Genomic DNA, 108745 nt, shown 5'->3' with positions numbered 1-108745 from the left:
GCCTGCAAGCCCTACCTGCTGGCTGTACTATGCCTCTAGCCCTGGTGCTGGGCTGGCTCTCTGCATGGCATCGTGGCCATGCATGAGAAACATGGCTGTGTGGGCACCAAGGGCCGATCCTTGGGGTCGGCAGACCCTGAGCTGCAGCTTGGGTGCGTGGACAATGCCCTTCTGTGTGTGCCACAGAGCTGTCCACTCTTGTTCAGGCTGTGCAGCCCCATCACTTGGACAGTGTGCACAACTGAGCATGACGTCAGAGATGGGGGGGAGCCCGAGGCAGCACCCTGTCCTGTCCTGTCCTAGCATTTCCCTGTGTGCATCCCAGTTGCCAAGACCCATCCCAAAGGGTTCAGTGTCTTAGTGTACATGCATGAGCCGGTGTCTGCAGCATGCATGCTGCAGACACCGGCTCATGCATGCAGACATGGGCACATGTGCCTAGCATGTTTGTAAACGGTGTGTGTGGCATGTGCTTGCAGCGTGCATCGTAGATGTGGCTATGTGTGCCTGCAGTGTGTGTGTACGTTGGTGTGTCTGCATCTGTGATGTGTTATATGTTGGTGCACATATGTACGTGGGTGTATATGTTTGTGTGTAGCATGTATGTACAGGCTGCAGGTGTGTGTATGTGAACATACATGTACCTGTGCCAGCATATGCGTATGTGCGGGCAGGCGTGTTTTAGTGTGCATGTACTGTTAGGTGGTTGTGTGTGCCTATAATACGGATATGTGGGAATACGTGAGTGTGCCTGCAGCATGTATGTATGTGTGGGCAGATGTTTGTGGATATATACGTGCCTGTGGCACACATGGGAAGAGGCATGTCTGCAGTGTGCATGTGGTGCCTCTTCTTGTGTGCAGTTGCCTCCTTATGGGTGAGTCTGCCTTACTGTGGGCGTGTCTCACCCCTACCCCCACCCTGCCCTGGGCCTGCCTGCAGATGACTGCACATAAGCCGCTTACCCGCTTGGGATAAATTTCAGATGCCCCAGGGAGAACCACGCTGGTGCCCAGTGATACCCGCCCCGCCCAGGTGAGCTGGTAAGTGTCCACCACATGACTGCTGGCCCAAGGTGGGGGGCCCTGCCCATGGGCCGGCATCTTGGCACCCCAAAACCTATCTGGGGAGTTCCTGCCTCTCTGGCCCAGTGGTGACCAAGTGGACCATGTGGTGTTGGGCCCCTTGGGGTGGGGGTGAGGGTATTAGGGAGGGGCAGAGCCACACCACCAGGCCTGCTGCCCGATAGAGACCCAGAGGACAGTGTCCCCCACAGGTCAGTCCTGTCCCTGCTGTGTGGGCAGTACTGTCCCCGAGAGGCTGCGGGCATGTATGGGGCATGCAGGGTGGGGCTCGGGGGCTGCGCAGCCAAGCAGCCCGGGGATTAGTCTCCCCTGGGGCCCTGGGGTTTAGGATTGCTGCCTCGGCCAAGGTCACGGCTGCAGAGGCTGAGGGGGCCTCTCCTGAGCTGGGGGTTCCGCTGCTGTGGGGGGGGGGGGTGAACTGACAGCTGGGGAAGTATGGGTTAACGGCCCTGCCTGGTGCTGCAGCCCCCAGCACCGTGGTGAACATGGAGCCAGCCAAGGCTGAGATCCGGTCGGCCACCCGGGTGGTTGGGGGGCCCGTCACCCCCAGGAAAGGACCTCCCAAGTTCAAGCAGCGGCAGACCAGGCAGTTCAAGAGCAAGCCTCCCAAGAAAGGAGTCCAGGGGTGAGCACAGCTGGAGGAAGGGCTGAAGGGGGAGAACGTGGGCGGAGGGCAAGGGGGCTAACGGGGGGCACGCCCCAGCAGCACGGGACAATGGGGCGCCCCACCTCCCTCTCCTGTTGTTTCATGGGTCTGGGACGTACCTGAAGCCCCACACAAGGGCACACTCATACACACACACACACATACACACACACACGGACACGGACACACTGGGTCCTGCGCACCAGCACTCTGTCTGCTTGCAGGTTTGGGGACGACATCCCTGGAATGGAAGGCCTGGGGACAGGTATGGCTGCTGGGGTCCCTCGCGCTCCCTGTGCAGGGGTCTGGCTCTATCTGCCCTCGGGGACCTGGGCATATTGGGGCTTGCCCTTCTGGGTTCCTCGTCTAGCCCAGAATGGACTCCTGTGAGGTGGGGGGCGTCAGGGGCCTGGCTGCTCCTCCCCGGGGTCTGCGGCACCCTCCGTCTTCCTGAGCTGCGGCCTCTTCTCCAGACATCACGGTCATCTGCCCCTGGGAGGCCTTCAACCACCTGGAGCTGCACGAGCTGGCACAGTATGGGATCATCTAGACGCTCCCCCCCACGTCCACCAGACCCCCGCTCGGTGGTGACAGGAACCCAGGACCAGCCCCTTCCAAAACCACACTTGCTGTCTCCTTGAAAATAAATTGCTAATGGGGCCAGAGCAATAGCACAGCGGGTAGGGTGTTTGCCTTGCACACGGCTGACCTGGGTTCGATCCCCGGCATCCCATATGGTCCCCCAGCACCACCAGGAGTAATTCCTGAGTGCAGAGCTAGGAGTAACCCCTGAGCATCGCTGGGTGTGACCCCCAAAAAATAATAAATTGCTGGTGGGGCTGGAGTGATAGCACAGCAGGGAGGGTGTTTGCCTTGCACTCAGCTTACCTGGGTTCAATCCACAGCATCCCATAGGGTCCTCAACCTCCACCAGGAGTAATTTTTGAGTGCATGAGCTAGGAGTAACCCCTGGAGGCTCTGTCCAGCCTGGGGCCGGCAGCCATGCAGGAGACCCGTGGTGGGGACGGCAGCACCTGGGCCGCTCACCCTGCTGCTATCTGGAGGGGTGGGCTGGCTGCCCCCCACCTCGCCCTGAGAAGCAGGGCAGCCAGCAAGCCCCCACCACCACCACCCAACCACCAGGCATTGCCGTCCAGAACCACACAGACTCATCGACAGAGGTTGCCCTATCCTGGGGGTTGGGGCTGTGGGGGGGGGGGCGGGGGGAGGGCAGGTCACCAGCCTGCGACGAGGGCTACAGGAGTTCCTGCAAGGCGCAGAGTCAGCTTGGAGCGGTTCCATGGGTCACACTCCCAGCCACCCTCGCGCACACACACTCAAATAGGAATGTGCACATGAGCGCCATCCCGTGGGTGCTGTCCCGTGGGTGCTGCTCGTGGGTGCCTTCCCTGGTGCCATGCTGCCCAGTGGTGCTGTGTGCCTGCGTGGTGGCCGGTGGCCATGTGTTGCCCTGGCCCTCGGCCTGCCCCCAGGGTGAGGACTCAGACTTGCCGCCAGTGTGACAGGAGGGGCAGCCCCAGAGAGGCTGGTGGATGAGGAAGTGCAGATCAGGGTCATTCTGGGAGGGGGCGGTGCCCAGAGCCAGACATGCTCCAGGCTGGCCCATGGGGGCTCCCCCAAGGGCAGCAGGCAGCTGCTTTCACGCAGAACTCTCAGGCCACCTAGCAGGACGCCCCACACCTGCCCCTCAGGGAGCTGGGCAGCCAGAATCAGCAAGTCCAGCAGAGACGTTGAGGAAGGTGGACAGTGCCTCCACACGCCTCCTGGAGGCCACTGCACTCCACTGGCCTGGGGTGCTCAGGCACACTGTGAGTGCCCAGGGGGCCCTGGTGTCCTGCAGAAGGGATGAGGGGTGGACACAGAGGCCAGTGCGGGAGGGAAGTCTTCGCTCCTGCATATAGGGGCTGAGGATGCCTGCAGGCTGGGGGGGACTGGGTGGGCACCAAAGCCCCATAGCGGAACCTGCACCCCCCCATTTCATGCTGTTCATCTCTCTGGGCTGCCCACAACAAAGAGCAGCACCTGGAGAGGGTCTGCAGTCCTCAAGCAGGACCCTTGGGCAAGCCCTGGGCTGACACCCCTCCCTTTGTTGCTTGTTGGTCTGGGGGCACCCAGAGGTGGTGCTCGGGGTCACTCCTGCGGGACTCAGTGGAACCTGTGGGGTCTTGAGCCTGGTTGGCCATGTGAAGGTAGGCACCCTGTCACCTACAGCCCCATGCACACACACCCTCATAGCCACACACACCCACACCCCCAATGCACACACAGTGCCGCATACACCCACATACCGCACACACCCTTGCACACACCCCAACGCACACAGAACCACATAGTCCCACCCCCACATACCCACACCCCATACCCGCACACTCCCATGTACACACCTCCAACTCCCACACCTCCACACCCACACACACCCACACACCTCCACACCTACTCCCCCATACCCTTACACCCACACACCGACATACACAGAAACCCAAACCCCACACACACCTCCACACCCGCACATTACCACACCCACACACATACCCACATACCTCCACAACCCACACCCACACAAACCCACACACACCTCCACACCCACACTCACCCACATCCCCCACACCCACACAAACCCATACCCCACACACTCACACACCTCCACCCCCACCCCTACACATACATCCCCACACACACCCATACACCTCCACAGACACCTGCACACCTATACCCCACACCTGCACACCCCACATATCTGTACAGTCACACCCAGAGACGTACCCTACACTGCCCATAGCTTCCTGCCCCCATTCCCATGGTGGCCCAGCCTAGCCCCCGTGTCATTGCAGAGACCCCTTGTGGGTTGGGCCGGAATTCTCAGCTCCCCGCACAGGGGCCTCACACCATCCCCAGCCACGGGGTGGGAAGCTCTGTGCCTGGAGCCTCTGCGCAGGCCTGCAGTGTGGCCTCATGTGTGCCTGGGAGCCTGCCCACACCCAGCCTGGGCATGTGGGGGGCTTCACTTCAGCAGTCAGCACGCTGCCCATGCCCCTACTGCCCACTGGGACCAGGTGGCCGCCCCTGTGGCAGTCAGCAGTATCAGGGGAGTCCAGGGAGTAGGGGGGACTTGGCACACACTTCCAGGCTTCTCTTGTCAGTGGGGAGCCTCAGTATTTTTAAATCAGTCTCCTAGGCCACCAGGATGATAGTACCGAGGCCAAGGCATTTACCTGGCACAAGACCAAGTGGGCTCACTCCCTAGCTCCCCACACGGATCTCAAACCTGCCAAGAGGGACCCTTGGGGGCCACAGCCATAGCATGGTGGGGAGGGCGCTTGCCCTGCACATGGCTGACCCAGGTTTGATCCCTGGAATTCCATAAAGCCCCCAGTCAGCCAGATGGGATCCCTGGGTCCTGAGCCTAGAGCAAGCCCTGAGCACCACCGGGTGTGGCCCCCCCAGACCAAAAATAAAAATCAATAAAATTAAACAATAAAATCCAGTGGCCATCCTCTCTTCCTTCCACACTCATTCACACTCTGTCTGCCTTGGGATTGACTTGCCTGCAGGGGTGAGGAGGTGGGGGTGCTTGCTGGTGCTCCCCTTCTTCGGTTTGGCTCTGGCCACACCCAGCTTTGCTCCCAATCAAATTTACAGAGTCCAGCGGTGCTGGGGGCAGGACCTGGGCATCCTACATGCAAAACCTGTGGCCCAGCCTCTGACCCTCTCCCAGGCCCAAGACTCACCTTTGCATGTTTATCTCAGGCCAGTCTGGGCTCTATGCTGGTAGGGACAGGTCACCTCTGGAGGGATTGGCTCCCCATGCTAAGCCTGCCTTTCACCCACTGAGCTTATTTCCACCCCCCCCCCCCCCCAGTAGCATCAGACAAGGACAGCTGTCCTGGCCCAGATGCCTCCAATCGGGCAGGACGGTCCCTTGCCTGTCCTTGTGTAGCTCTGCAGATAACTGAGTCAGTCCCAGAGCCAGCCCCACGGTGCGGTGCTCTGGGGCTGTCCCTGGTTTTGTTCAGGAGTGGCCTCTGGTGCCCCGGGAGACCCTATGTGGTGCAGGGGTACAACTAGGGTTGGCTTTGGGCAAGGCAAGTGACCTCAGTCCTCGTCTGCAGCCCCAAGGCGGGGATCTGCCCTGGCCCCAGCAGCCCGCTCTTTCCGCCGGGCTCTGTGCTCCGACAGGGGCCGGCCACCGGCTTGCGTGTCCACCCGGCGCTTTCCCGGCGTTTTCCCGGTCTCCTTGGGCCTCTGCGGGCGGGGGAGACAAATCCTGTCCTGGAGTTCTGGAGCTGCACGGCCAGGGTCGTCCCGGGAGCACAGGGGCCGAGTGTGGCAGGGGTGCTCAGCCCTTGCCATCCCTCCCGGAGGGCTGGCCGGAGAGTTCAGTGGGGAGTGCTGCCCGGCCGGGGGCAGTGCCAGGGTCCGCCGCGCTGGCACAGGAGGCGTCGTCGTCCACCTCGGAAGCTTAAGCCTGCAACCAGGCCCAGCTCGGAGCTTTGAGGGGGCGCAGGGGCCGATACGGCACGTAGGCGCGGGGGCGCGCACGCACACCCAGGCCCCCCGCGCGCCGGTCGAGAACGCGCACGTCGGTCCGGGCGGGGGCGGAGGGAGGTGCCGGCGGGACGCGCATGCGCGGGGCGCCGGGCCGGAACCCCGCGTCGGGGGCTGCGCGACCCGGGGAACGCGTTCCGCGACGCACCGGACGTGGCGGCGGGGCCGGCGGCGAAGCTGGAGCGGCGTTGGCGGCGGCGGGAGGCCGAGGCCGGGGCTGAGGCCGGGGCCGGGGCTGCGAGGCCGGCGGGGCGGCAGGCGGCGGCGCGGGGCCCGAGCCCGGACGCGGGAGCGGCCGCCATGGCCGAGAGTATGGTGAGCGGCGGCGGCATGAGGCAGCACATCCGGGCGCGGCGCGAGCCGGGAGCCCTCGGCGCCCTCAGAGCTCCCAGAGCCCGGGGAGCCCCCAGAACCCTCGGAGCCCGGGGAGCCCTTGGCGCCCTCGGAGCCTGACCCCGCGCAGACCCCAAAGAGCCCACAGGGCCCGACCCCGCGCAGACCCCCACAGACCCAGACCCCGTACAGACCCGGACCGGGACCCCGTGCCCTGCACAGCCCCCCCAGAGCTGGTTCCCCACAGGGGCACACGCCGGCCGGGCGGGTACAGCCACCTGTGGGGACCGGAGAGTGCGGCCTGCGGGGACCCTCCTGTCCTCGGAGGTGGGACCCGGCTCGCTCTGTGGCCCCAGAGGAACGGCAGGAGGTCAGCCGCGAGGAGGATTTGGGGGAGACGTGCAGCGAACCGGGTGGGGGTGGGGGGCGCACCCTACCCTGACCCCAGAGCCAGATGCTCCTCTTGGCTCCCACACCCAGGAAGGGGCTCCTAAAATTTAGGCTCTGGCCGGCCCACTGGTTCTTGACTCTCCCCCTGAGGAGACCTGGGTGTGGTTGGCAGCTGTGTCCACCTGGCCCTGTGTGTGTGACGGGTGACTCCTGCAGGTGACCCGGGACTTGACAAGCTGACAGGCGCTGGCCTTGACTCGTGGACCGCCCTCCTGCCGAGATCATCCGGTTGGGCCCAGGCAGAAACTGTGTCATTTTAAGAGTCCAGGGTGAACTCAAGAGTCAAAGCAGCAAGAATGAAGTTGCATTTCTCACAGATGGGAGGGGCCATGCTGTGGGAAAGCCATTTATTTGCCTTGCACACAGCCCGCCTGGGTTCCGTCCCAGCACTGCAGAGGTCCCCCAAACTGCAGACTGGGTGTGGGCCCCAAACAGCACACACCAAAAAAAAAGATGAGAGAATACATTATCTCCTGCTTTTAGAATTTTGGAACGCATCAGGTTTATTTGAGAGTCTTGGAGCTTGAGAATAGTGTGGGCGGAGGAGGCCGGCTGTCTTAGGAAACCTAATTTTATTAGTTCAAAGTGGTCAGTGAAGGGGCTGGAGCCATTGTTCAGTGGGTTTGGCACTGCCCGGCGTGCCATCCCTGCCTTGGTGTTTGGAGATCCTGCCAGCCCCCTGACCACCCGAGAGCCTGCTCTCCCAGCGCCTCCTGGCTGTCACTGCCTGGGGCTTCCCTGCAGCCCCCTTAGGTTCTGCTCGACTGTCGCTGGGTTTGTTAAAAAGCAAGTAACTGGGAGTTCCAGCATCCAGTATCTGTTGGTGGTGGAACAAAGCAAGGTCTTTTGGGGGGAACACACCTGGTCAGTCCTCAGGGGCCAGAGAGAAAGCACAGCAGGTTAGCACTTGCCCTGCATGTGCCTGGCCTGTGTTTGATCCTTGGCACCACCAGCCGTGATCCCTAAGCACAGTCTTGGGCTGCTCCCTAGGGACCAGGGGCCACATGCCAGGGCAAGCCTTTGCAGCTGCCTCACACCCAGCTTGTGCTCCAGGTCACAGTGAGGCTCGTACGGGACTAGAAGGGAAGTTCCGTCTGGGTCCAGGGGGAGCTGTGGACAGTTCCTGCTCATCTGAGATGACCTTGCTCCTGGGCCGTGTGGGAGGGTCGGTGACTGGCTGCCGCGCCTGGACCATAACCGTCACATTTCACTCACAACAGATAATCCGCGTCCAGTCTCCTGACGGGGTGAAGCGGATCACCGCGACCAAGAGAGAGACAGCCGCGACCTTTTTGAAGAAGGTACCTATGGCCTGGTAGGCCTGCTGCTGGCTCACACTGCCGGGGATGGTGGGGCAGATGTGACCTCCTGGACAGCCCTGAGAGGTGTGGTCTAGGGCAGGCAGGGGAAGGTGTGAGGCTCGGCTTGAGTTTGACTCCTGGGCGGTGTGGCCCCTTCGGTGTCACCCAAGTGGCTCCTGGGGTGCTTGAGCTCCAGCTTCTTGTTGACTGGTTTTGGGTGCTTGAGGATCACTCCCTGCCATTCTAGGGAGGGGTGGGGTGTGTGCTGCTGGGCCTCAACCTGGGTGACCCCCAGCCCTGATCCATCCTCATGGCTTTACAGTGTCCCTAGATGCTGCCTCGCTGGTGTTTCTTTTTTTTCTCTCTCTCTGGGTCATACCTGGCGATGCTCAGGGGTTACTCCTGGCTCTGCACTCAGGAATTACTCCTGGGGGTGCTTGGGGGACCGTATGGGATACAGGGAATTGACCCGGGTCAGCTGCATACAAGGCAGACACCCTCCCTGCTGTACTATCACTTCGGTCCCATTGCCAGTGTTTCTGAGCTGTCCTGTCTGGACGTGTCCAGTCCTCCGTGCCCTGTCAGCAGCTGGTACCTTCGTGATGTCCGGAAGCACCTGTCCATTTACGCTCTCTTGGTGTTTTGCAGTGCTGGGGTGGAGCCCAGGCCCTCACAGGCACCACTGCTCACTGCGAGCCCTCCTAGCCTCCCTTTCTTGTGCTTTGGTGGTGCAAGTGTGACCCTGTCTGGCTTTCCCCAGAGGGACATAGGCCACAGAGGCCATGGCACTGACCCGAAAAATCTGGGCTAGAGGAGACTTGCCAAAGTAAACAGGTTCAGTGTCAGACAGCCGAGGAGAGACGACCAGCCCTCCCGGCTGCCCCGTCTGCTCTAGTCTGATGGTGGACCAGGAGTCAGAGCTGGAGCTCAGGAGACAGGCAGGCGGGGTGGGGCGGGGCGGAGCTCTGGCTGCTGAAATAGGGAGTTGGTCTACACACTGACTGGCAGGCTCTGAGCCAGACAGGTTTGTATCTGTAAATCTTCAAGAAACGGGGTTTTGCTCTGTGTTTTTTGTTTTGGTTTTGTCGCACCTGGCAGTGTTCTGCACTTAGCGGTCATTCCTGGTGGTGCTCAGGAGACCCTGCAATGGTGTTGAGGATCGAACCTGGGTCACTCTGTGCCAGGCAAGCTCCTTACCTCTTCAGCCCGTGCTTTTGTTTTTAACTCAGGCTTTTGCATGTGAAACCAATGTGGCGCTGCCAAGTTCGATTCAGGGGATTCAGAGAAACCTAAAAATAGAATGTTGAGGTTCTCTCATTCTGGGGCTTTTGGGCCACACCTGGTGTTCTCAGGGCTTATTCCTGGCTCTGTACTCAGGGATCCTTTCCAGTGAGTTTGGGGACCATGTGGGTGCCGAGGATGGAACCTCGGTCGACTGCATGCAAGGCTGACGTCTGGTGTGCTTTCCTATTCCTTTGGCCCCAGTGTTGTGGTTATTAGTTTCCAAAACATTCTTGAAATCATGGCATTTCCCTCCAGCTGTGCTTGGGTGGAGACGGTGAAAGTGGATGGCAGAGGGGAAGCTGGCGCTGCGCCAACTGTGGTTCTGGAGCGTTTTCACTATTGGGGTTGTTTTCTCGGGGATACTTGGAGCATATGTTTATTACTCTTCGAAGTTTCCCCTCAAAAATCATTTCCCCCGATTATAAACATAATACAGGAGAGACAGCTTAGTTGGGCACATAATCCACATGCCCCAACGTGGCTCTGGGCACCATCGTAGAACCCCAAAGTCAAAACAAGAACCTCAGACAGACAGAAACAATGTGACCAAGCAGAAAGGAGGGATGGTAGGCACCTGTGTCCGCCAGCCCTGGCCCTGGCTTTGAGGCCAACATCACCTGGTGCTCGGGTGCAATCCTGGAGGCCCCTGTGCTCTGCTGGTTAGCATCAACACCACCCCCTCAGCCCTTGCAGTGCACTGCCCTGTCTGGTTGGCTGAGGGTCACCGGGAGTGGCCTTGGACCTGTGAGGCACTTGGAGGCCCTGAGACACATAGGAGCTTCCTGGTGACACCTGGCGGGCCCAGCAGGGATGGTGTTGGCCTTGCATGCTGCTGACCCGCGTCCCACCCCATATGGTCCCCTGAGCTCAGCCCGGAGTCAGCCCTGAGCATCGTAGCCCAAAAACAAGTAAGTTATTTGCTCATTGGTGAGGAGAAGGCGGTCTGGTCTGGCCTCAGACCTGCGGGCGGGCGGGGAGTCTTGGGGCTGAGCACTCAGCCCCGCGCCCTTCAGCACAGCTGGCCCTGGCAGGCGTTGACTTCAGATGTTGCTGGATCTCACTTGTTCTGAGCCACACTTGGTGGGACCCAGGCCATTCCTGCCTGTGCTTGGGAGTTGCTCCTCGCGGTGCTCCCTGCCAGGTGTCATATCCTGCCCCCTTAGGCTGGTGGTACACTTGGTGCCTCTCTGGGCTCACAGGACAGAGTTGGACTTTGCTTTGCATGTGTTCAACCAGGTTCACTCATGAGCACTGAACCAAGAGTATTTCCTGAGCACCATTGGATCACATCTGCCATTTCACATTCAGGGTCCAGCCTCCAGCCTTTATGCCCTTTGACATTGTGTTGGGCTCACGGCTCTGTCCAGGAAGGGTAGTGCTGGCATATCCAGGAGGGGCCAGAGTGTCCAGGAGAGCCTGTGCCCAGGCGAGGGCTAGTGTAGTGTCCCAGGGACAGGAGTGTGGCTGCCCACCTACTATCACCAGCCCTGCCTGTGTGCTCCGGGCTCTGGTACAGCAGGAGTCTGGTTTGTCTTTGGTGGTCGTTGGTCACGTATTTGATAGAGACATTGAAGGGGACAGTTGTCCAGCCGTGCCCTGGGTGAGTGTCCGTCAGCACTGTCAGTTCTCACATGCCTGCAGGTGATGGCCTATGACTTGTTAGCTGAATTTTGTTTTCTTGTTTTTTTGGTTTTTTTTGTCTGTGTGTGTGTTTTGGTCCACACCTGGAGATGCTCAGGGCATACTCCTGGTGATACTCAGGGAATCATATGGGACACCAGGAATCGAACCCTGGTTGGCTGCGTGTAAGGCAAACGCCTTATGTAGTGTACTCTCTCTCTGGCCCCGGGAACCAGGTTTCTATTTTGGAGGCTTTTTGTTGTTTGTTGTTTGTGTTTTGGGGCCTCACCTGGTAATGCTCAGGGGTCACTCCTGACTGCTCAGGGAACCATAGGGGATGCTCGGGATTGGACTCGGATTGAGTGCATGGGAGGCAAATGCCCTCCCCGCTGTCCTATAGCTCCAGCCTCGAGATGGGCTTTTTGACAATTTGGGACATGCCGTGGCAAAGTTGAGTGTGGATCTGCCCCATCACTGTCCCATAGACTGCGTCCTTCAGAGGCTCAGGGATGGGGGGCAAGGCCACACCCCGAGAGGACAGGTGTCCGTGTCTCACTGTCCTCCGCAGAGTACATGATGGCGTCTCACTCTGGCCCTGCTCTCTTGCCTTTCTAGGTCGCCAAGGAATTTGGTTTCCCGAATAATGGCTTCTCGGTCTACATCAATAGGAACAGGACCGGGGAGATCCCCGCCTCCTCCAGCAAGTCCCTCAACTTGCTGAAGATCAAGTGAGTGCAGTGGGGGTGGGGGTGGCTCTGCTCTGGGGGCTGCTTGCCATCCTGCCTTGTGTTGGGGATCCCCTGCACTGGTGTACTTGTCAGAATGGTCCATGCATCCTGGCAGTTTGTGTGTCACTTGGTTCACAAATGAGCATCCACAGGAAGTAAGGGGGGTCTGCCAGAGGAAGGGAGGTGGGTCTGCAGGGAGGAAGGGGGAAGCATGTCTATAGGGAGGAAGCGGGAGGCGAGTCTGCAGGGAGGAAGAGAGGCAGGTTCATAGGGGAAAGGAGGTGGATCTGCAGGGGGAAAGGGAGGTGGGCCTGCAGGAGGGAAGGGAGGCAAGTTTGCAGGGGAGGAAGGGAGGAGGAGACCCGCAGGGGGTGAGGGGGAGGTTGGGAAGGAGGAAGTGTGTCTGCTGGAATAAGGGAAGAAGGGGGGAGGGTCTGGCCTGTTTTACTGGTTTTCAAGAGCCAAGGGTGGCCCTGCTGTTGTCTCTTTACGTTGTTTTCATGTTTTCGTTTTTTCATTGGTTTTAGGGGCCACGCCCGGCAGTGCTCAAGGGGCACTCCTGGCTGTGCTCAGGGGACCATATGAGGTGCTGTGGAGTGAACAGGGTTGGCCTTGTGCAATCCACGTGTGCTCCCTGCCGTCCTGTCTCTTGTGCTCGTGGGCTGCGTCAGGACTGTGCCTGAGAGCCTCCTTGTGCCCACCTGGCTGAGTGCTGGGTCCTCACCCGGAGCCCAGGAGTCAGGAGTCGGGTTATCACCATCTGTGAGGGCTGGGCTGGAGTGATAGCACAGCGGTAGGGCATTTATTTGCCTTGCGCGCAGCCAGCCCAGGCAAGCCGGGTTCGATTCCTCCGCCCTTATTGGAGAGCCTGGCAAGCTACCGAGATTATTCAATATGTCAAACACAGTAACAAGAAGTCTCACAATGGAGACGTTACTGGGCCCGCTCGAGCAAAATCGATGAACAACAGGAGGACAGTGTTTGAGGGCTGGACGTGGGCAGTACAGTCGTCGTTTGTCTCCGGGGGTCGCTGTTGTGTGCCCTCATGCTGGGTGTGTTCTGGGCTAGGCGTGGACAAGGCTCTCCTGGGCCACCCCCGCTGTACTGGGCCATGCTGCCTTCTGGCGTGGCTGCTCCATGGACCCTTTGGCTTTAGGGCCACCCTGGCGCTGCCCAGGACCCGTCTGAAGCTGAAGCTCCTGTGTGCCCGCTGCAGTGCCCCTTCTACCATGTGGCCTGGTGGCTTCTCCACAGCGAGCTTACACTGGCTGCCACAGGCACAAGGGGGCGCTGCGGCCCTGCTTTTCTTAGAGCTGCTGTCCTGGGCTTGGGGGCTGCCCAGCTGCCTTGGTCACAGCTCCCCACAGTAGATCTCCAGGTGGTGCAGAGCCCCAGATGCTAGCTCCCAGGGTCAGCCTTGGGGCATCCTGGTGGCCCCTCGGGCATCCCTGCCTCAGAGCGTCGGGGCCTGCATCCTTGCCCACAGTCCCAGGGCCAGGAGCGGGTGGGGGTCTGTATGGGAGGAATGGCTGCAGAAGGGTTGTCACCAGCTGATGGTGCGGCGTTGGTGTCCGGGACGGGGAGGCGGTGGGAGGTAGAACCCAGGGTCGCAGGCGCCTGTGTTTTGCAGTGTGAGCTCTCCTGGCTCTACTTGGTTGACCCGAGGTGATGCTGGGGATCAACTTGGCTCAGTTGCGCCTTCACTGTCTCTCAGGCCTGGTTTGTTGTTTCATAGGGCCCACCTGACTGTGCTCAGGGTGTGCAGAGCCTGCTGGGCTGGGAAACCCAGACGCGCCTCTCTGCCACCTTCCCCGCCCGAGTACTGAGAAAGGGCCTTCTGCCCACAGGCACGGGGACCTGCTCTTCCTCTTCCCTGAGACCCTGGCCGGCCCCTCATCCGAGATGGAGACATCAGCTCCCCTGGGGCTGAAGCCAGCGGGAGCGCCGAGCGTGGTGGAGGACGAGATTGACCAGTACCTCAGCCGGCAGGATGGCAAGATCTACCGTAGCCGCGACCCCCAGCTGTGAGTGGGCGTGCTATGCCCCCGTGCCTGGGCCTGCGCCACCGACTGGGCATCAGAGTTCAGGGGTACTGAGGGACATGGAGCCGCCTTTGTCCCCTGCAGACCTGGGGTCAGTGACAGCAAGTGAGGTGTGGGACTGGGGTCAGGTATTCGCCCCGCAGGTCTCCCAGGGCTGCCTCTCCTCTTGTTTCCCAGGAGTTCAGGTGGGGCTGGCCTGTGAGGCCGTGGGCTCTCAGGAAGGGCCACAGGTGATGATGGTTCTGTAGGTGATGTCCTGGGCCTCCACTGGTGCAGCCTAGTTTCAGCCAGCACTATGCATGCACATACACCCCACGCACATACAGATGGACACGTGGACACACACACATCCCTACAGGTGGCCCGGATCTCACTCAGGCCTGCATTGCTCTTGGGGGGCGTTGTGGAGCCCACAACCAGCTCCTTTAGGGGTTGGTTTCTGGGCATTGGGGAAAGCAGGTGTTTGAGGAACTTGTAAATGCACAGGGACCACTCCCAGCTCTGCTTGAGGCTTGCTCCCACCCGTGCTTGGAACCTGGGGCAGTTAGGAGCCTGCGGCCTCTGCTCAGAGCCCTCCCCTGTCCTGGGAGCTCCCCCCAGCCCCCGGAGGTCCCACCAACCTTGGAAGTTCCCTCTCTTCCTTTTTTCTGGACACCCGCTGGTGATGCTGGCACCCGGGGCTAACTCCTGGCTCTGCACTCAGGGATCACTCCTGATGGGGCTCTAGGGTGCTGGGGATTAAACCCAGGGCGGCCACATGCAAGGCAGATGCCCTTCCCACTGTCCTATCGCTCTGGCTCCAGGTCCTCTCCTTTCGCTCGATTCTGTCCGAGACCTCACAGGTGGGCAGTGCTGGCTGCTTCTTCCCAACAGGCATTCAGAAAGGCAGCTGGACTCAGTGGCCGTCCAGTGCTCCTATCTGAGTGCACTGCACAGGGTGGGGGGCAGCCACTAACGCTGGGTCTTCTACCTTCCCTCAGGTGCCGGCACGGTCCTCTGGGGAAGTGTGTGCACTGTGTCCCCCTCGAGGTGAGTGTCAGGCCAGCATGGGCTGCCCTGCCTCTGTGTCCCCCTGCTCCTGGGAGCAACCCCCAGCTGGGCGATGAGTATGGGAGTGAGGCCTGCCGTGGGGCCCTGACCCCAGCCTCCAGGCCTGCCAGGGACTTCGTAAGGTTCTTTTGTGGCGTTTTGTCTTGCCGAGTATCCTCAGGGTTGCTGACTGGGCACATTTTGTGTTTGCTGAGGTGTCCCTGTCATGGTGAGAGGTGATGGTGGCTGAGGCTGGCCAGCACCACCCCCTCTCAGCCCTCTGGCCCGTGGGGGCTTCTATCTTGCAGCCCTTCGATGAGGATTACCTGAATCACCTGGAGCCGCCCGTGAAGCACATGTCTTTCCACGCCTACATCCGAAAGCTGACAGGGGGTGCTGACAAGTATGGGCTGGGGGGGCAGGGCTCGGGCTTGCTGGCTTTCCTGGGATGGGGTTGCTCTCTGGAGCTGGCCTGGTGGCCCCGGAGGGAGGACCACGGACGAGGCGATGCTCCCATACGTGTGGGCCTTGGTTGCAGCCAGCCCTCGGGGGAGGTGTTGGTGGTACGCGGTCAGCTCATGAGGATGAGGGAACCGAGGCCCCTTGTCCCTGGGGCAGCTGTGCTGAGTCTGGATACCCCAGAGCTGAGGGGTAGCGTTCTTGACGCATGCCCTGGACGGTGTTTGTGGAGTAAGGTCATGGGGCCAGGGTCCGCTAGTGCGGGGAGAACATGCCCCTGGTGTAAGATCCTCTTCCCATCTCGGTCATGTTGGCCTGACTCATGGACATTGCCCATGTTCCTCAGGGGAAAGTTCGTGGCCCTGGAGAACATCAGCTGCAAGATCAAGTCAGGGTGTGAGGGACACTTGCCGTGGCCCAACGGCATCTGTACCAAGTGCCAGCCCAGCGCCATCACCCTCAACAGACAGGTGGGTATGGCAGGTGAGGGGTGTGGGCAGAGGGAGACCCCGAGGCAGGCTGGGGGCTCTGCTTTTGCTGTGGAAACCCCCAGGCCCTGTCTGGTGACAGAAGCACCCAGCACTCAGCAGTGTTTTTTCAGATGGTGACTTGCTTTTGTTGGTTTTTGGGTGATGTCAGGCACTGCTAGGGGCTAACTCCTGGCTCTGTGCTCATGGTCACTCCTAGCGGTGTTCTGGGACCAGGCATGGGCTGGTGGTCAAATCATGTGTTGACCACACAGAAGGCCAGCACCCGACCCCCTGTGCTACCTTCTCAGCCTCCTGTCCCCTGCCACATGTGGTCCAGCTCACAGCCTTGCCCAGGCCCCTGCAGCCATTGACCTGTTCCAAGCCCTGGTCGAAGGCAGTGAGCCTCCCTCCCACGCGGGGCTCAGCTTGGTGCTCGGTCCTGCTGTGCTCCCTGGGGGCAGTGCCCGCCTTGGTCTCGTGTCCTGCAGGCCCTTGGAGGTTGTGGGACTTACACGTGGCTGATGTGGGCGTCCCAGAGGGTTCGCTGAGCCCAGCAGGAGGGATCCCTGAATGTAAAGCCAGGGCCTTCCTGAGGATAGGTGCTCATGTGCCTGGGGGGGCGGGGTGCAGAAGTACAGACACGTGGACAACATCATGTTCGAGAACCACACCGTGGCCGACCGCTTCCTTGACTTCTGGCGCAAGACGGGCAGCCAGCACTTCGGGTTCCTATACGGGCGCTACACAGAGCACAAGGACATTCCGCTTGGCATCCGGGCGGAGGTGGCCGCCATCTATGAGCCCCCGCAGGTACGGGGTGCCCGTGTGACCGTCTGGTCTCATCTGCCTCACTCCCGACAACCTCAGGGCTGCCTGGTGGCAGAGCCCCAACACCGCCCCTCACTGGGAGACCTGCAACCCTCTGGGTGCTCACACTCCCGGGGATTTGTCTGTAGCATTGTCCTCTGCGGTAGCTCCTGTCTCTGTGCTCGGCATCACCCACAAACTGCGTTCTGGTGGGCACGGACTCCCTGGGGTACTGACCGGGTCCTGCCCCAGCCGAGTGCCTGCGGGTGCATGGGGCGTGTTGAGGCATCTCTGCACAGCACAACCTGTGGGCACTGCCCCTTTGACCACACCTTCCCTCCTGTGGCCTGGCAGATCGGGACTCAGAACAGCCTGGAACTGCTGGAGGACCCCAAAGCCGAGGTGGTGGATGAGGTTGCTGCCCAGCTTGGCCTGAGGAAGGTACTGAGACCTCGTGGGCCAGTTAGGGACAATAGGTTCCCAGGCTCGGGCGGGCTTCAGCTACCCTCATTCTCTCTGCTGTCTTGGACACCAGCATGGCTATTCCCATGACTCAAGCGGCAAGAACATGGCATGCACAAGGACTGCCATCACGGTGCCCTTGGCTGTTCTCATTCCCTTTCCTTGTGGGGAATGTTTCCTGTTCCCAGCACACAGACCGCAAGGGCACCTGCTGGCCTCAAGCCTCACTGCCCCGCTGCTCCCGCAGGTCGGCTGGATCTTCACGGATCTTGTGTCAGAAGACACCCGGAAGGGCACAGTTCGCTACAGCCGGAACAAGGTAAGGGCCCTGTGACTGCGGCCGGACCCAGGGTGGGTCCCGTGGCCTCGGGCTGCAGGGCCCTGGCAGCTGGGCCCAAAGGGGCTCTTGTCCTGATTATGCTAAAGAAGAAAAGAACTTTTCTGTCCCCAGTTTTGGGACTACACCCAGCGGTGCCCCGTGGACTGTGTGGTGCTGGGCAAGGACCTGGGGACAGCTGTGTGAGCCTTATTGTCCCCCCCCCCTTTTGTAGGACACCTATTTCCTGAGCTCAGAGGAGTGCATCACTGCAGGGCACTTCCAGAACAAGCATCCCAACATCTGCCGTCTGTCCCCAGATGGACACTTCGGCTCCAAGTTTGTCACTGCGGTGGCCACAGGCACGTAGCCCATTAGCCTTCGGTGGTCAGCCTCATCCCCTGACACTGCTCTGTCCTCTTTCTACGTTCTTCTCCCTACTTGCTTACTGACGCTTCCCTGGGTCTCTCTCTGTTGGTCCTTGTCAGCACCCCAGGAAACAGCCACTCGTGACTTGGCTGGCTGTGTCAGTGGGTGCTGTCCACTGGCTCTACAGAGGGAGTGCTGTGGCATCACCAAGAAACAGATGCAGGGAGCTTCAGGAGCACCAGCTAGCCTGAGCCCCAAGTTAGGAGCTGCCAGTCATAGCATTGGCTGTGGACAAGCTGCTGGCTCTGCTTGCGTCCTCGACTCTGGGGCTGGGCTGGGGCTCAGTCTGCATGTGGCAGGCATGTTCCAGCCTCTGGGTGGGATTCTAGTAGTGATTCAGGGCTCTTAGGGCACCCGAAGTGACAGCAGAAGCAGGATGTGTCGGAGCAGTCACCTGTGTGGGGCCTCAGCGGGAGGCTCTCTGAAGACGGTCCATCTCTACGCAGGTGGCCCCGACAACCAGGTGCACTTCGAGGGCTACCAGGTGTCCAATCAGTGCATGGCACTGGTTCGGGACGGCTGCCTGCTGCCCTGCAAGGACGCGCCTGAGCTGGGCTATGCCAAGGAGTCAAGCAGCGAGCAGTATGCTCCCGACGTCTTCTACAAGGTGGGGCCTGCTGTGGGCAGGTACTGCCTGGGAGCCGGCGGGCCCTGCACACCCCTGCCCTGTGCTCCGCCCCGGGTGCCACTTCCTCCCTGCAGGCTTTGGCCAGCAGCTGCTTGGGGACCCATGTCTTTAGTTCCTGTAGTCACGATTAATCCTGGGGACCAGAGAGACGGCACAGAGGGTCAGGGTGGGTCCAAGGGGGTCCGCCAGTGCTGCAGAGTCCAGCACTGGCCCCAGGCCACAGTAGACCCACTGGTTTCCCCCAGAGCAGTGGAAGGGGAGCAGCCATCATGCCCGACCTCTCTGAACAGTGGCAACCCTGCACTGGAGGTGCTGTTCTGACCACAGCAAGCAGATCCCCCTACGGAGGGGCCATTGTGCCCTGGGCCTGTGTCCATGTGTCCACCCAAACATGCGCTTCCATTTTGAGAAGACCAATGAGAGGGTCAGGTCCCACTGCTATAACTCAGTCTGTGGTTAAGTGATGACTCAGGCAGCACAGCCCTGGTGCAGATTGTGTGCGTACATGCAGCAGCTGCAATGTTGGCCCCTAACGTGCCAGCCCGAGGCCTGAAGTACACAGTATGTCGACCACCTCATCTCCGCTCACCTTTGTTTCCTGTGTCAGGACATCGACAAGTTTGGCAACGAGATCACCCAGCTGGCCCGGCCACTGCCCGTGGAGTACCTCATCATTGACGTGAGTACCCGCATGGCACTCAGCACAGGGCCAGAGACCCTCATCCTGGCCCCTCTCTGGAGAGTGGACGGTGGACAGAGGGCTACATGTGCTGCAGAGTGAGCCCCCATAGCCCAGGCTCAGCAGCCTGTACTGCCCAGACCCTCAGGTGGCCACTGACATCTGTCTGGACTTCCAGGGCAGGCGGGTACAGATTTGGGTGGGAGCACTCTTGGGGGGGGGCGGTGTGGAGAGCAGCTTTCTCAGGCCCTGGTGCAGAGTTGGCATCACTCCAGGACACACGGACGAGCTGGGCCCTGGCTGAAGGGTGGCCATGGTACCCGTGCAGAACCCAACTGCCTCGGTGTGGGGAACTGCACAGGGGCTCAGCCCCCACTGAGCCGGGAGGGACGGAGCAGCTTGGACATAGCCACGGCCTTCATTCCCCGGGACAGGGGAAGCCCACCCCTGGGAGGCACAGACACCCCTTCCTCTGCCGGGTGGGCACCCAGGGCTGCCGCTGGCCCATGGCAGCTGTGGGAGATGTGGCAGGGTGGGTGCTCGGGGCCAGCACCTGCCACCCCTGGGGAGCTGCGTCTGTCTGGGGCACCGGGGCCGGTGCCGGGGGCAAGTGTTCCAGCTGTGCACGCTCTGCCCTTCCTCTCAGATCACGACGACTTTCCCCAAGGAGCCTGTGTTCACCTTTTCCATCTCTCAAAGCCCATTTCCCATTGAGAATCGGGATGTGCTAGGGGAGACACAGGTAAGCAACTCCGAACCCTCTTGGGCCGTGGGCCTTGCCATCGTTTGGCGTAGTCCAGCTGAAGTGGCACATGTCCATGGGCACCTTGGTGCCATCCTGAGGCATGCTTGAACCTGGTTCAGACCTGACCACTCAGGCCTGTTGAACTGGCCATGGGGGTGGGGGGCTCACCATGGCCTTGGAGCTGATATGTGAGTCAGCGCTGCATGCAGTGTTGTTTAACACGGGCCATGTGGCGTGCACGCATGTGTGCGCACACACACAACATATACACTGGCTCCTCCTACTCCCAGTCTTTGTGCACATGTTCCCCGGCCGCTCGTTTGCAGAGTTCTTGCCAACCTACTACAGCAGCCCAGGCTCAGCTGTGGGGAGCGCCTGGGCTGACAAGCACCTTTCCCACAGGACTTCCATAGCCTGGCCACCTACTTGTCCCACAACGCCTCGTCTGGCTTCTTGGACGCCGTCTCGGACTTCCACCTTCTGCTCTTCCTGGTCACCAACGAGGTCATGCCTCTGCAGGTAGGTCCTGGCCTCTGCCTGGGCCGGGGGCGAGGGGCGGCTCACAGCAGAACCCGTAGACAGGCCTTGGTGAAGGGACTCAGCTGGTGGGGGCTGGGGACACGGTGGGACAGGGTCCCTGGCTGCGTCCTCCAGACTGAAACGTCAGCCTCTCAGTCTCCAACAGACTGCCGTGCGGCTCGTGAGCACCGTTTGTGCTGGATGTGGGGGGTCCCTTGGCCCTCCTTCCAAGGCTCTTCCTTGAAAGGGCTCACAGGGACTGCCATGAACAGGCCACCTCTGTGCAGGGTCCAGGGCAGGGCCTGAAGTGCAGTGTGGGGCGAGGCTGAGGGTGGGGGCTGAGTACAGCACCTGCCCCGCAGGACAGCATCAGCTTGCTGCTGGAGGCCGTGCGCACGCGCAACGAGGAGCTGGCACAGACCTGGCGGCGGTCGGAGCAGTGGGCCACCGTGGAGCAGCTCTGCAGTGAGTGGGGCACTGCTGGGAGGGCTAGATACAGGGGGTACTGGACAGCAGCACCTCGGGAGAGGTCAGACGCACAGGCCCGCCTTGTCCACGTCGCACGTGCTGGAGCAGAGTTGTGCCCAGCTAGGAAGGAGCGGCTGGAAGGGGGAGGGTGGATGTGCCCTGGCAGCGGGGTGCGCAGGTCCATCCGCTTAGGCCTCTCCGGGCCCCTCTTCCCACAGGCACTGTGGGGGTGCAGCTGCCGGGCCTGCAGGAGTACGGTGCGGCCGGGGGCCCTGCGCACGATGCTGCAGCCGCCATGTGGGCCTGTCAGCACTGCACCTTCATGAACCAGCCAGGCACCGGCCACTGCGAGATGTGCAGCCTCCCCAGGACCTAGGCCTCACCGCAGACCGCCTGCTCCCCTCCGGCGACGCTCCTGGCTGGCAGGACCCTGGGCAGGCTGCCCTGCGTGTGGTCTCGCTCCCCGGGGCTCAGGCCATTGCCTTCAGCTTCCTCTGCAGGGTCCTGGCTGGCCCCCATCCCTGGCTCTGGGGGGGGTGGCTGACGGTCTGCATTGGTTGTAATAACACTTTATCCATGATTCCTGCCCAGAGGACGCTATTTATTTTTTTAAGATAAAAATTGCATAAAGAGGGAGTGAGGCTATTTCCACTTCCTTCCCCCTTTAGTGAGTCCCTGCCAGTATTTGGGGTGGGGGTGGGGTTCCAGTCCTTGGAAGTGACCTCAGTGCCTGAGTGCTCCCCAGGCAGTGCCCGCCTGCTGCCCGGGGGTCTGGGAACCAGGTTCCTGTATCCCCTTCCTTGCCATCCCCCTCGGGCTCAGCAGTGATGTTGGGGCAGGCCAGGGTGGGGGGCACCATGAAGCGGAGTTGAGACTGGCCAGAACTCAGTCACATGCTCTGGGTCCCCCACCCCTTCCCGAGGCAAGGGGACCCCCATAAGCCTCTTTGCCTTAAGGAGAGCTCTTTGCTGCAGACTCCTGCCCGCCCCACAGACACAGGGGGCTTCATGCTTGCCCCAGGGGCAGCCAGCGACTGAGGGAGTCTTCTCTGCCGGAACCAGACGCGGACAGACTGGACACATGCGTGCCACACTACGCGTGTAACATGCATCCACATGCGTATACCACACACACCAGACACTTACACACATGGTCTCCTGGTCCCTGTGCCAGACAGTCCTCTCTACCTGCCCACCGCTGCGTGCCTGCTGCCTTCTGCACCAGAAGCTGGCCCTACGTATCTGTCCACTTGCTCTTGTCTTTTAGCTCAAGAAAGTTGCTGTTTCTTGCTCCTGGTTTTGCGTCGCTCTTCATTGAGTAGCGTACTTTGTTTATTGTCCCAAGAGCAGTTGGAGCTCAGTGGAGGGTGCCCCGCCCCGTGTGCCCCAGTGTGCATGGCTGAGCTCAGGCCAGTCCACCTGCTGGTGCTGCACAGGTGCAGCTTCCTGGTTCTGCTAGCAGCAGCACTAGTGCTGCTCAACATCCTGGTCTCACTTCCTCTTGTACAATCTGCACACTCAGCTTGGCCCAGAGGTGGCTTTCACGTGTCCCTCTGTGACCAGCGGAGGGCAGGGACCCTTCCTGTGGGAGGTGGGCCTGGAGCAAGACCCAGGCTTCCAGCCTGGCAATCCATGTACATGCACGCAACGCCCTTGGTTGCTGTGACTTTAGGGAGCTTTCTGCCTCTGGTCTCAGGCTGCCCGGAGTTCAAGACTGCACCCGCCCTGCTGTGCCCTGCCCATTCCCTATGCACGTCCCGGGTGCACAGATGCCAGGCTTGGAGCTGGAGTGTTCCAGTCACCAGCACAGCTGTGTGCTGCCTTGCCCTCACCACTGCCCCCAGGGCTGCCATGACCTCTGGGGCATACATCAGCTCCACTTCCAACCCTGGATAGGAGAGAGTGGCCACTGGCTCTATTGACACACACCCTGGTATGCAGTAGCTGGACACTCAGTGTTTGAAATCATGGGAGCCAAGCCTGGGGACCTGCCCCCTTCCTCCACCCCAGTGGTTGGGTTGGGTTTGGGGGCCATGCCCTGTAATTCTCAGCAGCTACTCCTGGCTCTGCACTCAGCAGTCACCCCTGGCGGAGCTGGGGAACTGTGGTGCCGGGGATCAAATCTGGGTGGACAGCGTACAAGGCAAATGACCTCTCCGAGGGGCTGCCCCTTTGTTGGTGGGGAGCTCCACTTTGCTTTCCAGCTCCCTGACGGCTGACCCCTCACTGGTCGCCCCTCTCGAGATGCTGGAGAAAACGGGAGAGGCAGCCTCTTGGAGGGGTCCTGGTTTCACGGGTCCAGGGCTATGAGCTCGCACTGACCCCAACAGTTAAGTCTGGCCAGCTTGTGCCCGCTGGCAATGGGTGGCCAGGCCGCCGGAGGTCCGAGTGGGTGGGGAGTGGAGGAGCGGCTTCTGGGGCTGTTAGCCACACGGGGGCGGATGGGGAGTAGGTGCTGACCCAAGGGAAGCAAAGGAACCACAGCCCGCCTGGTCAAGACCCGGCCTCGAACCCAGATTCTGTCCACAGCCCCTCAGGAGCCGTTCTGCCGCTAGGCTCCGACCCCGCCAAGCCCCGCCCCGTTGCTGTGGCCCCGCCCCACTCGCCCCGTCGCTTGGCTCCGCCCAGCCAAGGCTCCGGTCGCCGTGGCCTCGCCCCCGCCAGGCTCCGCCCTACGGCGCCGGCGCGGCCGCTTCCCGGCCCGGCGCGCTGCCCTGCTGCCCGCGCACCATGCCGGGCCCGGCAGCCAGCAGTCCCGGAGCGGCCCCTCGGGTCCGCCACCTGGTCGACGTGGGCTGCCCTGTCGGGGGCCTGGCGCCGGGCAGGGCCCGCGTGCTGAGCGCCGGGGCGCGGGTCCTGCTGTCCGGTGGGGGCCAATTTGTGCACGTGTGCGAGCCCGAGGGCCGGCGGCTGAGCGTGAGGCCCGGGGAGTCCGGGGGGCCGGGCCGGGGGGTCGGGGGGCCCCGGGCGCGCCCAGGACACCCGCGTTCGCCCGCCAGGCCGTGCTCGAGTTTCCCGCGCCAGTCTGGCACCTGGAGCCGCTGGCCGGCCCCGCGCTGCTGGCCCTGTGCACCGGCCGCGGCCTCTACCGCGTGTCCCTGGACCCAGACAGCAGGTGCGGACGCCGCGGGGGCATCCCGGGGGCTCTACGGCGCAGGGCCCTGCCCGGCCTTTCCCCCACCCTCTAACCTCGGCTTCTGGAAACTCCTGCCAGTCTGTGGACCCCAGCAGAGGGCCCGGTGGCGGGAGGCCGGCCAGCACCGCGTGATGTCGGAATGGGCCCCTGACCTCACCAAGTCCTGTACCTGCCAACAGGGACTCCGTGGACAGCACAGCCGGCAGGGACAGTGGGCAGTGTGTGGACAGCACTGATGGTGGAGACAGCGAGCATGAAGTGGACAGTGAGCCCCCGCTGCTCAGGACCACAGTGGGGCCAGCGGCCTGTATCCTCCCCAGCCCCACACTTGTTGCTTTTGTGGTGTGGGGGGACATGCTGGTCACTTTGGCACAGGGTCCTGCCCGCTGGAAGGTGCAGCTGACACCATGTACTACACCGGGACAGAACCTCATGCCGCCAAACTCAGTGGGAGAAGTGGACTTGCCGGCGGACGGGACTCCAGCCGCAAGCCCAGGGCAGCCCCAGGCCCCTCTTGACCTGCCAGTGCTGTGCATTGTGGCGCCCCCTGGCCCCCGGGGCCTGGACGCTGCCCTGTTTGGGCTGCTCTTCGGGGCCGACGCCTGTCTGCTGCATTCCCCTGTGCTCCTCTGCGGCCTCCCTGGTGGTCAGCTCTGTGCAGTTCTTCTGCAGGCGCTGGTCACCTCCAGTGGGGCCCCTGGTGACCCACAGGCCCTCGTCAGGACCATCCACCACCTGGAGGAGCCAGTGGTATGGGTAGGGGTCCTGAGGACAGAGCCACCGGCCGAGGGCCTGGGGGATGCACCCTCCGACTGCCTGGTGGCCCTGGGTCGCGGTGGCCGGCTGTTGGCCATCAAGGCCTGTCAGGATGAGGCCGGGAGTCCGGTACTGGAGCTGCGGGAGTACCGCATCCCGGGCCCCGTGCTCTGTGCAGCCGGTGATGGAGGCAGCTGCCTGCTGCTCAGCACCCCCTCAGGCCTCCAAGTGGTGGACCTGGCCCTGGGAAGTGACCCCCGGGACCCCAGGGGCCTGCCCCCTGACCTCTGTCCTGCCAGCACCAGCATCTGCAGCCTGGCCGCCCTCACTGTGACCCCCAGGGCTCCAGGAGGTACTACAGCTGCCCCTCTCCGCCCCCATCAACCCCTCCCCTCCTGGGGGTGTGGCCTGTGGCTGGTTGTGGGTGGGGGGGGGTGTGAGGTGGGGAGTCTGTCATGTGGGTGCTCTGTTTCTGCTCTGCTCTCTGTCCAGCACCCCCCTCTCCCTGTGGTCTGTCCTCAGGCACCACCGAGCTCCTGGCTCTGTCAGTGCGGGGCCGCCTCCTGGCCTGCAACCTGACCCTGGCCAGGGCCGGCACGGCAGGGAGTGCCCAGCACATCGGAGCCCTGCTGTCCAGGATCACGGCCACATCTGAGAGGTGCGTGCCACATGGGGGCCAGTCTGGTGGGAGGCATGAGCAAGGCTGAGTCTGGGGGAGTGGCTGACCCTGCCCTTCCCCCAGAGCCCTGCAGGCAGCAGGGGCCAGGTCACGCCTCACATGCCTGCAGCCACGGGCTCTGGGGACCAGGTTGTGTGTCCCCATGGTGCTCATGGTCCTCTGCAGGGTCATGTCCCTGAACGCCACGACGGAGCAGCAGAACCGGGCGCTGCAGAGCCTGAACGCAGCCGTGGGCGCGGCCTGTGCTCTCCTGCGCAGCCAGGGGGGCCCTGGGCCCATGTCCTGCCGCGTCCAGGCCTCCTGGACCCGCCTGCCGTCGGGGGACATGCTGCTGGCCCACTGCGTGCTGGAGACCAGCCCTGACTTCAGCCTGGGCGAGGGCTGGGCCCTGTGTGTGGGCCTGCAGCCGGGCTCCAAGGGCCTGGACGCCGCAGCCAGCTGCATGGTGCCACTGGGTGCCCTGGGCCCTGGTGCCCAGCGAAGCCTCACAGTGCCGCTGGGCTCCGGCGAGGACGGTGCCCCAGAGCTGCCCGTGACGGTGTCCTGCCAGCTCCTCTTTAGCCTCCGGGATAGCGTGGGGGCAGCGCTGGGTCTCGGGGCCCTGCCCAGACACGAGGCTGTGGGCCTGCCCCTGAGCCGCCACGTGCTGGACATACTCCATGCCCTGCGCTTCCCTGACCTGCCAGCATCAGCCGCTGCCCCGGGCAAGCCCCCCCTGTGCCCCCTGGATGCTTTCCTGCAGGCTTTGTGCGAGCTGGGCCCCAAGCCGGGGACCCAGTACCTGCCCCCCACAGGGGCCGCTCTCAGGGTATCGGCGCAGCTGCTCCAGACGACCCTGACTGACCGCGGCACAGGTGTGTGAACAACCTGGGAGGGTGGACAGGGCCCGCCTGACCTGACCCCACTCAGGTCAGTGTCCCCACAGACATGCCACTGCTGCCCGCAACTCTGCGGTGGCTCCTGTCCGGGAATGATGATGTCGCTCGGGCCCCAACCGCATCCTGCCTCCGAGGAGTGGCCCCAGATGGGACTGACGTTCTTCTCCGCGTGCGGGAGGCAAGTGTGGATGGTGCCTGGCTTGCAGACTGTGCCTTTGCTCTCTTATTGCGGGAGTTTTTGGCCTCCCTCGAGGTGTCCGGATCCTCCGGTGACCCATTACCAGGATGGGCGGATCAGTGGTGGGTCAGGTGGGCCCGGGCTGCTGCTGTCACCCTGACCATGTGCTCCCACTGGTCTGGTCTTTGGGGCCATGGGTTTCTGGACCCCCCAACCCCTTGCTGTGCTCCATCCTGCAGCCTTCAGGTCTGGTCCTTCTGTGGGTCACAGACGGATGGCTGGGCAGTTCTGAGACTAGCCCCCGCCACAGGTGTGTGTTCCTGATGTGAGCCCGGCAGGGCCCCTGCAGGCCGTGGAGATCCGGGTGGAGAGCCCCTCGCTGGCCGTGCTGTGTGCCGTCCACAGTGCCGTCACCAGGCGTGTGCAGGTGAGGTAGACGGCAGGGCCGGCCCGGGGCTGGGCGACACTGGGCTGCGTCTGCTGCCCTAGACCCCAGCACACCCCGGGCACTGTGCCCGCTCAGCTCCAGCTCGGGGAGTAGCAGATCTCTGCGTCCTTCCCACAGAAGGCCCAGCTCTGCACCTACTGCCACAAGGCGCTGGGTGGGCACTCCTGGCCTGGCAGGACCCCTTAGGGTGGTGCTTCTCGGGAAGCCGGGACAGGGGTGTCAGTTCTGGAATACCAGCACCAAGTGGACAAAGTTCCGACAGCAGGAGGCCAGTGCGACAGGCTCAGTGCGGCTAGCAGCCCGCTGGCCACTGCCCTGCGCTCCAGCTCCCGTGTGGCCCTTCGAGCCTGCTGATGTGTGGTGTGGCACTGCTGGGGCCCAAGGCCGCCCCGAGTCTCTGTGGACAGTGCTCATGGATAGGGTGGGCCCCCCAGTGCTTGATGCTCAAGCCAGTGGGCATCGGCAGGGGTGGGTAGCGGGGGAGCATCCTCTCCGGCCACGTGGGGCCCCGCAGCCTGCAGCAGCCTCCTGTACCCCAGGCCCTCATCATGGAACAGGCTTCGCATGGCCCCAGCCCCCCTGAGCTCTGCGTGCAGCACCTCCGCCGCGTCCAGGCCAGCCATGAGGTGAGGCCCCTGGGTCCTGGCTGTCAGCTGGGGCTCCTCATGTGCAGGGTTGGGGTGGGGGTACCGGGGTTGGGGCATAACACCTCCTCCCCTCCCCGCAGATGCTGCTGCGGGAGATCCGGACCCTGCAGGAGCAGCTAAGGCTCGGGGAGCCTGCAACCCCCCGCGCCACGGCCCAGCGCCTCCTGCGGGCCTTCCAGCAGCTGCGCAGCCCCGGGCCCCTGCTGCTGTGACCCAGCCTGAGCCCAGAGGGCACCGTGGAGAGAGCAGTTTTTGGGACAGGGACCAGGGGCTTAGCTGTCCCCAGCTCAGGGGCCCATCCAGTGCCTTTGGCTTGGTCCCTGGGGTCAGCTTGAGTCCAGCAACCGTGGCCCCTGTGAGGCAGAGTTGGGGGTCCTGTGTCTGCTGCTGGCCCGGAAGGTTCCAACGCACACCCCGACAGCCCTCAGCAGGGGCCTGGGAAAACTTCCGGATCAGTGTAGTGGGTTTGGGGGATGCCACAGGGGACGATGGGGGTGTGGGACAGGACTGAGGCCCGGGGTCTCAAGGGGATGACAGACAGTGGACAGGCCTGACGGGCTTCTCCCTACACGCACCCTGCCCCAAGGGTCCTCAGCCTTGTACCTCATAGGAACGCACATGAGGGAGGTGCCCACCCCACCGTGGCTTGCTAGCCCCCGGGACAGGTGGGAGGTGGGAGTCCCACTGCTGGGGGTCCCACTAGTCGGGGGCAGCCCCTTTCTACCCCAAGTGCTGGGAGCCTGGGAGGCCCCGGGGGTGTCTCCTGGAGGGCTGCAGTGTGTCTTGGGTCTCACCCATCAGCCTGGTGGGGGCCATCCCTCCCGCTAGGGCCCTGCTGCTGAGGGGCCTTGTGAGTGGGAGCAGATGATTGGGGTGAGGGCCCAGAGCCCCCGTTCCAGACTTCGTTTATTGGGGTGTGGCTCAGAATTCCCAGAGTGCAAAGCCCGAGGGCGTGTCGGCGTCAGCTCGCAGCAGCCCTGAGGCGCCTCCCCGCAGGTACTGGCCACTGGGGGCGCGGATGGCCAGACGTCCACAGGCCCGGAACTCCAGCACAAAGTCCTCAGCACAGTCCCCGTCGCTGCGCACACGGCCGTGACTGCCTGTGTGCCAGAAACCGCCGCCGCGGCCTGGGCCCAGGGCAGGGTCAGTTGGCTGCAACTGACCACTCCCCAGGGCCCCTGCTCCCCCCGGGTGTGACCCAGCCCACCTCGGATGTGGTAGGCACCATCGCTGAAGCTGAGCTGAAAGACATCATAAGCGGAGCAATTGGTGTCCAGCTGGGCCGAGCCTCGCCGCTGGCGGATGAAGCCATGAGGGCCACGCAGCACCAGAAGGGGCCGGTTGATGAGCTTCAGGGTGAAGAGCTCATCGTGGCCTGCAGACGGAGACCTCCGTAAGACCAGCCCAAGACCCCAGCCGCTGGGATAGCCCCAGTGGGACTCTGGCTCACCCACGAAGTCGCTGATGGCTGCCAGCTGCCCATTCTTCTTCATGCTCACGTAGCGCCCGTTGCTGGCCTTCAGGGCCACCCGGCGGCCACGCCACTCCACCTCGAACATGGTACTGGCCGAGCTGTGGGGCGGGCAGGCCCTCAGGCTCCCACGCCTGCCTCAGGCCCCACCACCCCAGGGGTCCGGGTGGACGGGGGAGGGGGTGCATAAACTCACACTTGGGCCGCTGTGGCCTGGATGCCCCCGTGGGTGACCAAAGCCCAGTAGCCGCCCGTGCTGGCATAGAAGGTGCATTTGTGCGTCTCCCGGTCAATCTGCATCAGGAAAGTCTCGTGGTCCAGCCCCTCATCTTGGTTGGCGGAAACATTGATCCCTGGAGGAGCACAGGGAGCCACGCTCCAGGCCCTTAGATTAGGGACACTTGGGACAGGACAACCCAGCTGCATGCCCTGCGGGGACCCTCACCACTGTGAGACTGGCAGTAAGGGAGGAGAAGTCCTGGCCGCAGCACCCAAAGGTGGGGGCAGATCTGCACATGGGGACCAGGCTAGGACCTTGAGCTGCCAGAGTCCCTCTGAGTAAATTGGGGCCAAGGCCCATATGGGACAATGTTTTGGGTTTTGTTTAGGGTCACACCCAGCAGTGCTCAGGGCTGAGTCCTGGCGTGCTCAGGGATGGGGTACCAGGGATCAAGCCTCGGTGGCAACCCTGCTCTTGCCCCGGACCCCCATATGAGAAATTTTAGAATGTGTTTGCAATTAATTACTGGTGTTGAATTTGATTTGTATATCTATTCTATGCACCTGCATATCTAAAATTTTTCTAGCAAAAGGTTTGCGAGTGAGAGTTTAAGTGCCAGCACCAGGGACGGTACAGTGCTGAGGGCTGGTCCTGTACCCAAGCACCATGTGGGCCCCCCGAGCAGCTGTCAGGAGTGACTCCTGAGCACAGAGCCAGGAGTAAGCTTGGAGCACCTTCCGAGGTGGCTCCAACACCCACCAAGGGGCTGAAGCAATAGCACAGCGGGTAGGGCGTTTGCCTTGCACGCAGCAGACCTGGGTTCGATTCCCAGCATCCCATACGGTCCCCCGAGCACCGCCAGGAGTAATTCCTGAGTACATAAACCAGGAGTAACTCCTGTGCATCGCCGGGTGTGACTCAAAAAGCAAAAAAATAAATAAAAATAAAAGAACACCTACCAAAAGAAGCCATGGGCTAGACAGGCCGAAGGACGGTGCGTGGGGGGTGGCTGGGCTCAGTCCCACCCAGCATAACCCCCTGCGCCCCACTGGATGTACCTCAAAAATAGTCGGAGGCTGGGAAATAGCACAGGGGATTTTGCTCAGAGGCCAGACACCATTGCACCCTCAACCCCACAGAGGGGCCCCTGAGCACTGCTAGCTGTGGCCAGAAGCATGGGACGGACCCTTCCCCCGGCACCTCCCCCCTCCTCTCTTCCATTTGCGTCACATCATCACCCTGACTTGCAGCTCTCACCCCCCTCACCCCTCCTCTCCATCACCACCTCCACCCCGACTGCCCATAGCCCGCCTCCCAGCGGGGCCACCCACGCCAGCCTGGCACCCACCTTGGCGCACAGACACGTAGCGGTGGTTGGCAGCCAGCAGCACCACCTGCGGGTGACTCTCCTCCAGGTCGAAGAGCTCGTCCTTGCCAGGGCGGGTGTTGCGGCCCGCTCGGAGCGTGCCTGCAGGCCCCACAGGGGCCAGGTAGTGGCCATCGCAGGCCTTGAAGGCCAGCTTGCCGGCCTTGAACTCGAGCGTGTAGCGGGCCTGCGCCTCGGGTTCCCACACCAGGCGCCCGTCGCAGCGCAGGTAGCGGCTGTCACAGGAGCGAAGGCAGTACCGGCGGTCCTGGAAGGTGAGGGTGATGAGCGCATCCACGCCCCAGGGCATGTCGCTGTCCACGGCCATCTCGTCCTCCTCCCGGCACAGGTGTGCGTAGCGCCGCCGGCCAATGCTGTGCAGGTGTGCCTGCGGGTGCATGGCCAGGTGCACGGTCCACAGCTCGGCTGGGGACACAGCAGTGGCGAAGCAGGACAGCTGGTCCTCGGAGCCGCCCAGGAAGCGGCCGTGCGGCTCCGAGCGCAGCGCCCAGCGCCCATCGGGCTGTGGCAGCACCAGGAAGCAGCAGTCAGGGCCGGGCTCGGCCTCGCAGCCCACGCGCCCATCCTGCGCGGCCGACAGGAAGCGACCCAGGTGCCTGCTGCGCAGCAGCACGGCGGGACCCTGCCCAGGGCCGGGTTCCAGCACCCACGTCTGCTTCCTCCGGAGGCTGGGCGCTGCCGCGTTCACCTTGAAGCCAAAGCTCTCGGCCGTCAGGTAGTGGTCCGCGTCGTTCAGGAGCCCAAACTGCAGCCGGAGCACCTGGCGTGGCCCCCCACCGGGCATCTCGGCGTCACGGCCCACCTCCCCCTGGGCCGGCCAGCGTCATGGGCCGGGTCCCTTCCCCTTCTCACGGCCTGCGCCTCCGACGTGCTGCGGGCAGCAGAGGGCGTGGGGTCAGCACGGCTGGGGGCCGGATCTGACCCGGCCAGCTTGGGTTTCAGCCTCCCCCTCCCCCCGTGTGGCTGGAGCCTCTGCAGGCTGACCTCCGCGTCCCCTGTGTCCCCCGGGTCCCTCTCGTGCCCCTGGTCCCTTGGCCTCTCTGCCTAGCTGGCCGCCCCGCGCCCACTAGCCGGCCCCACCTGGCACTTCCCTGGCATGGCAGAGGTGCCCGTGGAAAACTCGCTGGCGGCCGCTATCCGATGGCCGCCCCCCCACCACCACCACCCCCCCCGCAGGCCTCTCCGGTTTCTGCCTCTGATTCCTGCTGCCAGGAGCCTGCGGGGTGGGTGCCGGGCCCGGCTTCCCTGGGGGCATCTGCACACTGGGAAGGGGTGTCCCAAGGGGCCAGGGCATAGTGCGTTTGTGTCCCTGCAGTGGCAGCTAAGTGCCAGGTCCAGCAGCCCCTGCCTGCCCTGGGGAGTGGACATGAGCGGGTGCCACAGTCACCTGGTCCCCAGGAAAGGGCAGGGCTGGACCTACGTTCCTGAACTCCTACACTCAGCCGATCCTGCAGGTACACTTGAGGACGCCAGCTGGGCATTGGACAGGGGCAACGGGTGGTCAGGCTCCTGGCCCTGGGTCTACGGGCGATGTCCCTCACTGCACCTGCCTCAGGGGCCTGGAGCCAAGCCTGTAACCCGAGCCGCACGCGCTGGGCCCCCAGCCAGCCTGGTGTCCGCTTCCTCTTCATAGCATGACCCTCGGCTTCCCTGGGGACTGGCCCAGCATGGGCAGCCTGGGCCTCCCATCGCTGTTCATGGGTCCTGGCAGACTTGCTCTGGGTGGCCTGTGTCTACCTAAGGTGGGGACATGGCAGTGACAGCAGCCAGCTCACTCACGCCTCAGCCCCAGGAATTATAGCTCAACCTCTCCCAGCACCATGGACCCAGGGCATGGCCTCCTCACCCCCAGGGCACTGGCCCAGTGTGTGGGCACCTGAGCTCGGGGCAGCGATCAGCGCTGATGGTGCGGGCAGGACCCGGGCCACCAGGCGCTCTACAGCAGGACGACCCATCATGCAATGGGCTGGCGGAGATGGTTTGACAGTCCTGGGCCCCCTGAGCACCTGAGACCCCGGAGGGCCCTGCGGCTCCCCCTCGGCCCCCACAACAGACCCCTGGCATGCCGGACAGGACCTGGAGCTGGAGCTGTGTCAGGCGCTTCCTGTGACAGAGTGCTGCGTGTGCCCGTGTGTCTGTGTCTGGGTGCCCATGTGTGCCTGTGTACCCGTGTAGGTCTGTGTGTATGCCTGTGTGTCTGTGTGCCCAGATGTACCATGTGTGCCTGTGTGTGCCCGTGTGTGTGTCTATATGTGAACCTGTGTATTAGTGAGTGCCTGTGTATACCCATTGTGCCCGTATGTGCCCCTGTGTACCTGTGTGTTTGTGTGTCCCTGAGTGTGCCCACATGTGTCTATGCGTGCATGTACGTGCTCCCATGTTTCCATGTGTGTGACCCTGTGTGTACGTGTGTGTGTGCACAGGTGCACGTCTGGACTGTGTGCATGGGGCACAGGTGGCAGCCCCGTGCCTCAACTGCTGTCTAGAGTGGCCAGTGCCCACGGGTGCCAGGGTGGCAGTCGAGTGAGTGGAGTAGGAGCCCAGGAGCCTGGGGTGGGCCTGGTCCCCACCCAGGAGGGCCCTGCAGCTCACCCAGGAGGGCCCCTCCCCCCCATAGCTACCTGGGGCCGCCCCTGCCAGAGGGCACGCAGACACATCCCCCCTCCAGGATGGCGCCGCTGCCAGGTATGGCCAGAGCTGGCACCATGTTCAACACGTCCAGCCCAAGCCCATGTGGTCTGGTCACTGGGGAGAGTGCCAAGCGACTCCACCACTGAGAACTACCCCTACAAGCCACAGCGCGGATAGGAGCGAGCGGGCAAAACCTAGGGCCTATGGTCCCGCCCCGGCCCTGCCCCCCGCCCACAAGCTCCGGCCCCGCCCACACCCCGCCCCACTGTGCCCGGCCTCGCCCACGGCTGCTGGCCCCGCCCCGCGGTTCCGCCCACTGTCGCCAAAGGCCACGCCCACTCATACTCCCTGCCCTTTGACCTGCAGGCTCAGCTCCCAGGGCCTACTCCCAGATTTAATCAGGCCCCCAACCCAGTCCCTCCCTTGTCCTCCGCAGGCCTGGGGGCAGGGTGTACACTTGACCACAGGTCCACTCACCTGGCAGCCACCTTTCTGCCTCCCACATTGCCAGGGGTCTGGGGTGCCCATCTCAGAAGACACTGTCCATCCACTGCAACCCGGGAACAATCACCCACCCTGTTGGAAAGTGACCCTAAGGGTCAGTGAAAGGCTTCATCAGTGAAATGCCCCTTTTCCTCCCCCCATAGAAAATTACAGTGCTCTTATGCGCACCCCCATCCTCTGAGTTTATCTTTAACCTTTCCTTTGTATTAGTTACCAAGTCAGAACTTTCTGGGGACTCTGGACTTCGTATTTGAAGTGAATTACTTGCTTTTCTATTTCCCCTATAGCCTTTTCATCTTTCACTATAGAGCAATGTTCTTTGCTTAGACACAGAAAGACCATTAATGCTGTGCTCCTAATATTTGGGAGTTGATTGACTCTGAAATATATCTACTCCTGGGCATCCATCATAATTGCTTTACTCAAGCCTTAGTTGCTGTAGTTCCTAACACCCCAAGAAGGGGTAGCCCCACCGTGGGTCTGGGATGGACCTGGGGCAAATGGCAAAGCTACCCTGGCGTTGAAATGGAACAGTCTAGAAAGCACAAAAGCATGGTCTAGATGCAAGTCATTGAGACTTAAGAGACAGGACCTCCTTGGAGAAGGACAAGCTGAGTTGGGCTGAGGACCGAGTTGGGATTTCCAGGAGAAGCCCAGCAGCCTTGCTCTGGAACCCAGAAAACTAAGTTTTGGAATCTATATCTCTTACTGTGTTTATCCAAATAACTGCAAGTATTAATAAGAGTTAATGAATAATTATTTAATATTTACTAGTAGCCAGGCAAAGAGAAAAGCAATATAATGCTTGTTGCCCCTGGGCAAATCTCTGCATATGGCCCCTGGAAGATATTGCCTTGAGTTAATCCCCCAAGAAAATTGTCTCCATCAAAACACTTTACCTCTGTGGCTGGAGCGATAGCACAGCGGGTAGGGCATTTGCCTTGCATGCGGTCGACCCGGGTTCAATTCCCAGCATCCCATATGGTCCCCCGAGCACCTCCAGGAGTAATTCCTGAGTGCAGAGCCAGGAGAAACCCCTGTGCATTGCCAGGTGTGACCCAAAAAGAAAAAAAAAAAACTTTACCTTTGTAAATGATCAGTCACACCTACCTGCAGTCCTAAACCTCAGACCCCTTCAGATGTGCTGTAAGGATGCCAGTAGCTCTGCATTAAGCAGAATTTTGACCGTCTGTGGTCCCTGCCCCTTTGTTCCTCTGCTGGGGAAGCCTGAGGAGGCATTTCTTAGCCACTGAATGTCTGTGTCATCCATTCACATTTTGAACTCACAGCTAGCATCCCTGCGTGGGCCATGAGCAGGAACCACCAACCCGTGGGCACCTAAAGGTAAGGACTGCGCTCGCTGATTCCCCACTTACAGAAATGAATGGAGAACAGGTTTTCAGGGTAAGTAAAAAGTAAAAGTAAAGGCCCTCCCGTTGATCATCGATTTGCTCGAGTGGGCCCAGTAACGTCTCCATTGGAGATTTTGTTGTTACTGTGTTTGGCATATCGAATACGTCACGGGGTGCTTGCCAGGCTCTGCTGTGCAGGCGAGATACTCTCGGTAGCTTGCCGGGCTCTCTGAGAGGGGCGGAGGAATCGAACTCGGGTCGGCCATGTTGGCTGCGTGCAAGGCAAACGCCCTACCGCTATGCTATCGCTCTAGCCCAGGTTTTCAGGGTACTGGGAGATATAGAATACGAGCCATACCTCCCCCCGCCCCCAACTCAGAGGAGAGTGGGATAGCAGATTTTCAGGTTTTCAGGGTTTCGAGAACTTAAAACTTCTAGCTGCATTCCCCCACTTACAGAAGAGAGTGGGATGTTAGGTTTTTGGGTACTGGGGACTTAAAATCCTAGATGTATACCCCCGCTCAGAGGAGAGTGGGACAGTAGGTTTTTTTGGGGTGCTAGGAGTTAGAATCCCAGCTGTGCCCAAAAACACTAAGATGGGACAGAAACAGGCTCTTGCAGTGTATCTTGAGCCAGACTGAATGAGCCAGGTCATTCAAGGGTCTGATTCAGCATTTCTCAGAGGAGCTGGAGATTGCATTTCCTGAAACCAACTCTGGTCTTGTTTAAGATTTAATCCTTAGTTTCCCTTTAAGGTTACTCTAGAAACCAAGATTTGGAAAAAAAAGTTAAGGAAAATGTTTACCTGGCATCTAAGGAGGGGACTCGAGTTCATATGGAATTCTGGATTACATGAGTTACTGTTCATTTCATTTTGCATTTTGGGGAAAATGGTTAAGGTCTGATAATAGTCTCAGCTGAGAAGGAGGAGAATATTGGGCCTGAGACAGGAGATTTTTCTCAGGAACAGGAGTGTAGCAAACAGACCCTGTTAAGAGGATTAAAGATGAGACAAAGAAAGTTCCTCTGCCAGTGAGAGCTGCCCCAGCTCCTCCCCTGGCCAGGACAGACAAGGCTTTCCCAGTGATGACCCCCTGGGACAGGGGTTCCTTCTGTGCTGTTGGTTTAACATTTCCTACGGGCATTCCACCGGAGAGACCCCGTCTCCTCCCTGTGATTCTGTTTCTAGCACAATAGAAGAAAGTGATGCAGTTGACAAGCTAGCTGCCCCCTCGGACACTGAGTCTGAGCATGGCCTACAGCTGAGACCGCTATCAGACCTAAAATGGTCAATTCCACCCAGACTGCATGAGGTCCATCTTTTTCCCTGTCCAGTTGGAGGAACATTATCCCCCAATTTATGAAGGGTTAAGAATGGATTCACAGGGCTGGAGCAATAGTTCAGCGGGGAGAGTGCTTGCCTTGCACACGACTGACCCAGGTTCAATCCCTGACATCCCAGTTGGTCTCCCAAGCACCAATGTTAAACTGGGCCGAGATCTCCTCAGAGGAATCACATGACAAGCTATGATGCAATAAGCAAAGGGTCTTTATTGGCTAGCTCGACCTAGGGACCTTGTGCAGCTCACTGTCACAGCGGCAGCTTTCTTGGAATAAGCAGCCCAGAATCTCAAACGTGAGGGGCTTTTATACCATAACCTTATATAACAGGGACTTTCCGCGGACCACCCTTTTGACTGCAGTTTGAAGGGCATTACTTGTACTTTGCTGATTGGCTATAAGTTGGAGTTACATAAAGTTGCATAAGAGTTACATAAGGATTATATGGGAGTGTTTCCCTACCTACACCTATTTTTTTTCTTTTTGGGTCACACCCGGCGATGCACAGTGGTTACTCCTGGCTCTGCTCTCAGGAGTTACTCCTGGCGGTGCTCAGGGGACCATATGGTATGCTGGCAATTGAACCCAGGTTGGCCGCGTACAAGGCAAATGCCCTACCCGCTGTGCTATCTCTCCCCACCTACATCTGATTAGTAGCCCTTAGTGACCTCACCATGGCTACCTCACTTCGGGGAAATCATGACTCAATTCCAGGAATTCTGGAACTGAAACCTAGGTCTAGCTTCTTCTGACTTCTTTATGAGCCTGTATGGGCTGGAGCGATAGCACAGCAGGTAGGGTGTTTGCCTTGCAAGCCAACCCAAGTTCAATTCCTCCACCCCTCTCAGAGAGCCCGGCAAGCTACGGAGAGTATCTTGCCCGCATGCCAAAGCCTAGCAAGCTACCCATAACGTATTTAATATGCCAAACACAGTAACAATTGTCATAATGGAGACATTACTGGGCCCACTCGAGCAAATCGATGAATAATGGGAGGACAGTGACAGTGACAGTGACAGTGATGCTGCCTTTGCCTCTCTATCTCTCACCGCCAGGAATAATTCCTGAGTACAGAGCCAGAAGTATTCCCTGAGCATTGCCAGGTATGACAAAAAAAAAAAATAGAGTTACTCAGTCATTTTAAAAGGGTCCATGTGGGGCTGGAGCAATAGCACAGCGGGTAGGGCGTTTGTCTTGCACACGGCAGACCCGGGTTCAACTCCCAGCATCCCATATGGTCCCCTGAGCACCGCCAGAGGTGATTCCTGAGCGCAGATCCAGGAGTAACCCCTGTGCATCGCCGGGTGTGACCCCCAAAAAAGCAAAAAAAAAAAACCCAAAAAATAAAAGGGTCCATGTTTTTTGTTTTTTGGTTTTTATTTTTGCTTTTTGGGTTACACCTGGCGATGCACAGGGGTTACTCCTGGCTCTGCACTCAGGAATCACCCCTGGCAGTGCTCAGGGGACCATATGGGATACTGGGAATTGAACCCGGGTTGGCCGCGTGCAAGGAAAATGCCCTACCCGCTGTGCTATTGCTCCAGCCCCAAAAGGGTCCATGTTTTGTATGGATCTACACCTCTCTCTGTACTGTAAGGAATGTTTTACAGGCTGGAGTAAAGGCACTTTGGGGGCACAAATTAATGCCCTAGGTCACTCTGGGCAGAAATTTTCTGGAATCAAATTGACTTATGAGATGTTAAGTGAAAGAAAGTGGCTAAGTCCTTGAAGGCAAGTTACCGTGTCCCGTGCTGTGTTTGTTCGTGTCCGTGAGGCGGCACCGTGGGCTAGGGAGGAGATCTGTATAGACCCTGAATTTCAATATTTTGTTGGTTTGATTTTGCACCAGTCTCGCACTGACTTTACTCAGGCTTATTGTTGTTCCTTATATAGATGATATTTTGCTTGCATTTTCTTCATGAGAGCTTCAGAGATTGTATGAAAAACCTCAAAACGCCTAACGATTTTTAAAAAACTGTTGGGAGACATTAATTGGGTCCATTCCCCTCTCAGCCTTTCCAATTCAGATCCTAGTAACCCTTGCCTCACCCCAGAGGAGGGCGCTGTCCTCCATGGCCCAAGGCATTTAACCTTAACCAACTCAGAAGCAGTTTTTTTTTTTTTTTCCCTTAGCTGGGTTTCAGAAACCCCATCTTTCTTGGTTTGCTTCTGAAGAAAAATTGTGGCTTTTGCTACAGCTATCTGAAAACAGAAAAGGAGGTATGCCCCAGCTTGACTCCTTGCTTTTGACATATTTTCTCTAAATTAAAAAAAATGTTATCTCAAGGAGAGTCTCTTAATGATTTTCTTTTTCTCTTTCTTTTTGGGTCACACCTGGCGGTGCACAGGGGTTACTCCTAGCTCTGCACTCAGGAGTTACTCCTGGCGGTGCTCAGGGGACCGTATGGGATGCTGGCAATCGAACCCGGGTCGGCCGCGTGTAAGGCAAATGCCCTACCCGCTGTGCTATCTCTCCAGCCCCTCTTAATGATTTTCACTGGATCCACCACTCCCTCCACATTCCCAAATCAGCCAGCTGAGCCTCAGCCCCTCAGCAGTAAATTCTAACCACACTTCTGCCCAGCAGATATAACTTGCTAAATTGGTTTATTTAGTCTTCCAGGTATCAGGCTCTTGCAACTTTGTAAACGAGAAAGAGCTCAAGAAACAATTCTTGTATTCTGTTTAAAATTGACAAAGAATGTAGCAAAAATCTCCTCCTAAAAGGAAAAGTCTATGTTTTTAACACATGACAGATCTCTAAGGAACCCGCGTCCCCCAGGCCTCATCTGGAATCATATTCATCCACCGGTCCAGCCCTCAGACCCCAAGACCCCATGACCCTCCAAACTTCAGTCCCCGGTCATTGCCAAGCTGATCAACTGGAGTCACAAGGAAGCGGGAGGAAGACCCCAGGCACAGCCTTTAGCCCACTTCAATGTGTCATGAGGTCACATCCTGAACATTTCTTGAATCCCTCTCTCACAGATTGTGAGGGGGGGGGGTGCCAGGACCCCGTGTTTGGACTAACAATTCCTTCCTTTTACCCTCTCCCTGGAATTCACACACCTCAGTTCCCAAAGGGAATTCAAAGGCCTTTGAACTGAACAGTTTCTCACTTCCCTGTCCCTGTCCCTGTCCCCCTTCCCCGGCTCCGGCTCCCTGCCCCCAGCCAGGATTCCCATGCTCAGAGCCTCTGATAACTCACAGGAGGTGTGTTCTCTATCACATGTCCCTAGCTGCAGCTGTGATGCTCCTGCTGCAGCGTTCCCTGTGGCCCGTCGGGGGCTCCCGATTGTCGATCATCACTCTCCTGGGTCTCTTGCTGTGGCCACCAGGCTGCTGCTGCCTGCACAGCTCTTCAAACCTTGATCCAGACACAATTTGTCAAAACGTGACTAAGTGATTCTCACCACCCCTGACAGTGCAGGACGATGGGACACTTTACAGCAAGCTCTGCTCTGGGGCCAGGGGCGGGTTGGAGTTTAGAACAAATGAGACTGCTTAATGATTGGAATTGTTCCTCTTAATATTTCAATTCTTGGAGTTTTGTAAACAGAAGAGGGGGAGATGTTGGATATTGACCCTAAGTGTCTTAGGCTTCATTGGTGAAACACCCTTTTTCCTCACCCCAGAGAAATTTACAGTGCTTTTGTGAGCACTCCCAATTCCCTGAGACCTTTCCTTTGTATTAGTTACTAAGTCAGAACCTTCTGGGGACTCTGGACTTTGTATTTCAAGTGAATTACCTGCTTTTCTATTTCCCTATAGCCTTTTCATCGTTTACTATAGAGTAGTTTTTTTTCTTTTTGGGTCACACCCGGCGATGCACAGGGGTTTCTCCTGGCTTTGCACTCAGGAATTACTCCTGGCGGTGCTCAAGGGACCATATGGGATGCTGGGAATTGAACCTGGATCGGCCGCGTGCAAGGCAAACGCCCTACCTGCTGTAATATCACTCCAACCCCTAGAGCAGTGTTCTTTGCTTAGACAAAGAAAGGCCATTAATGCTGTGCTCCTAATATTTGGGAGTTGATTGACTCTGAAATATATCTACTCCTGAGCATCTGTCATAATTGCTTTACTCAAGCTTTGGTTGCTGTAGTTCCTAATACCCCAAAAAAGGGGTGATCCCACTGTGGGACTGGGATGGACCTGGGACTAGTGGCATCAAAATGGGCCAGTTTAAAAAGCATAAATGCACAGTCTTTGGGGCTGGAGTGATAGCACAGCAGGTAGGGCGTTTGCCTTGCATGAGGCCGACCCAGGTTTGATTCCCAGCATCCCATATGGTCCCCCAAGCAACGCCAGGAGTAATTCCTGAGTGCAGAGCCAGGATCGTTAGGTGTGACCCAAAAAGCAAGCAAGCAAACAAACAAAAAAACAGTCTTTATGCAAGCCATTGACTTAAGAGAGTGAAGTTGCTGGACCCACTGGTGGCTTATGTGAGGAGGGGAGGAGAGAGAGAGATGGGTCACTTTCTCCCTATCTGCCTTTGCCACCCCAAGACCCAGCTGGGAAGACTAGGATTGATGAAGCCCCACCAGGTGGCCGTCAAGCCACACCTGAGGTCCCCTTGGTTTTCTAGGTATGGGAGTTGATCCTAACCAGGAAATTTCTCAGGGAACCACGGACTCAGGTTGGAGCAAGGATTTGCTTTTTGCAGGAAACGAGTTAGTCCCAGGACTTACCCAGGGTTACCAGGCTTTGTCTTATCCTGAAGAAAAGATTTCACCAGTAGACAGGCAGTGAGGTAAAACAGACTTTATTTGGAGGCTTTTGGAAGGGGAGGAGGGAGAGAAGGTGAGAGTAACACACTCAAGAGAGAGTGCGGGTGTCCTCACAGGCAGAGAGAGCCCCTACACATCCCCAAGCATTGGCTAGGAAAGCATGAAGGTACACATCTCAAAGGGGAGATGTGGGTGACACATATACTTGGGCACCACATGCTCTTAGCCCCATGGGCACAAGCAGCACATGGGCTCAGGCAGTTTACACGTACCTTCCCTTTGAAGGTGGCTTTACAGGATTTCTGCAATCCGCTCCCAAGTGGGGCTTTCTAGCTAGCTAAAATGTCTGTTGCTAGGGTTGCTTCAAAGAGGTGGAGCTGGGATCGCCTTTGAAACTCCTTTCCTTGACCTTTGTTCCTGCTGGAACTTTTCTTGCAGGGTGGCTCCAGCTTCTCTGAGCTGAGGGTTATTCAGACTACAGGAAGGAATTGAGGGTCTCTGTCATTTCCTTCAGGCCCTTTCTGTAGGGAGGGGTCTCAGGGTCTGCTGTGGGGAAGGTCTTATCAGGTCTCACTTCTGTGGCCACACGTGGGTCAGACTTAGACCGGGGCTTTATTACTTCCCAGAAACTTCATTGCTATGATGTGGGGCCCTTCCCTAACTACCCGCCTCCAACTACACACATCGTGAACTCATACCACACCACATGTTACACCTGTGTACGCAGCTGGTGGGTGGCGGGCGGGGCTTGGACAGGGTGATGGTCACAGGTCCTGGGGCCCTGCCTCCTCCCCCAAGGCCCAGCCCAGGCTCATGACTCTTGCGGGGCATGCTGGATCCTCCAGGTCCACTTAAGAGGCTGGGGGCGCCCTCGCCCCACGGCCTGGGTTGGGTTACTGCAGGGGGTTAAGGTGACAGGCCTCCTGGGCCCAGTGGGAGGGGCGCAGCACAGGGGTGAAGTCGGGGAGGGGGCTTGGTGCAGTGCCGTGGAAGCCCCAACTGTTGCCTGTGCCAGCAGGGGAGTGCAGGCACTGCCGGCTGAGGCCACGAACCAGGCATCTGGTGGCAGGGTCGCGTGCCACAGCGCCCAGGTGACCACGGCTGGTTGCCTCTGCCCAGTGCTATCCACACGCAAACCCACACATGGGTCTGCAGGCACAGAAGCCTGTACATCAATCTACACGTGCACGTGCACATACAGACACGTACCACAGAGATCCATGTAGAGGTGGGTACACAGACATGCGTGTATGTACAAAGACCCATGCAAAGGCAGGTACACAGACATGGTGTATGCACACACAGAGATCCACGCAGAGGCAGGTACACAGACATGTGTGTATATACACAGAGACCCATGCAGTGGTAGGTACACGGATATGCGTGTATATACACAGAGACCCATGCAGAGGCGGGTACACGAACATGCATATATATAGAGACCCACGCAGAGGCAGGTACGCGGACATGGTGTATGTACACAGAGTCCCATGCAGAGGCAGGTCACAGACATGGTGTATGCACACACAGAGACCCACGCAGAGGCTGGTACACGGACATGCATGTATATACACAGAGGTGTGTACATGGACATGTGTGCACACACAGAGTCCCACACGGGCGGGTACACAGGCACACATGGACCCGATGCAGAAGCACAGGCCCCTGCACAGCGCACGGGAGCAGCTGTCCTCCCGCGGAGCCCACCCATCTGACGGGGCCCCCCAGCCCTCACAGGCAGTTACGAAGCTCTGCCGTGTGCAGGGCCCAGCTGGGGTTGAGAGAGAGACTGGCCACCCCTATGTGTCACTCCAGGAAGGGCACCCTCTCCTGCCACCCATGTGGTGAGGCCTGTTGGGATCTAGACCCCGTCGTGCAGGGCCAGTGTGCAGCTCTGGGCGGGCACCTGGGGTCAGGGCAGCGGGGCAATGCCAGCTGTGCGGCACCCGGCCACTGTGCTTCCAGAAGACAGGGTCCGTGTTCTTCGGGCAAGACGTGAGGATTAAGGGCTAAGGGATGGAATGCCCGAGCGCGGCTCCCTGCTGGTCCCCACATGAGCAAAGGAGAGGACAATGAGGAAAGCGTGTGGATGGGGATGAGCCCTTCCAGAAGTGCTTGGTCCCCAGCACTGCAGGGGCACCCACGCCCCAGCCCTGTCCGTGGTGGGGGGACGGGCACAGGGGCTTGGCCGCTTTCCCCTGCAGGGGCTTGAGCTCAAGCACGAAGCAGAGTCTGTGAACCCTGGCGGGACCACATGGCCCGCAGGCAGGTCAGGAGCCAGACACTCCAGGAGGCCAAAGAAATAGGCCCCGGGGCCTGAGTGATGGTAGAGGGGTTGGCATTTGCACTGCATGTGGCCAACCTGGGCTCGATTCCCATATGGTTCCTCTGAGCATCTGGGCCCAGGAGGGGAGGAAGGAGGGGAGGTAGGAGGAGGGGGAGAGAGAGAGACACAGAGACAAAGAGAGAGAGAGAGAGGCAGAGAGAGAGACACACAGAGACAGAGAGATAGAGACAGAGAGGGAGAGGGGGAGAGAGAGAAACAGAGAGACAGAGCGAGAGGAAGGGAGAGAGGGAGAGTGAGAGAGAAAGAGAGGAGGGAGAGCCAAGGTTGGAGCAAAAAGACCCAAGCAGCAGGCCACGTAATAGTTCAGCGGGGAGGGCATTTGCCTTGCAAACGGCTGACCCAGGTATGATCCCCAGCACCCCATATATGGTCCCTGAGCACAGCAGAAATGATTCCTGAGTGCAGCCAGATGTGGCCCCAAACCCAAGGCCACAACATTGAGCCTGAGGCTCTCTCTGGCACAGCTCGGAGAAACAGCAAGGCTGGCCGAGGTGCCGCTCTGCACCCACCCCTGGCCCTGATTCCACAAACCCGAGCACCCTTCAGGGTGCAGGTCGGGAGCCCGCCCTCCCCAGGGGCACCCATGGGTCACTCAGCTGCATGGAATCCCTCCTTCTCACTCACTTCCACAGCATGGGCAGCACTGAGCTGACTGCCACACAGAGTGGCCGCTGGCACCCAGCAAGCGGGGCCCAGGCTGCACCTGCCTGTGCCCTCGGCCCCTGCCCCATGCATGTCCTGGCCTCCCTGCAGGGCTACCCACTGCCCCACCCGGATCCCTTCCCAAGGGCGGGAACGAGGCGGTGGTGGCAGGCACCACCTGGTGGCAGTTTAGGGAAAGACAGCGGACCACACGTGCACCCCATTGCATCCTGACTTCAGGGCCCCAGGTCATTAAGCAGGAGCAGCAGAGAAGGCGAGGGGCTAAGGCTGCTGACAGCTGCGGCGCGAGGGTGGGGCAAGGTAGAGCACACAAGGCACCTCCAGCCTCCACCCAGTGCCCTGGACATCGATCTCTGAGGGTGTCGCCCGCCTCGGGGCCACACCTTGGCGCTACAGCAGCAGTCAGACCGCTGTCCCCTCTCTGCTGGCCTCTCCACCTGCAGGGGCGCATCCGCACAGCTGCTGAGGGGGCCGGGGCTCTGTGCAGGGGAGGGGCGGGCAGCGTGGGGGGGGCCCTAACCCTCCTGGCCCCCAACACAGGTGGAGGAATTCGCAAAGGTGGCCCCCAGGGAGGAGGCGTGTCTGGGGAGTCCTGAGAGGATGGGGTGGGCAGCAGTCCCGCGCATGCTCCGGGCTTGCCTGACCTGAGGCGCCAGGCACCGGGCAGCTCTGGGCACCTCTGCCCTTATCAGGTCAGCCCTGCACTGGCCCAGCCTCCAGATACCTCTTACGCAAGTCCAGAGCTGACCTTGCTGTGGACGCCCATTAACCACACCTGCGCCTGCCTCACCTTGGGTAGGGTAGGGGCTGGGAGGAGGGGCAACGGGCACAGGAGCCCCCAGTGCCAACTCCCGGGGCTGCTTGGTCAGCTGGGTGGGTAAGGTGAGAGTGGAGGACAGTGCTCCCAGAAGCCGAACCGTAGGGCCTCCCTCCACCTCCGCTCCCCAGGCAGAGATGCGGACACACGCCCCACCTCTGGGCAACCCCTAGCTGAGATGCAGGCGCACCCCCCACCTTTGGGGAACTCTGAGCTGAGACTCCCTCTGTCCCCAAGCTGAGATGCGGGCGTTCCCCCACCTCCCGCGGGGTACCCCAGATTGAGATGCGGGCACGCCCCCACCTCCCAGGGTACCAACCCCCGGCTGAGATGCGGGCACGCCCCCACCTCCCGGGGTACGCCAGGCTGAGATGTGGGGTGTCCCCCACCTCCTGGGGTACCCCAGGCTGAGATGCAGACACGCCCCCCACCTCCCGGGGTACCCCAGGCTGAGTTGCGCGCGCGCCCCCTTCCTGCCAGGCCCCCGGTCCCCAGCCCCGGGCGGGTCTGCAGCGCTCCCTCCCCCAGCCCAGGCTCCGGGGACGGGGTGGGCGCGGCCCCACGGGGTGACCTTGGGCGAGGCTGCACCGCGCGGCCCAGAGCCGAGTCCCCCCACGTTCTGCGTCCGGCGGGAGGGGCGCCGCTCCGGGCACGGTGGGCTCCCGCCCCTGCTCCCGAGACCGGGGGGCGCGGCCCGGAGGGGGTGGGGACGGTCCGCCCGCCCGCCCGCCGCCCCTTTGTCCCGCCGCCCAATCGGCGGCCGCCGTGACTAAATAAGGCCGGAGCGCGCCCCCCCCCCCCCCCCCCCCCCGGCCGCGGTGACTCAGGCCCGCGCGGCGACATCGCCAAATAAGGTCGCACACCTGCGGCCGCACCTTGACCCCCGCCCGGTGACACAGCGCGGGAGGGGCGCGCCCGCCCGGCGGCCCCGACCCCGGCCCCCCGCGCCCCGGCCACCCCGCGCCCCCCGCCCGGCCCGGCCCCCGCTCCTCGCCCAAACAAAGGCCTACAGCGCGGCGGCGACCCCCGCGCCGTCCCCAGGGCCCCGCTGCTGGGGACAGTCCCGCGCGGGACACCGTCGGCCACGCGCGCACGACCCCGAGGGTCGGCTGAGTCCGCGGCGGGGTGGCCGCGGCCCGGCCTCGGCGGGGCCCTGCCCGGTGTCCGCGCGGGTAGCCGCCCCCGGCGCGTGCCCCTGTCCGGGTGGGGTCGCGGAGCCCCCTCCCCGGCCCGGCCCGGGCGCGTCCCCCTAGACCCGGCGACCGGGGCGGCAGGTGCGCGCGGACCCCGCCCGGCCCCGGGCTCGGCCGGGCCTGCGGGACCCCCAGGGATGCGCGGCGGCCCGCGGCCCTGCCTCAGTTTCCCCAGTGCCGGGCTTCCGGATGGCGGCGCGGCCCGCCCGGCGGCCGGTTTCGGGGCGCAGCCCGGCAGGGGCGCGGCCGGCACGGGGCCGCGGCGCGCGGGGGCGGTGCGGGCGGGACCGTTGGGGGCGGCGCGGGCTGGGGGCGCGGCGGCGCGCGCGACCCCACGTGCCCCCGGCGGGCGGGCCAATGGGCGCCCGGCGTTCGGGAAAATCGCCATATATGGGCATGTTCTGGGGCCGCGCGCGCCGCCGCGCCCCGCGCGCCCCCGCGCCGGCTTAAATAGCGGCGGGGGAGGCCGCGCTCGGTCTCAGTCGCCGCCGCCACCCGCGCTTGCCTCCGTCGCCGCTCCGTCCGTCCGTTCCGCGCCCCGCGCCGCCGCCGCCGGTAAGGCCGGGAACAAAGGGCCGGGGGCGGGGGCGGGCGGGCGGGGGCGGCGGGCCCGACGCTGAGCCGCTCTTTGCAGATCGCCATGGAGGAGGAAATCGCCGCGCTCGTCATCGACAACGGCTCGGGCATGTGCAAGGCGGGCTTCGCGGGCGACGACGCGCCCCGCGCCGTGTTCCCGTCCATCGTGGGCCGCCCGCGCCACCAGGGCGTGATGGTGGGCATGGGCCAGAAGGACTCGTACGTGGGCGACGAGGCGCAGAGCAAGCGCGGCATCCTGACGCTCAAGTACCCCATCGAGCACGGCATCGTCACCAACTGGGACGACATGGAGAAGATCTGGCACCACACCTTCTACAACGAGCTGCGCGTGGCGCCCGAGGAGCACCCGGTGCTGCTGACGGAGGCGCCGCTGAACCCCAAGGCCAACCGCGAGAAGATGACCCAGGTAGGCCGCGCCCGCCCGCCCCGCCCGCGCGCGCCCCGCGCCGGGCCGCCGCTCACGCGCCTCTCTACCTTCCAGGGCTCGGGTCCGCGCGGCATTTCCTCCCGGAGCCTCAGGTTCTCTGGCGTGTGTGCTTGCGTGCTTTCCTCTCCTCACTCACACGGGGCATGCGGCATGCGTGGGGAGGGGGGCCGCGCCCGCGCGCGCTGACCGCCCTGTTCCCGCAGATCATGTTCGAGACCTTCAACACGCCCGCCATGTACGTGGCCATCCAGGCTGTGCTGTCCCTGTACGCCTCGGGCCGCACCACGGGCATCGTGATGGACTCCGGCGACGGGGTCACCCACACGGTGCCCATCTATGAGGGCTACGCGCTGCCCCACGCCATCCTGCGTCTGGACCTGGCCGGCCGGGACCTGACCGACTACCTCATGAAGATCCTCACGGAGCGCGGCTACAGCTTCACCACCACCGCCGAGCGGGAGATCGTGCGCGACATCAAGGAGAAGCTGTGCTACGTGGCGCTGGACTTCGAGCAGGAGATGGCCACGGCGGCCTCCTCATCCTCTCTGGAGAAGAGCTACGAGCTGCCCGACGGCCAGGTGATCACCATTGGCAATGAGCGTTTCCGCTGCCCGGAGGCGCTCTTCCAGCCCTCCTTCCTCGGTAGGTGCCCGCCCTGGGGGCCGCTGCGGGAGGCTGCACTGAGGGCGAGCGGAGGTAACAGGGGCGTGGCCTTACAGGCATGGAGTCTTGCGGCATCCACGAGACCACCTTCAACTCCATCATGAAGTGTGACGTGGACATCCGGAAGGACCTGTACGCCAACACGGTGCTCTCAGGGGGCACCACCATGTACCCGGGCATCGCCGACCGGATGCAGAAGGAGATCACAGCCCTGGCCCCCAGCACCATGAAGATCAAGGTGCGTCTGCGCCTTGGGCCGGGAGGGGGCCCACACGAGCTGGGGGGGTTGGGGTGGGGCAGCGGCACGCCCTGGGCTGAAACCTGCCTCCTTGTCTCTGCAGATCATCGCACCCCCTGAGCGCAAGTACTCGGTGTGGATCGGGGGCTCCATCCTGGCCTCGCTGTCCACCTTCCAGCAGATGTGGATCAGCAAGCAGGAGTATGACGAGTCGGGCCCCTCCATCGTCCACCGCAAATGCTTCTAAACGGACTGCAGAGGCTGCCCTGCAGGGAGGCGCCCGCCTGGCAGTGCCCTCCCGCAGCCCCCAAAACTGGAATCAGCCTGAGGGAAATCGTCCTTGAAGCTTACACTCTGAGCACTGGATCGTAGAGCTCGTTGCTGATTTTGACCTAGTATTCAAGTTAACTTCCTTTGGTATGTGTTTCAGCCCTGCACCTCGCCTGGGTTGGACCCCCAGCCCCTACGGCTGGCACCTAGGTGGTGGCGGCACGCGGATGCTCTGTCCACGGGCCGTGGGGCTCCTGAGCCGTGCGGGGTCTTGTCGTGGAACACCGCGACAGGGTCTGTCAAGAGACCGGTGCATGGGACCAATCCCTGTGGGCCTGGCGCCTCCCCAGCACCAGGCTCTTCACTTGCCTTGAGTTGGAACATGGTTGCATTCACACCTGTAAATTTATTCATTCTTTTAATTTATGTAAGGTTTTTTTTTGTACTCAATTCTTTAAGAGACAATTTTGGTTTTCTACTGTCATGTGAGAACATTAGGCCCAGCAACACGTCTTGTGAGGAAATAAAGAGCTGCGGTAACCGAGGAGCCCTGTGTGTGTGCTGGGGCCCTGGGGGGTGGGGGGGCGCAGCCTGCACTGGCTTGTGAGGTTCCCTTTAGGAGAGGGACCCTTGAATTCTCTATAGGGCACCCCAGGGTACAGTCGGCCCTGCAGTACCGTCGGGGAAGTAGAGCTGCCCCTATGAGGGCATGGCTGCAGGTGCCCCCTGGGGTGGCCTCAGAGCCCCAACGTGTAACTCTCTAGACCTAGGACAGATCTCCACGAGTGCTAAGAGAATGGTGCTACGGCCGGCCATATTTCAGTGGCTAAAGGGTTCCCCCCCACTCCAGGTGGGCTCTGGGAAGCCTTCTATATTCTTGGGTGCTGGAGGGTCCCAGGGAGTGGCCTCCCTCCCCAAGGGACCTTCCTTCGTCCTGTTGGGACCGCTCGGCCAGGGCCACAAGCAGCTAGGATGTTCTGGCAAGGAACTTCAGGTGCTGCTGCTTGCCAATGGACATAACTGCCAGTGACCACCACCCCCCCCCCCAAGCCCAGAGGGCAGCCTTGGCCACCACATAAGGGCCTTCAATGACAGGCACCTGTGGGCACTGCCTTGGCTCAGGTGCAGTTAGGGTGGGAGGGTGAGGGGTGAGGTTGTGCCCAGCACCCTGGGTCATCCCCTGAGACCACCCATCTCCCCTCCTCACATCTGACTTGGGAGGCTTGATGATGGGGTCACCTAGGGAAGGGGCTGTCACTGCTCTACGGATGGGTGACGCCCCTTCTTTGTATGGTTCCAGGCCCTGGCACAAGACAGCAGGGGGCTTGTCTCTAAGCCCCAGGCAAGGATACCCTGGGCCTCCCTCCAAGCCTGTTCCCCTTCCTCCCATGGAAGGTGCCTGTCCTTTCCATGCTGAGTGTCCTTTCCATGCTGACCTTGATGCCCAGGACTGCGGATGGACGCAGGGGAGGGCCAGGTGCAGCCACTTTGCTGGGCCCAGCTTCTTGGTGAGGTCCATGGGCTGAGCCGTGGCCCTGCCCTGTGGCTGTGGGGCAGCTGGGGTGACTGCAGGGATGGTGCCACAGCCCCCTGGGTGCCCTGGCACCGAGACCTGCAGTACTGGGCCTTGCGGCAGCAGATCCCATTTTCCATCCTCGGGCCTCTCCTGGCGTCTTCCCTCTGCAGCATCTGCTGCTGGGACGCCCCCTCTGAGGGTCAGTTCTGAAAGGATAAGGGCAGACGGTCCTTATCCTTTCCAGCACAGGCTAGTCCAGGTCTGCCGTCCATGTGGGCACCCCCCCAGCCCCTCAGCACGGTGCCCCAACACTGTTGGGGAGTGAGGCATGGCCTCAGGAGGGGCATATGCCCAGGCACAGCCCCTGGACCTCACTTCACAGACATCTGACCCCCACCATTCCCCAAATCCCGCTGCCCAGGGAGCCTTGGCACCCTGCGGGTCCCCATAAATGGCAGCAGAGCCCTCGGGGCAGGTGGTCGAGAGCACACTGTGAAGGTGCCTGGCCTGGTCCCCCTTGGCCTCACACCTGGTCCCTTGACCCACCAGCCTGCTTGGGTAACTGGCCATGAGGGGCCTCCTGAGGGCTGGGTGGAGGCCCCCAGAGAAAGCAGTTGTTTCCCCCAATTCTCCATGAGGCTGGGCCGGGTCATGCTCTCCGTGGGTCCCCACCTGACCCCTGTCATGCTCCCTCAGTGCAGGGGTGCAGCTACCCACCCCCCAGGAGCGGATCAGAAGGGGCAAGCCAGGTAGGGGCACAGCCTGGGTGCCCTCCTGCAGGCCGTCCTTTGCTGCCAACACTCACCTGGAGGTGGCGTGGGAACCACATAGGAGCGTCCCAGCTCTCTTCAAGGACAGTCACATGCCTGTGCCTCTGTCCCCAGGAGCCAGCCTCCGGCCCGCCTCCATGCGCAGGATGGAACTGCACCGTCCTCGCCCTCTGCCCAGAGCCCCGGGCTCCTGCACCGCTAGGGCTGTCCCGTGGCCAGCCTGGGCTCGCTCACCCCCGAGTGCTATCAGGAGTGAGCACAGAGCCAGGAGTAATACCTGGCCACGGATGTGGCCCCAAAACCAAAACAAAAGAACCCTGTTTCACCGCCCCCCTCTACACCGAGGTTCTGTAGAGCACACTGGGCAGTGCTGGGGACGAGCCCAACCTCCCTCTGCCCCGTACCCGGCCCTGGAGCCTGATGGATTTATTTGACTGCCTGCCAGCAGCACCTTGGCCAGTGGCTTGCTGGCTCTGAGTCCCCTGTCCTGGGCAGGCAGGAGGTGCCCTGTTCCCCCCTCTATACCCTGACCTGTGACCTCCTGTCCTAAGTGGCCAGACCCCTCTGCCTTCTTGCACCCCTGTGTCAGCACTCAGAAAGGTCACCCAGCCCTGAGAACAGACTGGGCGCTCGTCCGGCGGTGGCCTCCTCCCTGGATAAAGCGTGGCTTGAGCGCCCACCTGGAAAGGGGAGCAGCGGCTACTCTGGAGGACTTCCTGGCCAGTGTGCCCTGGGCTGCTGGAATACTGCGACCTCTGCACGACCTCTCTCCTGGGTTTGGCTTCCTGGTGCTGGAGGGCTGTGAGGTCCTGGGGCTCCAGCCCAGTCAGCCCCTGGGCCACACCCCAGCCTCCAGATTCCTCTCCAGGCCACTGAAGTGATTCCTTTTCTGGGTTGGGATGTTTTTGTTCTACTTCCGGGTCATACGCTGTGGTGCTCAGGGATCACTCCTGGCATTCCTCAGGGCCCATGTGGGATTCAGGGGGGAACTGGGCTCCTCTATGGTCAGTGCTCTCCCTGCAGCGCTGGGACCACCCTGGACTCAGCCAAGACTTTTTTTTTCAGATTTTTGGATCATGTCCAGTTGTGCCACTCCAGGCTGAGTTCAGGGGTGCATCAGGGGTGCTCAGGGACAGTACTGGGGTCTCCTGCATACAAGGCCAGCTCCTAACCGCTGGCATGCTCTCCGGCCTGTCCAAGTCTGGTGTAAGGGAACGAGATGGGTCCTTGGTGCAGGGGGTCAAGCCTGCTTGCTCCTTTTCTGTCAGGAGAGCTGCTTGCCTGAGCCTGAGCATGGCTCTGAGAAGCAGACACTGTGGGAGAGGCAGTGTGACAGAGCACTGCTGGAGAGCATTGTGGAGAGAGCAATATGAGAGAGCACTGTGATACTGTGGGAGAAAGCAGTCGGTTTCCCCTTCCTCATACTCTGGTGTCCATCTCCTGGGCAGGGAGAGAGAGGAGGGAGAGCAGGAATCAGGGTGGGATGGGTCCCCCAGACCCTGGCGAGGGTGGCTACAAAAGGTCCTGTGCATCCTGGTGGCTTATTGCACCGCCCTTTACAGGGGCCCGTGACTGGACACACGTGCATAGCATCACTGCCTGTGCCGTGGCACATCAGCATTGGGGGCGCCCGAGTGACCCACCCAGGGCTGTGGGCCTGCATGTGCCCCCATCAGGCCTAGCGGCCTGGACAAATGCGGGGCCTGAACCTGGGGGTGGAGCTGGCAGAGTGCTCCACTCTTGCAAAGGGGTGCCAGGGTGAGCAGTCGCGGGGCACCACGCCCACACCTGGAGGGTGGGGCCAACGCCAGCCCTTGGGATCCTCAATTCAGCCCTGGTAGAGCCATGGGGGGGGGGCAGTGTGGGCAGTGAGGGGCAGTTGGGGGTGGTACCCATGGCCGCTGAGACCCATCTGCAGTCCGGTGAGAAGGAAGGGGGCGGGGGCACTGTCCCCTGAGCACCAACCAAAAGTGACTCCTCCTGACTGCCCACCTGTCCCTTGGGTGACTGAGCCCATCTGCTGACCTCCCTGCGGGCGCCCTGGACCCTCCCAGCGGGAACTCAACCATGGCCGCCAATTCCGTAGCGCTGCAGCCACTGTCCTGGGACCAGGAGTCAGCTCGGTGCTCATCCAGTGGACCTGAAGGGGCTGGAGAGCACAGCAGCGAGCGCGCAGTAGCGAGAGCACAGGCCTGGTCCAATATAGAGCCACATGGTCCCTGGCACTGGCAGGCCCAAGCAGCACCCTTGTGCTGAAGGCCCAGTTGGCTGGGAACTGGGGTTTCCGGGTTGCCTGACGCCCTTTGGAAAGTGGCAGAGTGACGGCTAGGGGGACCGTGCAGGGCTTGAGCCTTGTGCCTTGCCTGTGACTGTGGTAGCCATACTGCTGAGTGCCCTGAGCACAGATGCAGGCAGAGTCCTTGAGCACTGCCCCAGAGACTTGAAAGTCAATACAGAAAAATCAAGAACCCAGTGCCTGGGCGGGGAACAGGGCCCTCTCCGCTGGATTCCCGCTCGCTGCTCCACATTTCAGGAGCTACCTCCTGCCCACTTGGGGCCCCAGCAGCAACCCCGCGGCACCCCAGTGTGGGGAGTGCCAGTAGGAACTGCCCAGAGGCGGGACACGCTAGGGAGCTGTCCAGGAAGCCTTATGTACCCCAGGGGTTTCCTGAGTGCTGGCCATGGGCACTGAGGCCTGAGTCAGAGGGGAGACCCTCAGAGCCACCCAGGGTCCCCCGCGTAGGGCCCAGGCTGCGGGTCGGGGTGGGGAAAAAGGGCCCTGCATGGCCAAAGAGTTCACTAGTGGCCACCCCACAAAGTTGTGTGGGCCTGCGGTCGGCTGAACCTGACTTTCGGGGTCAGCTCAGGGAGAAGGGAAGCTGCTTCCAGATTCACGGCTGGGGGAGGCCAGGAACACCTATCACCCTGCACCCCGACTGCAGGCCCTCAGTCTCAAAGATGCCTCCTGGGGCCAGGCAGGCACACAGATGCAGTGGGGGAGATGGATGCGGTGGGTACAGGTGGATGCAGTTGAGGTGGGCACAGCGGCAGAGGTTTAGAAGGGCAGGTGGGGCCAGTGTTCCCCTGCGAGACCCCAGGAACTGCAGGCGGGGAGAGCGAGGCGGGTACAGGATGGTAGTGCCTCTCTCCCTTACTTTCCGGTTTGGATCCGCACCCCGCGGTGCTCAGGAAGGACTCCTGGAGGCTCGGGGACCCTAGGCAGTACCAGGTGGAAAGGGGCCGCTGCTGTCCCGGTGCAATTTGCACAGCCCTCCCGGCTGCATTCTCTGTGCCCAGGTGGCTGATCCGCGGAGGGAGCCCCGCTTTCGCTGCAGCGGGAGACAGAGCCCGAGACCCTCCTAGCCGGCACCGTTCCCCACCTAAGGGTGCCCCCAGCCAGACGGCGGCGGGCAGTGGGGAAGGGGCCTGGGAGTCCTGGTTACTCCCAGAGCACAGACTCGGAAAAACCCTCCCGGTCATCGTCCCTAAGCTCGCGGGTCGGCGATTCGGGCCCCAGGGCAGCTCGGGCTTGCCCGTCGGTTCCGGGTCTCCCTTCCGTGCGGAAACGTTTGTTCTCTAACAATAGAGCCGGGTCCGGTGCTTTCGCCGCCCGGGCCTCACGGGAGGGCTCGGACGCCCGGAGGAGTGTGGGATCTGGGTCCCAGCGGCACCGGCCCGCGGCCGGATCCCCGTTCGGCCCAGGCTTCCGTGTGAGGGGCCCCGGACGCGCCCGCGGGCCCCACCGACCGCGTGAGTCCCATGGCCGAGCCCGGCTTGGCGCGGCGTGCATGCGCACATGGCGCGCTCCGATTGGATGCTGGTCAGCACTCACCTGTGATTGGCCCAAACAGCCGCGCTCCGGTTGGATGCTGGTCCGTGCTCACCCGTGATTGGCCTGGGCGGCCGCGCACTAGACCAATGGGAACGCGTCTCCTGGCAAGCGCGCGGACAGCGGGACTGGGGGTAGGGGGCGGCCTGTGCTCCTGACTCGGAATATTTAGGGAGGCGAGCCGGGACCCGGAGCTCGGAATTTGTATAGGCCTAAATCCGCGCAATCTGGGCCCTGAGAAACCCGTGCTTGGAGGACCCCGAGGGGCTGGCAAAGGTCCTGCCCAGGACAACCCTCGCTTCAGACCTCCTGTGTCTGCTGCTGGTAGAAATGCCGGCCCTTACCCTAGGGCCTCAGACGCTGGAACTGGAGCCGTGCTCTACCTTTGAGCCGCGTCCGAGACCCCAATGGAAATGAGTATTTTTTGTTTATAATGGAAAATGTTTCTATTTAAAGATTGAAGCTCTTGGTTCATAGGAAAGTAATCCGTGTGAATGGGAGGGGAGAGGGGGAATGCAATGTTGGGGTGGCTGTTTCAGAAACAGCTTGGCTCAGCTGGTCATCAACATGGTAGGTACCCAAAGACACTTAAGAGGTAGTACAGCAGGGAGGGCGCTTGATCCCCACCATCCCAAATAGTCCCCCGAGCACAGCCGGGAGTGATTCCTGAGAGCAGAGTCAGGAGTAAGCCCATCGCCGGGAGTGGGCCAAAGGAAAACCAAACAAAAAACCCAAAGACAATAAAGACCGGGACTTAGGAAGAAAAAGGGATCGTTATATGGTTCACAAACCAGGGGACAGCAGGGATAACGCACATATTCATCAGTAGGGCGAGGGCGAGACACCCGAGTAGGAAATGGCACAGCCTCACAGGCCAGAAAGCCCTGAGTACTGAGAGGGCTCGAGGCTGGCGGCTGGCGGGTCTGCCTACAAACAAGGGGCCAAGAGTTGGATTCCCTGAGCTGCTGGCCTGCGCCGAGAGCTCCCCGCCGCTCTGCTGTGCTGGTCTGTGCTTCTTGGAGCTGGAGCCCAATTTCTGCAACTCTGGCTGCTCCACGGCTTAGGAAGTGAGCCGGGAGCGCCCCCCCACCCCCCGCAAGCACCACCCCCTGACGGGTGGGACTACCCCCAGCCTCACTCCTACCGGCACCCCAGCATCCTAGGAGAGAGAGGAAGGCGGAAAATGTGGAATGTCACTAAGCTCATTTAAGTCGTCTTTTGAAAGGAAGGAAGTTCTGATAGCTTCACAGGAAACTTTATGACACAGAGCAGACACAAAGGCTCGTGTGATCGCAGGGGACAGACCGAGCACGGGGAGGTCACAGAGACAGAAATAGACTGGCAATAGCGAGGGGGAGGGAAGTCCCTGCAAGGAGTACCAAGTTCCTGTGTGAGTGATGAGAAAGTTCTGGAAGCAGCCAGCGTGCTGGCTCGGAGCAGAGGGACTACTTGACACTCAGGCTGCTCGGGAAAGGCACGCGGTGATCTTATAGCGCGAACACTTGCCCCTAACCCTACGCCTAGACATGGGGAGAAGGGCGCAGGGCTGTGCGGAGCCCGCCTGGCGAGGGGCCTCTGCCTGCCTGCTGTGTCCAGTACCAGGGCTCTGCAGAACATACGTTTTGGGGAGTCCTCTGTTTGGGGAGCACATAATCCCCAGGGGGTGCGACTGGACCCAGCTCCTGGGAGGGCCCCCAGCTCCGGAACCTGCCCCTTCCAGTCCCCCAAGCCGCTCGGGGTCCGCCCCAGCCAAAAGGGCGCCTAGCGAGCGGCAGTCTGCGCCTCTCATTTGCTTCGGGCCACACCGGGCAGCAGGGGGCTCTTCTCCGCTCAGCGCCCGGGGAGGGGACCCTGGCGCCCGGCGATACCTGGGATGGGACCCCCGGGGCCGCCCCTGGGCTCCTTTCTGGGTCCTAAGCTGTCTAAGAGCCGAGGCGGATGGCGGGGCTCCAGGGGCGGGGGCGGGAAGGCAGCGCCCCGAGGCCCCGCGCCGCCCCCGCCGGCCGCTAGGGGGCGCGCCTGCCCTGCTGCAGCGGCGGGCGGCGCCGACATTGGTCTCCAGGTTCTCGTCGCGGCGAGGCGAGGCGAGGCGAGGCGGGGCGGGGGGCGGCAGGCTCGGCCGGCACCCGGGGCGGGGCGAGCTGGCCCTGACCGAACGGCCTCCGGGCTGGGGACGGCGCGATGCGGCCGCGCTGCCCAGGGATGCCTGCTGTCCGCTGGGGCCTCACCCAGCCCCGGGAGAGACAGCTGGGGCCCCCGGGGCCACGAAACAGGCGTCGGGAGGGAACGGCCACACCGAGGCTCCTCCCCACCCCTGACCCTCCCGGGATCTCCCCCACCCCGACCCTCCCGGGCTCCTCCCACCCCCTCCTTCCAGGGTTCTCCCCCACCCCTGACCCTCCCAGGCTCTCCCCCAACCCCCTCTTCTGTCAGCCCACAATAGGACCTGGTTCTGGCTGCGTCCTTGAGCCATCATGGCCAGAGGGGAAGTACCTGCTGACCTGGCCCTGCGCTGTCCCAGCAGTACTTGGCAGGTCCCTGTGCTTCAGGCAGCCCAAGAGCTGCTGGTCACTCACTGGACATCAAGGGCAAGACGTGCATGGTCCGGCTGCCCGGAGTGATGGTGATGTCACCCTGCCGTGGAGGAGGAAGCAAAGGCTCTTTAGAGAGGGCCTGGCTGGATGGTGGCTGGTCAGAGGCCTGGCCAGGGCCAGAGACCCCCAGCAGATGCCTGGAGCCCCCGCTGGAGGGTCACGGAACAGCTGCCCTGTCCTCAAGGCCTCCCGAGGGGCTTCCGCTCCAGGTGGGCGCCTGGAGGCCCCAGCCGTCTCCTGTCTGCTTCCTCTCCCCCGGCCGCCCCTTCCTCCGGCCTCTGCCTGGACAGCTGCTCCCTTCCGGAGGCGGGCATGTGATGGCCAGGGACTGGACCCCACGCTGCAGCTGTGGAGCCCTCGGAGGGCCGAGCTGTGGGCGGCTGAGCACGCTGTGGCTCCCGCAGCTCCAGGCCCTGGCTCAGGGCCCGCCCCTCTCGGGCTGGGGTGGGGGAGCCGGTCCCACCCAGCCCCTCACTCGCTCCCCTCCTCTTTCCGGCTCACTGGGCTCCCAGCCACCCCGATGGGGCCTGTTTAATTGATTCAATTTGTCCAACAGTAAAAACACTGGGCAGATGTGAGCGTCGGGCGCCCCGCCCCCCGGAGCTGCCAGACACCTGCCAAGGCCGGGCTGGGCGTCCTTCCCGGGCGCCCGCAGCCCAGCAGGGCCAGGCCCAGCCGGACTCAGCCGCGGGGATGGCAGGCCCATCCAGGGCACAGCACACGGCCTCGGGGCCGCCGGGAGGGGCCCAAGACCCGAACACAAGTGAAAGAGAGAGACGCCCTCGCCCAAACGCCAGGGTGCCCGGTGCCCAGCCCGGCTCCTGGGCGAGCACTCCTGCCGTGAGCCCCGCAACCGCCGTTAATGCTGGGCGGTAAAGGGGCCCCACCTGCTTCCGAGGGCCCCCCCCACCCCCCGGTCAGGGCACTCCCGGCTCGTGTTTGGGGGCTTTTCCCCCACTTCCCAGAAGACGCGGGGGCTGAGCAAGGTCAGCCCCAGCCCGGCAGTCCCCGCGGCGCCCGCGGCTCCCCCCACCCCGCCCCTCCCGCTCGGGTCCCCCAGCGCCCCAACCCCTCGAGCAGGGCCTGGAGGTGGAAACGCGGCTCGGCCGAGCCAAGAACAAAAGGGAGCCCCGCCCCGGCCCGCCGCGCGGCAGCCAATGAACACGGCCGCCGCCCGAGGCGCGCTCGGATTGGATGCGCCGCGGCCAATCGGGCGCTGGGGCGGGGCTGGCCCACGTGGGGCGGCGGCGTCTCTGGGCCTGGCAGGCGGGACTCGTCGTCCCCCTCACCCCGCGTCCCCCGCACTCCGCCCCCGCGGCCCTGCTCCCTGCGCCCCGCACCCCGAGACCCCCGAGGCCCTGCCCTCCGCGGCCCCGCACCCCGCGCCCCCGCATCCCCCATGCGGCCCCTGCATCCCGCGCGTTCGGCGCCCCGCACCCCTGCACCCCGCGCCCCCAGGCCGTGCCCGCCCCGACCCTGCTGTAGGGCTGCAGACCTGCGCGTGGCTTCTGATCCCGCCTCCCCTGAGCCCGGGAACTGGGGGAACAGAACCGGGAGAGTGTCACCTGGTTGGACAGTGCTGCCGTCAGTCCATTCACTCCACGGAGTCCGTTTCCGGCCTTCTGCCCAGGCGGTGTCCTATCCACACCAACTGGGTGCCTGCGGGTACCAACTGCTGTGCTGGGGGTCACCGACACATCCTCTGTCCCCATCTCCAGAGGACCGAGGGCGGCCTCTCCCCGGGAGCAGCCCCAGGTACAGGAGATGCTCTTGGGGGAACCGAACCGGCAGCTGATGCTGCACTGGGCAGCCCACTGGGCCCTCTACAGCTGGGGGGGGGAGGCCATGGCAGAGGGAGGGAACAGCACCGTGAGGTCAGCGATGACAGGGACACCCAGGGGAAGCCCAGAAAGGGCTGGTCAGGGCTCCGCCAAACTCCTCCCTCTATCTCTCCCCATCCTGCAAAGGGGAAAAGACAGGAGGCAGGTGCAAGGAACCAGGCAGGCAGCTGCCTCCTCTAAGAGGCCCTCCTGGGTGCACCACTGTCATCAAAGCTATCACAGGGCCCTGGTCTTATGTGGCATCTTCTCTGCTCCCCTGGGGTTAAGGAGGAACAGGCCTGCGTTTCCCTGGGTGAGCTCAGTAGGGGGGGGCTCTTGAGGGCAGGGGAGGGATAGGTTTAGAACGACCTGGCAAACTTTTCCAGAATGGGACAGGGCCTCAGGGCCCAGGGAGGAAAGGGGGTGTCCAGGCTTCCTGCCAGGCTGAGGATGGAGCCCCTGCAGAGGGCACCCTGAAGGCACAGGACTGAGACAGGCGAGAGCAGGCAGAAAGGAGGGAACTGCAGGCTACAAGGATGGCGTGCGTGAGAGCTCTGAGTCAGAGGGCCTGGCCCAGGCGCCTGCCTCTATCTCCCCCACCCGCCATCGTGGGGCAGGGACCGTGTGCCCCTTGCTACTCGTGTGTGCCCTAGGCTCACGTTCCTATCGCTCTTACTTTCCAGTTTTGGGAGCGTTGCCGCAAGGCCTCATGGGTGGTGAGTGAAAGCATGACCCCCACCCAGCAGGGGCTGCTGGCACTGCCACCTGTGCCATGTCCCCTTCCTGTGCTGGGCACCCAGCAGGGAAGACCAAGGGGTGGATGGAGCAGCGAGCCTGACCGCTAACGGCCTCTTTCCAGCTCTGGGGGCTGAGTAAAGGTTTGTGCCTGTGAGCTGCTGACCTCAGTTGGGGTCACCTTTTCCTGGGGGAGGAGCCCACCCACCCTTGAGGGGGGCTGAGATTCATTTTTGGCATTGGTCTTTTTGAATTGCTTCTGGCAATGCTCAGGGGTTACTCCTGCTCTGCACTCGGAATTACTCCTGGTGGTGCTTGGGGGACCATATGGGATGCCAGGGATCAAACCCAGGTTGGCTGTATGCAAGGCCCTATCTGTTGTACTATGGGTCTGGCCCCCAGGCCTGAAATTTCTGGCATGGCTGAGCCCCCTTCCAGGGAGACAGCAGAAGGGACTCTGAGGACACCCACAGAGGTGGGCAGGATGCTGAGTTCTGGACACAGTCTACATCTGTCCCCTGTGCTCCGTCGTTCCCATCTCATCTGTCACTTGCCCTTCCAGCTCCTCTTGTTGTAGGATGGTCAGTCCTGTCCCCGATTGTGGGTATTGGAACCTCTCACAGTGGGTCAGCCCCTTTGTTCCGTCAGCAGCTCAGGGGGCTCCTGGGTGTCCGCTTGGCCCCGCAGCCTCCCGTGGCGGGCATCTGCTTAAGACCAGGTGGACCAGGGCTTCAGTTCATGTAGTTCAAGGTCAAAGCTGACTCAGTAGCAAGAAAATATAAGATGAAGCGTTAAATCTAAAGTTCAGACTAAACACCAAACACTTTGGGACAAATATCCCCCATATTCAACACGGACCATAGTTGCACTGAAAGTAACTACGGATCCGAACATCAAATTAGACTGGACAGCTGATGATTTAACAGTGGGCACCGCTGGGGTCAGATGCTCGGTCCCGCCGTGGCCAGTACCTGCCCAGAAGGGAGGCTTCAGCGCAGAGCTGGCCCGCGCTGGACAAGCAGGGGCCGACACCCACGTGGCCGCTGAGGCCGGCTGCAGTCAGTCCATCCAGCTGAGGGACCCAGTCACCTCCTGATTGGCCAAGCGGTGGTCACGTGGGCCACACTGGCTGCGGGGGGAGGGGGAGGCCCCGAGATTGGTTGGCCGCGGCACGTGACCGGCCCCAGCGCTCCTTGGATCCCTCGGACTCCCCCCTCCCCCCCCTGCAGGGGTCTGTCCGTGGGCCAGTGCACAGTCCCCACGGAGCCCCCCGAGTCTGTCTTTTGCAAGGGCAGAGGTGGGCTCCCGGGGCCTGCAGGGCAACTGACCCCAGCAGGGGCGGGGGGGCACTGGCCGGTTTCCCAGGGGCTTCCGGCGCCCTACCTCCTCTGTGTGGGGCACGGTTGCGCCCAATAGGATGACAGTGACAGTGTCACTGGCACTGGCCTTTAGCAGAACTTGTTGGAGGCCGGTCAGATGTTCACTGGACGGGAGGGCAGGGGGAGCGGGGGCCAGGACGTCAGGGGGGCTGGGTTGTCGGCTGGGGGGGGTTCCCCGAGCAGTTTGTCGGTCAGGAGGGGCAGGGGCTGGGGACCAAAGGATGGGGGCCTGGTGGGCACGGCATGTGGCCCCCAGAGGTAGAGGGCACAGTAGGCAGGTCCCGGGTGCTCCTGTGGGCAGCGCATGGGTCTAAGCCACTGGCCTGGGGCAGGTGTCTCTCCAGCTGGATGACCAACCCCATGTTGTGCCGCGGCCTTGCCCCGATGAACCCCCAGGAGCCCACCACAGTGCCACGGGAGCTCCTCACCAGGAGGGTGAAGGATGGGGGCCCATGGGCCCTCCCAGCGAGAGGCCAGTTTCACCAACATCCTTTCTGTATGAGCAGGGCAGTACAGAGGGGTCAGGCAGGGCGTCCTCAGCTCCCCTACCCACCCGCAGTCCCGAGTGTAGTGGGGAGTGCGCAGGGGAGGCTGCTGCATGGAGACCAGACCCCTCCTCACCAGGCACTTCCCTGCCCACGCTGGAGCAGCAAGCTGCCTCAGTTTGTCTTCCCGTCTCAGGCGCTGCCTCCCCACCTCAGCTGAGGGTTCAGCTGCAGGGCCCCCCTTTCCCCGCGATCACTCGCCAGGAAAGGCAGGAACCCCCACACCTCGTGTCTTGCTTAGGGGTTGCAGGCGGCGGGGGGGGGGGGGGAGCTCCGGGGCGTGATTGGGGCAACACGCCTGACCCCCACCCTACCTACTGCCCTGGGCCCAAGCAGGTGGCCAAGGCTGGCTTGCCCGAAGGGATGCTGGCGGGCCCTGTTAGGTGGGGCTCTTCCTCCCTGGGAAGAATCTCCCATCACAGACTCGGGGGGCCGGGAGGGGCCACCTGGCCACCAGCCCAGCGCCGTAAGTGCTCAGACGGCCCTGCTGGACACAGGCCAGGGCCCAGCCCCCAGCTCCCGGCCCCCTGCCCTGGTCTGGGCAGACAATTAAGGCCCCTAGTCCCCAACTGGTTTGTGGTATTAAAAACGAATTGTGATCCGCCGGGCTGTCATTTCTACCTGATAAAACATCACTCGTATTGATCCTGTGCAGCCGGCTCACCATTCATCTTGCTGCAGCCGCTCACATAATGGCTCGTTTGTCTTGATCGAAGTGCAGCCCCGGCTTAACCCTTGGGGTCCCACAGTCTCTGGCCCCGCCCTCCCCCGGCCCTGCCCTGGCCACCAGAACCCACGCCGAGCCCAGGCCTTGTTCTGTTTTGTGCTTTTCTTTGTGTGTTTTGGTGCTGGTTTGGTTTGGGGCCACACCCAGCGGTCCTCAGGAGCACTCAGGGCTCACTCTGCCACGACAGGGACCGAGCCTGGGTGGGCCTGGGCCAGGCTGCGCCTTCCTGCCTGTGTCGCATGTGGCTTTTGGCTGCTGGGACCCTGGGCCACGCTCAGAGCTTACTTGCGGCTCTGTGCTCAGGTAGGCTGCGTGTGGTGCCGAGATCCACTTTGATCATCGTGCGAAGGCAGCGCCCTGCCCACTGCAGTCTCCTGCTTCCCTGTCCCCACACTTGCCGCCCTCCACCTCATCCCTGCAGTGGCTCGAGGCCTCTGAGTGTGGCTGGGGCCTCACCTTCGTGCTTGTCACTGTCCAGGACCCCTCCCTGCACTCGGGCTGGGAGCTGCCACCGCAGCCTTGCCCTTCCTCAGCGCAGGTCCGTCCGTTTGGGGCTTTCTTCCAGGAAGCCCTCTGGCGAGTTCTGTGCTGCCTCAGGTGTCCCTGTGGCCGACCCCTGCAGCCAGGGCTCTGTGCTCTGACCCCGCTCCAGGCTGCGGCGTCAGCACTGTCCTGTCACCTGCTCTTCCTGGTGCCCCGTGTGCCCGCCCGCCGGAAGCTGTGGGTTCCGGGCAGTCCCCAAGCCCGCAGGCGCCTTTGCACCCCGCACCCTCAGGCCGGGTCCTTCAGGTGTGCATGGCACCGACGCCCCCTTACTCTCGCAGCAGGACCAGCAGGGGCTGCGCTGTCGGAGGGGCCTGAGGCCAAGGACTCTCAGGCCCCTGGGAGTGGGTGTGTGCCCGCCTTCCGCCAGCCCCGCTGGAGGCCGGCCTCCCCCACACCCCACCCCGGTTGCATGCGGGATCATACTACATCCTCTGTGTCCTCACCCCCGTGTCCTGACCCCTCCCGTGTCCTACTCCCTCCCGTGTCCTGGACCCCTTGTGTCATGCACACACACACACACACACAAACACACACACACACACACACACACGTCCAGCACTGGCTTCCCATGACCTGCACCCCTCCATGTCCTGTCTGGCACACAGGCCGCAGGTGTGGCCGGCAGGCAGGGGCAGCTCCAGAGTGTCCTTGTGAGAAGTAACCATGATGGTTCCCTCCACCGAGGTTGCGTGTGTCTGGGAGGCAGACACGCCCTGCCCTAGTCAGTCACAGCTGTGGCTCCCGAGAGTGTAGAGTTCAGGTGCCATCAACATCTGACCTGCAGGCCCCTGGGTCTGTGCCTGTGGGACTAGCCCCTTACCATGTCCACTTGGGTGCCCTCCCGGGCAGCGGCCACGCCCCCGTGTGCCCCTGCTGCCCAGCTGTGCCCGCGTCGCCCGCCTGTATTCAGTCGCCACAAGTTGTCGATAAAAAAATTTAATACTAAAATGCCTTTACACAGAGTTTGCTGCTCACTGAGCCGTGTGCCGCCTGCCCAGTGCTGACAGAGACCCCCAGGCCCAGCCCTGCATGGACCCTGGCGACAGCATGGCTCGCACGCTCACGGCGGCTGGGGAGAGGAACTGCTGCCTTCTTGCATGTCCTGATCCCGCCACCGTCTCCAGGATGGCCACCAGGAATGAATATTGCACTCGGCCGAGACAAAAGGGAGCCGGGTGGGAGAGGTGAGCAGGTGGGGCCCCGGTGTCCCCGGCGGGAGAGGTGAGCGGGTGGGGCCCCGGTGTCCCTGCACATCCATGGCACCTCCAGGATGGGAGAAGGGACCCCAAAGATGGTGTCCTGGGTGGAAAGAAAGAGGCCAAGAGGGCCGGGGTCGGGGGGCCCTGGACTGGGCATCACACAAGTCCTCACAAAGATCAGGGGTGAATGGGAGTTTTCCGGGGCACTGGTGGTCCAGGCGCCCAACGGTGGACTGGGAGCACAGGGCCCTCAGGGCATTTGGGGACACGCTGCAGGTCACAGGGGTCTGTGGAATTCTTATAGGTCCTGAGACAGCCACCCCCCCCACAGTGGCCCTGGGGGGTCCCCTGCCCTGGGGGGTCTGGGCAGTTGGGACAGAGCCCACCAGTCCCTGCACCCCCCTGAGCAGCCACAGGAAGGGTTGGGGGGACTGGCAGGGGGTCCACAGACCAGTCAGGGGAACAAAGGTCACAATAACTTGGAATATCCCAGAAATAAAATCCAAACATCAACATTTAGTATCAATACTTTAAAATATTTGTTCACTTTGTTTCAAACAGAGGGAAGGTGGGGTGCCACTGTGCGGGGCCCAGCCCTGCCCTAACACTCTTTCCTAGGAGACGGGTTCCAGGGCGGTAAGTCGGGCAGGACCCCGCCTTAGGACCCCAGAGCGCGGGCCCCCTTCCCAGCCACCTGCCCTCGCTCACAGACGCAGCTGCCGGAGCTCAGTCAGGCTGGGGAAAACAGTGCATTTTCACAGAAAACCCCAGAACGAAATCCCTGCACACACGCGTGCACACGCACACGCTCACACACGCACACACTCACCCTCGTCACGCACATGGGGAACGCTCCCCACCACGTTTTCCCATAAAATTCCCCGCAGAAATACACTATTTACAGAGAGAAATAAATAGACACACACACCTGATTTCTGCGTTCCCTGGTGGGAGACAGTCGGAGGTACTAGGGAGAATATGGCTTGGATTCGAATCCCGTGAACTGCCCGCCGAGCACTGCGGCCCCCTCCGGGTCCCCGCACCTCGCGCCCTCCAGGGAAGATAACAGAAAGCCCGGGCGGGCCGCCGGGCGCCCTGTCCCGGCCCACGGCGCCTAGCACAGGATGGGCACGCCCTCAGCCGTCACCAGGCGGCCCGTGGTGGGGTCGTAGGTGCCCGCCAGGTAGTACAGGTCCTGCCGGTCTTGGCACTTGCGGCCCCGCGTCATCTGCTCGTACTGCTCGCGCGCCACCACCTGGCACTTGTGGGAGATGGTCTGCACGTCGTTCTCGTCCTGGTGGCAGGACTGGTACAAGGCGTGCTGCGGGGCGGGAGGAGCCGCTGTGGCCGCGCCCCGCCCCCATCCCAACCCGCCCCTGGCAACAGCCCCGCCCCCGGCTTCCGCCTCAGCCAATCCTAACGCGCCCACGGCCCAGCCCCGCCCCCAACGCCAGCTTCGTCCTCGCACAAGCCCCACCTCCTAGACACTAGCCCCGCCCCTTAACCCAGTCCCACCTCGCCCCAGCCAGACCCTGGCCCCACCCACGGCCTAGATCGAGCTCCGCCTCTTCACAGCCTCCATCACTCCCCTCGGCACTCGCCCCGCCCCGCCCCCCTGCAGCCAGGGGTCGCATCCTGGGTTCTCAGGGGTCGGGACACGCGGCCGCCCTCACCTTCCCGTCGCTCTGCCGCTTGCCCAGCTTGGTCTCCTCGGGGTGGTAGAACCACTTGACCTTGACCACCATGTTGCTGCCCCAGGACTCCCACATGCTCTCGATGCGACCGATGTAGGGCAGGTTGGGGCGCCCGGCCGACAGGAAGACGGCGCAGTCCCCCACGCGCAGCGTCTCCTTGCCGCGCACGATGGCCTTGTAGAACAGCTTCCGGCCCTTCCCCTTCACGCCGCGGCGCTGCAGGAGGGGGGGCGCTCAGCACGGGGGGCCAGAGGTGCGGGGGGGGGGCTGGGGCGGGTGGGGGCGGCGAAGGGTGCAGGGGAAGGCTGGGGGGGCGCCGAGGGGTGCAGGAGCAGGCGGGGGCGGCGAGGGGTGCACCCGGCAGCTTTGGGGGCCACCCTCGCAGGCTCCGGGACGGACAGGCAGGCGTCTGTGCTGAAGACTTGACCCGGCTGCCCAGTACCACCCAGAACTGCCAGGAGGAGCCGGGACCTCGCGTGGGTGCCCCAGATCCCGGTGTCCCCAGTTGGGGCTCACGGGACACGGCCCTGCCTTCCGCCCCCCAGAACACAGGTGGGCGTCTTCTCTTGGCCTGGCTGTGCTGGGGAGCCACATGGGGTGCCGGGGATGTAACCTGGGTCAGTACCCCAGGCCACTGTCCTATCGCTCTAGCCCTCGAGTCCCCCTTTCCCAAAGTCGCAGAGGAGCCAGAAGCCCCCCAGCAGAGGGCGGGTGGGCGGAGGAGGCGGCCCGGCCTACCTGGGTGGGGCTCCCGGACCACTTCCAGAGCTGCCGGGCCGGCAGGAAGGCCGAGATCTTTGGCCGGTTCTCCACGGAGGGCAGCCGCTGCCTCCGCGCGAGCTCTTTGGAGAAGCCCCCCGCGTCCTTGCGCCGCAGCCGGGCCTTCCCGCCGCCCCCGGGGCCTGGGCCGGGGCCCCCGTTGGCCACGGCGGTGCGGGACAGGAAGCAGCGCGGCGCGTGGGGCGCGCCGCCCTTGGGACGCAGGGCCTCGGGCTGCGCCAGCAGGGCGGGCACCGGGTGCGAGAGGCAGCGCGGGAGCAGCAGCGCGGGGTCCTCGTCGTCGGAGCTGCAGGAGGAGCCGTCGTCCGAGGAACAGAGGCTGGAGGTGGACAGGGAGCCGGAGGACGAAGAGGTGGAGGAGCCGGAGGACGAGGAGGACACGGAGAGGCGGGCGAGGAAGCGCGCGGGCACGCCGGGGGCCAGCCCGGGCGCCTCGTCCTCCTCGTCCGAGTAGGAGCTGTGGCAGTCACTGTCGCAGGGCAGCGGGAAGTCGGCCTGACCCGAGAACTTGCGCAGCGCCAGCCCCATGGGCAGGGGGTGCCCGGGCGCGCGGCCCTTGCGGTCCTTGGCCAACAGCGCCGGGTGTGCATAGCTGGGGCTGGGCAGGGGTCGCCCCAGCTTGGGCGCCAGCCCCTTGTCGCCCGCCAGCAGCGTCTTGCAGGCCTTGTTCTTAGGGGAGGTTACGCCCTCGTGGTCCAGCTTGACCAGGAACTCGCCCGCCGCCCGCCGCCGCCCGCCCTTCTCCGCCTCGGCCCTCTCGGCCTTCTTGGCGCGCAGCAGCTTGTGGGCGCCCCCAGGCAGGCCCTGCGCGGGGGCTGCACCAAAGGGCGCGTAGGGGCCGGCCAGGCTGCTGAAGGAGTCGGCGCGGAAGGCCGTGCCGAACACGGGCGCGGCCACCGCGGCGGGGAAGAGGCCCTCGCGGGCGCGCAGCCGCCGGCCGCCCAGCTGGAAGAGGTTCTGCAGCACGCCCGGTGCCTTGCCCGCCGCAGCCGCCTTGCGCTTGGTCTGCGCCACCGCCGACCAGCTCAGCAGGGGGCCGCCCCGCCGACCCAGGAGGTGCTCGGCGACCCCCGCGGGGGGCTTGGCACCGGGGTTCAGCAGCTCGGCTTTGCCTGCAACGGGAGGGAGGAAGGTGGATCGTCGGTGGTCCCCAGCTCCTCCCGGTCCCCCGGGGGCTCGGTCCTCCCCACGCTTACCAGCTCTGTCTCTGCCGGGGGTCTTCTTCCCAGGGGCCTTGCAGGCTTCCGAGCCGTCGTGCGTCTTGGGGGACAGGCTGGGGGCGGTCTCGCTGGGTGGGGCGGACTCGCAAGCCGCCTTCTTGGTCCTGCGGCAGCTGCCCGGCACCAGAAGGGCAGGGGAGGGCTCCGTGCCTGGGGGGCCAGGGGGAGGCAGCGGGCTCAGCGCGCGGCCACCAGAAGGGGAGCGGGGAGGCCCGGCGGGGGTCCCGGGCTCACACTGAATCTTGAAGTCGGGCGGCAGCAGACGGATGTTGGACACCGCGATGTGACCCATGTCCCCGTCGTCGAACTCCACCAGCACGGAGTCCAGCTCCTCCTCGTCGCTGGACGCGCCTGCGGAGGGTCCCCGCTGAGCAGCTGCAGGGGCGCCTGCCGCCGGCCCCGCGCGCCCCGCCCCCTCCGTGCTCACCCCGGACCACGTTTCCGGGGTACAGGCAGCGGGACTTCTGGCTCCAGTAGGCGCAGACCCTGGTGCCCGGCGGGAGAGACCTGCTGGACTGAGGCCGCACGTCCAGAACCTGGCGGGCGGGGGTGGCCGTGAGCGCGGCGCCCATGCGCAGGGCCCCGGGGGGGGGGGGGTCGCCCAGACCCCGGCTCACCGCCTCCTGCAGCAGCTGCTCCAGGGAGTAGACGCGCGGACGGTTCCCTCGCTCGCCCTCGATGACGATGCTGTAGCTGGTGGGGGGGGGCGGGGCGTCAGGAGCGGCGGCGGGGGCGGCGCAGGCCCGCCCCCACCGGCCCCCAGACTCACATGTCGGGCGGTTGCAGCGTCCGCACGCTGCCCGCGTACAGCAGGCTGTCCTCCTTGGGGATGAGCACGGGCAGCCCGTCCTGCAGGTCCTCCTTGTGGATGGTGCAGGAGCGCGCTGTGGGCGGGAGTCAGCGCCGCGCCTGCCCGGCCGGCCCGCCCGCCCGCCCGCACCCTCCGCCGCTCACCCAGGGCCGCGCTCTGCTCCGCCGCCTCCTCCTCGTCCTCGTCCTCGTCCTCCTCATCCTCGTCCTCATCCTCCTCCGAGAAGCTGCTGTTGTCGCCGAAGCGGAAGTTGTCGTCCTTGGCGAAGCTCTGGAGCAGCCGGCTGACCGCGCGGCCCGGGCCCTGGAGAACAGGGGTCAGCTCCGCGGGGGCCGGGAGCCGCCGCGGAGGCGGGGGTTTGCGGGGCGGCGGGTACCTGCTGGCGGCCCGCAGTGCCCTTGGCCTTGCCCAACTTCCGGCTGCCCAGGATGGCCTTGGCGTTGCGGGGCGACAGGGCGATGGTCAGGGCCCCGTTCTTGCGCTGCGGGGGGCGGCGGGCGGTGAGCGGGCCCGTGGCGGCAGGGGAACTGCGGGGTTCCCCGCCCGCCCCCGGCCGGTCGCTGACCCTCACCCGCAGGCCGGGCTGCAGCGCCGCGCCCTTGCGTGTGGCGCGCTGGAGACGCCCCCCGGGCAGCGCACCGCGCGCAGCCAGCAGCGCATCCCTGGCGGCCGAGGCGCCCAGCTCCGCGGCCTGTGCCTGGCCCTTCTTCTTGCCGGGCGGCCGGCGCCCCGGGGCCCGTGCCAGCTTGGTGCCCACCTTGCCCTTCACCGCCCGCCTCTTGATCTTGACCTCGCTGTCGGGGCTGGACAGCCGGCAGGCCCCTGCGGGGAGAGGGGACTGTCAGGGCTGCCCGGGCTGGGGTGGCCAGGCCTGCGCCCCCCTCACTCACCGAGCAGGCCCTGCCGCTCCTCCTTCTTGCGGGCCTTGCGGTTGGCCTCCATCTTCACCACGGACGAGGGCGAGGGCCCCAGTACGGCCATGCCCGCTGCGGCCTGCAGCACCAGCTCGGGCCCCAGGAAGCCCTCGTGACTCTGGCTGTCGTAGCTGCTGCCTGTGGGAGCGTGGGTTGTGACCTTTTGCTCTTGCAGGTCAGCCGGGGGGGGGAGGGGGGCTTGTCTCCCCAAGCCCCGGCGAGGAGGGGGCCAGCTCCCCAAGTGGGAGAGTGGACGTTGCTTGCTGTGCCCTCTGTGCCCTGCCTGCCTCTTCCTCCCATCTGCTCTGGGGATGGGGGGAGGCACCTGGAGTCTCCCTCCCAGCACCCATGGTCACCTGGAGGGGTGTGTCCCTCTGCCCCCACCCCCATGGCCCATGACTTGCCTGCCCCGTGGGCAGCGGCCACTGTCAGCCGGGCCGGGAACTTGGGTGCAGTTCTGCCGCCAGCCTCGGCCGAGGGCTGTGAGTGCCGGGAGGCCGCAGACACGCCGGTGCTCTTGGCACGGGCCAGCTTCTTCCGCACACGACCGCCCGGGGCCTCCTTCCTGCGGAAGGGGCTGAGACCTGGGGGCAGCGCACGGCTCTTGGCCCTGGGCTTCAGCTGGGCAGCCGTGGGCTCCCTCTGGCTGCTGCTCTGGAACTGGGCCTTCTCCTGCACACGGGGAGGTAACTGTCAGTGGGCACTGCCAGACGACCACTCCGGGGACCGGGGGCCTGGGCAGAGCCGGTGTGGCCGGCGGGGAGAGGGGAACGGGACCATGGGACTCACCCCCGACGCCGGCTGCAGCTTCTCCAGTTTGCTGCGCTTTGTGGGAGGCTCATCGCTCCGCAACTCGGCACACAGCAGGCTTAGGCGGGGGCGCGCAGCCCTGCAGGCAAGGGCACAGGTGGGCGCTGGCGACACCGGGGAGCCCCAACCCCACAGACTCTGCAGCTTCTGGGGACACTTTGGCACTCTCCTGCGGTCGCTGAGCCCAGCTCTCGTGGACACAGAAGCCAGAGGGCAGACAGCAGGGCTGGCCACAGTGTCCCCACAGACGGCCCTGTCCAGGGCTAGGCCGCAGTCGAGGGTGCCGGGAGGCAGCCAGAGTGGCCAGAGAAGGGCAGCACAGAGAGCCCTAGGCCTGGCTCTGGTCCCGCTCCCAGGCAGGCAGGGCTGCCTGTTGGGGTCCCCACCCCTGAACCAGACGCCTGGTCCTGATGCTGCTATGCCCTGGGTGGCTGCAGGGGTGGGGTGGGGGTACCTCAGGAATGGGGCCTGGGCTCGGTGCCAGGCGGAGGAACCCTGACTCCCAGCACCCCAGCTGGCAGCATCTCCGAGGGCGCCCCAGGGCCCCACGGGGAAGCCCAGCTGTGGGACAGGGACACTCAGAGCCCCAAACATACTGTGGGTCCCCCCACCCGGCGCCGTAACCTTCTCTGCACTTGCTAATGTTTTGTGACATAAAGCCCTGAGATTAATTTTTTGCCTCTGTCTTAATTGAAGGAACCATTTAGTGCCGATTTAACTATTATTACCAGATCATCAGGATTGATGCAGCGCGCGGCCGCGCCAATCCTGTTTGGAGCAGCAGCAGGATTTATGCAAATGGGCCTGCCGGGAGAGGCAATTTGCAGCGAGAAGGACAATTATCCCGGCCAGGGAGCGCTCTGCGCGGAGCCCGGCGTGATGGCAATAACGCATGGCCGGCCACGGCGCCGCGTGGGCACAGAAGGGAGAGGGTCCACCCCCACTCCCCACTCGGGCGGTCAGTCCTGCGTGTGAGGCGTGGAGACCACCCTGCGCCCGCCAGCGACTCACTTCACTCTCCTGCCCTCCGCCCGGGGCAGCTGGCCGCCTGGGAGCAGACTGGAGAACTTGCGCTTCCTGGGCCGGCCGGGCCCGCGCCGCGCTGGGCTTCTGGAACTCTCCTCTCTCCTAGAGGCAACAGGGGCTGTTCCCAAAAAGCCCCCCCCGCCCCCCGCCTTTGCCTCCTCCCCGAGGGCATGTCCCCTCATACTCATGGTCGCGGCGGCGCTGCAGACGCGCCAGCTCTCGCTGCTTCTCCTTGTAGCGCCGCTGCAGCTCCGCCAGCTGCACGCGCATGGCCACCTCCTGTGTGTCCAGCTGCTCAATGGCCGCCTTTAGGGGACACACCTGGGGGAAGGCACGTGACCCTGTGAGCCTGGGGCCCCAGGGGCGTCCTGGGTAGAAAGCCAGCCCCAGCCAACTCACAGGCTTGGCCTTGGGCATCCAGGTGTCCTTGCGCTGGAGGATCTGCATGCGGGGAGTGAGTGCGGGCGCGCGGCAGGGGGCAGGCGCTGGGGGTGCAGCCGGGGCAGCAGGGTCCAGGCCGGCCGCCTCCACCAGGGACCAGGCTGCAGCCAGAGTGGCCAGGCGCTGCAGGTTGAAGGCCAGCACGTCCTCTTCCTCTGCGGGGGACTCGGGGTCAGTGCAGGAGGCGACCAGGCCCCCAGTGCTCTTGATGGCAGCCAGGGTCGCGGTCTGGCCAGAGCACCAATGCCAAGGTTGCAGCCACACCGGGAGGGGTCAAGGTAAGGCTGGTCCGCATGGGCAGTGGTGGGGGTGGGGACGAGGTCAGGCTCTCTGGCCAGGGAACTGCAGCTGCCCAGAGATGTGGGGCCCCACGACCCCGTCTCAGTGCCCAGCCAAGCCAATTGGCCTCCAGCCAGGCTCTGCCACAGCAATCCCCAGTTCCCAAGGGTGCCTGTCACCACAAAGGCCCACTCTGCACCGCAGTCACACATGCACGCTCATGCACACACACACATTCACACTTACACAAAAACCCCACACACAACCCCACACATATAACCCACAACAGACTCCTTATACACACACACACTCCGATAAACATTCTCATACACACTCACATGCACTTCTACATATACACACATGCACTCACACACTCACAGACATGTACATACATGTATACTCACATATGGCCACATGAACACACAGACATGTACAATACATGTATACATTCGCATTGACACACATGAATCTACAACTCGACACTCCCTGCATACATTCAGACTTACATGTACATTCACACATGCACACTGTCTCCTACTCAACACACCACACACACACTGCAGGTGACTCCCGAGGACACGGCTGTGGGACAGTGCTCTGCTCTTCTTGGGGACAGTGCTCCTGTTGGCAGCAGGCTTGGGAACCCCTTGGGGGCAACCCTGGCCCATCCCGGGTGGCTCACCCTGCAGCGGCCGAAGGCTTCCCTGTGGCGGCAGCTCCAGGTCGGCCAACTCGCTGAGCAGGGCGATGCCAGGGGTGCCCGGGCACTGGGGCAGGGGTGCGGCGGCAGGCGGTGGGCACTGGGGCCCGGTGCTGGGCAGGTCGCCCAGGCTGATGGTGGCAGCCACCAGGGAGTCCAGGCCAGACAGTGTCCTGGACAGGTGGGGCTGCCCCGGCCACTCCTCGTCGTCCTCCTCCAGCACAGCCTGGACTGTGGCCTCAGCCTCCGGCTCGGCCTCCTCGGGGGCCACATCCAGGGCCCCCCGGCTCCCCACTTCCAGAACAGGTGCCTCCAACTCCCCGCTCGGCCCCACGGTCCTCTCCTCTCGGGCCCCTCCCTGAGTGGAACCGTCAGGGCCACCCTCGATGGGGGCCCCCCATGGCCGTGCCCGCAGCCCCTCTGGGGGGCCGGGGTCAGCTGCTTTCCCCGGGGATCCCCGCTCTGCAAGGTGGGCTGTGGCCGCAAGGTCCTGCGGGGCTTCTCTGGCCCCCGCGGGCAGTCCAGGCTCCTCCAGGCCCCGGGGACTGTGGGGTGGACCCCCAGGGGAGAAAGTTCTCTGCGGCTCGCGCTGCACCCCAGGGGTGGGGCTTTGCATAGCGTCGGGGTTGGGGAGGTCCGGGGGGTGTGTGGGGGGCTGCAGGGCGAAGCTGGAGGCGGTGTCCGTGCATGTGTAGCTGGCAGCGAGGCCTGTGGAAGGGGCGTGTCAGGCAGAGGGGGTCCCTGACGCCGCCCGGCGGGCCCCTCCCCCCATGCATCCCCTGCTGCAGCCTCAGGGTTTTGGGGCCTCTGGTCTGGGCTGGCTAGAAAAAGGGGCCCCAGGCCCCATTAACTGCCAGAGAAATGCTGAGATACAGAGGCTGGAAGGGCCACTTCGTCCTGGCCTCAGGCTCAGACCTGCGGGCAGGACCCCACTGCAGGAGGACCCCACTGCGGGAGGACCCCACTGTGGCTGGACCCCACTGCAGGTCATCCTCCTGGCCTCACCCACTGACGGCCTGTGTGTAACCCTCCAGGCGTGGACATGCTTCTCCAGTCCCTCCTGGGGCAGGGGAGGGACTGGCCGGGAGTGTGGGCAGGAAGGCTGGGCCTTCTGGGGACTGTGCGGGGGCTCAGCCAGGCCGCATCCCCTCAGGGCCCCCATTCTCACCTGGGTCCAGGGAGTGGACATTGGGTCGCCGGCTGGCCCCTCGGGGGTCCTGAGTGCTGGGCACCTCGGCACCAGGCCCGGGGCTGCTGGTGGGGGGTTTCCGGGCGGGCGAGTGGCAGCAGGGGGACAGCTTGGCGGGGCCCGCAGGGGCGGGCGAGGGGACGCCCTTGGCCGTGGGGGTTAAGGCAACTGGCTTGTGAGTGGGCTTCGGGGGCTTCTCAGGCAGCGCCTCCTCCAGCTCTGGGGGCTCCTCGGGCTTCCGCTGTGTGTGGAGACAGCGCTCAGCGCCGGGCAGTGCCAGGGGGCCGAACCGGGGGCAGGGCTGGCTGGTACCTGGAACTGGGCAGCCCGTGGCTGCGGGTGCGCCTGCGGCTGTGTCTGTAGCGTGTACAGTTCCTGCGGCAGGAACTGGGTCCGAGGGTAGACGGGCAGCTGGCCAGGGTGCTGCATGTGGGGGGCGGGGCCCCGTGCCCCGTACACGGGCGGCCACAGCGAGGCCTGGTCCATGACATCGGCTGCGGGCAGCAAGGGCGTCGGTGCCGCAGGCCGAGCTCGGGCGAGCGTCCCCCCTTTCTGCCCCCCAGGGCCCCCACGCGCACGGGCCCACGGGGGTCCTTACCCAGCGTGTGGGGGGCGCTGTGAGGCGTGGGCTCAGAGGGCAGGATGACGAGCTGGGTGGGGGCATCCTGGGAGAGGGGGAAGACCGGGGGCATGGAGCCGGGCACCGCGGCCGGGAACGTGGGGGGCAGGTTCTGGTGAAGGGCGGGGTGCCCCAGGCCTGGGGAGACAGGGGAGTGGTCAGGCTCTCAGGCCTCGCCAGGATTGCCCTTCAGCCCCAGAGCTGACTGCAGGGACACCCCCTGCCCCTGTGGGAGGTTCCCCCCCCAGCACTGACCGCAGGGAAGGCCCCCCTCCCAGCACTGACCATAGGAATGTCCCCCCATCCACAAGGAGGGGCTGCGGGTTCGAGGCAGCCAGGGCGCGTGGGCGGAGTGGGGGTGTGGCGCTGGCTCCCCCGACATCTGGCCCCCTTGCAGGGTGGAGCCCCCCGCGATCACCAGGTGTGGGGCCAGGTCTCCGGGGCAGCTGCCGGACGGGTGGATCCTGGGGAACTCCACGAGCTCCTTGTCCCTGGAGAGAGGGACAGGTGCTCAGCCACAGCCTGGACCTGCGAGGCTGGGGGCCATGCGGACATGCGGGGGTCCGCGTGAGGGAGAGACCGCCCCGGAAGCCCCTTACTGAAGCAGCAGGTCCCGGCTGGTCAGTCCCAGGTGGTCCTCACACAGCCGCGCCCTCTCGTCCTCGGCCTCCAGGTCCAGCGCATGGGAGGATCGTGGCGCTCCAGCAGCTGCGGGCAGAGCAGAGGGCATTGCTGAGGAGGCTCCGGCCAGCCTGGGTTGTGGAGGGTACCCGGAGGACTCGTACCTTTGAAGGGGGCGGCCGCCCGGCCCTGCCGCCCCGCGCCACCGTAGGCTGCTTCTGGCCGGCTGGCGGGGTCCTTCTGCCTGGCCACGGCCACGGCGATGCCCACGGGTGGCTGCCGCACCTCTGCGGCGTCTCCCTGCAGGCACTCGTGCTCCCGGCTGCGGGCACAGTCCGGCCGCTCTGCCTCACCCGAGGCTGGGCCGGGGGCCTTGGGGGCCGGAAACCGCCCTTCCTGCTGGGCACAGCTGGCCTTGAGCCCCCCGAGGCCCACGAAGGGGGTCTTCTGTCCAACCACCAGGGCCTGGCTGCTGTACCTGAGCAGGCTCTTCATGGCAGACCCATCCTCAGGGGCCGGCAGCTCCGCCCGGAGGGCCGCGGGCTGCAGGCTGCCCCCAAAGGGGGCCAGGTAGGGCCCGGACTTTCGTTCCTCGCCCACGGCCATGCCGGCCCCCTGGCCTGACTGGACACTCCAGGGCGGCAGGTGGGGACCGCCGTAGCCCAGCGACGCCAGCTCCAGGGACTTGCGCTTGGCCTCGGCCCCACCGCCCCCCGGCTCCACCTCAGAGACCGTCCAGTGCTGCTGGTGGCGGATCCGGGCCACCTTCTGGGCCCCGGGGGCCCCCACGGGCCCCTCCTTGCCCCCAGGCTTGTCCAAAGTGCAGCAGGCCTGGGGGCCTTTCCTGCCCAGTGGGTCCTGCAAGCTCGGCCGGGCACAGTCCTGGGTAGGGGCAGGCAGGTCCAAGTAGCCGCTCCTGTCCAGAGCACCTTTGGGGAGTGCCGTGAAGGGCGCTTCTGGGCCCGCGCTAGGGAGGTAGTCCAGGCCCTTCAGACGGGGGTTAGGGGCCACCTCGAAGCCCGCCAGCCGCCGCTCGGCCTTGCTCTCGGCCTTCAGGTGGGCGTAGGGGACCCCGTAGGGGGTGGCGTGCTCGGGGGCCACGGGCCCGTCCATGTGCAGCTCCTTGGCCTCGCCCATCACGGCACAGGCGTCAGCCGCGTGGTAGGGGCGGCTCTTGTCGGCCAGCTGTCCCGTGGAAGGCACGAGGGTGGGCGCGCTGGCCCGCGGGTCCCGAGTCCGCTTGTCCTGCAGCGGGCAGAGGCCCTCGGCGCCCGGCCGCAGCTGCAGGCAGGGGAAGGGGCCGGCGGCCGTGCCTAGGGTCGGGGGTCCGGCGGGCAGGCCCGAGGGCCCCGCGTAGGGCGCAGCGTGGTGCAGCGTCTGCCGCCGCTCCAGACACTCGCCGAAGGCCGGCCCGGGCTCCGTGGCGCCCACCACCTCCTTGGCACAGCGCCCGGGTGCCGCCACCCCCACGCCAGGCCGCACCAGCATGCCCCCCGTGCAGCTGGCCAGCGCCCCCTTGCCCACCTCACCACCCAGCACCTTGGCGCTGAGCAGGCAGGGGGCCAGGTGCTTGGGGCGGCTCTCGCAGGCGGCCCGAGCAGCGGCGTCCCCTGGCGCGGCCAGTGCTAGCTTATGCCGCTCTCTGTCGCCTGCCTCGTCCCCTGGCCGCTCCTTGGCCTCGGCCATCTTGCCGGCTTTCTCTCTGCCCAGGAGGAAGCGGTCTGTGTCCTTCGGGCCCTTGGCCAGGGGCCCGGCCTCCCCCCGCTCCCGGCTGCAGGCGCCCGCGGGGTGGCCGGCTGTAGTGCGGGCCACGCTCGGGAAGTTGTGGTTGGCGGGCAGGAGCGGGGGCTGCGGGGGCAGGTCACGCAGGTAGAAATTATCTGGGGGCAAAGGAACAAGTCAGCGCACGGGAGCGGCTGCCCATGACCCAGCAGGGTAGGGCGCCCCCCCCAGGGTCAGCAGGCCGGGTTCCCTCTCTGGGCGAGGACACAGACCCTGCCACTGGCCACTTCCTCCTGTGTCCAGCGGGGCTTGCTGGCCTCCAGCCTCCCGGGAGCCTGGCCGGACACCCCACCTGGGCACTCAGCTCAGGCTTCCCTGAGCTCCGGGACTCGGGGCTGCACAGACCCCCGGCAAGACCCCGATGTGCTCACTTGTCCTCTGACTCTCCACTGGGCCCTCCACCCGGGGGCTTCCCTGAGGCACACAAGGGCCCCCACCAAGATGGCACTGGCCATTAGGGCAGCTGCGCCCACCCGGCCCAGGGACACCATGCAGTCACATAGTCTCAGTGAGTCTCCGCAGGCATGATCACAAGTGCACGTGAACACACACTTGTGTGCCTCACTCCGCAGCCGAATCCCTCCCTCGCCACTTGCCTTTCTGGGTGCCATAGAAACGGTGCTGCCCACAGAGGAGACCGCCGTCACCGTGGTGGTCCAAGTGGGTCATGGGCAGGAAGGTGGAGGCCAGGCTCCCCGAGAACCGGGGGTACCCAGGAGCTGCGGGAGAAGGGCCGCTGCGTGGGCACCCATCCTGGCCAGACCTCGGCACCCCTCGGCGCTGACCCACAGCACTGCGAGACACAAGCGGGCGGGCAGGGCCGGGGTCTGGGGACTCGGGGGATTGGGGGGAAGCCTGGAACATCCCTGAGAAGTCGGGTCTCAGGCCCCGCACCTGAGGGGGGCACAAGTGCCCCAGGAGGGTGGGACTTGCTCTTGGTGGCCCCTGGCCGGCCACGTGTGTTGCCCAGTGGGGCACCCAGGCTGGGGGCTCTGACCACGGACAGTGTGGCCTGCAGCCCACACCACTCCGTGTCCCTCCGCCCAGGGCTCCATGACAGGGGCCCACCACGATGGTCACTGGGACTCTGGGCACGCCCAGCTGTTGCAGAGCCGTCACCTGGCGTGTGGGGCCCGTGGTGTGGGGAGCAGCAGGACCGGCACAGCACCCTGGAGGGGTCAGCTCTGGGCCCCGCTTGTGGCAGGTCCTGCGACAGGGATCCTCGGCCAGAAGCTCGTGCAGCAGGGGTACGGCACTGGGCACAGGGTCCTCACGACACACAGCCTGAAGGGCCACTCGCTGCCCCTCCCCCGCTGTCCCACCCTTGGCTCTTTCCTGCAGCCCCCAGGCCGCTGAGGTGGGCACTGCCCCGGGAGCACCCGTGTCCAACCAGGCAGCCTGAGCAGAAACAGCGTGGGGAGCGGTCAGGCACAGGGGGCACGGGGAGCCCACCCCAGAGGAGCCCCTTCTCCCCCCACAAACTGGACTCTGAGCAGACGGAAACAGAAGCTGATTTCGGGGCTCAGACCTGTAGGGACAGGAGGGGGCGAGGGTGACATCGGTCAAAGCCCTGGGGTTCCTGTCACACGGCCCTGCCACAGACCTACCACAGGCGCTTCCAGGAGTTCTGCCAGCCCTGAGTGTGAGGGACAGCAGAGACAGTGAGGGCAGTGGGGGACAGTGAGGACAGTGGGCAAGGAAGTGTGAAGGGGTCCCCAGCCTGGCTGCATCCAACCCATCCGGGAAGTGGGCAGGGCACGGGGGAGTGGGGGCAGGACACAGTGGGAGGGGGCAGGGCGTGGTGGGGGCAGGGCGCGGTGGGGGGTCAGGGTGCAGGAGTGGGTGGACGGAGGCTGGGTCCCTCTGTCCCCCAGACCAGAGTCACTGTACCCCAGGACACCCTGCCCAGTGCCCGCCGGGCTCAGGCTCAGCTGACACCCCCTCCCACGGCCATTCAGCAGCCTCCTCCCGAGGGCAGAACTGCTGGCCTGGCCCTCGCCACAGCAGTGGAAGGTTCTGGAGCCACCAGGCCTCTCCCACTGGGCGCGGTGGAGACAGCCCTACACTGGCGCTGGCGGAGGAGGCAGGGGGTTGCTGGGGGCACGCTCAGCCATGCAAATCCAGCCGGATGCTGTGGGTGTGGCTCCAGGCCATCCCCTCACAGTCAGCCAGGGGGATGCTGCCAAGACTGGACATGGGCAGCGCAGGACCCCAACCAGGCGAGTAAGGGTTCTGGGGCCTGGGGTGAGCTAGTGGGACCCACACCCCAGGCCCACCCTGCCCGGCAGGCAGCACCAGCAGTGGGACCCACCATCTCTTGGGCCTGTCAGCACAGCCCAGCGTGCTCCTGGAGCACAAGGACCATGGGGCAGGGAGAGCGGCAGGATGCATGGCCAGCACCCGCCCAGGTGCCCGAGGCCCTCCAGGTGGCAAGGCTTGGGTGTGTGCTCCGGGGCCCCACCAGGATCCCCTCTCATCCGCTGGGTGGTCCCACTTCCGGCCAGGAGGAAGAGGACAATGGGATTCTCTGGATGCCCTCCCAGGGCTGGAATCTAGCCTTGCTGGACCTATCCCTCCGCCCACCGGCTGCCCCGGGGAATGCCTGGGGGCGGGGAGCAGGAGGGGGGGCAGCCCCTGCCAGATGTTCCGGGGCGAGTCCGGGCCCGGGTGCCGCCTGCAGAACCGGGAGGGACTGCCGGGCAGATGGCCATCCGGTCGGCCGCGGGGAGGCCCTGCGCGGACCCCCACGCCCCAACCCCCAGCGCCGGCCCCCCGCGGCCCGGCTCCGCCACCCACACTCGGCCCTGGCGCGTGCCCCTGCCCCGCACCGCGGCGAAGAAGCGGCCCCAGCACGGGAGCCAGCTGGCACCCGGTCAGACGAGCAGCAACGGGCACGGCGCCAGGGCAGCCCGCCAGCCCGCGCTGCCAGCCGCCCGCCGCGCGCCGCGCCCGCCCCGCCCGCACCACGTGGCCCGCAGCCGGGCGAGGGGCGGGCCCGGCCGGGCCTGCGAGGGGTGGAGCGGGCCTGGGAGGGGCCTGGCGAGGGGCGGGGCGAGCCTGGGCGGGACCGGGCGAGGGGCGGACCTGGTGAGGGGACGGGGCGGGTCTGGGAGGGGCCTGGCAAGGGGGCGGGGCGGGCCTGGGAGGAGTCTGGCGAGGGGCGGGGCGGGCCTGGCAAGGGGCCGGGTGAAGGGGTGGGGCGGGCCTGGGCGGTGCTGCAGAGGGCGGGGCCTAAGCAGTAATAGAGGGGCGGGGCCTTGCGAGGGGCGGGGCCCAGGCGGGATGCAGGGGCGGGGCCCGTGTGGCCCTGGAGTCAGAGACTTGGGCCCCAGGGAGCCAGGAGCAGGTTGGGTGCCCCCAGGCGGCCCGGGAGAGTTCCTGTTGCTCTACCGTGGACACCGGCGTGCCTGGCCATGGGATGCCTTGGGAGAGGCCTGTGGGCCCGGGGAGCCTCTCGGGACGACTGAGGGACACCCCACTGGGGCTCCCCAGGAGGCTCCAGGCAGGCTGCACTGAGGTGGTGCCTCAGGCTGCCAGTGCCTCCCAGAGAAGCCTTGGACTCAGGTGAAGTGGCACCTCTGCTTATCCCAGGAGCATCCCCAGGCAGGCAGGCAAGCGATGGCTACCAGGGGTCCTGGCCAGTGAGTTCTGAGGGCATAACCGAGGGGACAGGCTGGGTGCTGAGGATGAAGTATGGTCACCACCCCCGCCCCCCCGCCCCTCCGCACCCCCCCCCCCCCCGTCCGGGCTCCAGAGGGAAACCAAGGCGGAAGCCGCCATTGAGGAAAAGGGCCAAGAAGGGGCCACGTTCTCCCAGCCCCCAGGTGTCCGGGAGCTCTTGGTGCCACAGACTCCTGTGAGGCCCAGTCTGGGCGGCTGAAGTGGACAGTGAGAGTGGGGACAGGGGACAGGCTGGGTGCACCCACTGCCAGGTAGGGACTCAGGGATGTGCAAGCCCGTGGCACCCTGCTGCTAGAAGGGGTGCAGGCGGGGCCCTGGGCTGCCTTTATCACAGTGCCCACACAGCACTGAGGGTCACTCCGGACTGCCCGCATAGCACCCTCCGCTAGCTGCACAAAGCGGCCTCTGCTCCAGCGCCCGCGCGATAATCTCCCGCCTGGGAGAGGGCGGCGGGTGTGGTGTGTGGGTCCAGCTCAGCAAACACCCTGACCGCCGCCCAGTGGCCACTGGCTGTGGCGGGGCGGGTGCCAGGAGCAGACAGTCCTCTGCTCCCGCTGCCAACTGTGATTACGACTCCGTGTGCCAGCCGCCGGCGGCAGTCTTAACCCTTCGCCAGCTTTGGCAGACAGGTCACCCAGCCATGGCTGTGCCCAGGGGCCTGGGATGGGGGAGTCCAGGGCAGCTGCCCCATCCCAGGACCAAGTGGCTGAGCAGTCAGTGGGGGTGCGGGCAGGGGGCTGCCCTGGGAAGGCCAAGGAGAGAGTGCCCAGGCCTCGGGCGGGCCCTGGCACTGACTCTGAGTCCCCGACCTGCGCACATCTGGAACGCGTGCCTCCCAGGTGTGTGGCAGGCGGGCCCCACCGCCCAGCTGTGTTCCACGTTTTGCCGGATCCCCAGAGCCCTCCTCCCCCCCGCCCCTCCCCCAGGCCATCTGTGCTGCACATCTGGCCAGGGCGGGGGTCCCGCCGACTCACCTTCGTGGGAATGGGGGAACCAGATGTGGGAGGTGGCGGGGTGCGAGGCGCGGTAGGCCTGCTCCGAGGGGGCGGGCGCCGGGCCACTGGGGTGCGCTGACGTTGAGGGGCCCAGGCCGCTGGTGAGGAAGCTGCCCATGAAGGAGGGGGCCGTGGAGCTGCCCACCAGGCGGCCACTGGCTGTGGACAGAGGTGGGGTGAGTGGGGCAGGGTCCTCTGGATGGCCGCCTTTGTGCGGGAATCAGGGGGCCCCCGAACCCTACTCCTGGAACCCCCAAGAAGGCAGCAGGCAGCTTGAGGGCGCAGCAGACCCGCCCCCGGGGACCCTGGAACAAACCTCAGACCTCCCCCTTCCGGTGGGTTCCGGGGTCAGGCTTGATGCTGAAGGGCCACTTGGTGCCCACCGCCCACCTGTACTGCCCCTTCCCCACGCACCCCTCCTCCAGAGCCAAGGCCAGGCCAGCCTCCAGGTTTCCATGGTGACCGCCTCGCCTGCTGCCTGCCCGGTGGGTGGTCTGGCTGGCTGCAGCGCCCCGCCCCTCCCCAAGGCAGCCTGGCACTTGTCACCTCTGTTCCTGGCAGCCAGGAGCTCGGTCAGGACCATCTCAGGGCCGGGCAGCGGGAGCAGGGGATGGTTCTGGGGGCTGGGATCACAGTGACTCAGGGGGGCTGAGGGGACCCTGGTGCTTCCCAGTTGTGACTCACCAGACCGCGTGGGACCCCCGCTGTGCGAGTGGGGGAGAGGAGGGGTGGGAACCGGGGACTTCCCAGCGGGCGGCAGCCAGACCGCAGGCGTCCAGCCAGGGGAGGGACTGGGCGAGGGCGGAAGAGCTAGCTGGGCGGAAGGGGGGCAGCCCCAGGGACCCTCGCCCCTCCCAGGGAAGCCCCCGCAGAGGAGGGGCTTCTGCAGGAGGTGCCTGGGAACCCCGCCTGGTCCCCGCTCCCACAGCGCTGGCGCCCAGGGGAAGCCAAGGTGCAACTGCCCCTCACTGGCCCCCCATGCAGGCAGGGGGCTCCAGCCCTCACCCCTGGTTGTGCCCCTCCCCCCGCCTGGCGGGCAGCTCTGGGGCCCGTGGGGGTTCTGTGGGGTTGGTCAGGGCTGGCATACGGCTAGGCTGGGAAATGCCGCCAACCCCCACCCCCCAGGTTCTGTAGGGGTCCCAGAAGGCCCTGCCTGCACCCCAGGCCTCGGTGCGTCTGTGGCCTCCCCAGCACACCCTGACTTGGGTGTCCAGGCTGCCCCAAGGGCCTGCACCTCCCTGGCCAGGTCCTGGTCCTCAGAGCCCCAGCGAACTGGACAGGCCAGGATGCTGCACCCAGCCCACGCGGGGCCACCTGAGCTGGACACGTGTCTCCTGCTGGCCCCGGGTCGGTCTCCGTAGGGCCTCCGGGGGCTAATCCTGGCCCCACAGTGCCAGCCCTCCTGTGGCGTGGCCATGCACTGGGGGCTGCAGCTCAGCATGGCCCCCACGCCAGTGTCCAGCTGGGCTCGCAGGAGGGCCCCTGTGGGTCGTGCCAGGACCCACTTCCCAGAGTTTTCTTTCCTGGAATGAGCCGGCCCTGTCCTCTGCTCCTGTGGCCGGTCCCCCTGACAGGAGACACGGGCTGGAGCAGGGTACTGCCCGGGGTGCAAGGCCGGCTTGGCCCACTGGGGGGGAGGCCATGCCCTGCACTGGCTCTTGCAGTGGACGGGACCCCAGGGCTGGGGCAGCTGGGGGCCTGCATGGCCAGGTCAGCCCCCTCAGCACAGCTGGAGAGAAGTGGGAGCTCTCAGCCGCCCCCCACCCACGCCTGCTCCGGGAAACCTTGGCCCGACCTGGCGCTGAGCCCACTCAGCCGCTGCCCACCGGGTTTCTGCTTTTTGGATTCTCCCTGGAGACCCTGATGAGGGGACACAGAAGTGGCGGTGGAGGTGCTAGGCTGGGGAGGAGAGAAGCACCTCAGAGAGAGGGCAGGCAGCCTGTGCACAGTTGTGAGAGGGGACGCCCGGAGGGTAGGGTTTGAGTGGGGGGGGGTGGGGGGAGGACGTGCTGGGGAGGGCCTGGGTGCAGGGGAGGGTCCTCTCAGGAGGGTCTGCTGGGGCAGGGCCACTGGGTGCCTGGAGGCTGGGATACCCAGGGTGGCTGAGGCCGGAGTCTTGCAGGGTACTGCCCGTTGGTCCTGGACATGGTTCTCGGCCCACGTGGCCTGAGACGCCCGAGTAACTCCAGAGTGTGATGACGCGCGCGCGCATGTGTGTGTGTGTGTGTGTGTGTATGTGTGTGCGTGTGCACTTGTGAGCACTGGGGCTGAGTATGTGAGTGTCCCCGAGTGTCAGGGAGGTGTCCACGTCTGTGAGCGTCCCTCGGACGGTGCCCACAGGCACGGGGGTGGGGGGCGCTGCTCTGGCTCGGTCTGCCCGTGAGGACGGGAGCGGGGACACACAGGTTCCACCCTCACGTCTGCGCCCCGAGCCCTAGACACGGACTAGCCTCTCCCAGCCCAGCTGTCTGCTCCCCTCCCCAGTCTGGAAGTGACCAAGGGTCAGGAGCCGGAAGTCGGTGGGATGCCACTTCCCTGAGCAGATCCACAGTGCAGCCAGATGCCCACCAGGCTATACTCCTCGCTTTGGGGACCTTCGCTCCTGGTCCCCTGGTCCCATCCGGGAAGGTGGTAAGGCGGGGGTGGGTGTGAGCAGGGAGGAGGAAGGGCAGGGCCAGCCTCTGGGGAGAGTGAGCTCATCTCACAGGAAGCCCCTTTCTGTGGCCCAGAAGAAGGTTCCAGAACCTTTGCTGGCCTGAAGGCAGAATCCCAGGCCACAGACGGATGCTGGGGAGGCCGTTCAGGCTGAGGGAAGGCGGGGGGCCGTTCCTCTTTAGCACAGCCTGACTCACGGTCCTGCCAAGCTCCCGCCCAGCCCCGCTAACCCTGGCGTGGGGCCGTCACCTCCATGGTTGGCGAGGCCTCTCAGGCCCTGGAGCAGCGCAGGGAGCCGGGCTTTTGTGGGGGACACCCCCAAGAGATGCCTGGGCCAGCTGAGGGGGGCCCTGGAGGCTGCTTGGGGGAGACTCACCAGCCTCAGGCCTCCCTCACAGCTGGCCATCACCCCTTACTGCTCTCACCCCCACCCCCCCACCCCCCGCCAGTAGACCACCCACCCATTCACTCACCCTCCACGCAGTGTCTATTAATCACAGAGGCACCACCCACCCCCTCATCCACCCACCACCGACCTGCCTCCATTCATTTACCCGCCACACCACCCATCCACATGTCCACCCCCATCCTTATCCATCCATCTCTCCATCCATCCACCCAACTATCTTGTCCGTCCACCCTCCCATCCATCCATTCATCCCTCCACCCACCCACCGATGGGGGGGGCTGCAGCTCAGGCAGAGGAGGAACCTTCTGGAAGGTAAGAAAAAAGGAGTAGGAAGTAACTCTGAGGAAGATGAGCTTCTACAGAAAAACCAGAATCCAGGTCAGAAGGGACCTGCCACCTGCTGGCTGGCCTGAGGCTGCCGTTCTATAGCAGGCAGACGCACAGACACACCGACACACAGGACAGGCGTACTCACACGAACACAGACACACAGCTGTACAGACACAGACTCACACAAACACACCGACACACACATACAAGTCCCCACCCAGGCCGAGCCGCATTCCCGAGGGGCTGGTCCAGGTGAGTGCCACCTGGCTCCGGGGCCCACGCCCTACCCTTCACTCTCTGTGGAGCCGTTTCACGCATGTCCCGGGCTTTTTCGGGGTTAGCCCAAAGATGTCTTCCAATTCGATTTAGATTTAATTTTAACATTAATTTAAAACAAATTAAAAGCTTATTTTTAGGATACTCAAAGGGATGCCTCTGTCTCAAAGGGGGCTTGCTGGAGGCAAAGGCCCAGGAGCCGCAGCACCTACCAAGGCACACAGCGGTCAGGGCAAGACTGCACCTGCACACCCCGCACACGTGCACACATGTGCACACACACCCACACACCCGCACACACACACCCACATGCCTACACACACCCCCACACACGTGCACAACCCTGCACATGCGCATACCCCCCCACACGCCCACACAAACCCCCACACATGCGCACACCCCCACACACACCTGCACTTGTGCACACCCCCACACGTGCACACCCCCGTACACGTGCACACCCCCACACATGCACACATACCTGCACACGTGCACATACACACATACCTGCATGTGTGCTCGCACACCCACACTCCTGCACACACACATGCACACCTCCCCACACACCTACATGCCTGCACACACACCTGCATGCCCACATCCTCCCCACACCTTGCATGCCCGCACACCCACCCACAGTGTGCTCGCACACCCACAGCCTGCACACATACCCGCATGCCTGTACACACCCCCGCACACATACACCTGCTCACACAGACCCGCATGCGTACTCGTACACCCACACGCACACACATACCCCTGCACACACCTGCACGGCCACACACCTGCACACACACACCCCCATACACACCTGCAGGTCCATATACCCACATACACACCTACACACCTGCACATCCCACCTCCCCACACACCTGCACGCCCGCAAAACCCCCCACATACTTACACACCTGCACACACACCCGCATCCCCCACACGCCTGCACACCTACACACACACACACCTGCATGCCTGCACACGCCCCCCACACATGCACATACACACCTGCATGCCCACACATACACATACAGACATGCCCTCTCACACACTAGCACACACATACCTGCAGCCTGAACACACTTGCACACCCACACATACCGGCACACCCTCACACACCCCACACTCCCACGTACTCACACACACTTGCACACCTCCACTCACACCTGCACACCCGCACACAAATCTGCACACCCCCACAAGCATACCAACACCCCACACACCCACATGCACCTGCACGCTCATATACACACCTGCATGCCCACACACATCTGAGAGCTCACACATGCCCGCATACACATGCATGCACACACACACGCACACATATTCAGACATACACATGCCGCCATGCCGGAATGCACACGTGCACACACTGCGGCAGGGAGGGCCCAGAGAGGAGTGGAGCCACCACGGAGGTCTGCTGGGCTGCAAGTAGCGGACACCCTGAAAGGAGTAGGACAGAGAGCTGGCACCCTTGTGAGCAGGACCCACATCCGAGCACCCAGACAGTCCAGGCCCAGATGGGAGCGCCCCAGAGATGCACACCTGGCAGGGATGTCCGGAATGGGGACAGGAGGGAAGGGGAGAGGAGCAGGGGGAGGGGAGCTGGGGAGGAGGGAAGAGGGAGGGGGAGGGGAGACAAAAGGAAGGGAGGGAAGGAGAGTCTAGGGGGAGGAGGAGAGGGAGGGAGGGGAGGGGTGGCATCAGAACCTGGGGGCAGTCCTGGTGATGGTGACCCCTCTGTAGGCTGGGCCACTGCCTTCCCTGCCCTCGGGATTAGCCTAGACTCCTCAGGGGCTGCTGTGAGTGTATGTGCCCGTGCACGCATGAATGTGAGTGTGCAGACACGCGTGAGTGTACGTGTGTGCACGATGTGTGTGTGAGTGTGGGCAGGAGGCAGAGGGGGAGGGACGGTGTTCATGAGTGAGAACACGTGGCAGACCACATGTTCATGCTCCGTTAGCTCAGCCACGGAAGCAGGCCGTGGTCTTGCAGGGGCCTCTGCCCACGGCGGGGACCGCCGGCTGGGTGCAGCCCCCAGCAGCTCGGCACACAATTGCCTGCAACCTGCACTGCAGCCAGGCCTGCGGATGGCGCTGGGAAGGCCTGCGGGCCTGGCACTCGGGCACACGACTGCCCTCTCACCTCGGACCCAGCCGGCGGCTCAAAGACCTCCCTCCATGGGCAGCTCACCATGCCCTGTTCTGGAACCTTCCACTGAGAAGCCGAGGCGCCGTGGGTGAAGGGGAAACTGCTTCAGACCCGACCTGTGTGTGGAGGCAGGCTCCTGGGCCTCCCCACCCACCTGGCCCACTCCTACCCACTCTGCTTCCTCGCGGGACCAGTCTGCACCTCGATGTAATGGGGCTCCCACAGGGGCCCTCGAACCTGGGTCTGGACCCCCACCCAGCCCTGCTCTGGGCCCACCGCCCTGACCAGGTCTCTCCCAGCGGACAGCAGGGCCGCAGGAGGCGGCAACATTATATATCACAGCCAACAGGGGCAGCCGCTGACAAATCGACTGCGTGATCTAGACGGTGCATTATCCCATAAAAACGTCAGCAGGCGGAGTTTGGTCCTGCGCGGCCAGTGCTGCCATCTCCGTGGGAAAGAGGCCGGGGGCAGACTGGGCAGCACGGGAGTGGGGCCCGCTGGGGGTGGGGGCACCTGCCCTCCAGGCCCAGGGTCTCCTGGGGCACAGGCCACGCCTGGGACAGTGTCTGCTTCCAGAGCCCCTCCCTGGGGGTCAGGACAGGTGTCAGGGTTAGCACAAGGCAGCCTCTCGCAGGGCTACAGGCCGCTGGGACCCTAGTGGCCCTCACTCTGCAGGGGTGGGGTGTGTATTCAGGTATTTAACAGGGAGGAAGCTGGGGGTCACTGGTGCTGGCTTGGGAATCCCCAGCTCAGCCTCAGTCATGGGGCGACAAGACCCGACCTGTGGGGGCTCTGGGAACTGTAGTCCTGGGGGAGGGGAGCGAGCAAAGGGGCTCCCCAGGCCTCGAGCACTCTCAGAAGGTGGCTGCAGGAAGACATCTGCTGCCGGAACAGGCCCCGGCCCGGCCCAGCCTCAGGCCCACGGTGGCTGCCCTGACACCCTTATTTTGCTGGGGATCCCCAGTGGCCTTTCTGCTCAGCTCCAGGAACTCTTTATTTTGGTAAAGAAACCTAGGAAACGCACAGACCAAAGTGCTGGGGTGAAAGGGAGCATCAGCCCACCTGCCTGATGCCCTGCACTGCTGCCCCCGACCCTGAGAGGCACCTGCCAGGGCTTCCCGCGGGCGCTGCTCCGGGTGGCTGCGGCATTCACGCTCACAGCCCGCTCTGATGACATATGTAAGTTGACAGCGAACATCCCATCAACTTGCTGGAGTGTATCTTGATTGTTAAAACACACTCCTGAAGGTGCACGATCATTTATCAAATTAAAGTAGGCCGGGCCTGGTCCTCTCCCGCCTCCCTGCTGACCCCCAAGTCTGCTGGCGTCCAGCCTCTGCACCCGGGCCCCACTCCTGCGGGACACTCCCAGCTTGGCACCCCCTCCCCACCAGCCCCAGGCTGGGGGCCAGCCCACTAATCGCCAAGAAGTGACAAATGCCAGAAGCCCGCCAATTAAATTTAAACTCATGCAAAGCTCAGTGGCTAGTAAATTATTATTTTTATTAGGTTGAACCAAGTTCCCGTAAGAGAGAGAGTCAGCCTGCCCCATGAATGGCTCTTGTATAATTTATTTAACTCTGTGCTCTTTGCCAAAGCCTGGAATATTTTTAGCTCGTTCTGTTGTTGGATTTGGCTTTTTTATGTGTGTTTCTGAGCGGTATTTTTAGCCTCATCCATGTTATTCTAACAGCCTCCTATGCGTTTTGTCCTGTCTGCAGGCTGCTGAACCCGTCTCGCGGCGAGCGAGGGGGTTTTCTAAGAATAACCAGGCAGTGTTTGGGGGTACACGCTTTTCCAGGGGGGCCGGGCTGTGTGCAGGGCACTCCCTGCCTTGCTCTCTGATTTGCCTTCTTGCTCACGTGACCCGGCCATTTCTATAGGAATACCCTCCCAGGAATAATGGGAGGGGGCACACACCCCACTGAGAAAATTTTACCCACATTCCAAAAATGGCTCTGCTGGCAGGGTGGGGCTGGGCTCAGCTCCACTGGGGTCTGCTTTGATGTCTGCAGCTCCAGGGCGGGACAGGCGGACAGGCGGACAGGCGGGAAAGTAACTCTTTTCACACCTACTTAATGCTGGTAACTGTCGCAGAGGCACTCCCTGGTGTCACTGAGCTAATGAGGTATTTACAAAAATGTATTTTTTTTCTCTTTACCAAAAAAAAAAATGACAGAGAGGGAGAGGGAGGGAACCCTGGGGATTCGCACCATCTGATGCTCTGGCCAGTTTGGGTCCGGTCCTGTGAGATGAACGGCGGAAACACTTCCGGTGGGGCAGCACTGTGTCCCCTGGGGCCAGGAACCCGCTTCCCGGTCTAGGCCTGACAGCTCCAAGCCCAAATAAGAAGAGAAGGGAGCACGCCCCCTCCCCCGCACCCTGAGTGTGGGCTCGTCCTGCGACCCCAGAGGCAGCCAGGCTAGGGACCCAGGCCCCACCAGCAGTGGCCTGGGTGGGTGGGAGACGGAGCCGCCGCGTGGGGAAGAACGGGTGGGACGCGCCCAACCTCCCTTCTTAGCGCCCCCCCCACCCGCCCCAGATCACAGCTTTGCCTCCAGACCATCTGTATGGAGACGACACCTCACACCGCGCTAAAAATAATGGCTGCGAACTGTCCCCCCCCCCCCCCACCGGCTGGGGCTGCTGCCACACCCGAGCCCAGGGCCCCCTCAAGAGGGGGGGGCAGGGGGCACCAGGAAGGGCAGCACCAGTGGCAGGGGAGAAGACTCAGGCTCCCAGCAGGGTGGCGTGCCAGGGAAGACATCGGCCCCTGGCGCACAGCTGGGTCCCCTCTCGGGACAGGGCCATCTGTAGGACAGGAAAGTCCTCCAAACTGGCCCGCACACGCCCTTTCCCCCTCCTTTTCTGAAAAACGCACGTCCACCGCTGGGCAAAGCGGAGGGACGCGGGGACACAAGCTTCTGCTGTATGCGGGGACCCGCAGCGCCCAGGTGGCCAGCTCTCTGCTGGACACAGGCTCCCTCCGCAGTGGCTGGACACCCCCAAGCACAATAAATGGCTCTGCAAGGGGGAGGGAGAGACTCCGTTGCCCGGGCAGGCGCTGGGGGACACCTCCAGCGCCCCCTAGAGCTGCCAGCCCGGGAGGAGGCCGCTGCCTGGGTCAAGGACCAGGGCATGGACCAGGACTGCAGGCCTCGCCGCAGCCCAGAGCCACGTGGTCAAACTTGGTGAGGGACACAATAGTCGCCGGGCCACGTTTGCACCTGGCTGGATCTGGAGGATGGCAAAGGGGACCTGGACCCCCAGGGAGCCCCAGGACAGACAGACAGGCCTGGCCACCTACACAGCTTGGGTGGGGGCGGCAGACCCCTCCCATCCGACCTCCTGGGCCTCTCCCACACCCATCAGGGGTCAGCAGCCTGTGGCCAGCGCCCTATGCAGCCCTGTGTGGGCTGTGCGGGCAGGGTGCTGCGGGCGAGATTCCCCGGTGGCCAGGGAGTTTTAAATCACCAGCTGCCCAGGCAAGTACCTTTCCTCGCCGGAGTGATAAATCTAGAGGACAAAAAAGAAAGGGAGCGGAAGGAGGAGAAGCAAGCCCAAGGCGAGGGCCCCCTGTCCCGAAGCGCTGAAAGCTCGTCCGTAATTAGGGAGTTTGCATATTTCTTTGCTCTTTGGAAAATTCACTCCTTCTTTTCTTCCCGCCCGCTCTCCTGACATTGTTCCTTGCAGTCCGGCCCCGCCATCCGTTTCAATCCACGCGCTAATTGTAATCCCATTAAAGCAGATATAATTTTATTAGTATTCACAGTTCATCAAGCTAGCAATAATAACTGTTACTGCCAAATTAACAACAAGCACCGCCACCGCCGAAAACACGGCACACAACCTTTCTGACGTTCCGGGGAACGGGGGCCCACGCGGCCCGGCCGCGCGCAGGGCCCCTGGGGCGGTGCGCCCGGCCCGGCGCGCGGCACGCTCGGCTCCACCGAAATCCCGCGCCGCGCCGCGCCGCGCCCGCGCCCCCGCGGCCAGGCGGAAACGTGCCGCCAGCGGCGCGTCCCGCAGCCTGTTCTCGCCTGGACACTTGCCGGCTTCATGTAGACCCCAGACCTGCCGGCCACCCCGGCGGCCCGTAGCCGTAGCCGCGCGCGCGTGCCCTGCCCCTCCGCCGCGGCGGGCTCCGTCCCCGCACGGTGGCCCGCGGCCCGGCCCGGTGATCTGGCTCAGGGCGGCGGGCGCAGAGACGCGGTTTCGGCGGAGTCGGGTGCGCGGCCGCGGGGGGAGGGCGGCGCGGCGTAAGCGCGTTATTTTCAGCCGGCCCGGGGACCGCGGGGACCCGGGGGACCCCGGGGAAGGCCGCCCGGTCCCGCCACTGACCTGCGTGCGAAGCCATGGGCAGCGGCGACGCGAAGTACTTTCCGGGCTGGAAGTGCGCGGGGGGCTGCGCGGCGGGGGCGGCGGCCGCGCCGCGGTGGCCCAGGCTGCCCCGCTCCGACAGCAGATGCGGCGGCGGCACGAAGTCGCGGCCATCCATGCCGGGCCCGGCCCCGGCCCGCCGCCGCCGCCGCCTCCCGGGAGCAGCGCGGCCGGGGCCCGGGGCAGGGTGCGCGCGCGGGCGGCGCGGGGCGGGCGGCGTCCGGCGCGGCGGGGCCGGTCAGCACCCCGGCGGGCTGCGTCCCTCGGAGGGCGGCCGCGAGCCCGGCCGGTGGCCGCCGTGCGGGCCCATGGTCTGCGGAGACAAGACAGGAGATTCGGTGACCGGGGGCGCCCCTCGCCCGGGGGTCCCGGCCCCGCGCGTCCCCACCCCCCACCCCGCTTGGCCGGCCCTAGCCGAGCCACAGCCAGGCCCGCCCGAGCGCCCGGAGCCCCGGAGCCCCGGTCCCGCGCGCGCACGCACCGGCCCGGCCTCACGCGGCATCCGCGGCGCCCGGAGCCCGGCCACGGCGCTCGGCGCTCCGCTCCGCGTCCCCGCGGGGCCCCGCAGCGAGGGCGCCGCGGCCAAGGGCAGCCGGCGGGGCTGGGCGGCGCAGACCCCGGCCCGCGAGGCCATCACGCACGCACACACTCGCTCGCACACTCGCACTCACTCGCACGCACACCCTCCCCCGCCCCGCGCCCAAAGGTGTCTCAGAGGAGCAGGCCCGGCCCGGTTCGCCCCCGCCCTCCTCCCCAGGCCCACCTTTCACTGCAAGCCCCTTAACCGAATAACCATGCTAATCAGGCGAGTAATTTTATTGATTGCAGCTCCAGAGTTTTTTTTATAACCTTCCTTTTCTCCCCTTTCCCATCCCCCCCATGCGTCTTTCCTTCTATTCTTTCCAACCCGCCCCCCCCCCCCCCGGCCCCGTGGGACCGGCCCCCAGCGCCCACCGCCGCGAGCGGGGCTCCCCCCCACCCCCGGCCCGCCGCCCGGTCCCGGGCGCCCCGCGCCGCCGCCGGCGTCACCTGGGCCGCCACGCCGCAGTGCCCGGCCGAGCGTCCCGAGCCCCGAGCTTCCTGGCGAGGCTGGAACAATCACCCCGCCCCCCAATCAAATTCGCCCAGGATCTTCCTCTGCGGATTGGGGGCTTTGGCGGGGGGGTGTGTGTGGAGAGTAGGAAACTGTTCTGTCTCGACGCCCCAGATCGCCCCGGTTCTCTTCTCTCGGGTCGGGGTGCCGCCCGGCCGGTGCGGCGCGGCGCGGCGCGGGCGCGGACCCCGGGGCCGCGGCGCGGGCTCGGCTCCCCTCGCCCTCTGGGAGACCCGGCCGACCCCCGGCCTTGGCAGCCCACCTCCGCCTCCCCTCCCCCCGCCCCAGAAAGTCGTCCCCGCGTCCCTGCCCTCCTCTCCACCCACGGCGCACTGTCCACTCCGCGGCCCAAGTGGAGACGGTTCCATTCGCAGCGCGCGGAGCGGAAGCGCGGCACGCCGGGCCCGGCCTCCCTCAGCTCGCATTGTTCCTCGCCCGCTGTCTCCTGCGGCCGAGGGCCGGGGCATCCCCGCCTTCCGCGGCCGGACGGCGCGGAGAGCCCCGGTTTCCTCTCTCCAGCGTCCTGCCGTGACCCCGACGCTTCGCGAAGTTCCCACCTGGCGAACAGCACTTTAAAGAGCTGTATTTAACGCTTCGCGCTCTACGACGCCTTATTTGCAGACGATTTTGTGTTTGATTTAATCTATAACCGAAAACATAATGTAGGAAGTGAATACATATTTGCTCAGCTGATAAGCTTTTTTGAATATTTATTCGGAGAGCCTTTGCATTGTAAATAAACGGGTCCCGCGCGGGGCTCCCTTTGTCTCTCGGCCTCCCACCAAGCGGCGCGGCCCGGGTCGAACAAACTCGGCGGCCGCGGCGGGCGGAGCGCGCGGGCCGCGGGGGTCCAGGCGGGGCCGCCGGGGCCGCGGGGAGGCTGGCGCCGGGCGGGAGCCGGGGGGCGCGGGGCGGGACAAAGGGAGGAGGCGGGGAGGGGGCCGGCCGGGGGGGGGGGCCGCCGCTTCAAAGGCGCCGCGAGCCCCGGACTGCGGCGCGGGGCTCCCGGCGGCCCGGGGTCGCGTGAGCGCTCCGCCGGCCTTTGTCTCGGGCCGAGACCCCGCGAGCGGCCGGGCGGGAGGCGCAGACCCTCTGGGTCGGTGTCGCCGCCAGCTCACCGGGGTCGCTCGGTCCTCTGCGTCCGCCGAGCGCCGCGCCGCCCCCCCGCGGCCTGCGGCAAGCGACCCCGGCGAGCCCCGGCGCCCGACCCCCGCCCGGGGCTCCCCGAGAAGCGCGCGCCAGGCACCCGCTGCCCGGGCGCGGCGCCTCACTGACCGCGGCGTCCGGGAAGGCGCGGGCGCCGTGCGGGAGCACCGGGCCGCTCTCGGCGAGGCTCCGCGCCGGGTGCCCCCGAAACGCGTCTCCGCCGCCGCCGCGCCCGCCCCGCGCCGCCAGCTGGGCGGGTCCAGGCAGTGCCTGGCCGGCCGCTCCGCGCCGCCGCGGAACCCGCTCCCTGCGAAACGGCCGCGCCCGCGCTCGCCGGCCCCGGGCGGCCCGGCGGCCCCCGCCTGCCCACGCGACGCCGGGCCCGCGAGGGGCGCTCGGGCCGCGGGGACCCCGCGCGCTGCCCCACCGCGGCCGGGGACAGGCCCGCTCGGCGCTCGGCCCCCTCCTCCGCCCGGGCCCCCCACCCCACCCCCACCCCTGAAAATTTTTCCGAACTGCTCTGATCGGAATTCGGCCTGGGAAAGCGAAAGCCGAAATTTCAGCAGCCACCCCTCCCCGCCCCGGCCCCTCGCCCGCGCCGGGGTCCCTCGGGCGGGGGGCAGACAATCGGGGTGCGTTACTGGGCGCGGCGGCGGCGCCCCAGCCTGCGCGCAGCTCCGCGGACACTGCCAGGCGGTCCCTATCCTGTCGCGATTATTTATTTTTAATACTGAGTGTCGATGGAGACAACCAGCGCTCAGAGCAAAGCAAGGACGCATTAGGGGGGGAATTTTAAGCCGATCGATAAGATTTTTCCGAGGGGGGAAAAATCGCTCTTCTATATAGTCCATCGATATACATACATACATATATATACATATATATGCCAGCTCGACATTATAACGGATTTTTAAGAGGGAAGATAAACATAGATATAGATTTATAGATCACATCACAATCCTGAATTTCTCTTGCTAAAAAAATGTAAATCCCCAAAGCCAAAATAAAATAATAATAAAAATACAAAAACCAAAAAAAAAATGAAAGCAGTTTCAGTTACTTACTGGAGGCTGTTTCCTGGATACAATTGAATGCAATACAATTAAATCAGTAAATGTGACTTTGTTTTGTATTCCTATTGGTATTTTCAATGTGCTGACTGTTGCACTGTAAATGCACGGCTTCCACAACAACGACTCTAGCGAGCCCATCCAGAGCGGCTCTCAAACCTGCAGCCCGGCGCGGCCAGCCACGGGCCCTGCATACTAATAAGCTCGTGCCACTCAGCCCCGAGCAGCCCGCGCGCTGATTGGCCGCTCGGCGCTCCGCGACCGGGAGCTCGTGCCACTCATTCGGCGTAAACAGGCCTCCCAATAGGCTGGCGCCGGGCCAGGGAGCTGCCAATCAGGGAGCAGCAGGGTTACTACCGAGCCCGATGGCGCCTAATTCAAGAGCGGCGACTGCGCAGCTCCTCTGCGCAGCTCCGGGCTGCTGAATGGGAATGCGGAGGCGCAGGGCGGGAGAGGGAGCCGGCGAGAGGGAGAGCGTGTCCGGGGCCGAGGGGAGCCCCCCGCCCTCCTCTTTCTTTTAATTTAATCCAGCATGTCCAACGTTTGGCTTCTGGTGCGCAGAGGCCGGGAGAAGTAACAGAACACCCGTCTGAGCAGTTAGCAGATGCTTTTTTCAAAAGTACTTGGGATCTGCCAGGCAGGTGGCTGGAACCGGGCGCAGGTCGGCCCAGCGCCCCTCGCGCACAGTCCCCTGCGTCGCCCGGCTGAAATGAGGCATTTAAGGACCGGAAAGCCTGAGCAGCACTGGGTCCAGACACCCCCGCCCGGGGAGAGGGGCCGCGCCTCCGACCATCTTCCGTCCGTTCCGTCTTGGTCTTTATCTCTCTTGGCCACACTGCAGCGGCGCGCCGGTCTGGATGGAAACCGGGAATTTATGGCCCAGACGAAGATTGCCCTTTCTTCACCTGCAAGCAGACCTGGACGGGACCACCTCGACGTGCACAAGGCGGGGAAATGCCGCAACGAAGAAAAGTCCTTGAACTACCTCCTCCATCTTAGACATACGCAAAGTACTTTTAAAGAGTAATCTCTAGATATTTCCTCTAGAACGTGGTTCCCTGGCAGCAAGCTGCCGCGTCTCGTTGTCGAGGTGCCGTGGACCCATTCTCTCGACTCCCCTCTCTCCGTATTCATCTCTGCCGCCTCATCCGGAGACCCGAAAAAGGACGCTTAAACAAGATGTCAAGGACACCACACCGGCGTTCGTGACCCTCCCTCCCCCACCGGCCTCACGCGGGCCGGGCACGGAGGGGTTAAGCCGGAGCCCTCTGTTGTCTGCTTCCTTTCTCCGCCCCCCACTCGCTCCCGCGGGGCCGCCGAGATTGGCTGGCGCGCTGCCAGGAAGCTGCCAATCACCGAGTGTAAACAAGGCACTGATTGGCTGTTGTCCAGTCTGCACCAGGCCTCCTGAAAAAAGCAATTACTGGTCGGGCGGTTTCCAGGCGGCCCGGGCCGCGGGATGAAAGGAGATAAGCCGGGGACCGTTTCCAGGATCCCCGCAGGCCGACCGGGGCGGCCCGGGAGCCGAGGCGCGGCGGAGAGCCCGCGGATCAAAGGAATTCGGAGAGCAGGGGAGCGGCCGCGGCCGCGCCGGCCTCCCCGGGGCCTCCCGGGCCGGGCTGGGGCGCGGGCGCGGGCGGGCGCCCGGGAGAGCCGGGGCCTCAGGTAAGCGCCGGGGCCCCGCGCTGCGGCGACCGAGGGCGCCGGACCGGCTCCGGGGGCGACGCGCGGGCCCGAGTCCCGGCTCCCGCGACCCTCGCTGTCCGGGCTGCAGGCCGGTCAGGCGGCCGACACTGAGCGCAGGGACCCCCCTGGGCCGGCAGCGGCGGGAAGGCTGCGGGCAGAGCTCCGTGACGCTCGGGAGCCGCGGTCAGCGCGCTGTTCCTTATGCCGGGGAAGGTCGAATCGGTGCGCGGGCCCGCGGGGGGTGACCAGCGCGGAGAGAGGCCGGCGCGGGCCTCGGGCTCCGACCGGCGCTGCCCCGGCGTGGGAGCTCCCGGGCCGCCCGCTTCCCGCGCAGCCCTAGCGCAGCCCGGTTCGGGAGAAACGCGCCAGAGCCCCTCACCCCGCGCTCAGAGCTCCGCGCCCCGTATCCCGCATCCCGCGCCCAGAGCCCCGCATCCCGCGCCCCGCGCCCCCCTCCTCGCCTTTGCAGGTGAATCTCCCCTTTACTTTCTCTCGTCAGCTTCATTTTCGACTTAGGAACATCGGAAAAAATTAGATTAACCACTTAAGATGAATTTTAACACTCCATCTGAAATAAAGAGTTCTGTGGAAACGTGAGAGAGGGTCCTCGGTCAGTGAAGAGCACGGGCGCTCCAGGGGCGCCTCGTGGAGGAGGGGCGGCGGTCTGGCCCTGCCCCGTCCCCCACGCTGGGGGCTCCAAGCCTGCTGCTGCCGCCGAGCTGGAGGACACTCGCGGGGGGGGGGGGGGGGGAGGGGCGGGGGGGGCGGGAAGCCCGCAGTAGGTGGGGTCTGGGGGCGTGCGCTGGCCGGGACCCCTGCGGCTGGCTGGGCCAGATTCCTAAATTAGGGTGAGAGCTGGCTTCCCATCCTGGCGCGCTGCCCCGCCTGGTGGGGAGGGCGAGGCCCGGGTGTGCCTGCCCCCACATTTTTTCTGCCCCCCCTCCATACTCTATCGCTTAGATCTTGGGTGTCCCCCCACACACCCCGTCTCTGAGTCTCTGAGCAGCAGTTGCTCCAGCCGAGCTGCGCGGCGCGGCCCTGCCCGGCGCAGAGTCTGGCGGCGGCCCAGCCCTGCTCCCTCCCCCGCTAGCTCGGAACCAGCTCCCGTGTCGGCCGGCCGAGGCCCGCAGGCCGGGAGCCGCCGGGATTCCTTTCACTCCCCGCTGTCCAGAGCTAACAAATGTTTTTAATTTGCAGGCGTGTGGAGTAGGCTCTGCTGCACTTGCCCGGGTGAAGGAGCCAAGGAAGGGAAAGGGTGAGGGTTGGAAGGCAGAACCCACCCGCTCTGTGGGCCACTGCCCCTGGAGCCCCCAGGTGGCAGCCTGCCCCCTGCACAGAGCTCACAGCCAGCTCTGCCTGGCTGCTGGAGGGGTCACACCGCCTGAAGCTTGCACACATGTCTTGGTGCCTATGGATGTAGCACACTCCAGCGCCCGTGGCCACACACAGCACCTCCACTCCTGCAGGTACTTGTACATGCAAGAACCACCCCCATCTCTGGCTGCTGCTGCAGCTCCCCACACCCGCACGGCTACTTGGCCACAGGCCTGGGTCTCTCAGTTCCCCAGACACTAGCCCTGCTCCTCAGGGTTGTCTGAAGTCAAGAAATAAATCATTTGTCACACAAGAGGGGCGTGGGGCTCAGGGGGCCTAGCAGCACCGAGCGTCCCATTGTTCGCCAGCCCTGCCTGGCCGCTGCCTGCCTTCTTCCCAGAGGCCCCAGCCAAGGTCTGAGGGGCAGGGGTGCATGCAGGCCTTGGCCCTCGGGAAGGGATGGGCTCCAGGCCTTGTTCCCTGGGACAGCCGGACCCAGCTCAGACCGGGTAAGTGGGTGGGCTGCAGATCCTTCCACCCACAGGACATTTCCGCCCAACCCTGGGCCTCATCCCAGTGAGTCTCAAAGGACAGTTTTGAACTCAGAGAATGAGGTGGTGAACCTACATTCCCTGGGCTTCTTCCTACCCCTGGGTGGGGGCTGGGCTCTGTGGAGCCCTGAGCTGGGAATCCCGCACCCACAGGCAGCAGCCTGACTCCAATGGTGGGATGGGGGCCCGGCCTCAGGTGTCCCGGTTCCCCGAGGCTGGGGCTTCCCTCCACAAGGTAGAGCTGGGAGGTGAGAAGGGCTATCCATGGGAGCTGGCCAGTGGCAGGGATCCCCGCAAGCCCACCCAGGAAGGGGTGTGTGGGTGACCCCTGCCCCCCCTCGCTCTGCAGCTGCTCTGGGCCCGCAGGGCAGGAGGCCGCATGTTCCATGGCCAGGTCTCGGCTGGAGGGTGTAGACGCGGTGGGAAGAGAGGTGGGTGGCAGGGACGTCACCAGGAACCTCACAACCTGAGGGGCCCAGCACCTGGGTGAGTTCCTTCTCTGAAGGCAGCTCCTGGTGAAGGGTCTGAAGACGAAGGCCTTGTGGGACCCCAGGAGCGAGGAGCCCTGAGTCTCCCATGTTTCTGGGGAGTGCGTGGCCTGTGTTGTCACATAGCACAAGGATCTGTGGCCACTGTTTCTTTGGGTTCACATCTTAGCTGCCACACACACACACCAGCACTTCTGTTAACAGACCAGTGACCCATGGCACCACCAAAACCCGGGTGTGCTCTTTGGGAACTTGGGTGGAGTGATTCGCGTCAGGTCCCACGGCCAAGGACTCCCCCCAGGAAGAGGACTGTGGCGGCGGCCATCTGCCCACTGCTCCATTCCATTTGATTTGGGACATGGGCATGGGGGCACACTCAGCAGTGCTCAGGTCTTACTCCTGCCTCTGTGCTCAGGGATCACTCCTGGCAGGGCTCAGAGGGCCACGTGGGGTGCTGGGCATGGAACCTGAGCTGGCCACTGGCACGGGAAGTGCCTGACCCACTGCAGTCTCCAGATGACCCTCAGAGCCTGGTACAGCGTGGGCCACTGGCCTAGCACAGGCCGACCCGGCACTTCCTGGTCCCCGGCTCCAGGAGGGATTCCTGAGTGGGGAACAAAGAGCCCTGATACCACGGGGGTGGCCCCAAAAGAAAACAATAAAGGACATTCAAGGGGCTGGAGCAGTGGTCCAGCGGTCAGCTGCTCCTTCCCAGGTCCCACCTCTACATCCAAGCCGAGCACAGAGCCAGGAGTAAGCCTGCAGCCAGGTGGTGGCCCCAGACTGAAGCAAACCCAGGCAGCTGGTACACGCCCCAGTTCCACATAGTGACCTCAGGACAGAGGGGATGGATGGGATGGAAGGTCCCAGAGTCCCCAGGGAGGACCCCGGGGTTTCCCTTCCTGGCCGGATAACCAGAGGACCAGTGCCTGAGCCTCCCGGAAGAACTAGGAGACAGCTGAGCAATGGGCGCAGGGGGCGGGGCCGCTGCCCTGGGAGGGTGGTTGCAGCCTGAGGCTGTTGACTGGGGAGCCACGGGTGCAGGGTGCAGCGTTGGGGGCGCTGGGGGCGGTGGTCTCAGGGCCCTGTGGCCTCCCCCCTACCCCCAAACCCATGCCCCCTAGCCCGCCCTGCCCTTGTCCAGCGGGGGTCCTAGGGGGCCTGCACACCGAACCTGCTGTGTCCTTAAAGGCACCGCAGGCCACTGGCCTTTGTCTGGCCAGTTTGGCCAGGGAGGTCGTTCGGGGGAGGGGCACGGGCCATGACGTCCCCCTCCCTGCGCGGGTCCTATGGTCCGCACGCTCCTCTCGTGCCCCCGCCCTGCCTGCTGCCCGCTGCCCGGCTGGCTGGGGTACAGAGCCCCTGGCACCCCCGGGGTCACGCACTCCCCTCCCCTAAGGTGGCCTCTGTGAGGCGCTTGGCTCCAGAGCCCATCTGGGCCTCCCCAGGTCCACTCCTTGGAGCTGGGCAGCTGCCTGTGGGCCCCCATGGGGTGCTCTGGACCCCCTCAGCCCCAGGAAACCCCCAGTCCGGACTGGTAGCTTGGGCTGAGGCAGGCACCCACCATCTGCTGCCCAGGGCACAGGACTCTGACTTCGGGGTGGAGACCCTTGGACACCCACGACCCCCAGCAGAGCAGCTGTGTGTGAGCCTGGCCCGCATGTGCCCCCCAGAGGGGGTCCCAGGATGTCAGCCCCCGGGGGGGAGGGGATGCAGCTGGGGCCAGGGAGAATGGGGTCCTTGTGTGGCTGCCTGAACACGGCTTTGTGCACTCGGCCGTGGGGGGCACGGGGCAGGACCCAGCCCGCCTGCAGCACCTCGGGGAACCCAAGTACTAAGGGGTCCAGCCTCCTGCTGTCTGGGGCCTGGGCGTGCTGGCGGAGCATGAGAGCCCCCGAACCTCATTCTGGGAGGACCCCGTGGGTTTGTAGGCCTGATGGCTGAGTCGTGGGGTCCCCTGGGATAGGCACGGCTTCCCCATAATGTTGGGATGCGGTGAGTCTCAATGGGACGGTGGGGTCCCACAGCTGTCAGGCTGCCCTGTAGCTGTGGCTGTGGCTCAAGTGACATTTGGTGTCCTTCACGGTGTGGTCATGTCCCTTGAGTTATCTCGGCAGTGACCAGGCCTTGGGGGAGTCCCAGGGCTCAGAGCTGCTGATTGTGCAAGCCTGGCCATCCCCTGCCCGCTGGAGAGGGGCTGGGGTGGACCAGGCCAGTTCTGCGGGTGCCCTACCCCCAACAGTCTCCCCGGCCCCTACTTGGATTCTCCTGCTATTGTGCTGGCTCCTGGGGCCCCCGAAGTCGGGGCACATGCAGTGCTGGGATTGAGCGCTGGGCCCAGATGTGCCAGGCCTGAATCCTACCACTTGAGTCACACTGCTGCACCCCCACCAGATGCGTTGCCCCCTCGCCTGGGTCAACCCCTCCCTGGCTCCCTCGAGACACAGCAGGGTCCCAGCACCCTTACCCTCTCTCAGACGTCACTGTGGGGGTGCCCACTCATCCCTGCCCCCAGCCCCAGGGGCCAGAGCCCCCAGGACTCCTGGCAGAGGCTTCTGGGTGAGAGTATGGCCCTGGAGCCCCTGACTTAGTTTACCCCTGCCCTGGTCTCAGGCGCCTGCCCTCGCCCACTTCAGTCCACGCTGACTGGGGGGCACAGGTGGGGTCTCCTGTGCCTGTCATCACCTTGGCCTCAGAGCGAGGCCGCCCCCAGCCCTCCGTCCCTCTGCCGAGCCCCAAGCAGACTCAGTTTGGTTCCCGTGCCATGCCAGTGGGGGTACTCGCAGACAGCCCCAAGATCAAACCCAAGCTGAGCCCCTGAGCTGCCCTGGGGCCAGGGTCACAGCAGCTGGCACATGGGGACCGAGCCCCTCAGCCTTGGGAGATACCAGGTCTTTGCAGGGTGCTCAGTGTCCTCAGAGCTGGGGGCTGAGCCCCCTGCGCACGTGGTATCCAAGGGCAGCTGGGGGGCCAGGCCGAGGAATGAGCTTTCCTGGGGGCAGGTGCCCTAGCGCTGATGCCCCCCCACTTAGGCTCTGAGGGCCCCTTCTCGCCACAGCCCTGCAGCCCTGGGAAGAAGGAAGTAGGGTGCTCACTGGGCTTGGGTGCAGCCTATGGCCCTGTGTCCAGCGTCCAGGTCCCCAGCAGGGCACTGGGGCAGGCAGTGTCCCTGGCTTTCATGCCCCTGCCTAACTTGGGACACGGAGGGGCTCTTCTGAGGGGCGAGGGTCCCCTCTCCTGGGTGTCCAGTATGCCTGGGCCCTTCCCCCATCCTGGCTCCAGAGCCGCCCCCTGGAGACACTGCCCGGAGAGTCAGGCCCTTGGCCCTCCAGGACAGCCCTCCAGGCCTCCCGGCCCCCTCCCTGCAGCAAGAGCCGGGCAGTGTGTGGCTCCAGCAGGCCAGCCCCCCGCCGCAGGCTACCCTCATAGCACCTGCATCCCTGACCCCAGGTCACCACCCACTGCCGCACTCGGGCACTCGGCTGGGGCCCAGGCTCCACTTCCTGCCTGACCTGCAAAGGAGCCGTCAGCCACCCCTCCGTAACCACCTCCCACATTCCCCCACTTGTGCTCAGCCAGGGCAAGGTGGGGGCCCAGGGGTCAGGCTGCCATGGCCTTTGAAGCACCCCAAGGCGGGTGGCAGACAGCAGGTGCACGGCCTGGGAGGGGCTGCACCCCTTCCCTGAGAACCTGGCTCAAGGGCAGCAGGGCTCCCTTCTGCTTGGCCTTGCAGCTGGCCCTCAGGGTGTTGCCTGAGGCTGTCAGGGACGCTTCCCTTGGGGACCCCCAGGACATGGGGGTGCAGGTTAGGTGGCCTAGAAGATGAGGTGGGGGTGAAGCCCCACATGTGAGTGGCACCAGCTGGACCCTGCGCCCCAGGACCCCCAAACCAGGCGCGGGGGATCCACCATTAGCCTCTCGGGGGACAAGGCTCACATCTGGGCAGTGAAGCTGGCCCTGACTCAGAAGTACTTTCCAGAAGGTCTGGGAGAGTCAGAGCAGCAGCCTGTGTCCCTCCTGCTCTGGCCAGTCTCTGCGCTTCCCCCTTCACTCCCGAAAGGAGCTCCAGCCGCACAGGCCCCAGGACCACCCAGAAGCTGCAGCCAGGAACCCCCAGATGGTCTGGGCCACCACGGTGGGGGCGGGGGGAGAATAAGGGGCCACAGGTCCCCCAGTGACAGCGTAGGATTGTGAGCTTGGGTTGGGGATGGGAATTCTTTTCCGTGCTGTCCCTGACAAGCTACTGAGAGTATTCAATATGCCAAACACAGTAACAAGAAGTCTCAAAATGGAGACATTACTGGGCCCACTCCAGCAAATCGATGAACAACGGGAGGACTCTAAACTCAAAAAAATTAGCTGTCCCTGACACAGGTGGGCATGCAGGGGATCGACTCAGTCTCACTCCTGCAAGGCGCCACCCCCAGAGGCTGCCAGTGAGTGGTCCGGGTGTCTAGGACCCTCAGAGGCTGCCAGTGAGTGGACCGGGTGTCCAGGACAAAGCTGTGCTGTCTCGTGCCTGGACCCCATGCTCAGATCTCCCTGCCATCCCCGTTCATGGCTGGTAGGGTCCTACTGGCACACTGAGAACCATGTTTGACCAAATTCCTGGGACACCCACATGGCACGAGCCTGGATGGCTGGTCAGGAGGGGGCAAGTGGCCCTGACCCCTGCGACACTGTACCCCAAAATTAATCCAAAGGATCAAGGCCTCCCTGTGAGAAGGAAACTCCAAGGACGAAATCTAAGAGGCTGCAGCGATGCCAGTGACCAGGACGAGTGGCACCTGCGTGAACAGAGCGCCGGGCACAGGAACCCGGAATAGCGAGATCCGTGGTGAGTGCTGCGTCACTCCCGCGTCCACGTTGTGGGTGGAAGGCCTGCATGGGCAGTGCGAGGACTCTGGGGACGGGTCCTGCGGAGGGACAGAGCACTGCCAGCTGTGACCCCACAGTGCCTCCGGCCGCGGACTCTGGGCCTGGCGGATGTGCGTCCGGGAGGACTTGAGAAGGGTCCACTCCGAAGGACGCGCCTCCGCGGGGCCCCGCCCTGGTCACTGGCCATCGGACGGAGCCTCTCAGGTTTCCTTCTCGGAGTTTCCTTTTCACAGGGAGGCCTGTGATCCCTTTTTAATTAATTCTGGGGTACAGTGTGCCGCAGGGTCAAGGGTCACCGCCCCTCTCAGTGTCCAAGATGCGGCCGCTGGGCTGAAAGGCCCTTTGTTGCAGGGCCGCGGCGGGGCGGGGCCGCCGCTCCTGCCCCTCGCTCATTGGTTGCTCTCTGCCAATCACCGGCGGCAGCGGTGGGGCGGGGCCGCCGCTCCCGCCCCTCGCTCATTGGCTGCCTCTCTGCCAATCACCTGGAGCCCTTGGCGCGGCTCCAACCCCGCCCTCCGGCTGGAGCCCAACGACCCCCGGCTGAGGGTCGGCGCTGGAATCTTGGGGCTTGCCCAGCCCTTCCCAGGCCACCTCTGCCCCCTCGGGCTGGCCCAGGGGCATCTCGTGGGAGCGGGCCACGTGGGGGACAGGCGCGGGCACTGCCCAAGAAAGGCTGTGCGGGCCAGGCCTGGGCCTGCAGGCTCGGTGCAGCGCACAGAGACCAGGCTGTCCAGTGGTGGTCAGATGCCGCGCATGCTACTACCCTCTGACAGGCTCTGTGCCGGGCCGCTGAGTGCTCATGAACCCCCCCACCCCACGGCCTCTGAGACCTTGCCTGTCCACAGAGGCTATCCACACGGCCTGTCCACAGCCTGTCCACGCAGACTGTCCACATAGCCTATGCACATGGCCTGTCCCCAGCGCCTGTCCCTACTGAGGCCAGCAGCCATCCCGAGGGCTGGGCTGGGCTGCTGTGTCCCCCTCGGGCCTTCTGCTACATGCCCTCTGTCCTCCGCACCCAGGGTCCAGCAGCTGCCTGGGAACCTCACCCTGGTGGAGGCTGAATGTGCCTTATACCACATCCACCGTGACCAGCCTTGCAAGCAGAGCTGAGCGGGGCCAAGGCACCTTGGAGAGGGCCCACGAGCACCTGAGGGATGTGTGGACAGTGCAAAGGCCTGGGTGATGGAGCCCCTGGCTGGGTGGACCCCTGCCCCCCTGGTCCCCTACTCAGCAGGACAGGAAGAGCCATGAGGAAGTTTCTCTCTGGCTCCCAGGAAGGGACCACCCTGAGCCCCTGGCCACTGCAGATCAGGAAAAGTCACCCCTGAGCAAGCAGACAGGCTTCTGGGGCCTAGGGAGTGGCTGGGGGGGAGGGGGGGTTCCTAGGGATCAGGGGGTCTCCTGGGAGAGAGGGGGGTCTCCCAGGGGAGGGGGATCTCCTGGGGGACAGGGGAGTCTCCTGGTGGAGAGGGGGGGCTCCTGGGGAAGAGGGTGTTTCCTGGGAAAGAGGGGGTTTTCCTGGGGGAGAGGGGGGTCTCCTGAGGGAGCGAGGGGCCTCCTGGGGCACAGGGGCAGACGTCTCATGGGATCAGCACCAGAATGAACCTGTGCTCTGCAGCATGGAAAGGGCGGGGTAGAGAGTATGCACATGTGTGTGCGTATGCATGTGTGTGCATGGGCACATGTGCACCTATGCACAGGAGGAAGCAGCAGCCGGCAGCTTGGAACAGCTTGGACAGCAGGCGCAGCCTGGGCTTCCGAGTTCCAGTCTCCTCAGGGAATCCCGGAGCACTTGTCCCAGGGCTACAGGCAGCGTGGGGAAGCTGGGCAGCCGGGCAGGGTCCCAGTTGCAGCCACAGTACATGGCCCCCTCAGGCGGTAGCTCAGAGCAGTGACACTGCACTGTTGCTCAGGCACAAGGATGGCCCTGGTGAGGGGGGACACGGGGCCAGCCTGGTGGGCAGAAGCTGCAGGGCATGTCCGGGAAGTGGTGGCCGGGGCGCGAGAGAGGCCGCCTTTCTGGCCTGCAGATAGTCTGGGCAGATCACGGGGGCGTCCCTAGCCCAGAACCCCACATGCCCATCCCCCACGCACGCGCCTAGGCGAGCTGAAAAGCCTTGGGTGTGCTCAAACCTCTGGCCAGACCACTGCAGCGCACTGGTCATGAAATAAAGAGAAAGACCAGCTCAGACAGTGGCCATGGGCGATCAGAACGAAGTGGGTTCACACGTGACCCTCCTGCTTTTGATTCTGCGGGAGGGGCTGCTCTGGTGGTCCCAGTAACCTTCACCCCAGCGTGGGGACTGCCGGCTGAGTGAAGTCCACACTCTGCCCAGCACGGCCAGCTCTGTGGCTCCTGCCCCCAACCTCAAACCTGTATCTTCATGGCTGGAGGCCCCCCACTCCTGACTCACCCCTGCGGCTCTGCCCAGCCCCCTCTGCGCAGGACGGGCATTCCTCCCAGGCCTCCCTGGTGTGTTGTCCACCCTCTTGAGGGGTGGAGCAAGCTTGCACTGGAGAGAAGCTACGGAGAAGGTGGGTGGAGCGCAAGAGAGCAGCTCCTCTGAGGGTCTGAGGGTACGAGGGTCCGAAGGTCTGAGGGTCCTGCGCGGTGTCTGGGGATTGAGCGGGAGGAGCAGCTGGCATGGCCTCTAGGGAAAGCACAGACTGAAGAAGCCGCAGGACACACCAGGAACCATGTCCAGTGATGCAGCACAGCGGGAGGGCACTGGCCTTGCACATGGGGACACAGTTTGATGCCGTCCAGGAGTGATTCCTGAGTGCAGAGTAACCTCTGCGCATCATCAGGTGTGACCCCAAACCAACCAGACAGACAGACGGACAGACAGAATCCATGTCTGAAGAGTCCCAGCCCAAAGGTCTTACTTAAGGCCTCTCCCAGGCAATTCTCAGGCCTGAATGGTAAAGCCCGGGGACAGTGACCAGTCCAGAGGACAGGCCCCCGTGCATGGCCCCTTCTAGCTTCCCTCTCGAACTGGGGTGCTCAGTGCGGGGTGCTCAGTGCGGGGTGCCCAGTGGGAGGTGTTCAGTGAGGGGTGTGGGTGCTCAGTGCAGGGTGCTCAGTGGGAGGTGCTCAGTGTGGGATGCTCAGTGCGGGGTGATCAGTGCAGGGTGCTCAGTGGGAAGTGCTCAGTGCACGGTGCTCAGTGTGGGGTGATGTAGGGGCTGGGTGTTGCCTTCTCCTTGGTGCTGCCCTCCTGGCCTGCCTGCCCCTGGCAAGGACCCCGAAGAGGTGCTCCCTGAGGGGTCTGGAGCATGAGGAGCAGCATCTGCTACGGGACCGGCCCACTTCCAGGGCCTGCAGACGGCACGTCCTCGCGGTGGTCCGCATGAGCTAGTCACCTCTGCCACTGTCCGTCCGTCGTCTGCCCATCCGTCCTCCCGCCTCCTGACCCTTCGCCCGCAGACCTGCTCTCCGTCTCCGGTCAGACTGGACAGAGGCCCATCTGGGTTCTCCAGGTCGCAGGGCGGCTGAGGTCAGGCCCAGCCCTTGGCCGTCTTTGGAGCAGGAGCAGGTGCTGTCAGGGTGCTTCCCCCCGGTGGTCTCACCGACCCCTTGGCCTTTCTGCCCTCCACCCATCCGGCTCATTCTCAGCCCACCTGGCCTGTCTCCGGACGCTCTGGGTTTGGGTTTGGGTTCAGGGCAACACCTGGAGGTGCTTGCTCCTGGCTCAGGACGCAGGGTTGGGGGACTGTGTGGGGTGCCGGGGACAAGCCTGGCCCGCCCCTGCCCCCTGCTCTGCTGCCCCAGCCCCTGGAAGACACTGTCCTGTACCACTAAGGTGAGCTGTCCTGTCGGGATGCCTAGTGTTCAGGGTCTGTCCCAGGGATGGACCCCACGGACGGCGCCTCACTTCCTTGCCCTGAGCCGTTTTGTTTTGTTCCGGAGACCACACCTGGGGTTGGTTGGAGGTACTCCCAGGAGCTCCTGGGGGCCACATAGTGCTGGGGGCCCCAGGGCCCACGCAGTGTGGGGATCCAACCGGGACCCTCGCAATGCTGGGGTCCACTCAGGCCCACCACGTTGTCCGCACTCAGCCCTTGAGCTTTCTCCTCAGCCCCAATCTGGGTCATGTTTAAAGGTAAAGGTAAAGGCCCTCCCGTTGATCGTCGATTTGCTCGAGCGGGCCCAGTAACGTCTCCATTGGAGACTTTGTTGTTACTGTGTCTGGCATATCGAATACTCTCGGTAGCTTGCCGGGCTCTCCGAGAGGGGCGGAGGAATCGAACTCGGGTCGGCCATGTTGGCCGCTTGTAAGGCGAACGCCCTACCCGCTGTGCTATCGCTCCAGCTCCTGGGTCGTGTTTATAATAAATTTTATTTTATTTAAGGAGGTTATTTTGGGTTTTATTTTTATTTTTGGGGTTTTTTTTTTTTTTTTTTTGCCTTTTGGGTCACACCTGGCGATGTTCACGAGTTGCTCCTGGCTCTGCACT

General features: G+C 63.9%; 6 protein-coding genes across 6 annotated transcripts; 4 read left to right on the top strand and 2 right to left on the bottom strand.

Annotated features, from left to right (window-relative positions):
* Window positions 1-865: 865 nt before the first annotated feature.
* PDE6G (phosphodiesterase 6G) lies at window positions 866-2296 on the top strand. The gene is made up of 4 exons (XM_056115806.1): window positions 866-1035; window positions 1551-1710; window positions 1956-1996; window positions 2205-2296. The coding sequence occupies exons 2-4, from the start codon at window positions 1571-1573 to the stop codon at window positions 2279-2281; spliced, it is 258 nt and encodes an 85-aa protein (XP_055971781.1). The 5' UTR covers window positions 866-1035; window positions 1551-1570; the 3' UTR covers window positions 2282-2296.
* Window positions 2297-6413: 4117 nt separating this feature from the next.
* Window positions 6414-22362, top strand: NPLOC4 (NPL4 homolog, ubiquitin recognition factor). The gene is made up of 17 exons (XM_056115764.1): window positions 6414-6612; window positions 8301-8381; window positions 11901-12013; window positions 13861-14037; window positions 15036-15084; window positions 15393-15487; window positions 15890-16013; window positions 16644-16823; window positions 17175-17261; window positions 17530-17601; window positions 17834-17960; window positions 18474-18634; window positions 19263-19334; window positions 19981-20076; window positions 20482-20598; window positions 20961-21063; window positions 21285-22362. The coding sequence occupies exons 1-17, from the start codon at window positions 6598-6600 to the stop codon at window positions 21440-21442; spliced, it is 1827 nt and encodes a 608-aa protein (XP_055971739.1). The 5' UTR covers window positions 6414-6597; the 3' UTR covers window positions 21443-22362.
* A 1430-nt stretch (window positions 22363-23792) lies between these two features.
* Window positions 23793-27999, top strand: FAAP100 (FA core complex associated protein 100). Its single transcript, XM_056115375.1, has 9 exons — window positions 23793-23981; window positions 24065-24180; window positions 24381-25309; window positions 25480-25615; window positions 25802-26490; window positions 26562-26692; window positions 27003-27119; window positions 27680-27766; window positions 27868-27999. The coding sequence occupies exons 1-9, from the start codon at window positions 23796-23798 to the stop codon at window positions 27997-27999; spliced, it is 2523 nt and encodes an 840-aa protein (XP_055971350.1). The 5' UTR covers window positions 23793-23795.
* Window positions 28000-28680: 681 nt separating this feature from the next.
* FSCN2 (fascin actin-bundling protein 2, retinal) lies at window positions 28681-31649 on the bottom strand. Its single transcript, XM_056115374.1, has 5 exons — window positions 30827-31649; window positions 29455-29611; window positions 29238-29359; window positions 28995-29162; window positions 28681-28914 (listed from the first exon to the last, which is right to left on the bottom strand). Exons 1-5 carry the CDS (start codon window positions 31647-31649, stop codon window positions 28709-28711), a joined length of 1476 nt encoding a protein of 491 aa, XP_055971349.1. The 3' UTR covers window positions 28681-28708.
* A 15428-nt stretch (window positions 31650-47077) lies between these two features.
* On the top strand, window positions 47078-49183 carry ACTG1 (actin gamma 1). The gene is made up of 4 exons (XM_056115791.1): window positions 47078-47446; window positions 47671-48109; window positions 48187-48368; window positions 48472-49183. Exons 1-4 carry the CDS (start codon window positions 47084-47086, stop codon window positions 48613-48615), a joined length of 1128 nt encoding a protein of 375 aa, XP_055971766.1. The 5' UTR covers window positions 47078-47083; the 3' UTR covers window positions 48616-49183.
* A 14842-nt stretch (window positions 49184-64025) lies between these two features.
* BAHCC1 (BAH domain and coiled-coil containing 1) lies at window positions 64026-95554 on the bottom strand. Its single transcript, XM_056115810.1, has 28 exons — window positions 95362-95554; window positions 92020-92371; window positions 81840-82019; window positions 77781-77903; window positions 75567-77282; window positions 75381-75489; window positions 75067-75272; window positions 74761-74919; window positions 74475-74656; window positions 74142-74403; window positions 72956-73681; window positions 71953-72149; window positions 71738-71874; window positions 71539-71655; window positions 70507-70606; window positions 70118-70389; window positions 69694-69851; window positions 69375-69625; window positions 69180-69284; window positions 68947-69106; window positions 68762-68876; window positions 68610-68685; window positions 68420-68528; window positions 68227-68343; window positions 67969-68142; window positions 66731-67884; window positions 65972-66208; window positions 64026-65619 (listed from the first exon to the last, which is right to left on the bottom strand). Exons 2-28 carry the CDS (start codon window positions 92174-92176, stop codon window positions 65413-65415), a joined length of 7506 nt encoding a protein of 2501 aa, XP_055971785.1. The 5' UTR covers window positions 92177-92371; window positions 95362-95554; the 3' UTR covers window positions 64026-65412.
* Between the last annotated feature and the right edge of the window lie 13191 nt (window positions 95555-108745).

Source organism: Sorex fumeus, unplaced genomic scaffold (genome assembly GCF_029834395.1).
Source record: "Sorex fumeus unplaced genomic scaffold, SorFum_2.1 ptg000029l, whole genome shotgun sequence".
In the NCBI taxonomy this organism is placed as follows: Eukaryota; Metazoa; Chordata; class Mammalia; order Eulipotyphla; family Soricidae; genus Sorex; species Sorex fumeus.
The sequence above is the reverse complement of the archived record's forward strand: the minus strand, read 5'-3'. Positions and strand labels throughout refer to the sequence as shown.

What these genes read in the sequence shown, in the direction of transcription:
- PDE6G (XM_056115806.1), top strand. Translation starts at nt 1,571, where the DNA reads ATGGAGCCAGCCAAGGCTGAGATCCGGTCGGCCACCCGGGTGGTTGGG. An exon ending in CCCAAGAAAGGAGTCCAGGG is followed by an intron (nt 1,711 to 1,955) that starts GTGAGCACAGCT and finishes GTCTGCTTGCAG; the next exon opens with GTTTGGGGACGACATCCCTG. An exon ending in AATGGAAGGCCTGGGGACAG is followed by an intron (nt 1,997 to 2,204) that starts GTATGGCTGCTG and finishes CCTCTTCTCCAG; the next exon opens with ACATCACGGTCATCTGCCCC.
- NPLOC4 (XM_056115764.1), top strand. An exon ending in CTGACAGGGGGTGCTGACAA is followed by an intron (nt 15,488 to 15,889) that starts GTATGGGCTGGG and finishes CATGTTCCTCAG; the next exon opens with GGGAAAGTTCGTGGCCCTGG. An exon ending in CCCAGCTTGGCCTGAGGAAG is followed by an intron (nt 17,262 to 17,529) that starts GTACTGAGACCT and finishes CTGCTCCCGCAG; the next exon opens with GTCGGCTGGATCTTCACGGA.
- FAAP100 (XM_056115375.1), top strand. Translation starts at nt 23,796, where the DNA reads ATGCCGGGCCCGGCAGCCAGCAGTCCCGGAGCGGCCCCTCGGGTCCGC. An exon ending in TTCTTCTCCGCGTGCGGGAG is followed by an intron (nt 26,693 to 27,002) that starts GCAAGTGTGGAT and finishes CCCCCGCCACAG; the next exon opens with GTGTGTGTTCCTGATGTGAG. An exon ending in GCGTCCAGGCCAGCCATGAG is followed by an intron (nt 27,767 to 27,867) that starts GTGAGGCCCCTG and finishes CCCTCCCCGCAG; the next exon opens with ATGCTGCTGCGGGAGATCCG.
- FSCN2 (XM_056115374.1), bottom strand. Translation starts at nt 31,649, where the DNA reads ATGCCCGGTGGGGGGCCACGCCAGGTGCTCCGGCTGCAGTTTGGGCTC. An exon ending in CTACGTGTCTGTGCGCCAAG is followed by an intron (nt 29,612 to 30,826) that starts GTGGGTGCCAGG and finishes GTGCTCCTCCAG; the next exon opens with GGATCAATGTTTCCGCCAAC. An exon ending in CAGGCCACAGCGGCCCAAGT is followed by an intron (nt 29,360 to 29,454) that starts GTGAGTTTATGC and finishes CCCGCCCCACAG; the next exon opens with CTCGGCCAGTACCATGTTCG.
- ACTG1 (XM_056115791.1), top strand. Translation starts at nt 47,084, where the DNA reads ATGGAGGAGGAAATCGCCGCGCTCGTCATCGACAACGGCTCGGGCATG. An exon ending in ACCGCGAGAAGATGACCCAG is followed by an intron (nt 47,447 to 47,670) that starts GTAGGCCGCGCC and finishes CTGTTCCCGCAG; the next exon opens with ATCATGTTCGAGACCTTCAA. An exon ending in CCAGCACCATGAAGATCAAG is followed by an intron (nt 48,369 to 48,471) that starts GTGCGTCTGCGC and finishes TTGTCTCTGCAG; the next exon opens with ATCATCGCACCCCCTGAGCG.
- BAHCC1 (XM_056115810.1), bottom strand. Translation starts at nt 92,176, where the DNA reads ATGGATGGCCGCGACTTCGTGCCGCCGCCGCATCTGCTGTCGGAGCGG. An exon ending in GCCCATGGCTTCGCACGCAG is followed by an intron (nt 82,020 to 92,019) that starts GTCAGTGGCGGG and finishes CTCTGTCCACAG; the next exon opens with CCAGTGGCCGCCTGGTGGGC. An exon ending in GGCGGCCGCCCCCTTCAAAG is followed by an intron (nt 75,490 to 75,566) that starts GTACGAGTCCTC and finishes CTCTGCCCGCAG; the next exon opens with CTGCTGGAGCGCCACGATCC.